At 42.2% G+C, this 111301-nt stretch overlaps 6 protein-coding genes and 1 pseudogene across 11 annotated transcripts; 4 read left to right on the top strand and 3 right to left on the bottom strand.

Moving 5' to 3' along the window:
- Positions 1-10072: 10072 nt before the first annotated feature.
- Positions 10073-27958, bottom strand: LOC139645432 (granule associated Rac and RHOG effector protein 1 pseudogene; annotated as a pseudogene).
- Positions 27959-29855: 1897 nt separating this feature from the next.
- gpib (glucose-6-phosphate isomerase b) lies at positions 29856-38511 on the top strand. 4 transcript variants are annotated; one of them, XM_071521138.1, is made up of 18 exons: positions 29856-30007; positions 30598-30688; positions 31092-31160; positions 31416-31535; positions 31753-31836; positions 32223-32369; positions 33006-33077; positions 33174-33218; positions 33318-33371; positions 33974-34034; positions 34402-34445; positions 34585-34737; positions 35167-35296; positions 35732-35808; positions 36521-36622; positions 37047-37122; positions 37627-37693; positions 38088-38511. In XM_071521138.1, exons 1-18 carry the CDS (start codon positions 29889-29891, stop codon positions 38209-38211), a joined length of 1635 nt encoding a protein of 544 aa, XP_071377239.1. In that variant the 5' UTR covers positions 29856-29888; the 3' UTR covers positions 38212-38511. The 4 variants fall into 4 exon arrangements, with proteins under 4 accessions (XP_071377239.1, XP_071377236.1, XP_071377238.1 ...); XM_071521135.1 differs by having other exon boundaries at positions 36494-36622; XM_071521137.1 differs by having other exon boundaries at positions 33006-33081; positions 33178-33218; positions 36494-36622.
- An 11891-nt stretch (positions 38512-50402) lies between these two features.
- wtip (WT1 interacting protein) lies at positions 50403-78806 on the bottom strand. Of its 2 annotated transcripts, XM_071521148.1 has the most exons (11): positions 77986-78806; positions 77674-77937; positions 77278-77565; positions 77054-77220; positions 68566-68667; positions 56183-56250; positions 54226-54288; positions 53532-53662; positions 52984-53035; positions 51889-51957; positions 50403-50555 (listed from the first exon to the last, which is right to left on the bottom strand). In XM_071521148.1, the coding sequence occupies exons 1-11, from the start codon at positions 78552-78554 to the stop codon at positions 50403-50405; spliced, it is 1926 nt and encodes a 641-aa protein (XP_071377249.1). In that variant the 5' UTR covers positions 78555-78806. The 2 variants fall into 2 exon arrangements, with proteins under 2 accessions (XP_071377249.1, XP_071377247.1); XM_071521146.1 differs by having other exon boundaries at positions 77054-78806.
- Positions 78807-80172: 1366 nt separating this feature from the next.
- On the bottom strand, positions 80173-82183 carry sdr42e1 (short chain dehydrogenase/reductase family 42E, member 1). Its single transcript, XM_071521140.1, has 2 exons — positions 82111-82183; positions 80173-81759 (listed from the first exon to the last, which is right to left on the bottom strand). Exons 1-2 carry the CDS (start codon positions 82170-82172, stop codon positions 80661-80663), a joined length of 1161 nt encoding a protein of 386 aa, XP_071377241.1. The 5' UTR covers positions 82173-82183; the 3' UTR covers positions 80173-80660.
- Positions 82184-87508: 5325 nt separating this feature from the next.
- Positions 87509-89539, top strand: LOC139645434 (arylamine N-acetyltransferase, pineal gland isozyme NAT-10-like). The gene is made up of 2 exons (XM_071521141.1): positions 87509-87850; positions 88431-89539. Exon 2 carries the CDS (start codon positions 88449-88451, stop codon positions 89319-89321), a length of 873 nt encoding a protein of 290 aa, XP_071377242.1. The 5' UTR covers positions 87509-87850; positions 88431-88448; the 3' UTR covers positions 89322-89539.
- Positions 89540-90347: 808 nt separating this feature from the next.
- cnep1r1 (CTD nuclear envelope phosphatase 1 regulatory subunit 1) lies at positions 90348-93283 on the top strand. 2 transcript variants are annotated; one of them, XM_071521144.1, is made up of 6 exons: positions 90348-90413; positions 91096-91167; positions 91450-91523; positions 91803-91912; positions 92725-92779; positions 92890-93283. In XM_071521144.1, exons 1-6 carry the CDS (start codon positions 90389-90391, stop codon positions 92929-92931), a joined length of 378 nt encoding a protein of 125 aa, XP_071377245.1. In that variant the 5' UTR covers positions 90348-90388; the 3' UTR covers positions 92932-93283. The 2 variants fall into 2 exon arrangements, with proteins under 2 accessions (XP_071377245.1, XP_071377244.1); XM_071521143.1 differs by having other exon boundaries at positions 90350-90425.
- A 312-nt stretch (positions 93284-93595) lies between these two features.
- Positions 93596-106971, top strand: heatr3 (HEAT repeat containing 3). Its single transcript, XM_071521145.1, has 15 exons — positions 93596-93799; positions 94492-94664; positions 96858-96945; positions 97781-97881; positions 98984-99093; positions 99581-99721; positions 100078-100382; positions 102156-102246; positions 102503-102657; positions 102956-103038; positions 103384-103520; positions 105079-105167; positions 105628-105771; positions 105848-106024; positions 106498-106971. The coding sequence occupies exons 1-15, from the start codon at positions 93659-93661 to the stop codon at positions 106609-106611; spliced, it is 2049 nt and encodes a 682-aa protein (XP_071377246.1). The 5' UTR covers positions 93596-93658; the 3' UTR covers positions 106612-106971.
- Positions 106972-111301: the final 4330 nt, after the last annotated feature.

The raw sequence follows: 111301 nt of genomic DNA, 5'->3' as shown, positions 1-111301 counted from the left end.
TGTTCCTAATGTTTTGTATAGTCTGTATGTGCCTGTCTGTATGTGAGTGTGACACACTGAGCCTGACAGCATTAACTTGTTGTTTTTCCTAAAATAACGTCACATTAGTAGGCTGACTCACCACCACAGTCACATTGTTTGCACAGAACTCACAGAATCACATGAACTATATCAGCACACTGCCCCTAGGCTGCTCTCACTGTTGTGAAGGAATATTCTTAAAAAAAAAACAAAAGCCCTCCACTGTAACTGTTGAGAACTGACAATTTCTACCTCATTTCAACATGTTGATGTATTCAAAAGCTCCATAACAAATCCGTTTTTGCCAGCTGATAGTGTAAGTTCACTGATTTGTTGTAGGATACAATTGGGTTACTCTGTTTCTATTTAATACTACAGAATAATCTTTGACACAACAGCAGTCTACAATGTAATCGCCTCTCTTTTACGGATCAACCTAAAATGCAATCATCTCCTCTTTACACAACATTGGTCTACAATGTTACCCTACTCTTTTCAGCAGCAAATACCATTCTACCATAACAGGGAAGTCCTGTTATGTACTATAAATCTGAGAGCCAAGGTCATGTCATGAAGCACAAATCAATGCACACAACAAGTTTGAAAATAAAACATCTGGCCAGGATACATGGAAAGTACCCAGACTCGAGCGTGTGTCTCCGTATTTGCGCAAAATTTGTGTGTGCTGTCCCCGATGAAGGCTTGTTGGTGAAACGTTGGTGTCCTGAATAAAATGTCATGCAATGAGAGTTGAGAGTGTGGCTAAACTTGACTTTTTACGGATTCCATGTGTGCTATACATGGAAATTAAATTTGTGCGTATGAGCACAAGTGTGTGCGAGTAAGAGAAAGAATGTATTTGACTGAATATGTCTGTCCATCTGTGTGTGTGTGTGTGTGTGTGTGTGTGTGTGTGTGTGTGTGTGTTGGTGCTATAAGAATGGTCTAGTAGAAAGGCTGAGGAGCCTGTGTAATGTAACTTAACCTAATGTAGCCAAGAAATAGTTTTGCAGTTTGGAGAATTAGTTTCTGTGGTGTATAATAGTAAATTAAATTGCTTAGCGCCCACTCTACATGCTAATTTATCCAGTTATGAAAGTTATCAGACTTAACCTTGCACATACACACCTCTCACATATGAGATACACATTGAAATTTCACTAAACACTACTGAAACTCACTCACATACACCACTGAAATGCTTTCATAAACACCACTAAAATGCTCTATGTTCATATACACTACTGAACAACTCTCACACCACTGAAATCCTCTTACACACACTACTGAAAATCTCTCATCTACACTATTTAAACACTCAGAAACACCATTGAAATGCTCTCATATATACCAATGAAACACTCATATATACTCTATTAAAATACTTTCATATAAAACAATTTTGCATATACTACTGAAACACTCTTACATACTGTTGACACACTGCTGAAACACTCTTATTCCAAATGCTTTGGGTTGACATACATCTTTCCACCCCTACAGAGTGTATGGGTGTGTGTGTTTGTCTGTGCACGTGCACACGTACATCCGTGTGTACTGGTGAGAGAATAGCCCAGGCTTAGAGGCTGTTTGTTGTCCAGTTAGCAAAATAAGAGCAACAGGACACCACAGGCTCCACCGTGGTCACAGGGTTTTCTTTTTCAGGTACCTGCTCAAAATATCTCAAGGGGGAGGCTGGGTTGTAAAGACAGAAATATGCCGCTGCATTTTGATGGCAGGCGGGAACAACGAGGCACAGCCTCCTTCATTCTTCAACACAACATGTCATGGAACCAAAACTAGCGAACCTCCAGGGGTTTTATCAACAATGATACAGGAGGTGTATGCACAAAAATGCTGAGAGTGAGAGAATTTGAAACCTACAACAGCAACAACAATAGAAGAATTCATTTACAAAATGCTACATATCCACTTTTGGTTAAAGTTGATTCAATATCTCTAAAATGTAGAGGATCGAATTTGTAAAAGTGTTATCATTTGGTCAACCAAAGATTTAAGTTGCCTACTATCCTTTGAAAGTAACACAATTGTTTTAATTGTTTGCTGTAATTTGTTTTGTAAGAGAAAGCGACACTTTTTTCAAATGGCGGATATCTCATTTTGAAACTATGTTCTTCAATTATATACACATAATATTCTAATATTATTTTACTTTTATGAGAATAATTTGATAACGCTGTTCATAAGAATAGGACAAAAAGTTTCTCTTAATATTCTTGTTTTCATGCAACTTTGCATAGTTAGATAATTGACTGGATAGTGTCATGAGCCTCCTTCCTTACTTTTGGTTAAAGTCTCTCTCTTTGATATGTAGCTTTTGGGCAGCAGGGTGGCCTGATGGGTAGAGTGACCATGAACTGCAGCCCGACTCATTGTTAGTTGCTCTGGATAAGAGGGTCAGCTAAATGCCTAAAATGTAAATGTAACTGTGCGCAATTTATCCAGTGCTGAGACTAATATTGCATCATCACAGTATCACAGTATTAATACTCTGACCTTAAGTGACATAGCACAATTAGATGGTGTTTACGTGACCCATGTCTTACTTGCAGTATTCTCATCATCATGATAAGTTCAAAATAGTCATGAAGAGAACGTTCTGTACCTCGAAGGCCACAAACTAGAAACAACATGTCCAACCCTGTCAGAGTGTCCTTCAGCAAGATATTGAAACAATAACTGGAGGTCACAAGGCAAGCTAGTAGATGGACTGCATGATAAGGTCAAAAAAGGTCACAGGTTTGAACCCCACAACAGACAACAAGGCCATCAACAGCTACGTGCCCTTTAGCAAGACTTTGAACCCCAAACACCTCACTCGCTGAACGTCGTTCTGGGTAAGTGCATCAGATAAATGCCTAAATGTCTAAATTTCTAAAGTTCCTCAGCACAGGCATTTCAACTGGATATTGCCCTCAGATCTTATAATGAACAGAAGAACAGAAATTATACTCTCCTTCTCTTATGCAGGTGGCCTAGTGGTTAGAGACGCCGTCCCATAATCGCAAGGTCGTAGGTTTAACTCCCACAGCAGTAACTGTTCAGACTGGGGTCAGACTGGGGCAACAGTAAGGTAGAGGTTAGCGATGCGGGTTTGTAACCGGAAGATTGCTGATTCGAATCCCAGACCAGCTGAGAAAATAAGGGCTGAGAAAGTGAAGGATCAACAGTCTTCCCTCCCTCACCAACTACTGCTGAGACGCCCTTGAACAAGGTGCTTAACTCCACTGATGATACACCTCCCATATGTGAATATGCTGATAAAGAGCCTGAGTGCTCAGTCAATTCTCATGGGATAAATACAAATTTTAAATGTCTCTGTCTCATGGTAGAACTGCTCATCTCAAGTCAGTTTTTAGCCGTGGGTGAAAGTGTGCCACAGGGAGTTAGATTGCAGACTCTCAATCAGGAGACCCGTGTTCGATTCCCGGCAGGGACGCTTCCACAAATTCAATGTCACAGGGCTGTTAGACTGTTAGTCTCGTTCTCTTTCAGGTGATAATGGAGAGGCAGGGCAGTGAATCCCTGCTTCCTCCTGTGCTCTGTCCATCTTTGTGTCTCTCAGAGGGATATGCAAAGAAACAAATTCTTATTTACACTGTGTGTAATGTGGAAAATGAATTGCTCTAAAGAGATGGATAGAAAAACAGAGTGAGTAACCAAACTAGGGCTGGGAGATATGATCAAAATATCACATTGTGATTGTTATTTTTTTTTTTTTTATGTTTTGACAATATAGTAATACTCAACAGTATTTGGTTTTTCCAATATAAATTATTCTGATGGTATGTTTGTATATGTTTTGTAACAAAATTTAATTCATAAATTCCTTATTATACTGCTAAAATGAGATGTTTTTTGTGTGTTGGATTTGAAAAAAAACAGCAGCAGCAGTAAATTGTCAGTCTTATAAAAACTCATAATTTTGTGTGGCTCCATACCAACATAGCATGTATAAAATAGGACGATATACTGCCTACCCTCCTCCTACTCTCAACTCCTACTCTGAGAGGCTTGATAAACACCGGCCCAGATCCAGGGTGTAGAGGAAGATGTGAAATTCCTGCTGTTGATGTTCAGCTGCTAATCAGAACTGAACCAGTCAATCGTGATCAAAAGTCTGTAGCAATGTCATTCTCAGGCTCAAAAGAGTAGTGCACACAAAACAGCCAAATAAAAGATTACAGGTAATGCTTATAGCCTTATAATGTAAAACACAATATGTAACGCCTCCTAATGAAGACTGCACAATAGCATGAAAGGCAATTTCTCATTCCCGTAACATGCTGACAATGAGATCAAATGCAACTCAATGCGTTACAAAGTCTTCTACAATAACAAAGTGAGAGAAAAAATGAGGACAAGGCTACAGCACAAGATAATGGATAACACATGTGATAGGCTCTGCAGTATCCCACATGGTCATGGAAAATATGAGAAATAAGACTGTAGCGGAGCCAAGCCAACGCTTGGCCTCTCGCAAGCCCAAACAAGGCAAATCATGAATCAATCAACATTTACACTTCTATTTTCTGAGAACACCTGCAGTATCAGTGCTCCAAATCTAGGAAAACAGTTTTCCTGAGATCTAGACCTATTCTGAGGAAAGGGTGTATGAGGCTGTTACGATAAACAGATGGCCATGTCATGTTGCATGCTATCTGATCTGTGCAAATTACAAAGTGGCCTAACTTGGTTTGTTAATGTCAATGGTCATCCTGGTCCTTGGCCTGCTTGTATGCTGGCTCCTTAGCTCTTATTTCTTATCCTAGCACTTTTCTATCATACATGATCATTCTACGGTCACAGTAATATTGTCAGGGATTGATGCCCTGACCCCTGAATTCCTTGCTATTGGTTACTTGTTATGTTGGTCATCTGCAAATTGAAGCTTATTCTACTGTCACACTCGTGCGTCATTCTAGATGCTATCTCATCAGGTGAATCCCTAAGTGTAAATGTAAAAAAAATGCCTCTTAGTTCGGTGGAAGTGGTGTTATTTTCAGGCTAAAACAGATATTATTATAGAAAGCGGGTGCCTGCTTTGGTCCTACAGACTGTCTTATTAGGAAATAGGAGCACTCCTGTTAGCACGCCAAGAATAGAGATAACCACAACTACCACAAGCCCTTAAATATATATTGGTGCACTGATACTATTGGACATTTTTTTTCCTTTCACAGATATAACGGTGAGGGTATTAGTTCCACTCATAATACCCCATGTGTCATCTGCACAAAAGGAGTTTACTGTATACTACATCTTTGAAAAGAAGTAAGATGAAAAGATGAAATGAGGTAAGAAAAAATCTCACTATCCGAAATCTCAGCAATAAATCTCAGTTTCTTTAGACCTACTCCAGTTTAGGTTACATCTCCCCTATACTTTTGGTACACTGAATTGTTTGCGCTTAAGATAATAACGTCATCTCCCATTTCTAATAGAGTCTAATGTAATCCTGGTGCCATAAATAAGGTCAGGAGGTCAGTCAGAAGCAGAGAAGTAGGGAATTGTACGTGTGACACCATAGGTTTGAATCCAACTCATGACCTGTTGCATGTTGTCCTCCATCTCTCTGCAATCTTACACGTCTCTCTCTAGCATCTGTCCAGTCTCTCTTTCTCTATCCAATCTTTCCTTCTTCCCTCTCCATTTCTCATCTTTCCTGTCCATGCTCTCTCTGCCTCTCTTTCCACCATACACAATGTAATAAATCAGAACAGCCATGGAAATCAGCTTTAAAAAATGAACAGGTCATAAGTTTTATTGCACTCAGACCAAACAGTGTCATATGACATGAGCACATATCAAGAAACCAGCAACTGTTCAAAAACTGATACCAAGAGCATTCTTAAACAGCTGAAGGAGTCTAGGGGGTTGTTTTCCCAGTGCGCTGGGGTGGGGAGGGGTGCGCTTGTGCAGTTGTCTGACTGGCCCAGAGCAGCCGTGATGGTCTCCGGTTGTGGGGACCTCTGTGTCTGCCTCCGGTCTTCGCTCTGTGGTTTAAACTCACAAGCTCGGCAAACGGCCTCTTAACAAACCGTGACATTTTCAGGCATATTTGGCAGCTGAGGCACTCGGAGCAGCCAGAGAGCCGGGCTCCGATTAAAAAAAAAAAAAAAAAAACCTTCCGGTTTGTTTTCCAGACTGCATTGACCTGGACTTTTGGGGTTTCTCGGTAAAAAGGGGGAAAAGGAAAAAGGGGAAGGAGAAGTGAGCTAGGAAAAAAAAGAAAAAAAAAAGCTTCACATTCCACAACTCCCCAAACTCAGAAATGTATTTGGTTCTTGTTGGAGGCTAAAGAGACCTCATACAAACAACTGCCAAAGAGCATTCCTTGACTCACACAGACAAAGGAAAATCCCTTTTACAGTCAAAATGCAACATATCTCAGGCAATCACCAGGAATAGGCTAGATTAGCATGGATTATTATTATGAGCTATATCTAACCTAGTTTAGTTTGTTTACTGAGCTTCTTCCACCAACATAAACCATGGGAGGCGGTAACGAGCAGCGCGGATCAATTTCAAAAGTGAAGTTTTATTCAAATTCAAAGCGCTGCTTGGGAGATCAAGCACCTAGTCTATAGGTGAAACATATCCTAAAATGTTGTTGTGCAGAAATGAGAAAGACCAGATGCTCTGCTGAATGTTTCGTGTCATCTGCCTAAAGTACTTTTAACTATTTTAGGGGTTGTGGTGGTTGTGGTCATATCTATCCTTACCGTACAGGAGTGTTCCTATTTCCAAATAAGACAGTTGTTAGACCAAAACAGCCACGCATGTTTCAGATCTGTTTCAGCCTGATGGCGCTCTACTTTGGAAAAAGCTGCACTACAACTGGATGACATTTTTGGAACTTTTTCCCCCCACAAAGATCTAGTGTATGGTAAATGAAAGTGAAAATCTTCGGGGGAAAAAACAAACGAAACAAAAAATAAGCCATTGTACCAGTGTCTCCAGTGTTTTTTGTGTAGATGTTACTGGCACAGGACACTTAGACAGTATCACTATACTAACATAATATTATTGTGTACTTACAGTACTTTCCTATAGGATAATACATGGTTTAATACATTGGAATACAGCCATTGTAAAGCGTTACCGTGTTTCCTTCTCTGCTTCAACAAATGTACCCTTTATGCCCGGGGCCAGACAGCAAGTGTGAGTGCCAAGCCATGCCGTCTGAACTTTCACAGAGTTGGGCTTCCTCTAATATTCATCTGTGCATATCCAAGACCACAGAGAGTCAGATTTACCGACTGCGGTGCAAAAGTGTTTCCTGTTTTGGGCACAGCCACATCCACTGAGGTCCTGCGGTCCCTCCAGTATCCTGGCCCCAGCCATCCAGCCCATTCACTGCTAGGGCTACATGATTATGGGTAAAATGATAATCCCTATTATTTTCGCTAAATATTGTGATCACTATTATAAATCATGATCATGAATAGTCTGTATTTGAGGAGCCAACTGTTACTATTTTCAAATACAGCTGGCATTCTAAATAAAATCAAATGTTTCAATATTGCCAAAATTCTACTTGTATTGTCAATGTTTCCCCTACATTGATGCAGTAGCAATGCCGCTGCAGAATCTCTTGTACCACTGCTATGAGATAATGAGTTTTGCAACTACTCAGAAGCATTAGTTTGTTTGACAGCTACATTACTACCAACCCATATTAATTTGTAGGCCCAATTAAACCACTCTTCCAACTAGAATAAGCAGAAAACTGTTCTTCTGGAAGCCATTGTCCTCTGAATGACAGCTGGGTTTGTGCTGCCTGGGTTGCCTCAATTTCTATACTTAACATCAATTTCTCAAAGACCTGGCAAACATTGTTTGGTGGATACAGATTTGGATTTATGTTTCAGGGACCATTGTCAGAATTTCTTGCCATATTGTTTGTTGCTCTCGTCCGATTCTTATCTCAGCAGCATGCTGGATGGCCCACTTTGATGGAAGTCAAGTTTAATTTAGCATGACCAGTAACAATTTTTTTCAGGTACTGTAATTACTGAATTAACGATATGAATGAATACTGAATTAACAGTATAACTAGTTCAATAACTATTGAACTGAAGTTACAATTTGTGATTATACACAATTAATGGTGAAGCCCTATCTGCTGCCACTGGGACAAAAGAGAGGACCTCCTCTCTTAATCTCTGGGATAAAGACAGATAGCCACAACAAAGAGAGCTACACAGTTCCTCCTACTACTGTGTATTAAAGGGAGGAGAAATAAGCAGGTCTGATAATCACAAGGAAGGATGGGGTTCCTGCTGAGGGCGTGGCACCACCCTGCACTGCTGGGACAGCTGGAAATACAGTTACACAATGATGACATCACATGACAGATTATCTATCCATTAGGACTTCACGATTATGGCATAAATAATTATTGCGATTATTTTGCTAAATACTGTGATCACACTTATAAATCACAATTATTCATTCACGATTAGTATTATTTCTCTCTTCTCAAGTAGCAGCAGCCAGAAAGTCTTGTTTTCACTTAAATGTTTAGGTTTGCGCTTCTTCGCTGTCAACTTCATTTGTGTGTCTTGCCAAAATTCTCCATAACAGCATCAAAACAAGGGAGAAGACGTGCAACCATATGCGGTCTGACGCACTTTGTGGCCCATCCCAAACATTTCTGTGAAGTCTGGTTGCTCTAGCTTTAAGCGTATAAAAATCTATGCCTCACTTCCTGTTGCACATCTTCGCCATCAACCTCAGTCAAACACTTGAATTTCAAATGTCTGTGCAATAGCTGTATTCTAGGAAATCCAAATATGCGGTGCCGAAAATGTCACACTGCATATTTGATCAACAGAAAAAACATTTTCACATTCAGAATCAGGAGAATTATTTTCCTCTCCAACGTTATTAACATTATTTTCCACTTTGCTCATTGCTACGTTTTTCCAAAGATGGTCTATGTAAAATTTATCTCGTTCTTTCCCACTGGAGCAGCCTGCTTATCCATTTTAACTTTTGTTTTGGTCACATGGGTGAACCATGTGCAATCAAAGGTTGCGATTGGTCATGCGCAATGGAAGCACTTGATATAGCACACTGGGACTTTCTGGGGCATTCAAAATATAACAATTCAATATCGCCAGTTTTCATGATTAGTAATCGTCGATACATACAATTGCAATATACAATGATCTACGGTTAATTGTTCAGCCCTACTATCCATCTATCTCAACTAAGGCATTCCTGCTTTATTAGAAACTGTTATTGAGTGTGACGGGAGACAGAGAGAAAAATAAAGAGAGAGAAACAGAAAGAGACCAAAAGAGTAAGAGAGAGAGAGACAGAAAAAGAGATTAGACAAAGACAAAGAGATAAACAGAGAGAGAGAGAGAGAGAGTTAGAGAGAGAGAGAATGAGCATGCAATGCAGATCAGGAATTGCATTTGAAATCCCACCTTAGATAGGCTGTGTGGTAATTGAGTGCCTCAGACTCCAAACCTCCTGTTAAACTTGCAGGGATAATAGTGTTTCACATTTTACGCATCAGCAAATTCAGTGCCGTGGAAAGACGGTGTGGCATTCAGAGTGACAAAGAACGACTTCTCTTCTCACATCCTCAGTGTTTTTCACACCTCACCCTCAGATCCTGACACCAGCTTAACACTGGGCGTGAGAGTCCCATTTGAGCCAGGAAACTCTGAATCACGGAGCCAGACACTCTAAAAGTATGCAGCTAAGCATCTTAGCACCAGTACTACAAGACAGGCCATGGGTAAACGAAAATGATAAAGTAGGTGGTGCTCGATTCCAGCACCTCAGGTTGTGAGCTTAACTAATTCTTTCCGGGAGAGCAAACAGTAGATTTGAATGTCAATAGTTGTCTGTCTGGTGGCGATGGAAATGAGACAAAGTTGTCATTCTTCAACAGGTTAGGTCAATACAATGTTGTGACACAGCTTTGACAGGTTTTGAGACATATTGGTGTGTGTGCAGTGGTTGTAATAATGGCTATAGTGTGATAGTATTAATCTGGATGAGAGCCTACCTCCACATCCTGCAGGCTGAAGTCATTCTGGTCTTTGAAGTTGGCAGCCCCGGCGCTCAGCTCCATCAACATCTTGGCGATCTCAGGCTTTATTGCTGCAGTCAGCCGGCTGGCCGCCTCCATGACGTGTTCCTGCACGTCCTTCAGTTGCATAGCTGCTTTGGAGTAGTGAGAGTTCCTGAACACGCTGCTGAACAGGTCTGTGAGGAAGGCGCTGGCCCGGCAGAACACGTTGAGGGCGTCCAAGTACTTGGAGATGCCCTGCTGGATGTCGGCGACCGCAGTAGTGGCGCCAGAAGGAGGGGGGTGGCAGCTGCCAGGCATGCCCACCCCAGTGCCCATGGGCGAAGACGCCGAGCAAGAAGAGGCCAGGGGGGCGCTGAGGGTCCGGCTCAGCTCAGGCATCTGGTACTGCTGGTGCTGTTGCACTTTCTGCTTGGACCCGCCGAGCAAAAAGCGCCGCTTGTAGTCCATTTTACTTTCCTGTGCACTACAACAATACATAAGTGGTGCAACGGCACCGGAAGCTCCTGTTTTGTTTTGGGGTTTTTTGGCCAGCCAAGAGCTCTCGTTCTCTTTACAAAACAAAAGACCCAACCCGAGAGTCCTGGAACTGTTCAAGTTATGTGAAAAGACAGCTCAAGGGTTTCACCTGCCAGAGGCTCATCTCAGTATGCCTTGTAGAGAGGCTGCGGAGAGATGGGTGAGGTGGGAGGGCACTGAAAAAGACTGGCAGGCTGAGTGCAATGCTTACATGCAGCCCTGCTGCAGATTACAACAGAACTAACAGAACAGGCTAACAGAACCAGCAGAGACGCACCTTCAGTCCCTATTTTCAGCTTTGAACAGAATACTCATAAATGTTGGGGTGGTGGAGGTCGAAAATGCTCTTTACTTTACTCCAAGTGACACTATGGTCAAGAAAAAAGTGCATTACCTTTCCTTCAAAATGGGAACAGAAAAAAATCCTTCTTTGTATAGCATATAGAGTATATATACATATATATGTACATGTATAAACCTGTATCAGCCTGCACTAATAAAAATAGAAAATCTTTTAAAAGCCGAAAGCAAAAAAGCAAGATGAGTTTGATGAAAAATGAGACACTGGTCAACAGCAAGGAGGGAAAATAACAATAATAATAAAAAAACAACAGGCGAGTGAATGCTGGGCTCTGAGAGGATGTGGCTTCAGCTCTTCCTATGTACTGGGTGGTAGAGTAGCTGTGGGAGGCAAAGGGCAGACAGATCCAGTCCGTCTCAAGTCCTCTTCACCAAGCAGGGCTCGTTAGGTGAGCAAGTGGCCAGCTGATAGCTTCGTCTGCCTGTCTGGAAACTCCGCCGGCTTCCTGGTTCCCCCCCCCCTGTCTGCTGGCTGAGGTAGTTATTACTCACCGCGGAAACAAGTGTGCTTCCAAATCTCGCTGCCCTCCGCGGATGCAGATTAGAGCGACAAAAGCACAAATGTATCTGTAAGGCCTCTAGGTCATTTCCTAAGGGAGGAAAGGGGAGAGACACAGAAGAGAAGGCTACCGTCAGTCAAAGAGGAAGGATGAGCTTCGTTTCAATTGTTCTTCTTTTGAGCCTAAAAAACAAGAGTGGCCTTTAAAACATGCCCAGTAGGTAAGCAGCTACTTCACTTCACTGTAGTAGTGTTGTCATTGTACCAAAAATTTTACTTTGATACTGATACCAGCCCAAGTATTGTGGTTTTCAATTGTAAAACAATACAACAGTGAACAAAACATACATCAATAAAATGACCTAAATGTTAGTTAATAGTATAGTATAGTACAGTAATAAGTAAATACGTTTTTATGAGGATTTCCCATCATAAGTCTGCATATTACGCAAGAAGATATGTACGTAAATATGACGTAAAACACAAAATAGAGTACCGGTTCTGAAAAAACTCATATCATGGTACATTTTCAGCACTAGTACTCCATGCGACAGTACATTCTAGAGCTACTTCCTGATAAATTTGTACCATGTGACATACAGAAATACAGAAAGTTAACATGAATAGGAAAGTCAAAACAGAGCAAAAAAAACAGTGTTTCCGCTACATTCATTTAGCAGCGGATTTTGAAATTTAACCTTCGCCGCAAGCCTGGTGCGCAATACTGTCTAATTTCTCATCAATCGCAGCCTTTTCTCCAACACACAGCCTATCCGAGGAAGCGAGCTTTTTGGGTATCCTTGCTCATTAACCAGAGGCATCCCAGAGTTAGACATTTGCATCATTGTTGCACCTGATGGACAGACTGAACATCACGCCTCATTCTGCTTGAGTCTTCGCATTTGTGAAACGATTGCACTGATATGTTGATAATTTTAATGCAGAGTTTTTGTATCTGCCTGCCCAGGTGTGCTGCCTAAAGCCCACACATTAGTCACAAAATACGTTGCGGGAGTCAGGAGTTTATTTTAAGATTTCAAGTTTTGTGACAAGTTCATTACTTGAGCTTAATCCTTCATAAAGTAGCCTAATTATGAAAAAATCACCAAGAGAAGATGAAGATATGGGGTACTACAGTAGGCCACTGTGCATTTGGTATATTGAACCACAACAAAAAGCAGGATCACATCAACATAAAATTCGTAAAGCTCTTAAAGACAGGTAAAATACGCAGAATTGGGTGCACGGAGTCCGTGAAATCAGGACTGCAATGACTGCATTACTCCTCCCTCCCCAGTAAAACTAATCCTGTCCACATAGGGCTTAACACTAAAATGTTCATGAGAGTAATCGCATTTGTAGCTTAACAAACACACATCCACATGCAGCTCCACTAATGTGCATGGCTCTAAGTTGCAATAATGAAAATACCTGAGGCTCAGTGATGGCAGTTGAGTGCCATGGCCGCCGTGTGGCAGAATTTTGGGTTCCCAATTAAAGAAGAAAACGGCAACAAGATTGACAAGTAGGGATGCACATTTTCCAGATAAATCTTGATCGATTTGCACTATTAGTTAACGATCAAATATCGATGTTTGTAAGACTATTTACAAATATTACAAAAGAGCCTTGCTTTACAGGTAACACACTAGCATCACGCTGCATGATGTACAAAAACGTCACAATGAAAAACTGTAGTCACTGGTACATGTTGCATTTGAGTTTTAAATATGGTTTCAGAGGTCCTCAAAACATAGCTGTTTCTCTTTGCACTACTTTTCTAGTGAGAGATTTCCCTGGCTGCACAGATTTATACTTTGTTGTTTGTTTTGCATGTTTGTTTTCTTTTATTTGTAGATTAAATTGGTCTTAAATTTTATTTGAACTGGCATTAAAAAGGTCTTAAAAGTTTCAAATTTAACTTACAGAGACCTGTAGTCACCCTGTTTATGGTTTGCACTTTTGTTTTTTTTCCCCCACAGAAATAAAAAGGGAGTTCTTAAGTCACAATGGCCTTCATTCAGATTTTACTCAAAATATTGTTATAATAAACTGTGAACTCACTATTATGTATCAATTCAAACCGCTGAATTTACCATTACATCCCTAACATTTTAGGATTTATTAGCCATTGTAGCATACAGAAAAAAAGATTATTTTCCTGCTCTGATTGAAAGTTTGGGAATGATTTCAATCACATCTCTCCAACATTAGTTCCAATACTATATTACAGTTCAGTAAAGGGCTGCGGTTTACTGTGGGACATTTCTAGACGATTACTAACACAGTACCTCATAGAGCGCGTCTCTGAAGAGAATCCCTGACACTGTCTGGTTTAGCAGAACACAGCTGCAAAGAGAAATGCCATTGTTGGAAGACACTGAAGGGTCTGTTGAGCTACACGCAGTAGGAGTCACAATACCCGCATTCAAAACCCAAGCGTTATATGATGACTGGTGCTTCTCCCTTTGGTCATTTCATTTCATTATGAACATAAAATTTTCCATTTTCATGATTGAGGGAAATTTGGCAGCAAGCCTCCACCTAGCACTGCAATGACAGTAACCTAACTCAAGGTCACCCAAAGGCCAGACTGTGATATCAGGACATCTGCAGGTTTCAGATAGCCCAATGTAAGACTTTAAGACTCTTGCTGCATGGAAATTAATTTAAGATCAATTTAAAAACCAAAATAAAGACACAAAGCTGGCATAACCAGCCTGTTTCTGATTGAACAGGGATAATGAAAGTTCTAAAACTATGAAAAAGAAAATGTTTTGCATTGGAGCTGGGTGATAAAAGGATCTCGATAATTATCACAATAATATTTGCCACAAAAACGATGATAAACTTTTGGGATTTATTTACAATAATATAATTTACAGTGTTTTTTTTCTCAATCTACAGAGAAACTGTCAATACAAACAGTCAACCTGGCAACAAAAATAAGCATGCACATTGCTGAGGTACACCCACTCACAACAACGCTTGGCCACGCTTGTTGAGTTACCAGAGAAGGAGGATGAGGACATTGCTACTCCTCCTATTTCTCCAAGCAATGACTGGAAGATATTTGGATTCACCTAAGTAAAAGATTCAGCAGAACACCAACTCAAATCTTTCAAGAAATTAGAATAACAGAAAAATCACATTCTGTGAATAAACTCTGGACAGAACGTATCCGTTAAAACTGCCCTGCTTACATCAATGTCAATATTATATCAATTTTAGCATGATTATTCGAATTTCAGTAGAATTTGACTCATTTCAGTCAATTCATAGTAAAATTTGATTTTTAGGGGGAACTGACAGCCTTAGTTTGCGGTATCATGTTAGCCTCAGTCGTCCATTGAACACTAGCCAACCTGTTAACGGTCCTTCCACTGCCAGAAATGCTGGAGCTCAACCTGAGCAAACAATCGTGTGAATTGATTTAAGAGAAACAGAAAATTGCCAATGCATCTGTGCAAACATCTAGTTTAAGAGCAAACAACTACTTTAAGATCATCAACAAGGTGATTTTTAATTTCTGTTTATTGCCTCCACAGCAAGGTTATGTTACCGAGGTTATGTTATTGTCAATGTTAGTTAGACTGTCTGTCAGCAGGATATCTCAAACACTTATGAATAGATTTCCATTAAATTTGGTGGAAAGATCGGCCTTGGGCCAAGGAACAATTGATTTGATTTTGGTAGTGATCCAGATCTGGGATTTCTGCCATTAGACGATTATAGTTTTTTAGCCATAACACAGAAATTGAGAGGGATAGATAGATTGATTGATTGATTCCAAATCCTATGGGGATGTTTTCAGGGTCAAGAGGACAACTTCAGATAAAATTTAAGTGACATGAATGAAATCTTTGGGTTGGGTAAGTTGTTGAATTGTTCAGCTGTTGGTGGTTTTCTCTCTCCGAGTTTATTTTATGTTCAGTATGCTGCCCCAACAAACAAGAGAGAGATGTCTGAAACCGAGGCATTTAGATGTGACAGGAGTCACACTGTACCAGTTAATTTCCTCCATGCCTATTTTTGTTGACTAACATAGGGAGCCTATGTTGTAGGTTGGCTTGTATTGCCTTGTTGAGGAAATCTGAATGTAAAGCATGTTGGTACTGTTAAATGCTTAATATATTTTAACCAGATGGCTCTGATAATAAATAGCATCATATTTTTAATTGTAATGATGTTTCTTCAGGTTTTAGTCCTAAGCCGAATTGCAAGTTCGGTCTGGTGTCCTTATAAATTTATATATACAGAAAAAATTGAGAAGGTTCAGAGAAGAGCTACTAAACTAATCCCAGGTCTGAAAGAGATGTCATATGAAGAGAGGTTAAGAAAATTACAACTACCAACTCCAGTATACAGAGACATAGAGGAGACATGATTGAGGTCTATAAGCTTGTTCACAGAATATAGGATACCACAGCCAAGCCTGTCATCCACTTTTGGAATAATAGGTACGAGTTAAGAGGGAACTCTGTAAAATTATTTCCACTAAGGTGTTTCTCTGAAAAGAGAAAAAAACTTCTTCACAATTCGTGCTGTAAGAGCATAGAACGAGCTTCCAGAGGATGTAGTGCAGGCTCCTTCAGTTAATTCTTTTAAAAACAGATTGGATAAATTCTGGTCAACAAAGGATATTTTGTATAATTATAAAGCTGATTTGTGATTATTTGTGATTATCTGTGAAATTATTGTGATTTTAAAAAACTATATTGTGGTATTTTTTTGTTGTATGTTGTATGTATGTTGTTTGTTTTGAGTTGTAGAGTCTGGTGTGGAGGATTTATATCCTGTACCAGGAAATTTTCAATAAATTTCAATAAATAAATTATTAAATGTATATCATGATTATAATCAATATTGATCAATATGAAAAAATATTTTTGGTCATATTGCCCGGAGAAATATTTTGCATATTGTATTACTAACCCTGTACTGTATTAATCCAAGTGGACATGCAGCACAAAACCATTTAAGACTTTTCATACTTAAGGACCTGCAGATACCAGATTGAAAAAACAAAAACATGGTAGCACAAAAACCTACATTGAACTGCTTAAGTTACAACGCAACTACCATAAAAGTTAAATCACTTTTTTCTCATGAGTGTTACAATGACAGAGAGTAGGCCAACAAGTGTAGCTTTCAAAAGGAAAAAAAAGACTAAATGTTCCATTGTCATCTAGAGCACTAGTGGGCATTGCCCAATGGTATCACACCCTACACTGGACACAAAACATCAACATCACAGACTTATCTGTTAGATAGGCAGTCCCCTACACAGCAGGGATATCATGCAGTGGAACATTCAGACTGTTATCACACAGTGCCATGCTGAAAGCTTCAATGTTCTGGGATGAGAGAGGAGAAGCAACTCCTGGGGAAAAAAAAAACAAAAAAAACACCAGTCCCTGCGTTTCCTCTGGATAACGCCAGCGACAACGCTGTTGTTGCAGGCTACGCTAAGCGATTGCATACCGACCACACATACGTAGATTCCATCACGCACCCATATTAATCGCTGACGTGCACCTGACCTTCAAACCTCACTTCCTTTCACAAACAGCGGGGTGCGCCCGGCAAAATCACTCCGCCATCATTGGTCCCCAGCCAGAGAGAGGAGGGACAGGGCCGAGGGAAACCAGTGACCTCCTCACGAACGGAACAAGAGAGACAAGCTTCCCATTTTTAACCCTTATTTGACCAAGCAAGTTGACCGAGAACACATTATTATTTACAGTTGCACAGGAAGGGAGGGTTACTTTCTTACTTACTTACACACACACACACACACACACACACACACACACACACACACACACACACACACACACACACACCAGTTCCCCTGGAGTAACTGGGGCTTTCGTATCTTGCTCAAGGGCTCTGCGACAGTCGTTGTTCAGTCATTCACTTCACTCACCCAAGTTTCCTTAGGCAGTCCACGGATTTGAACCAGTGACCTTCTGGACACAGCTCGAAAAAAAACATTGCTGTGTTAACTAAGGTTGCTTATAAATTAGGGGTGTAACCGTTCACCAAACTCACAGTTTAGCACAAAATTGCTACAAGCTATGAACACACCTTACACTTATTCTCTTGATTTTTCACACTACATTTAAATTAAAAGTCAAATTTTATTTGTAGATTGCTTTGACTGAAATGATACAACAATGTAACATATTCTGACCATATTAACAGCTCTTTTTCCTAACAAATAATTAAAAAAAGAAATTACAAAATTAAGACATTGAGTATTCACTCCTGGACAAGTTTGTTTTTCCTGCCTGTGGCAAGTAGTTACCTAGCAAGCCAATCATCAGTCACTTCAGTAAAAGAACAGGTATGGTGACTAGATTAAATACTATGTAAAATAAACCATTACAGAACCGAACTTTGGCACTGAATATTTTAAAATGTTTTGGTAGTCGGGAGTACCAACCTGATTCAGTCGGTGCCAAGAAAGCACCAATCTTCAGTACCCAGCCCTAGTGCTGTGCCCGGTTGTTCAAATTACAAAAAAAGCTGTCGAAGAGGGAATTGTATTTCACACACTACCGACAACAGATCTGCAAAGATGCAAGCTGTGGCTACATTGCATTATGGTCTGCTGAGGCTATTGTTGGTAGAGAAATTTGTATCTCTCTCTCTTCTATTATGGATATCTCCCTGCATGATTGTTGGACGTCAGTGCAAAATGGTGAATTTAAAAAGAAGCCCTTGCTCTTTGATTCTGAGGGACTGACACTAGGATGGAGTTTTTTGCATTTGCATACGCAGGGGGGATAGTTTATGCGAACAGTCTACTTGTTACTTAGTGGCGTTTGAGAGAGCAGCTAACTAGTGCAATAGCCCCGGCATCTAAATCCCAGGGATTACAGCCACTGTGAGAACCTGCCAGATGCCCCACAATGCTTGCTAGTTGACACAGTTAATAGGATATTAGCGTCGGAGAGGTAAACAGGAAACCTGAGCCTGGCTAGCCCGGAGCCAGCCAATCTAGTTCTGACACTTTCACACTGTTGGGCCAAAGAACAAGTAACAGAAATGTATGGAGGGAGTGGAAGAAGGCTAAACAGGTCACTGAGGCCACCACAGAGAACACAACAGGCCAACTTGTTCATTCAATTTGTGTTATTTTATCATAATTTGTGTTTTAGATACTTTTTAGTGGTGGTGGTGGTGGTGGGGGTGTCATTCAATAGTTCAATTCAATTCATTCAATAGTGTCTTTGCTTTATCTTGAATGGTTGTTTAATGGTTAGATGTTTTGTAAGCCCCTATTAAATTTTATGACATTATGCTTTCTCATCACTCTATGTTTTATGTCTGTGCAAATAAACTACATTCAACTAATAAGCCCTCTGTATTTCATTGGCTCCTCCTACATGGTTTCTTTTCTCTCATTTATTTATTATTTTAGTGTAACTTCATGTGGTTATAAAGCAAACTAAGCATAATCATAACCATTAAGTTTGGTAGTAGGTGAAATTAAAGTATCCCTCATAGGGAAACTGAGTCAACCAGCAACATTGGTCTCTCACCCAGAGAACAGCTCGTTCTTGACCGATAAAATGTATCTATGTACCTTTATTAGAGAGTATGTGGTCTACATTTCCTGCCTGGATATAAAACTCTGCAAGCAGAGGTTGTCCCTAGAGAAGCAGACACAGCATGAATATTAATGAGGCCTGCTGGCTTCTCACTGTAGCTCCACTGGCTGCCAGCCTCCTGTTGCAGGGCACATCGTATTAGAGATTGCACCCAAACAAACACATGTGATAGGAGAGTCCCTCGGCCTGCACTGGCACTGCGCCAGCCCAGTTTAATGTCCTTCCTTCAGCAGGCCCTGCTCAGGGCTAATGTTAGCTCTACTTCCCCACTCACCGCACATCTCAGCTGCTCAACTTCAACAGGAAGAGGGCTTAGGTTTCCTGGGGCGAGCTCTCTGTCGCCAGTTACAAAAACGTCAAGCTCCCAAGTATGATTTACCTGTCTGTGCAAACCTCTGGCCATACAGCGGCAGCTGTATGCCCAGAGGGAGGGGGTAAGAGGGAAGGGGTAAGATGGCAACTTGGGAAGTGCAGGTAGGCGGATGAGGCCGTTCACCTCTGATAAGTTTTGTCAATGTGGGGCTGGGAAACGTTGGGATTTTTTGCCAAGACCAGTTTCAACACCAGCTCTCAAACACTACATTTTCAACAACTCTCTTTTGTTGAATGAGAATACATTTCATTACACAACAGAGTAAATTAATCTGTGGAATATTTACACATGCCAACTGCTTTTCTAAATAGATTCAGACCATACTTCGTTGATTTCCTCAATACAAATAAAAAATAAGAAAAGTGGAACTCTTGTTTCAATACCTTAAACATTGATGCTTATACCAAAAAACACTTTTTTTTTAACTTATTTATCCAGGGAAAGCTGAACGAGCATGTATACTCCTTTTCAGCAACACCTTGCTTTGCATTCATACACATCCACACCTGGGAAGGTTCCCAGTGCAACCACAGCCTTCTACTATTAGGCACTGAGCAGCCCCGCTGGAGCAGATAAGTGTCCTTGCTCAAGGGCACCTCGATGGAAGATGTTGGTAAACTTTTGTTTTTGTTATTTTCATTCACTTTCCCCACTCAGATTTCCCAACGGGTCCGGGGATTTGAACCAGCAAACCTTGCACTCACAAGCCTGCTTCTCTAACCTCTAGGCTACTGCCGCCCATGGTACCGATAGCAGTCATTTTTGGATATGCAGCCCCATCCGTTTGGCTCTGTCACATCACAGCTAGGTAGCTTAATAGCTGTGGATGGGGCAGCTGTTACCCATGCTGACAGCTCCTTATCCATCTGCCGCTGTGAGGCACAGACAGGCCCTCTGACGCTCCAGCCAAAGGCCCGGCATTAGCTCCCTCATGAAGTCTATTTCAGCCTCCACGGGCAAAACAGCTGCCCTACACTCCACACCACACCGTTTTTAGAAACTCCAAAAGGTTCAGCTCAAAGAAAAAAATGTCCTCCTCTACATCTGTTGCCAATGAAGCAAAGGAATGCATTTCCCCAGAACCCTCTTAATGTGGGTTCAAACGAGCACAAAAAAAGCAGGTCAGGAAAACCAACAGTACATTGTAAAATGCCTTCTCAAAAAGTCATTCTGTAGAGTTAAGTATAGCCTATATAAATAAAAGATGCACACATTCAGGTTTGAAAAGCAAGACAAGGACTATGTCTATTTGGTAAGAGCGGGTCCGCTTAAGACATTCCATAGGGCAGATAAGCTATAGTGAAGTCTCAGAATCAGCAGACAGGTCAAGGAGGTCAAGCCAAATGACAGGACAAGTGTCGCGAGCAACTGTGTGACAGGAGCTGAGCCAGGCTCCTCTTGCCCACAGAACACAAGGAGAGTATTGTGGCAGGCTCCGGCCTCCCCATACCAACACACAGAAAAAACACACACTCACACATGCAGCTGCATGACTGTGAGAAGAGGAGAAAAATATAGGCCTTGGCTATGATTTAATATCAACAGCAAGCATGGATTTTTAGTCACCAATACCCAATGTTTCCTCTGGAATTGTTTTGCAGGCAGCTGCAGGAGTGATGGTTGGGAGTATTTTTTGGTTTTGTTTCCACAATTATCCCTGTTTGGTCCCATTTTTGGTTCTACTGTGGGTGCCAGCACTAAAAATACTTTTACTTGGTTACCTAGTTATGATAAAAGCACCGTTTATGTACAGTTTGGAGTGAAACTGAGATAGATTTTTGGTAGATTTGACAATTTCTCTAGCAGTAGTGGTACTTTTCTTGCTGTGGTGGCTCACTGAATTTAAAGGAAAACAAATTAATACTCATAGCAGTCAACAGGCTGATGCAGTTGGCTAACAGGCTGGATAATATTAGGCCAACCTGTAATGTCATAACAGACATTGTAAGTAGCTTATGGCTCCAATAAAAATAGCAGACAGGCTGCTCCAACAAAGGACATGCTTGAGGACCAAACAGGTCTGTGTCGCCTTTGTAAGCCCACATTTCAACATCAGTGCCCTTGCCTCACTCAAATACTGATATGACGCATTACCGCAAAAAAGAAAAAAAGAATATAGACTTCATATTTTTACTTATCACTGCAACTCTCATCAGGGAAAGCAAGATGACAAGGGACTTTAAGACATTGAAGTCCGATAAAAAAAACATTGACCTCTGATGTGACCTAATCAGAGCCTTTCCCCAAACCACAGATGCCTTTCAGTAACGGCCTGAAAGCAAACAGAACTAGCTCAGATATCCCCTCCAGTGTGTTTAGCGTGCCCAGCCGGTGGGTTTCAACAAGTGAGAGCCGTGATAAAAGGCTCTGACGTCAGTTCCATTCATGAAAGGTTGGTGGCAACCTATGGGGACGGAAACGCTTCCCTCAGCCTATATTGAGCAGGCTATGTACTGAGGTCGCAGGTTCTGCAGCATGCCAACCACTGGGGTGCTGTATTTTTAGCCAGGACAAAAGTAAGAATTTTCTCTTCCACCTCAGGCAGTCACACAGGATATGGAGTTGCCGTGGAAGTAGAAAAGATTTAGGCTTAGTCATGCAGCCAGCATGACTGTTATTTTAACATGAGAAAATCAAGTAAAACACACCAGAAAGTCCAACAATAATATGCAGGTATTTAGGAAACACAGAGACCAATTAGCAAAGAAGGGTAGGGTTGGTCTCCTCTACCACTGAGGGCTTGAAGAAAGCATATCTACAATACTTTGACAAAATAACCAAAAGTATCATAACAATAGGCCTACTTAGGGCAGCAGGGTGGCAGAGTGAGTAAGGAAACCATGTGTTAACCAGAGGACCCCACTGCAGTGTCCTTGAGCAAGTTATTGAATCCCTACCAGATCCAGGTTTTGCTGTTCTGTAGCTGACCTGTAGTGTGACCTCCTTATGGAAAAGGACAAGTGAAAAGAGTTTCCTACAGGGATTAATAAAGACTAAAGTATCACATTACATGAGAGTTTCATGGTAGCCTTGATTCTAGTTTTATGTGATCAACTATGTAGTGTACAAGCGCTCATGCATCTCACTGGGAATATTTGACTGAGGGGCAAATAGCTGGCCACAAGCTAAGCCTAAATTGGTTTCCCAGGAGACATGGGTGAGATTTCCCATGCTAGAAGCCCCCTCTCTCATCTCCAAACCCACTAGCCTCTTCCCTCTGGGTGGGGCCTGGCTGCTTACTCTACTCTGCTGAGAAAATAAGCTATTGGGTTTAGGTGTACAAAATTGAAATAGCATTCAACAAGCAGTAGATGAGACAGCTGCGCACCTGCAAAAAGTAGTATGCAATGGATTTGGACTGGATGTGTGGCTGAAACATCTCCCTATCCAGCAAACCCCCTCTTCCCCCCCTAACAACGCAAACAGTGTTGTTAGTATTGTGCATCCAATTGAAAATCCTGTCACACAAGACAAACTCACAAAACACAAGCCTGCATCTCTCTGATGCATGGGCAGGCGAAACGTTGTGCAGTGGGTGGATATTATCTAGCCTAACACTTGATGGCAGAATAGCATACTCCAAAGGCTACTTCGCTTCTAACTTACTTAGGCCAGAGCTGGGCAACATGGCCAAAATATCATATTGAAATGGTTTTCTATTTTTTTTAATGGTACAACAATCAATTACTGATAGTATTTGTTGTTGGTTTTTTTGGGGGGGGTTCCCAGTACATATTACACTGTCATGTGACGTCAAGACAAATGTCTGTTTTGAGGTCTCGTATATAAAAAAAACTCTCCCAGTGCTGCTTTCATTCAAGATGCTCTATCCTCATCTAATTTTTGCTCCCATTTCATCATTAATTCTATTCCTGCAATATGCAATGTTTATATTTACTGGATTCAAATGACAATACAATTTTGGTTAACAGTATTGTAAAAGCCCACACCATGGTGGGGATCCCAATCGGTATACCTCAAAATACAGTATAGCACCCAGGCCCAACTTAGGCTCCAGTGGCTCTCAACCAGTCCATGCCACAATGTTAAAATTACATATAATCAGGCATTGCTGCCCCATAAACATTACTGCTGTTTCATCCTTGGCTGGCAGCTTGTGGTATTTAGTGTTTAATGTATACGCTAGTGTCACAAATTACCAGAATTCTAATTTTGATACTAAGTTTAATTTCCAAAAATTCAATGCCACGAAAATACTACGGCAAACACAACAGATCCTGTACAGACCCATGGCGTGTGTTCAATTCAAATCACTGAAGCATTGCGACACAGTTATCAGTTAGCCTAAATAATCCCACTAACATTACTTAAATACCACAAGGTAACATTACCTACCGTTAACGTTTGTAGGGCAGCAGAAGACGTGGTATCAGGCTACTGTCTACTTACTAACACAGGCGAGTTTGGAGCAAATGGTTCTGTTTTCACACCAGGAGATTCTGTTGAACGGAGCACAATGCTGCTGGTCTGCGCATCTCCAAATGACAAGCATAACGTGATGTGCGCATCAGGCACATGACCGATTTAGATCAATTTCTCTACATCGACCAACTTTAGATTTTGTGCTTATGTATTGGAAATACTGCAGCTCTTAGTAAAAGTCGCCCTCTAGAGGCCACCTCACAAAGCGACATCTCACTAAGCGTTACCTGACTGACTGACTTGACTTTGCCTCGTGATGCCCTCGGCTCAATACTGAATACTCAATACTGAATTCAATCTTTCGTAACATTATTCAAGTAGCATTGCAATTTCAGTCATCGTGAGAACACTAGTATACACAGTGACAAAGACTATCGTATGTCTTGCACTATATGCATGGTCCAATTGTCCTTGTACCATGTATGCCAGTACGCACAGTGAATCTATGAGGCGTTAATATGTCTTGACACCAATGCCACTAAGAGAAATTTCTGTACATTTATTGCGCCTGATGATTAAAGTGATTCTGATTCAATTCCTTTAAAGCTTTGTGCAACATGTCCAAGCAAACAGCCAGTCCTGCCATGGAATATTGTGCTGCACAAAAGTGCGCCAAAGCATGAAAAAGGTGAAGTACTGCTGACACTGTCTAACAATTGGGTAAGGACATTTGGAGAGCCCATCTGTCAAGACACACAATCAACTATCCCCATTGCTCATGGTTTCAACATAGTCAAGGCAGTATCCGTTCTTAGAATATATACACAAGGTGGTGCCTAGAGAGTGGAAGCTATTTCTACAACCTGAAGGTACCATTTAGCTTCCTTCCTGCAACACCTGTTTTTCCTATGAGATCATCTTGAGGAAGACAGCTTTCTCAGAATCTGAAGTTCATCTGAGAGAAACTAGCTAAGAGCCACAAACACTTAGCCTACTTCAAAAAAGCTGAAGGCAAATTCAATCACATTCTCCCAAAAGTTGGAATGCAATGAACATGTTAACCAATTGCCGTTTTTGACAGACAACAGTGAAACAAACCCCACAAAATGTTTGATTCCCTCCCTAATACTATGGCCTGGGTTAATCCCCCCCATCCCCCATCAAAGATTCTTCTGTGACATTCATCTGCATAATCTAAAACTGTGCAGCAAGAGAAACACTAGAATGCTCCTTTGTTGAAGGAAATATCATTCTGGCCTGTGGAGATAGCGCCGGTGCAGCACAGGCCTGGGCTGTGCTGTGCTCCACCCGAGGCAGGCGCAAACAGTAATCTTGTGACTGTAGGTTGACTTCCTCACACATGCATCCGGATTCAGTGTTAGACTAAGGAAAGGTGTCACTGCTGGTTACATCTGATATGGACAAATAGACGATGACCAAAACAACTCCGGCCTAAGCACCGGCCCACCAATGGTAATGGCTATTCAGGCAGGGAATTGAATAAGCCATTGGAGAGAATGCGTCCACACAGACAGGAATTTTGCAGACCAAAGCACGTATTTCCATAGTGACACAGCTGTGGCAAATGTCAACACATAGGCTTGGGCTTGTTTCTACAAAAGCTGTATAAGCCTACAGAAAACACAACAAAACAAAACAATGGCAATTTACTTTATGTATGCCTACTTCCATGTCTGAAACTACTGCATAATTTGCAACTTAATTAAGATTGTAATGTCAGTCTAAGTTGTACTGGGCCCCCCACTCGCCATCCAAACTGCCCTACAAAGGCAAACAGCACTAACAATTTTCAATGTGTTTCAAAGGTCAAAAGGTCATGACTACTACTTTAGATTTATTATCAACCAAAGATCACCGAGAAATGTTACTAAAAGAAACACCAACCTCTTCTGTAGAAAAAATGTGTCTGTCAGATAAACTTAAGTAATATACTTGTAATATGGCAGCAAAAATCAATCTACCCCTATATTAGAATAAGTACCAGGGTCCAGGGGTAAATTTAACACCAGCCACCTCTTGGTGAAATTTGGCTGTGGCTTGTTAAGTTTGTCTTTTAGAATCCACCAGCCAGCTAAGTGGCCACTGTAAGTGATGAAAAACTATCTGGTTCTGGATAATACCCCCTTCAACAATGAACTGCTACCAATATACAGACACCTCATTCAAATAATGACAAGTACCTCAAAGACAGGGCAACACCCAAACCTACAAATCTAACATTGACAACATTGTGATTTTAAATGATAAAAAGATCAGAAATTACACAACATAGCCACGGACAACGCCCCTATTTTTCTGATAAATCTATAAACACAAAACTTGAGAAAGTGGTAAATGGTCGCTTTTACCTAGTTTAATTTCCAAACTCCAACGACCCAAACAGGAAGCACATTCCACATGATCTCAGAAGACAGATCTCTGGCTAGACTGTAGTACACCCCCCGAGAGAAGTGGGGCAACGTTATTTATTAATGCAAGTTCTAGACAATCTCCTCTGCACTGAATAGACCATACAAATATACTACGACCATCACTTCCATTGTGTGGTGCTCCTACCTTGGCTGACAGAGTACGATTCGCTAAAACTAGACGAAAGAAACCGTTTCCCGAGTGTTGGTGCATGAGCCATGCATTAAACCAGTACCCGAGTTAGCTGCATAATTTCTCTGTAAATTGCATTGGGGGACAATACTCCTCCTGCAGCTAACTAACTAACCAACGTTATCTAGCAGCACGGCTACTATCCGGCGATTCGCCTTGAATGCAACTGCGAAGCACTGTTACCTCAATATAGAAACTTAAATAAGACCGAAAACTAACCCGTTGGTTAACGTTAGTTTGATTTTGGGTAGATGGTTAGTTTTCTACTTGCAAAGCCACTATTTAAGAATCCGATCACTATTTAGCAGGAAGGTGTAATGGAATCCCCGCAAGCGCAGTTAGCCAGTTTCATCGAAACTCTCCGAGATGACATGGCCCAAGTCATGGGAACACTATGTCGCAAGCTATTAATACGGCCTTTTAACGCCCTAAATACAATTTCGCCGCACAGACTTGCGCGGCATCAATGCAGCATTACGGCAAACGATTGAAAAGCGAATGACACAAAAATACAACAGCGAACACAGACGCTAGCTAACCGGTACCTTGGGTCCGTTGCATTCCCCACTTTGACACTCGCCCACTGGCCACACAGAGACAGACACTCTTGCTAGCTAGCAAGCTAACGCAGTTTCCATGAAGCCCACCAATTTTATCAGTATAACCGCAACCAATTACTTAAATTGACAGAGCAGTTCTAAAACCATGTATCTACCGTCTGTGTGTGTAACCTACATTATATTTTTCGCGTGATGGACGATTACCGATGCAGCGCAGAAAACCTCGAACCCTTAGGTCCGTTATCGGACATACAGCTAAACCCGGTCATTGTTAATACGTAATGCCAGTTATTGTTCTTTCCGTACCCCGGCATAATTTCTCCGTTCATCCACAACTATCTGTTGACAACATATGGATCTGGTCTAGAGCGCTTCCCACTGATACAAGGCGTAGGAGCCGAGGAAACAGAAATAACCGCGGCCGCCAATCTCTCGTACTGCGCTAGCATAGGCGTATGCGCCTGTTTCCATAAGAGATCAAATTGGCTTTGTACTTCGACATATAGAAAATGGCACATGCATTGGTAAACCTGTTTGGAAACTGTGAACTGACTGTTCGTGGGGGTTCGTCGTCAAATTGTTGCGGGAATAAGCAAAGAAGGACGTCAGAAAGGGACGTGTCCGATAATGGGCGTACTACGTTATATCGGTACTAACCCAGGCTAGCTAAATAGCTAAGTGAGCTAACTAATGTTAGCTACCCAGCTATCTCTCTGCGACACGATTCTCTGCGTTGAGAGAAAGCACAGGCAAATGTAACTGGCACGGTGGGATTCCGATATCGGCCAACAACAGTCAATGTCGTCGTAACCAGGAAAATCACGGACAGCTTCAGTGAAACACAAGACATAAACGTTAGTAAACGATAAGTTAATCACCGCATCGCTCACCAGCTCTAGGCATCCACCCTCTTGACAGCGAATCCCCTGTCTGTGTGACCAGTGTAAAGCCGTCTACAATAACAAAATGATACTTCCTGTCACAACTTTCACAGTAAAACCCTTACAGAAGAACATATGTTTGAACTGTTTTTGAGTAATACAAAGTGCCAAAGTGAAAATGATGACTATTTTAGGGAGAAATTTGTTACAAATAAAATTCTCTGATACTTGTTATTCGTTTTCTCAAAGTGACAGATCGTCTGCTTTTATTTTAAAGGCGTAATCACCTCACTTCCAGTGTTACTCTGGTAATCTCCGGTTAGCTTGACGCGCCTTTCTGTGTGTACATCTGATGAGACGTTTCTCTATCTAGACTGGGGGCGCCCTTTTACTCAAATACACGACAAAAGTTGAGACCCTTTTCAAAACTAATCCAGATCATTCAAATATTATTATCACCAAAAGCAACTGTAAGATGATGCCTTTGAAACAAGTCTGTACCTTGTGTAGACTGCTGTCTAGGAAACTTTTCAAGAATATAATATGGTGCTGATCACACCCATGAACTGATGCGCCCAACAATAACTTGTGGACTTTATCGCACCCAAGTGGCCGTTTTGGTGTATTGAGTACAGGACGTAATATTGTTTATCACACACTAGAGGGAGACAAAAGCTTACTCTGTAGCTTGCACAAATATTTTTTTCTTCTTTTCTTGTTATTCTTAACCAAATTTGGTGAGTGTGCGTCTCCTTTATATTTGCCCTTCTCCAGTATGGCTCACTACCCATATGAGAAGATATAGGATAAGAGGATGTTGAGACCCACGCCATGCTGCCCTACGACCAGTACGTGCACAGCTTCACTGCCTTCTTCCAACAGGTCTGTCCCTAGGTAAACTTGATGCCATGTTTGTTGCACCTCCTCGCTGACGTGTGGACTGACGTGTTCCACCTGATTGATCCGACCTTGCAAAGTCTATTCTCAACAAGATCCACCTAGTTTTACATCTTCTAGATCATTAGAATTGGCGACATTCTCCAAATCTCTAATATTTATAAAAAATGCCTAGAACACTTTTACACAGTGTAAAGTAATTTAACCCCTGGAATGTATGTATTATCATTTCTATTTTAGATCTATTTTTGGATATGTCTTATGACATATATGCTAATATGTACTATAGTCATCTAACTCTGGTGTTGTAGAAAGAACTGTATTTGGCAATTTGTTGTATTTGAAGGCTTAAAATAAAAATAAATAAATAAATAAAAAGTGATTCAACTTGGTTCCTTGCAAAAAATGAGAGATTAGAGATTAGATTAAAGTCAGAAAATTGTGAGAAAAAAACTCTTAAATTTCTGACTTCAATCTCAGAAAATCAGATTTTTTTTCTTAGACTATTACCCCCTGCTTTTTTGGAATATTCCCCACTCCTTGCCATAGCATCCAATGCAAATTGCTATAGATAAGAACATTAGCTAATTAAATCTATGTATATGGTTATAAAATATGATGCAAGTTCTATCCACTACTGCCTATAATATAAACCCTTTGTAATTTACTTAAGACTACTACTAATGTATTTAAAGTAATCTCCATTTTAGACATTGAGCTGACTCTCTTATCCAGAGGGGCTTACAATGAGTGCAACAGTGGAATAAACTCACATTTCTAGATCACCAGCATTACAGGCAATACAAATAGATATGAGCATGACATTTGAGCAGCACATTGAACTCAACTCTGTCTACAGGACGTTGTGTGCTGTTGCACTGGTGACCCGCCACTATCAGCATGCACTGGAAAGTGTGGCGGAGTGGCATGCACAAGCCCTGGATATAGTGTGACTTGTAGGAGGGGCAAGTGTGCTGCTGGACTGGATGCCCTTCAAAAGGCTCTCCCCCTGAGCTGCTTGGTCCCACTCAGCCAGGCTAGTTGAGCACGACAGACCACGGCAAACCCCTCTTGACAACATGGGACTCACACAGGACCCTGCCTTCCACAAGCTGCAGGACTGGTACACAGCCCATGCCTTGAACCTCAACCTGAGGCATATGTTCGATGCTGACAAGGAGAGGTTCAGCAAGTTCAGGTACCCGTCCTGTTCAAACCGATTTTGTATTTTTGTCCGAACATATGTAGTGTGCTGAATGTGTTTGCATTCACAGCATCTTTGAATGGTGGAATATGTAAAATAATAGCTATTTTGTGTGTACATAGGCTGTAACATTTAGCCTGGTGTATGCAGCTATGTTAATTATATTCATCAAAAGGGCGTAGGGAGAAAAGTTGGATTCTTTTCCACTTTTATGTGCATCCAATAAAGAATGAGCAAACAAAAATGGAAATGAATCGTAAAGCAGCAGACTAAAACTCAGTTAAGATCATTGGAAGCTTCACACCGTTAACTATGCGCTGGTTTTATATTCATTTTCATTGCTAGACAAGGTCACAAGAGAAATAGATACACCTCGACACAACACATGTATAGCTCCATTACCTAACACTGTAGTTGCAAACTAAACCACAGATGTATTTGAATGTATCACAGAATCATGTTGCAATATATTGGTATAATGCTTGAGGAGTGGTCATTTTGTTTGTTTTCATTCAGATAATGTCACAATCTTTGCGTTGTCTTGAGTCTGGTCAGGTCCCTGATGACTTTCTGTGTTTGGGCAGCACAACACTGAAGACTGAAGATGGAGATATTCTGCTGGATTACTCCAAGAATCTCATCACTGAGGAAGTCATGAAGATGTTGGTTGATCTGGTAAACTCCTTTTCATCAGAATGAGTCACAGAATTTCAAATGCTACGTTTGTTAATGAGCTCCTTCATGCCTTATGTCCACCCAACACACTTTCATCAAGCCAATGTGGGCAGCTGTCCAAAATGGGAGATTGGGACTATTGTCTAGCTGGCAGTCCTGTCATTCCTTGATAGCAGCAAGTGTGGGCCCATTCATTTGACACATGACTTCACCTTTAGTCAGAACATGTTTATCAAATGCAAGTGGAATCTATTCATTGGAGGGACAGATTCAGCAATTTGAATAATAAGTCTACTTTTTGATGAGTGTAGTCATACCATACCTTTTCATTATTTAGATTTACTTTTTGGACATTTAGCTGACACTGTGATCAACTAATGTATGTATTTATTGTGTTTTCTAGGCCATGTCAAGAGGAGTGGAGGCTGCCAGGGAGAAGATGTTCTCTGGAGAGAAGATCAACTTCACTGAGGTGCACATTGTTGATCAGATTTCAGCCTCCTGCGTTTACACCATGTGACACAAAAACTCTTCACACATGAAACTGTTTGCTAGGGGAAACAGTTTACCACATAACACACATCTGCTGAAAATGATTTCAGGCATTTTGCTAAAGCTCTCCTCCAGATCCAATTACAATGAGTGCAACAGAAGAATATACTTTAATTCCGAGTGTTAGTGCATGTGTGTATTGACCCTCTCCTGTCCTGGTGCTGTGGGTATGAAGGGCCGTGCCGTGCTCCATGTGGCTCTGAGGAACCGCTCTAACACTCCCATCATGGTTGGTGGCAAGGATGTGATGCCAGATGTCAACAAGGTTCTGGAGCAGATGAAGGGCTTCTGTCATGTGAGTCATGTTTTTTTCTTTGTATTTTTTTGGCACTAATCATCTACCATCCTACAGCTCTGTTGCACTGTGTTTTACACTTTTCATACCAGATGTATTCATGATTTTAGTTGTCCAGCTCATGACATTTGGATGCAGCTGTCGGCAGTTTGAATCCAAACTCAGTTAATATTGATGATGACTGTGTTTATCCGTCGCCCTTTTGTGTGAAATACAGAGAGTTCGCAGCGGTGAGTGGAAGGGCTTCACAGGAAAGGCCATTACCGATGTTGTCAACATTGGCATCGGAGGATCTGACCTTGTGAGTGCACACATGCTGCATATTTGTGGAAGAATGGATTCATCATATGTTTTATTGCAAAACCTTAACAAGCCATCACATAACTGTTTCATAGCCTTTTTTTTGTCCAGACTAAAGACCTTGTTAATACATCTCAAAATCTACTTTTACTTCCTCCATACCAGCCATTCCTTTCCCTTCACTTCCTTCCCTGCAGTCTGGCATTTACTGTGGGCTGTCCTACTACTCTCATATTCACTCACACACACACACATGTATACATCCAGACACTTTGCAAACTTTGTGATGTTGTTTTTTTCTCTCGTTTGTCTCTCGCATTTTGTAGTGAACCTGTTTGTCAAAAGAGCTTTCTACATATATTTGACTTGAACTGATTTGAATTTTAGGGCCCACTGATGGTGACTGAAGCCCTGAAGCCTTACTCGAAGGATGGGCCCCGCGTGTGGTTCGTGTCCAATATTGACGGAACGCACATCGCCAAAACCCTGGCACAACTCAATGCTGAGACGACACTCTTCATCATTGCATCCAAGGTGGCTGTTTTGCCTGGACCAAATTTTGCATGCTGCACCAGAATAAGATCTCATATCTTAAGATACAGTATGTTCTGCATCACCAGCCAGCCAACCAACCAACTCAGTCATTTACGTAATCAGTTCATACTGCAGTAAATAACATGTGATAGACTGGGCATCATTTGAAATTGAAGTTTCCATTCAAACAGAGGAATCCGGTTGCGCTGCAGGGCTGCAAGCTGTGTCATGTTCTTCCAAGGCATTCAAGCTGATGTTATGTCAGCCGACATTCATGTCTGAATGTCTTTTATATCAGCCTGCCAGCCTTGGCACACAGATGTGGCAGGTGCAGCCAGAACTCAACAAATTGAAGTATTATTCCAAAATACTGTGTATCTGTTTAGGAAGATTTTTGTTACTTTCATTTCATTTCAAAAACACATTTGATTGTCAAAAACAGCTATTTTGTAAATGAGTAGTGACTGAGTAGTGTTATTAAGTCTTAAGATGTCTCAAAGCTTAATGTGCTCCGCTTCATGTAAGCAATCATTATGTAAGAGTAGGAGTCTTTTTTTTTTAAGTTGTATTAATAAAAGTTGTGTTGATATTAGTACTTGGTTATCTATCTATGTCTATCTCGTTGTCCCTTCACAGACATTCACCACCCAAGAGACCATTACCAATGCTGAGTCTGCAAAGGCATGGTTCCTTGAGCATGCAAAAGACGTGAGTACCCGGCGGTCCAAGCAAGCAGCAGAGCATTGTGTGAGCACGCTGTATTTATATCCCTCTCTAACACGTCTCTTCTCTGTGCTTCTGCAGAAAGCTGCTGTTGCCAAGCACTTTGTGGCACTCTCTACCAATGGCGTAAGTTACTGTACTGTTCATTCACAAGGGATAAATATTTGATCTGTGTCCAGAAATCTAATCACATCTATCCCGCCTTTCTCTGTCTTCCCCCCCCAGCCCAAAGTGAAGGACTTCGGCATTGACACGGAGAACATGTTTGAGTTCTGGGATGTGAGTGCTGTTTAAGCGGTGATGCAGACTGTGCGCAGCAGGTCCTGTCTTCATCCCCAGGCTATGATGGGGCCTTATGCAGAAGCTATAAATAGGCTAGACTTTTGACCTGTGAAGTAGGTGGGATGGACGCTCTGGCCAGCAGCTGCTGGGTAATCAGAAGCCTCTCTCTCCGGCTCTGCCCTGAAGAGTATGTTATTATTGGTAGCGACCTTCTCTCTTGCAGAGGTTGCTGTAAAGGCTGGGTCGCATCAAAGGTCAGGGAGCTGCATTTAGTTACATTGTCGGTATTTAAAGGGTAACTGCTCTAATATGCCCTTTATGTCAGAGGCTGCTTGCTGAAGTTTTGCACCCATAACATGTACAGTGTATGTTACAGGTGGCATTCACATGAGAGACCAAAGGCTTTTGTGTTACTATCTTTATTCTGTCCCCAAGAGAAGAAACTTGTTGATAGTTTTGAGTACAAGATGGAATATTATGTAACAAACACCAGAGGCCAAGGCCATGACTTTTGCAAGAGGTCATAAATTCATGTTTTGCAAAATAGTTTAATATAAACCCAGATATACTTTTTTTCAGTAGTTTATTTTCTCTTCTAGTGGGTCGGTGGTCGTTTCTCCTTGTGGTCTGCCATTGGAATGGCCATTGCTCTGCACATTGGTATGTACAGTAGATACATCTTTTTGCAGCTTTTAGAACAAGTTAAAGCTTTGATTCAGAATTTCCTTTGTGCTATAAAATTATTTAAATCAATCAGGCAATCAATCAGAATCACTTTAATCACCAAGTTCAATAAATGTACAGGGATTTGTCGTGCTGAGATTGACGGAGGGACACACTGAACATTTACAGATTATCACAGTACATAGTGACACATGGCGCAAGGACAACGGGACCTCACATACAGTGCAGAGGGACAGTGCAGGATGTACTGTACTATGGACAGTAGATATCACCCTACACATATTGATTCAGTCAATTCAATCAATCAACTTACTTTTCTATCATATTTTCCTCTCCTCATCAGGCTTCGACAACTTTGAGAAGCTTCTTTCAGGAGCTCACTGGATGGTAGGTACTGCAGGACTTATCCACCTCCGTACATTGTTGCGTGGGTCATGAGAGGCTCCAGTATGGCTCGGAGCCATACTGGAGAGAAGATGCAGGATAGGTGGATGTGTATAAATGAACATCTCACCCTCCCCTCTAGGACAACCACTTCCGCACCGCTCCTCTGGATAAGAACGCTCCCGTCCTGCTGGCTCTGCTGGGCATCTGGTACATCAACTTCTTCCACGCTGAGACCCACGCCATGCTGCCCTACGACCAGTACATGCACCGCTTCACCGCCTACTTCCAGCAGGTCCGTCCCTACGCTGCCCCGGGCCACGCATGTCTCTGGAAAGAATCAGTGAAGAATTGTTAACCCAGTAGACATAAAGTAAAGCTGGAAACAAGACTCCATCCAGGAGCTGTTTCACAGAATGATGCAAATTAAATTATTAATAGTAAAGTATATGAAAAGGACATCAAATTGGGAAACATTTAAAAGAAAAGTAGTTATAAAATAAAACAACTATGTTTTATGTAATTAACGTTGCAAGTGCATTTTAAGAAGTGATTTGAAACAATTGAACCATCTAAGATTATACAAATACTATGTTTTAGGGATCATTTTCACTTTAAACACTGGCTGTTTGATTGTAATCTGAATTATCAAGGCATGTATACATTCCTGTATTGATCCAAGAGCATATTTGCAGCAGATAGGTAAAGAGTGTTCTTTATATAGGGTGACATGGAGTCCAATGGAAAGTACATCACCAACCAGGGGACACGTGTGAACTACCACACCGGACCCATAGTGTGGGGAGAGCCAGGAACAAACGGACAGCACGCCTTCTACCAGCTCATCCACCAAGGTATCATTACCAAAAGTTCATCACGCAACCTCTCCAAAATATAGGCGGTTCAGTCCGGAAACGTTTTATCATTTTGTCAACCAAGAACTTAAGTATCCTACTGTCCTATAAAAAGTACTTTTTGTTCATTTTGTATCATCTTTTTTTTTTATCAATTATTGGTTGAGAGTAGATGTCACTGTTTTGTTGTTCTGTTTTATTTTTGATTAAAACTCAAATGTGTAATGATAAATGAATTAATTAATCAATCAAACAATCAATCAATCAATCAATCACTCAATCAACCTATTTTTGGATAATAAAAAACGAAACATCTATTTTGTAATTTTGTTAGTGTGTCACAATGTTAGCCATGATGACTTTCTCATATTTTGCTGTGAATGTGTAGAGAGTGTTAAATGTGTCACTAATTCAGCCCGACTGTGTTCAACACAGGAACCCGCATGGTCCCTGCTGACTTCCTCATCCCAGCCCAGTCACAGCATCCCATCAGAGACAGCCTGCACCACAAGGTATTACTGCAGGACACTGGAAAATGTTAGAGAATTACCAGTCTTTCTTAGAGTCTGGGTGGAGACCAGTATTGTAGTCGAGGGTATACACAGGTATATGGACTATCCTCACCTCCTTTAATGGAGTATGCCTATTGAAAAACCTAATTACCACTGACTTGTACTGGAGAGTGAGGGGAAGGCTATGCAACTCCCTCTTGTAGGTGTAAATGCACAACTCTGACAGCAAATGATGATTTTCTTTTTTTGAAACTTTAATATTTATTGAGTTTTTGTTTGTGCAAACAACCAAAAGTATTGTGTATGTTGACTTATTGCTACTACTTATTACATTTTCACCTTTTGGGGCGAGTTTGCTTAATTAATTATTGGAAGAAGCCTAGAAGCTGAAGGTATATTAGAGATATACACTGAAGGCAGAAAATATTAGGGACAATTGCTCTTTTCATGAAGTATACGGATGAGGTGAATCAAGGTAAAAGCCTTTATCCCTTATTGATTTCCCTTATTAAATACCAATCACAATGGAGGAGATATCAGGAAGATGTCCCTAATATTTTGTACCTTCAGTGTATTTTTCCACATTTCATAAATCATCTTGCAGCCCCCCAAAGTCCTCTTGTGGCCCCTGTCTCAGGTTGAACTGTGCTGTATCTGAGGCTCTGTGTATCCCATGTGGCTGTAGATCCTGCTGGCCAACTTCCTGGCCCAGACAGAGGCTCTCATGACTGGTAAGACTACAGAAGAGGCCAAGAAGGAGCTGGAAGCCAGCGGCCAGAGTGGAGAGGCTCTGGACAAGATCCTGCCGCACAAAGTAAGTCAAGCCAAGGCAAATTTACTATAGTAAAATATAGATTGTGAATGTCCTGTGCTCAGCAGCTCTCCCCTCAGGGGTCGGTCAGAGCAGAAACACATGGATGAAAGTTTTGTATTTCACAATGAAAGGTTTCAGATCTGATTCATATATGTTAAGTATCTGTAGAGTTCAAAGTTGAACTTGAGAACAGACACTGGTCTCTCATGTTACTCTTCCAAAGCAAACCATATACTTAGTGTGTGTGACTGCTGTAAGTGCAGACAGCAGACTATACATATGTACAGTATATGTTCTTTATAAGGTGGTACTGCCCCCTAGTGACCATAATTATGTTAAATAAGCATAATAATCCAATCTTTATCCCAAGGGTGTGCGCTGATAATGATCGCTTACACCAAGCTGACTGTATTGTTTGACCCAGGTATTCCAAGGAAACAGACCAACCAACTCAATCATCTTCAAGAAAGTGACACCTTACACACTTGGAGCTCTTATCGGTGAGCGCAAACCATGGGTCACATGACTTAAACCATTGATACTGTGTTCAGTTTAATGAATAGACATTGTAGTGGTATTATTGTTATTAGTAGTAGTAGTAGTAGTAGTGGTAGTAGTAGTAGTGGTAGTAGTAGTAGTAGTAGTAGTAGTAGTAGTGGTAGTAGTAGTGGTAGTAGTAGTAGTAGTAGTAGTAGTAGTAGTAGTAGTTTATTGATAACATGGTGGGAATTACCACTGAAACACCCCAAGTGGTACAAATCACAGATGAAAGTGCAATCAGGACACACATATGCTCACATAGACAGAATACAGTAACATTCAGAAACATACGGTAAATAACAGTCATTGTCTATGCTGCTAGGAAGTCACACTAAGAGGAAGAGTCGGGTACAACTGCACTGTTTTCATCCCAAAGCCTCACTGCATTAGAAACAAACAACCACTTAAACTTCTCTGTAAATAATTCTTTGTTGTAATAATGATTCTTCTGTATTGTTTTACAGCGATGTATGAACACAAAATCTTTATCCAGGGTGTCATGTGGGAGATCAACAGTTTTGACCAGTGGGGGTGAGTGAAGCACACTGAGACTGATGACATGCTGTCATCTTAGAGTCCGGTTTCTGTCACTATCCACATCTGGTTGTCCTTTATCAAATCTGGTCAGGGAAAATGCATGCTAACTACCATCAAGATGCTCTTGAGCAAAGCAGTTAACACCCAAATTGCTCCAGTGGTATGTAGAAGAGTACATGAGTACAAAATTGACACCCACTCTTACAACATGATTGCTGGCATTTAAGTAAAACATATCATGGGTTAGTATTGAGGTTCCGAGTCATGATAAAGCATTTGCATATTTCAGTTTGTGAAGATGGAATCGTCTGTTTTTGAGCCTTCATATTTTCTGCTCTCATGATTGATGATGTTTGTCTGCGTCTCTGCCATCTCCGCATACACACAGAGTCGAACTGGGCAAACAGCTGGCGAAGAAGATCGAGCCCGAGCTCAAGGACAATGCAGAGGTCCACTCCCACGATTCCTCCACCAACGGACTCATCAACTTCCTCAAGAAAAACTTTGCCTAAGTGGCCGCTGACAACCTCCGCTGTCCTTCCCCACACTATGCAGCTCACCGGCTCACAAGCGTGTCCTAGCTGCACGGACAGGAGACTCACACAAGCAGCTGGTCACTCCCACGCAGTCGAGCAGAAGCACTTTTTATGTTTGTACTATCATTATGAATATCGTGACTGTCTACAGCGCCGTCTTTTCTATGTTTGTTAGTTTACCACTGAAGGGAAAAGCTACTGTGGAAGGCAGGGTGAATGTGATCGCACTCCCTCTCCACTGTCAGAGCAATGTGGCTTTTGGAATAAATATCTTTACACAAAGTCAACGTCTGTGTTGTTTTCTGGGTGACGCTGTCATACCTGTCCCAATGTGGAAAACAGCTACACTGTGATCTGGATACATATTGAGCAGGAACGAACACACTTACATAATGTAACTGTAAATGTGTGATTCAGACTCTGGGCGAGGAGAGTAAATGAATGACACTCTCCCATCCTTCAACAATAATCAGTGAGTAAGGCTCTTAACCCACAATTGTTGCAGTGGAGCTGCTCAGTGTCAACAGTAGAGGACTGTGGTTGTAACTGGGTGTAACTGTATGAATGTGCTGGGAGGTGATGCTGAAAAAAGGAGAGCATGCATTCTCAGCAAATAAAGGGAAAAAAGAAGGGGGAAAAAACCCCAAAACAATGAAAACCTGTCTGACTTACTGAGTTTCTGCAAGCAACAGGTCACTAGATGGCATTAGAGTGCCAGACTTATTTAATGGAGCCCAAATCAGCCACCCAGTAATCAACTATTTATTCAGTGGAACATAGGGTCAAAGGTCAGTGCATCTGCTCTGTTCCTTCCCCACAAATCCCCAGACATCACAGCATCCATTTAGAGAGCAAAACAAACATCAGGCCAAAGCAGCATCTGGAAAACTTCATGTGACCAGCCGTTCCTCACTGTCAATCTATTTAATCATCGTGAAACTTTGTTTGCTGTATGTTTTTATATCGTCAACGCAAAGCTGTCTGTGAACTCCTCATGTAAATATGACATCAAATATAAGGGTATAGGAAACAACAGATCATGCAGTACAGTGATGCCTTTAACCACGACGCACTAAACGAGACATAATATATTTCACTATGTGTCTTCCTTCTCAAACCTGCTGCTGAGCACAATTACTGAGTGTGTATAAGGACAAACAGAAAGTTAAAAAAAAATCCCAGACCCTAGACACTGCCGGCTTTTCAATGCTGTTGCCAGGCAACAATACTTTACTTCAAACATAACTTGGCCTTTTTATTTCTGGCTCTGAAACAAGATACAGAACAAAGTGAATTTGGCTGAGGATAGAAACCCTGCTAATTGACATTTTCAGGATGATTAGCAGCAGGCATGTTGCAAACCATTAGTAGAAGGCTCTCCTGTTCAAAGAGCATACCGTTTCCAACTGCCTTAGACCATGAACAGAAAACACATTTTTGAAATAGCTATACATCCATTTTGGGGGGAAAAAACATTCACTGATATTCATTATTCAATACATGAAAATCACATGATTCCATCCAGTCGTTTGTCAGAGAGGGTGTCACATTTTTCAAATGGAATCACATCTCTGAAAGAAACTTCTCTATTCAAGAGTGTCAGAAGTGTCAGAGCCATGGAAACACAGTTAGACTCACTGGTATTAACTGGAGCCCAACACACAGTTATGACTCTCTTTTCAACTATGTAAGCCAGGTGGTGGAGTGTTGAACAGAACAAACAGCAAGTAAACATGATGAAATAGGTGATTAGGGCTGCTACAGAAAAAAGCTCAGGTTTATTCTTTGGAAAGCAGAATCAAATAGTATGAAAGCATGGAAAAGGTCCTGTGCACGTTCCTGAGATGTTTGTGGAACAATGGCGCTACCCTCACATTCCACTTCATGCTTTATTGGTTGGGCCTGTCAGTCATTTTGTCTCTGGCCTGTTTAAGAGCTGCCCCCCTGGCTTGATCAGGGTCCCAACCTGCCCCAATGCGGTGGTTGCCATGGCGACGTCCCCCCCCCCGCCACTCCGACTACACAGTCCCAAGTTCATGGCGGTGTCAGACGGAGAGCAGCTTCCTCACTGACTGCACAGGCCTCGTCTTTCGGAGTATCTTCTGAGGTCCCTGTTCTCTTCTTCAGCACGCTCCCCATGCATTTGTATTCATCACCAGCCACAGCGCAAGTCTCTGGAAGTATTCTGAGGTCAGTATCCTCGCATGTAAACAAGCAAGGAAGCCGAGCCTCAGAGGAGAACAGCGCCCTGCAGGTCAGCAGCCAGGCTTTATACTCGCTTGAACTTGGTCGGAATGCCTTTAATCCGCTCGCAATCAGCCATCCTCTCCTCCCAGGAACCTACGGGGAAGACATTCTCCTAGGCTAAACATTCGCCCCGCAATGCTTTAGGGTCAAACACATGACTTCCCCCTCATATCTAAGCCGGCGGACGGGGCCTTCTCTAGTTCCCAGTTTGTAGTCTGAGGCTGCCATTGACAGCGGTGACACAGGGACCCTGCGGCCTGCAAAAAAAAAAAAAAGAGACATTGAGTCAGGCCCTGTTCCATTTTTCCCACGACTACTGGAGTTATATAAAGATTAACTTAAGTGCGTGGGCAGAGCTCATCATACTGCCAGTACAGGGAGCCAGCAGCAGTCTTGTGGGGCAGCAGGGAGAACTGGGTGCCCCCCCCCCACCTCCTTAGCAAGGCAAAATATTGTTGTGTTGACAATTTTGCATATACATATATATTATATTATAAGATCCTGACCTCACACAACAATCAGAGGTTTCTTTCAGCAGTTAATCTCTGTCCTCGTGTGACGCCCCTCGGTCAGCTATTCAGGCCATGTGGGTTTTTGCATACAGAGAACTGCTGAGTTAAATGACTTAAGATTTTTGTATTCATTGTCGCTCCCAAATTCACAGATGTACCAATGGTTATTTGTCAGCATCACAATGTTAGAGATACCCAAGATACTCCCACACTGACTGGATTGCTGCTTCATTATTTAGTTTCCTCAGCAACGTTTCAACCTGTGCTGGTCTTCGTCAAGCAGCATCATAATCTTGCTACGATATCAATACACATCACTCTGGGTTAAAGTGGTAATCCACAAGAAGAGATCAAACAGTGTGTTCAGTACTGCGTCTTTTTCCTTGGATTTTCTGTTGATGGAGATGTTTGAGTTTCTGTAGGTGGCGCTCTTTTCTTTGTCTGTTCAGACATGGTGGCTATTGTTGCTCACGCTAACTACCCAGTTCTTCTTCTGTTTATTCCAAACAAATCACCATAACTGTGAATCGCATCACTTACTCTGCACCAGAGGATTTTTCCCAGGAGAGACCTACCATGTTTAGAACAGCAAATGTAAAAGCTTCATAATCTGGACATAAATTGAATCACTACTGTGTATCAATTGGCGACAGAGATGAGCAAAACAGACATTTATTTCTATAAAAGTGTCAACTGAACTGGTCCCCGAAGTGAAGACAGGCTGCGTACTGAGAAAGTGGCCATGCAGAGAGCAAACAGGAGGCCGTTTTTTTGTTGCAGCTTTTAGGGGACAAACTAACTCGCCAAAGTGTCAGTAACCAAAGATTCTGAGTGTATGAGGTAATCCTGTGGCGAGCATATTTTCACTCCATTTCCTGGCAGTGGCGGGACCCGTGTGCTCCGGAGGGAAGGTGTTCTTTTGTGCAGTGTAACAGAGCTCACCTCACAGCAGGTCCCCTAGGGCTCCGCTACCTCTGCACACACACACACACACACACACACACACATGCAGACACACACACACACACACACACACACACAGCTCCCTGAGTCACAGGGTGGAACCCTCACACACATAAAGGGCGCTTTGTGCCCCAACTCATGGAGCTGTCAACCAACACCGGAGTGCTCCTCTCACTGAACACCACTGTTCAGGATTCAGGAGAGCTCAGTCAGCGGGCAGACTGTGCTTTTATGCACTCCTACGCAAACTGTATCTACATCTGCGACTATCTGTATACCCACGGCATGTCAATACTGCTGTATCTACTGTAATTGAAATATAATGACACTGAACGGGCGAATGGGCTTTGCATACATTATGGTGCATTTTCTGTCGGTGTTGCATTCTCAGCCACTGTAAAAGCCCCCTTCATGCATTCAGTATCCTGCTTCTATCCCACATTAATACTGCACACAATTCTGTTTATGAATGTTATACAGTCAAATCTAATTAGTATCCACAATTCTCTTGTGTCTCCAGTTACAAGACAATTCCTTGTACGCTCCGACGCCTGAAAAGAGAGCATAACGTGATTTTTTTAAAACAATTCCTCTTGGGGATAGAGCCAAAGTGCAGCAGTAATTTAGCAAGCATGCAATAAAAAGTAGGACTTCTACTGTGCAGCACGACAGCTACATCCGTACTTGCCTCTGGAAGAGTGCCAGAGTAATTACAGTTTGAAACCCACCCACTCACCTTGAGCGTCTCAAGAGAGATGACAGCAGTACCTGCTGCAGCATTTTCCTGTATTTTCGATCTCTAAAACCAATTCCACATGTGGAGGCATTATTAGTGACATGGCAAGCTATTATTACAGTGTGTTATTTGAATAAGAATATAGTCTCTGGCTCAGTAACCAAACCTGCCTCAGGCACAAGCCTTGCTTTCATCTTGACTCTTTTGCAACTTGCAACCATGTGAGCTCTGGCAGTCCGCCCCTGTCTTCCAGGGCTTCTGACTGCCTTGGAGAATCACTGGCTTTTGTTACTCACTTCACAAGCAATTTGGAAATTTTATATATGTTCTTCCACTTAAAAGTGAGAGTAGAAAACAGCGACATCCTGTCCAAAGTTGTAGGCCCTGCAGGGCAGCGGTGTGATCCTGATGTCTGGTTGGGGGAAGTGAATAAGAAATGCGCTTCCTTCCCTGTTTTCTGATCTGGGGCTCTTCATCGCTCCACGGTCCACTAAACTAAAGGGTGATTGCATTTGTGCTATTGTGGCCCCTAGACAGTATAAAGTCAGCAGAATGTATTTCCATTTTTAAAAATCGATTGAAGACCGATTTTTACACTGTGGCCTTTTAGTGGGACTGATGCGTTTTGCCTGCTTTTTTGGAAATGTGCCTGGTCTTTTTGGATTGTTTCTTGTTCTGTTATCTTATTCTTTTAACCTTGTGAAAACATTGTGTTTTGTGTGTAAGACTTGAACTAATACCTACTGCTGAAGTGTAGGTGTGAGTGTGTGAATGTGGGTAACTGCCACAAGTTGTCACTGTAAATCCTGTGTTGTGCCCAATGATGTTGTGGTGGTTACGACCCCAATCTGTAGACTCGATTGGACCAGGATCAAATCCCACCTGAATCTATTCTCTCCTCCTCTACTGTCTGTCTCAATGAAGATTTAAAAAAAAAGCTGTAAAAGATTATGTGCTCTTAATCAACTTGCCTGGTTATATGATGGTTAAAAAGTATCCAATGGAGCTGCAGACTAGTGTCTATGCAACAAAGTCATGGAGGCTCTTGGAAGGTTTTGATTATTGGGGGTTATTACATGTTTTAGGGGGGATTCACACTTAAGAGATTAGGAGGAGCATTACTGTAATCATCCTACTTTATGCTCCAATTAGCCCAAATGTGGCACAATAGAACACAGCAGGGGTGCTGTCTACTCATTCATCCAGACAGCCCGCCAGTTTTATTCAGGTTATAAAACCTACACAGCAGTTTAAAGCTGATTAACCAATGAAACATGGACAGGAACAGACCGGGAACCCACTCTACGACTGTCTCAATTAAAAATGTATTTATTAGTAAAACCAACGCGTCTTGGCTCGTGGCCCCGACAAAATATTTGTTCTCAGTACTGCAAGTGTTGCTGGAATCTATTCTTCTCCAGTGTTACCTGCCCATTCTGTGCACCTTGTCAGTGGGCGAACTTGTGCCAGGATACCTTTTCATCTTCTGAATTAAAAATTTAAACAGTTGCACAAAATCTAAGGGGGATTTCTCAAGAAATATTCTCTCAGTTCTGAACATTTTTGCTTCTTTAACTCAGCAGTTTTGACCGTATGAGTGCAATTCTTCGCTCCTAGACTGCCTGTCTCTGTGAAATGTTTATGAAGACAGCTGAAGAGTGTTGTTCCAAAGAGATATTCACCATTTGAGAAAAGTGATACTTCTTACTAATGATTGATGATGCAAAATTCATGCAAATGATAGTGTTTTTTAATGGATAGTAACAAAATTAATTTGGTTGACAAAAGGATGCTACTTTTACATCCTCTATATTCCAGATTTAATGATGAACTTCACGTTATTATGGTTCTTCATGATTTTTTTTTAGAGTTTTGCAAAACTCTAAAAAAAGTGCCATGGGCACTAACCCAGCTCCAGATTATCATGCCTGGGTGGTATTTCCAGTAATGTTTATGTACTGGAACAGTTTGCCGTCAGGGTCAGCACCAGGGGAATTGCCTTGTCAGTGATTGTTTTTTCCGGTTGGTGCCGAGCCTGGCAGCCGCAGTACACTGGCACTCTGCATCTCTGTCCATTTTTTTTTGTTGTTAAAATTCATGCTTTCTATCTTGTCAATGTGTCCTGGCACCTTTGCTCCTGCATATTTATTACACTTTGTGAATAAAAGGGTTTCTGACTGTGATGTCTCTTCCAGGCCGGGGATTATCTGGCCATCAGTGCGGAGCGCTGGGCTGTCTCCCTGGGGGATCGTCCATCACATGACATGCAGGAAGGGTTGCGTGCATGGATGTAATTATACACCAGCATTTTACTAGCTCTGATCTGTGGACGATATCAGCCCAGAGCGAACGTCTTACATTTTAGGCATTTAAAGTAGCAGTTGAGCGTCTTACCATCCTGGAAGGGGGATCCCTCTCTCTGAGGCCCTTCCCAAGGTTTCTTCCATTTTTATTTCCCTAATGAGGATTTTGTGGGAGTTTTTCCTTGTTCTCATTGAGGGTCGAAGATTACGGGGTGTCGTTTGTGAAGCCCTTTGTGACTAACTGTGATTAAGGGTTATACAAACTTGACTTGACTAAAATAAACTTCAGTTCATAAATCACCAACATTACAAGGAACCAATATTAAATAGAGCAAGTATCAATGCCTTAATGGCCTGACAATGTTGCTGTGGCCCTAGAATGATCATGTAAGGGAGAAATGCTAGGAAAAGAAATAAAGTAAGAGCTATGGAGAGAGATAGGAGGGATTTTTAAAGACAGCAATTAGAGTGAGTAGAGGAGGGGGGATATGATTTAGAGGGGAGAAGGTGACATGAGGTACTTCTTCAAAAGATTAATTTTAAACCTACGATAGAAGATGGATCCTCCATTCCTGGAGGGCCAATAGGAAGGCAGTGCAGTGCAACATGGGATCTCCATCTGAAGCCGAAGAAGAAAATCTCAAGTCTCCACAGAGAGACCAGCCTGGCCATGGGAAAAAACATTTATGAGTAGCCAACACAAAGTCATGCACATAAATACCAATGAATGTATCCAATGAATTTCTGGTTCAAAAATGTATTCAATCCATGTTGCCATAGCTGTTGTATAATTGTGAAAAGTCTCTATGCACAGCCATGGCAATTTTACTAAACCCTGCATTCTGTCCTCAAAGGTCGTTTTAGGACTGAAAATATGTGACCGGCTGAAAAATTAAATACATTTCACCATATGTATTATTCAGGGAATACATCACACAGCATCTTGATATAATAAAAGCATGTCTCCAATAATAGTCTGTCACTAGTAAACACCTGATCATTTTGGCTGTTGAAGCAAATAAAATGTCTGGGCAACTATGAGGAGGTTTACATTAACATACTGTGTGTAGTCTTCAATTCTTGCATACATAGATTCTGGAGAATTTGTATTTGTAAACTGATCACTTGATGTCCAGTACTTAATATTTCAAAACTAAAACAGATTATATCATATGTTATTTATGCTAGGCAAATTATTTATTTAGCCAATAACTGACAAGTTCTAATTGCTTGGCAGCAATCATTTTGTAAGAGTGGGTGTCATTTGTTTGGTACTGATTTTCACATTTGGAAACACCAACTCTTTATTTGCAAAACATGATGAATCAACTACAATGAAAAGAAAAAAAGAAAAACAAGGCAAGAACTCTTGGTTGAAGTTAGCTACAAAACCACTTTATTGAAAAAGCAGATTATATCATCTACAGTTAAATGATACGTCCCGATTTTTAATACATTAAATAACTTTAGACTTTTTTCATGTTTAGATAAATAGATCTAGTTTCCTTTTTTTTATGAACCATCTAGGTAATCAAAACACTTAGCGATACAAAAGGCGTGACAGGTGTCGAGATGTGCTTATCGGAACTACCGGTAGGAGAAGAAGCCTTCTCTTTCCAAGTGATTTCTGACAGAAAATGAAATAAAAAACTAGCCTCTTTATGTACAGGGAAACTAGCTGTGTGCTATGCAATAGAAATTGAAGTAGTACTTTTAAGATGTGAATTAAGACGTCTTTAAAAAGGGATACACTCTGGTCAAGGTTAAGCTTTTCCTCTGATTTAAAAGCAAATATTTGGGGTTGATATGGGGGCTGTATTGTGCAGACGAGCTCAGAAAATGCTTTTGCCTCAGTCTTCAAGTATAACACACATTCCTTGACTGGATCCCTTGTACAGTGGTGAGATTAAACACATCCAATGACAAGGGGAACGTCATTCCTTTTCCTTTTGCAAATATACAACCAGGAGCAGAACAAAACAGTTTGTCAAACATACACTAATCATTATTACATTCGAATGAATCTCATTACATCAGGTTACATCAGAAAGCACTTTATGCCTGCGTCGACCCCTGTCTTTAATCTCTATTTCAGTCTCTTTATTAACAGATTCAGTAGTATTTAGTGAGACCTGTGTGTATTACAGTGTGAATGCGACTGAGGCCAAACAGTGTTTGCAAATAATGCGGTGCTTGTTTTATTGTGACTGGAGTACCAGGCGGGCGGGGTTTACCACAGAGGACAATACACTGGCTGCTGGAGCATTTAGACAATCAGAGGAAAGCATTTGAACGTCAACAAATTTTCTATGAATGGCAACTTAGCTGACACTCTGAATTGTCTTGATGTGGTGAAATCCACCAATGTGGTGCTCCATGGAAGTTAAAACCAACACTAAGAATTATACAAAGACTATTTGAGCAAGGTCTGCGATGAACAGGCACTGTAATCAAACCATTCATAGGATTGGAAACAGAGAGAGAGCAGGGGTCGTTATGTGGTGGTGGATGCTGCGCTGCCCTGCAAACACAGTGAGGTGCATGTGCCATGGCCCTGCCACTGGTACACACACACACACACACACACACACACTAGACATTTACACACATTGGCTCGTATTCAGAGTTGAGATAAGTGCACATAATGGAGTTTTATCCGCAAAATTGTGCGTGTCTACATTCAGACTTGAGCCTTGCCCATGCAACAAAGCTCTCCCAAAGCGCCTCTTGAGCCTTTCACAGGCCTAATGAATGAACAATGCAATGGTGCAAGTCCAAGTCCTACCTATTAAAAAGCTGTCATATAATTGGAAACATGGTTCAGCTTTTAGGCGTATGTGATCTACACTGTGTTTCTCGTTGGGCCAATAGAATTTTCAATTTCTCAAAATTGAAGGCAAGTGCTTCTCTTAAAGGGAATGTGACTGGCCTGCTGAGAGCGCCAATCCGCAGAAAACTTACTAGTGTCAGAAACCTGGCAACCCAGTGGGCAGGTGAGAGAGAGGAGTCATTTAAATATCCTCCCCTGCACCGCCTCAACTCAGAGTCAGAATACGAGGACCTGATCTTTCTGTCTTGGCTGAAGGACAAAGGCGCCAACTCTGAATCAGAGCCATTATGCATACACATGCATACACATCACTCACACAGCTGCTGACTCACTTAAACACACACACGCAAGCACCTGCCCGCACACACACACACACACACACAATCTCTCTCTCTCTCTCACACACACACACATTTTACATGCACACAGACAATCATTTAGGCATTTCACACTATCACACAGTCACTCACACAGTCACTGATTCATTTTAACAATATAAAGAGCACACGTACGCAAACACACATTTAGACATTTCCACATACATAAACATAGTCACTCCCACACACACACACACACACAACCAGACAACGAGACAACCAGCAAGGGAAACAGGGGGGACTCCCTAGAGACACGGGTGGGACCAGCAACTCCGGGTTTTCAGGGACCTCCTCCCAAAACACAAGAGCGAACTACATGGCGGACCAGAGCGAGACACACACATACATGCCTGTTCGGTCTTAAAGGGATAGTTCAGCTTTTGGGGGATTTTGATATTTTTCCTACTTACCCAGAGTCGGACAAACTGGATGTTTTTTTTTATGTCTGTATGTAGGAGCTGCTACTTGATCCCCTTGACTTCCACCAATTGAGCTAAGATAACTGTTCTCATTCCTTAAAACTGCACAGACGTAAAAAACTGACTCTGGTTAGATAGGAAAAATAGACAAATTCCCCAAAAACCTAACTACCCCTTTAAGGCATGAGGACAAGTTGAGGTTCTTCATAGTAATGCACTGTGCTCTCAGTGCTCATATGACAAAACCAGTGTCTGGAAACATACCAAGAAACAGTGTCCTAGACAGACCTATGGCAAATAGTGTTTGCAAATAATCCTTAAGTGTTTGTTTTCTTCCACTTTGAGTACCAGATGGGTGGGGTTAGCCACATAGGACCATTCGGACAGTGTCAGGTAAGCTGTGAGTCAACGAAAAAAACGACTTTTGAATTTACCTGAGATGTTTGAATTTACTTTTCAATAGGAAAGTAGCTATTGGCTGCTTAAAAAGTTGCTAGCTTTCTTTTGAGAAGTCATCAGACGGGGCTGAAAAGTTGCTAAATCTAGTGACACAGTTGGCAACAGTGGTCGGCACTCATTGTATGGGCCTTATGTGGCAAACCCCACCTCTCTGGTACTTGAGGTGGGTTCAACCAAACGCTTAGAATTATATGCAAATTATATTTGCTCCAGGTCTGGTCCCAAAACGCCTGTGGATCTCTGACCCACTGACAGACAGAGGCCTGGAGAGGCCCGCGTCCTTGAGGAGAAATGATACAACAGACCCATCAGCTTCAGAGGCTTCAGACTGTTACAGCGTGTTTCGCCTCTGATTCTATTAAGAACGCAGCAACAACAACAACAACGAGAAACTACTTCTAGGATCTTATGTGGAAAACATCTGCAAAATATATATTCATATATAAAAGACAATCTATGTGCATCTAAGTTTTTCTTTTTCTCTCATAATATAATCATTAATTAAGACACTGCTTGTGAATCTCTCAAGGTCACGTCTAAGACTTCTAAGTGGAATGCCAGTCAGTCCTCCAGGCCTGTGGCAGCGCCGTCGGTGCTACGGTGCATCTGTTATACCGGGGAGGGGCGGAGCAGGGTGAGGGCCCGTGAGTTTTTAAGTGTTCCTCGTAGCCCCGTGTCCTGGAGCTGGGTGCCCTTTGCATAGCCTTTAGCAGGGCCTCGTCTCTGTGTGGCAAGCTGCAACGTGAGAGCCCCCTCTGAAGGCACGGCATGCCCACCCTGGGGCCCGTCCGGCCCGGCCAGCACTGGAATGTAGTGGCTTGTTCCCTGGCCCACCTGACGCCGTGATCTGCAGCGTTGTCACCAGTGGTAAAATTCGTTGCGGTACACCGCTTCAGTCAACACAGTGGAATGAAACACATGGAATGAAAGAGAGGGAAGTAAAGAGAGAGAGAGAGAGAAAGTTTGCTTTCTCTCCTCCAGTCCAGGCCCCTCTCTGTGATGGATGTGCAGGGGGTCAAGGGCTGTGACGTCACCGGGGACCTATGGGTGGCCCGGGGTCTCGGCCTTCGGGGTCCGGAGCCCAAAAGACGGAGAGAGGAATAAACCACAGATGGAGGAGGAGGAGGGGGGGGGGGGCTTTTCCCAGCCTCGTCATGTGACGACAGGGCCTGTGGTGGGAGCTGTCCTGTGTGTGGAAGTCCGTCCCATCGAGGGCAACGGCAGCAGCTCAGACGGCCACACAGAAGCCTCCCTGGGACTGCTGGCTGTGGGCGGGGCTCGGTTCGGCGCCTACACCCCCCCACCCCCCACCCCGTCCCTCTCACAGCTCGGTGACGTGGAGGGGGTAGCTGGGGGGCGGGTGGGCGGGGCCCTGGGACTTGAGCCGGTGGATGTGGCAGCCATGGCAGAGCAGGTGGCCTTCCAGAGGGTAACAGCGGTGGCCCTCCTCATCATTTAGCTGAAGACCACAGTCCTGAGAGAGCGACATGTAGAGATACATGTAAACACCACATACAGAATCGTAATAAAGAGATATCCATGTTCAGTAACCACATCCATGCTTTGTTAAGGGCCCCGATCCTATTGGCCCGCTAGTGAACTGCTGCCTTTAGACCAGTCATACAGTGAAGTTTTACTTAGTACTTACTTTTATGCGATTTTGACTGTACTTTGTTTGTCCGGGACTTTTGTGTATGCCGTTCAGCCGCTTCATTATCTAATGTGTTATACACATATCTGAACTATCTGAATTCACCATCGCTGGGATGATTCAGCTGGACTTTACCCTAACTCTGTCCACTTGCCCCCGGAGCTCGGCTGAATGATTACCCACTGTTTACATAATTCTCTGATCCATTTCCATGTGGGCCCATGATGCATGGAGAGGAATGCCTGACATTAAGAGAAGTAAGCCTGTTTTAGGAACTTCCTCTTCTCATATCCTATTCATTATGGCACACAGACGCACAAGCAAGTGACCCTGTGCACACAAACACTGAACTGTACGAAGATAGTGGTAATGAATCTCTTAATTCAATGCTCAATATCCTCAGGAACACCCAGACGCCCAGCGGGGAGGCCTGGGATGTGTGCTTCTTTCACTACACCCTTATTACAAGAAATCGCACTTAGACCGCAAACCATCAAATTGGGTATTAGTCAGTGGGCATGTGAGGTCCGACTGACTGAATATGAATCAGCTTTTCATGGTATGGGAGTTGAGTGGCCAGATGACTGGGATTTCAGAAGTCTGGTTTAAACAACAAGTCCCCAGCTGAGTTCACAGCTCAACACTGGAATGTGCCTCGTCAATTAGTCACCATGTTAAGCTGCTGCCCAGGTTGGTATTTGTGTGTGTGTGTGTGTGTGTGTGTGTGTGTCTCATTCATTCCACCAGAGACTGGAAGAGTGATTCACACTCACTGGTACAAACCTGAGCCTACTCTCATCCCACGGTTTGCTGCTCTTACCCAGGTTCACTGTGTGTATGCCTTTGAGTGTATGTGTATGTGTGTGTGCACGTTCATGTGCCTGTGTGTGTTTGCATGCATTGTGAAGTGTGTATGCCTGTGTGTAAATATCTCTGTAAATGTCTGTGTGTGTGTGTGTGTGTGTCTCACTCATTCCACAAGAGACGGGAATGGTGATTCACACACGCCGATACTAAATTGAGTCTAGTCTAATCTCATGCATGGGAAAATGCTCTTACCCAGATTCGGTGTGTGTGTGTGTGGGTGTGTGTGTAGTCTAGTCTGGGCAGATGAGCAGTGACTAAGGACAGAGTAAGGGCAGGACGGGCGCCTCACCTCGCAGTGATAACACTCCACATGGTAGTCCTTGTCCATAGAAACCACCCGAATGGTTTCCTCGGAGCCCTGGTAGGAGAAACACAGTCAGATATCCAGACCATCACACTGCATAGGCATACTGACTGTCCAATAACCGGAAGGTCTCAGGTTTGATCCCCATACCAGCCATGTGTCCTGGAGCAACATACAGTACATGACCCCTGTCTGCTCTGGATAACAGGCATCAGCTAAAAGATCAAGTTGTAACTGTATGTAGTGCGACATACCAGGGCTGCTCAAACACAAACATTATGTCCCACCAAGGGATTCAGAGACTGATAGACGAGGCTATTAGCATTAATTAGAGAGTGAGATTTTTCATTAGGTCTTATTTTTAGATCATTTCATTGTGGATTTAGTAGTTTTAGTTGAAAAAAATCTGAAATTAGAAATCCACTATAAATTAATTCTTTTTAACTCTGCAAAGTACGTCAATGTTTTTTTTAACACCTAGTTTTCGTCTTAGATTTAGATTACCTTGCTGATAGGATATCCAATTTGGTTTAATTTAATGCAATGCCACTAGGTTTGATGAGTGAACTTGAGATACCTTGCTTACTGCAAGGCATATTAACAAACACCATGATGATGTAAGACCTGAGAGGCTAAGGCACATTTGTTATATTTGAAAAGTTCTATTCCAAAACATTATATATCCATTTTGGAAAAAACATCCTCACCTGATGTTTACTATTCAATATATCTAAAATATAGAGAATCCAGTCTGTAAACATGTCCTCATATTTATCAGTTTGTAGGAGTTTTGGGGTAGGTGTCACTTTTTTCAAATTATATCTGTCAAGAAATATTCCTGTGAAACGTAGAATGACCATGTAAGATAGAGAAGAGCAACAAAGTACTAGGAACAGAAATAAGAGCTGAGGAGAGAGGTAGAATGTCGTTTTTTATAAACTTTATACAAGAGTTTATTACAGCAAGTGGATATAGAAGAGGAGAGATGTGATTCAGGGGGGCAGAGTGAGACATATTTCTTGAGGAGACAAGCTTTAAACTCACAATGGAAGATTTGTTAAAACTCAATAGGCTCATTACCTGTGCAGGGAGGATGGGCTGGTTGCAGGAGGCACACTTGGGGGCAAAGACCCTGTCGGGGCAGAGGACAACAGAGGTTACGAACTGGAATATTCCCACCAGTACACATTTCTGTTTATTCCCCAAGTACAATGCACAGGAATATTTGTCTTGGTGACACTGATGCAGGACATAGATACATACTGGCACACATGGTACAAGGATAACAGGACCTCACATTTGAAAAAGTTCTGAGCCTTGTGGAGCACGGACATTTCCTGAAGCTAAAGTGGTGCAGTGTTCAAAGACTTTGTAAGTAGTGCAACACTGTGCAAACAACACAAAGCTAAACAAATAGAATGAACTAGACAGTAACAGTGGTAGAATTACAGTCAGTACAGTGGATACCATAAGATGTTGTGCAACTTCCATGACTAACACTTGCCAGTAACTATGTTAAATGTTACATTTGTTTTGCTGAATAGCTGATTTGCAAATTCAAGGCCACATTTTTTCACGCAGCTATCACTTCTTATCATTATACTAAGCACAGATTATATTCTCCTTACGTGTGGTAGTCTTTGACACAGTAGATATTGTTCTCGACGTCCACGGTGAAAGGCACTCCATCCAGGCCCTCCTTACACACCACACAACGAAAACAGCCGGGATGGTAGGACTTGCCCAGCGCCTGGAGGATCTAGACACCCACGCACACACACACACACACGAAACACACATGATAACGGTAAGACTTGGGAGTGAGGCCACTCCGTATCACCCCACAGGCTGCCATCGGGGAGGTTTCTAAAAGTCCAGATAAAAACAGAAACACAACTAGGGTGGTGTGATGTCATGTGTCAAGAAGAGCAGATGCACTCTTTCAAGAGGATGTCGAGAGGAGAGGCGTTCGACAGCACTGACAGTCTTGTTATCGAGCAGGCTGTTGTACTGAATAAGGCCCAAGATAGTGAGGGACAAGATTTAAAAGTTTAATATGCAAAGTCGGGATGCAAAATTGGGCTGCAGAATATCACAGTATCACAGTATCACACTAATTGGTCTGCTAAACATGCAAAACATATTTATGCATCAAACGGATGGGGGAAATTAGAAACATTCATTGATGAGTTGACGTATAAAGTACACTGCCTCACAGTACAGTTATATACTTCTGAACTATAAGCAGCACTACAAAATCCCCCAGTCCCATCATGCCTGTGGACTCTCTGCCTTATGCATTCTCTTTGATAAGGCTCTTACCATCTCCATGATAAGGTGACCGCACACAAAACACTTCTCAGCCGTCTGCTGGAAACCAGAGTACTGTGGGAGAGATAAAACACAGGATTTATTATCGCCAGCAGAGAATTATGGGTTTTAGGGGATATGTGTTGCCCTTCGCTATTGTGGGAGAGAACGTGTGAGGCAACTCAATCATGACTAGCGACCGCTATCAGCAGGACCGTTAATGCTACACACCCAGTGCATGAACTAACACATACTTTCAGTCTGGGAGTTATCTATAGGGGGTGCTGCTGCTCTCTTTAAGTTGACATCAAAAGGGCTTGCTTTATAGTTCTTTGTCTCCCAGCTGACACGTCCCATAAGGCAACAGCGAACAGTTGTACCCCATCTAATGCATAATGAATTTTTTTTTAACCTTTATCTGGGGAAGGGTTGTGCTGGGGTGCTGTTTTCTGCGCTGCCCTCCATGACATCCATACAGTTCCACACATTCACACCTGGGAGCTTCCCAGTACAACCAGACTTCTATTGTTGGGCACTGAGCGGCTTCACTGGAGCAGCTGGGGCTTAAGTGCCTTGTGCATGTTACAGGAAGTAAAACGCCCTACATCATGTCAATAGCTCTTCCCCCTTAAACCCGGACCCCAGGCGGATAACGAAGGTGACCATCTGCAGCTAACATGCCCCTGGGGGTCGTGACCTGATGACATAGGGGGCTGGGGGGTGAGGCGGTGGAGGGGGCCAGGCTAGCAGGTGGAGGTGGGTGTTGACGGGTTGTGGGTCCGCCAGCCTGCCCCCTGCCCTGCCCTCTCCGCTCCAGACCTACCATCTGCTGCCACCCCCCCCCCCCAAAAAACCCCCCAGTGTGACAAGCCAGGCTTGTCAAGACTCCGCCGGATGAGGGAGGCGGAGAGGCTTAGTCTCATCCCTTCATCTGAACGCCAGGATCAATCTGCACCGCTAAGTGGCAGCGATTGTAATTTTCTCAAAACGTGAGAGCATTTTCTAAAAGACCAACAGGTTAAACCATATGCCCAACCGGCCTCCAAACAGGCAATGCTGAAAGCAGATGAGGCCATCTATAGGGATTGACTGACATTCCATGTTGATCATAATGTTGTTTTCAACATTTACATTACAAGTGCTCCTTGTAAGATCCTACTTCCAAATTTGGAAGTCATCCTGAACTGTCATATTCAAGTGTTCTCGGTCATAAAATAACAAAATAGAAGGCATAACAACACTAGTTCCTTGTGATATTTTGGAAATCAAGCAGCATCAAGCTGTTCTGTTGTTTCAGGCATGCAACTGATGTTTTAATTTGACTTTTAGCTACTAGGTGATGCTGTACATCGCTAGTATTTGCTCCTCTAGACTTGTTGGCATGTGGACAGCGTCACTCGGCAACATGACCACTGGACAACAAAATTCAGAAAATTCAGGCTTTCCCTCTCACATTTACCACTTTGTTGGGTTCATGTACATTGAACTCGTAATTACAATATTTCCGACAGCAATTGCAGGCACCGTGAGAGCAGGCTCTCCATCCGCCCAGTTTACCTGATGCAGATGGACCAGGAGCCTGAGAGCTGCAGCTGTCCTACAGCCCTCCTCCCACTCTTGAATTGTAAGTGCTGGGGGGCAGCTCATGGGGTAATTGAGCTCCTCTGGGAAATTTGGGGAAATTAGTGTGAATTGGAGGGGTGGTGCTCCACTCTAATTGTAGCTGCAACGTCTGTTTCCTCTGGAGGTTTCTAGAATGTGGCCTAAGATCCCAATCCCAGGCTCTGCTTCACCTCCTCCTCCATCACCTCACCATGGGGTAATGGATATGGAGTGATCAGCTGCTCTACTCATCACTGGGCAAATCAATGATCTCACACACACACACACACACACACACACACACACACACACACACACGTGGGAGGAGACAGACACACTGAAACATGCATTCACACACACTACTTACCAGGAAATCCTCCTCACAATAGACCTTGCCGTTGACATTGTAGAAAGCCTTCCCTCTCAGCCTCCTCCCTGAAAAGAAACAAAAAAAACTCTTTCCAGTCTTTCCAGGAATTCGGGAGTTCATCTAATGTGACAGAAATGCTTGATACAGAGGCAGATACTCTGAAAAACAATGGGCGGGAGGTAGGAGGAGAAAGAAAACTAGAATGTTCACTGGAAATCGATGGGAGTTCGCCACCCCAAAAATCCCAGAATGTTTTCTGTGTTTATTTTGAACTAAAATCTATGAGGATTGACAGTGTACTGGTGGCTCATACTGTGTAGTCGTGACATCACGGGTTTGAATCAGACACATGAGTTTTGTTGCATGTTCTCCCCTCCATCTTTCCTCCTGCCTTTCCCTTCTCTCCACTCTGCGCTGTTTAATAAAGCAGAAATGCTATATAAATAACCTTTTTAGAAAAGCGTGACACATGGAAAATTGTGAGGGGCAAAAGGACAAAGCTGTAATCGCTGCTTGTCAAGAGGGACAAGTGCTATGGTTGCACTGCTTATTGTTGTGAAAGGGTGGCTATCTATTAAAATTGGGCTCCCTGTGATGTTTTCTGCATTTAATGTGCTGAAAATTATCATAATTGGTCAAAATCACACATTCCAGGATGGACTAATGATTGGTGTAAACTTTGTGGTCTTCAGTCAGAGCATTATAAATCTGATTTAAAAAAAAGTATGATGATAAATGAAATTATCTTGGTTTTACTGGGTGGAAAATACAAACTCAAACAATGACGACAGCAAGACATCTAAAACAGCATACTGAACAGACATCTGAACATAGGGGTAAGTGCAAATGAAGGGGTTCATTCCAAGATGCTATATATATCCCATTTTGAGAAAAGAAAAATAATAATTTCAATAACATATCAAAAATCTTTTCGTCAATCACGCTTCCAATTGACGGCTACATCATCTTAGAATAAAACTCACAACTAATGTGACTTACTAATATGCCTTTGCCTCAATCTCTATCATTAAGGCCAAAACAGAAGAGCGCAGCAGGAAGTCAGTGCAGAGCAGATGGCTGTCTGAGTGTGAGTGACACTCTGTCGGTGCCTCCGTTTAATTACTTCATCCATTGATCCCAACAGGATTCCACTCACAACCCGTAAACAATCAATACAGCAGGCACAAGCTGCTGTCCAGACCGCAAACTCCCCCCTCCTCATCTCTATCTCCTCTTCCCATCCCTGCCGTTGTGCACCGCTCACACACAGGCCGACAATAGCGGGCCGGACAGAGGATCTCACAGGCATGAACACGCCACGCACCATACATCCGCAGACACACATGCGTACGCCACAGCCTCCCCACGGTCAGCATTTTGAGCGTCCAGCTCAAAGAACGAAGGCTAAATTCCTCCGGGTGAGCCTTCATTCATCAGAGCCCCAGTCTGAATCCAAGCTGAAGGGAAATTCTCCTGCCGCCTGGCTTCTGCAGCCCCCTGCGATGCGTCCCTCAGAGCTTGCCCATTCAAATTCATTTAACAGCAGCGGTGTCCCTCTGGCAGTGCGATGACTTCACCCGGGCCTGGCAGACGAAGCACACGGATCTCATAAATCTGGTGGATTAGTCAGATTTAATTGTCGTCCCGAGCCGCCGTTGATTTTATGGGTGTCCCGGCATGGGAAAGACATGTCCCCCCTCTCTCTTTTTAACACTGAAATTTATGCAATCGCTGTATTTCACACGCACACAGTGTCACAATGCTGGGAGATGGCAATACATTAACACCCACATAAATGGCTGGAGCAGCCGAGGAATGCTGTCCACACAATAGGTGAGACTTTTAAGACTTTGAGACTGAGGAGCAATTAGCATTTTGGATAGTTTGGCGCAGGGAGAAAAGCATCTTCTCAGGATTGAGGAAGAGCATGATGTGAAGCCACTCTGGGGAGACTTAACTAGTAGAAACCAACACTTTCGAGCGACTTAACTTGTAGAAACCATCAGACTCGGTGAGGAGCGCAGCAGCAGGGGCTGGGAGGTGTTTCTGTGTGCTCGTCTATGGCCTCTGCTCTGGAGATTGGGGTCTAGAAGGTGAACACAAAGGCCCCTGTGCTGATGACTGTGTGGTGCGCTGCTAGGGGAGCGGGCCGACTGAGCAAACGGGGACATTCTTTCTGCCTGAGGTCACTAGCTGGTCCCATTCAACCCCCCGCACCCCTCCAACACCCCCCCTCTCCCTGGTTCCCTCACGGAGAGGAGGGGGAGGGCTCCATGCCTCCCTCTCTCCTCTGGCCCTTTGTCACCAGACAGCGCTGCAGAGGGTTGGACCTCCTCACAGCACTAGAGCTGATAGAACAGGCCGTCCCATTTCCAATCAGCAGTCTTAAGTAAACTTTTTAAGAACTTTTAAATGCTACCTGGAATTGCATTTAAGACCAATCTAACAACAAACAAAGAAACAAACAAACTGGCAAAAACAGACTGAATTTGTTCGACTGAATATAGCTAATGAAAGGTCTGAAACTATAAATCATCTGTATGAGAAAAAGGACACCTGGAATGTTTAGCGACATGATGTCCAACTGTATTTATTAAAGCTGATGTGGTGAAAACAAAACATGTTTGCCATATTATGTTAACCCTGTCCTGTATTAATCTAAGAGTAGACTAAATGTGACTGACTGGAAGTGCAAACAACGTAATACAACATAAGACAATACAACCTGCCAGTCCCATTCACACTATTTGGTGAAACTTCACAATTCATGGCATTTGCCTCACTTTCCAACTCTGTCTCAAGTACATATCACTGAAAATTAAGACCTATAATTGCTGTATTTAAGACATTTAAATGTTTTAAGGGCCTAAATTTATATAATTTAAGACTTTTTCAGACTTTTTAAGGATCTGCAGGTCATTTGGATGATTTATAATGATGTATAATGATGAAGGATTTTCCCCTCTCACTCTCCTTGCTGCAGTAATCCCTTCTGTCTCTCTTGTTACCTCCTATTCTATTTCTTTACCCACTCTACACACTCTTATACTGTATGATCGTTCTATGGTCACAGGAATACTGTAAAGAAAGGCCCATTGCTTTAGGACCTTTCCACTCCTTCATTTTGATTGCCTGTGATTTTTGGTGATTTAGGAATTGAAGCTTATTCTACTGATTCCACTTGTAAGTTGCTCCAAATGCCTACCATGTAAATGATAATGTTGTCACGGAAATGAGCGTTGGTCTGGCGCAAGAGGGCTGATGTGTTACCATGGCAAAGGCATCATTTGGCTGAGCATTCCTCTGGTGGTTGTGTTGAATGTGCCGCGTTTTTGAGTCTCATGCACTGTCCACACATGAAACACTGCGATGCACTTGTTTCCATGACAAAATTAGCACATTTTCAAGGTAGTCATCTTAACCTGTATGGAATGAGATTTCTGTGATACACCCAGGGAGTGTGATTTCTATTAATTTAATTTCTATGGGTCTCCTCCTCCTCAGCTCAAAGCCTCTGAGCACTGTGGGACATGTGGCATTTTCCATGGGGTTCGGGACCAAATGGCTCCCGGATTGGGATTTTACACTCCAAATACTTTTGAGGTTGAGGTTTTTTTTTTCTCTCTCAACGTTTTTCTGACTTTCGTTTCCCATGACTCAAGTGTTTTGTAGAGTCTGTGTTTCACAGGCATGCATTGTAGTAATGGGAATTTCTCAGCTCCGGATGTAACCCTTCAATATAAAAAAAACACCCTAGAGAGCATGATTTATTGTTATCATGGGCATGAAGGCAACGCTTAAGTACCCATAATGACAGTAAAGAATGCCCTCTCAATCTTTTCTTGAAGATCAATTAAGGCAGATACAAGTCTGTTGAAAGTCATTCAGTCTTCCAGTCCCATGTCTTTTGATCAAGGTGAGATGAAATCGTGTACAACTGTCTTTTCACCTGAGCACTTTGCACTTTATAATCTTTTTAATGCATTTTTGCATTCTGAAATATCTGACATTTTTGTGTGAGCCAACTTCTACATTCAATTGCGGGCCTACACACACCGGCATGTTTTCAAATCCAGTCAGAATGACAGGTGGAGATTTGCGCGTTGCAGCAGTGACATTTCCATACCTCCTGTTCCAAGGGGGCTGGGATGGTGCTTTTCTGTTCTTTTTTTTCCTGGGAGCTACTGTATAAGACCATCCAACTCTGACTGCTGCTACATTTGGCATGCAGGCAGGCACAGCGGATCACTTCAGCAGCATCTGGACATATCAGAGAAGCGTGCCTGATTCTCCAGCCCACATGAGACAAACAGCACAGTGAGCTCAGTGTACAGCGATCCAGTGATTTTATCCCAGTGATCCACAGTCCCTGGAGCCACAACATAGACAGCGACAGACTTTTTGATGTTTTGGCTCCATGCTCTTATTACTTTAGACATGATGACAGTGAGGTCTAAGTGTAGACTGTCTGCTTTAATTTGAGGGTACATTCAGGCACATCAGATAAATAGGCATAGAGCTGCAGCCCTTTTGTACATGACCCCAACTTCTGGATGCCAAAAGTATTTGCCGACTTTAGGATTATACAATTAGGAAGTCATTTCTGGTTTGAAGTACAAAAAAAAAAAATCTGACTGTGTGATGACATCAACATATCTGAAACCAATAAACATCACTTTAATCTTTAGGTTCTTTCAAGGTTTTTTTGCATTTCAGTATATCTTTGTGAGGATTCATCTGCCACTCCATTTGGCTCTAAATTACCAAGGCAATAAGGAGTGTATGGTAGGTGAAAATGAATAAATAAGTAAAGAAGGTCCTGACTTATAAGATAAGATAAGTTAAAATAATCCTTTATTAATCCCACAACGGGAAATTTATGGTGTCACAGCAGCAAAGGGGATAGTGCAAAAGCAAGTAAAAAAAAAGAAAAAAGGCATCAGTAAAAAGCAATATATGATTCCAACTTTGAATTGTCATCCTGTAACAGAGAGATTTCAAGATTTTGATATAAAACTCCAGCAGTTCTTTTCTCCCAACTAACTTTCCCAAAGCTTTGCAGAAAAATTGGTCTTAAGTGTACAAATCTGGAAAGAAAATCAAACTGTGTTAGTGTCCAACCCCTTATTAAATTGTATTTGTTCTCAGAGAGAACTGGACAGAACTAACTGGCTGGATCCAAAATGAACTCTACCTGTACATTATGTTGTTGTGCCTTGCATCACTGTGATAAATTGAGAAAACTTTAATCTCACATTAGAAATGAAATCCTTAAAAAACACCCATAGGCAATCACATCCCTGGCTATGCTTTCAGGTTGAAGTCAGATTGAGTCACATCTAGCCAGCTGCACTGTCCAACTGACAGCCTGATCCCAGGCCTGCTGTGTGCTGTGAAAATACCAACAGTAGAACCAGAAACCAATTCTTCTGGGAAAATAGCAACAACATGCTTTATAAAATCCTGCTGCTACCATTCTGACATTTAACAACATGGCTCATGGCAAGAGGAAACTCTTCAAAACACAGCACAATAACACAAGACTGAAACTGAAGACAAGCTGAAGAATGAGAGAATGAAAAGTCAATGGGCCTTATTCATAAAACTTATTAGATTCTTCTTACTCAATGCCTTCGAAAACCAATGTGGGATTCATGAAACATTTGTGTGTACCCTCAAGGGTATCTGATGATAAATGCCAGTTGTTTGCAAACTGGATGCATGTGCCTGTTAATGTTGATTAGCATAGGTAGATGCCCTGGCAACTCTGTAAAAGGCATGCTGACTGAAGTATTGTGAGCAAATAGACAGCACTAATGGAAAGGCTGAGAAACCATGGCGAACAGAGCCAAATGTTCGCCTTTATTTGACAGATCAAAGTAGAAAGAGACAGGAAAGACTGAGGTGGGGGGGCACGCAACAAAGGTCCCAGACCGGATTTGAACCCAGGACGTCACATTTAAATGGTACACGCCCGAGCCCACTGAGCCACCAGGACGGCCAGATGTTGTTGATTCTGACTGTAGTTCTCTCCGCCCGCAGTGTCCAAGCTCATCCAACAGCCTGTCAGCACACCAATACTGCACTCTGTGGCGGAGCGAGTGCGCACATGATGATAATTATATGATCGCTCCTGAGGGATCTGAGGGTCGGTTAGGTGTGTCATCAGCCATGTATTCATCTAATAACCTCTTTCAGCTAGAGACAAACTAGTTAGCCTTGAGACCATAGTTAGTTTAGCTTGCATTTGTTATTACACTTTGAGATCAAATCGGATCATACACGTGTTTTGTGAATGAGGCTCAATATTCTTTTAATTTTCCCAATTTCAGAAAACACATTTAGACTTTGTCATTCATCATGCCAAAATAACCATGTGTTCAAAATACAATGTATTCTGTTTTTTCTTATTGTATTTTAATGCTTTGTTTTTTTATCACTTTACTTCTAAGTTTTGTCACCTAACAAATAAACTAAGCTATTAAGATGTATTGCTCTTTCTGGTGGGAGGCATTGCTCAGGTTCCATCCTCTCCCTGTCCTCCTCTCTCCTCCCTCGCTCCTCTCCCAGAACAAGAGGGCTTTTATCACCTGCTGGCTGTGTGAGGAGCAGAGAGGGGAGAGAGGGGGGAGGGGGGAGGTGGGAGGGGGAGGAGGCAGGGGGAGGCCAGGGAGCCAGAGCCACAGCTCCGGGCTGTGAAGGGGCTGCATGGATAGATGGATGGATGGATAGATGGAGGTGGTGATTCACTCAGATGGGAACTTCAAATGTTTTTTGTTTTTTTTACCATGGCAGGGTGAGCATGTGCAGGCCTGCTGTCTCAACAAGAGTCTGTCTTGGTGCAAACCCAGCAGTTAAAGGTACAACATGGCAGCAGTACGCTTGTCGGCTAATGAATGATGCAGTCCTTCACTGGGCCAATCAGTAACAAACATGTCACCTTGTTTTGATCTGTAATTATAGTTCCCCCTTGGGCCAATTAGTGTAATTTTGAATGCTGGAATGCAGCAGTGAGATGAATCATTTCCCCCCACGTTTTGTCAAAATCAGATCAGCCGTGTCTGAGATATCGTGTGTGACAGACAAATAAATGGAAGGAGACTGATCCATAGTCCATAAAATCAGAGATTATTTTGACCAGTTAAATTTGGGTTAGACTCACATGTGTTATTGAAGAGTTTGACTGATCTCATCTCTCTCTGATTGAGGGATCTAAAGCTAGCAAGCTTCTGAGAATTATAATCATCCAAGCTCCTTTGGACATAAACTCAAAATAGAGTCGCAACCAATCAAACATTCAATAGGGAAGAACTCTCTAAACCTCAAGTTCAATGATGGTGTGCATCTGGTGGCCTGCGGGCCACATCCATCCCCTGCACCTTTTAATATGGCCACTAGATTAATAATATCTATTTGCAGCTTCAGTCACCGCAGCCTAAATCAACTTTACTATAATCTACTCTATACTTCTATACTACTACTATAGTCTACTCTAATTTTTTATTTCTTTTGCTTCAGATGTGTTTTCTTACATTAACAGCATAAATAATTGAAACAACATGGTCTATGAGTGGTTAAGTGTGGGGCAAACCCAGTTTTTATGGACACTGTTTTGCTGCACTTTGCCAGCATCTTTAGGAGCTACAGCTGTGCATGGGACACTACACTTTCAGGAGCCTTACAAATCTCTACTGTACTGTATCATTGGAAAGACATGGCTCATATCTTCCCATTTTCCAAATTTTTATTTTTTTTTAGGCATTTTTCATGCTTTATTGACAGATATATATATAGTGAGAGAGAGACAGGAAGGTATGGGAGAGAGAGAGGGGAGGACATGCAGCAAATGACCGCGGGCCGGCCTATGGTACGCGCTCTACTCGGTGAGCCACCGGGGCGCCCCCATTTTCCAAGTTACATCTCTATCAAATCAGCACTTCTGTTTTTCCTGAACCAAAAGTCCATACTTTTAAGCTTTTAAGACACAAAGTTTCACCTATGGGAAGCTTCCAAATGTTGGGATACTTCCAAATGTGGAAATGTCCCAAACCCTAATGCACAAAAGCAGGCAATATAGACAACTATGCACTTGTATAATCATAAGGTCACAACAGGTAGTGTGTCCTGTTTAAGTGTCCCTGAGCATAACACTGAACCTACGGGCTCCGGGGGCGTTACTCCTGCACTCTGACCATTCTGGTGAAATTCGTACCCTTATGTGTCTCACAGACTTATGTGAAGGGACACGTTAATTAGACTGTATATAATAAGGCAATTAAGCACTATAAATTCTTAAATGTCTAAAAATTCTTAAATTACATAATATAAAAATCCTTTATAAGTGGGCACACACTTAAACATATAGCCTACACCTTCCACCACCGTCCTAATGACTACAGAATGTTTCGGGCCACTATCACCATTAAATTTGTCCATACCATGGTCAAAAGCAACAGCGGGTGAACTCTGCCTCTGCACATCTCAACAGGGTCATAACTGTATGTAAGGTCTGTAAGTTACTCTGCATTTTACCAACACCATTACCAACCACACTGCCATGCTACAGTTTAATGTCCAATCTGAGCGAGCTAATTTGTAGCTCTGGTGACACTGGTGCTGCAGTAAAAGGCGGGACATATAGCAGTGCTATATATATACGCAACTAGCTGCTAATGGGTGACGTTGCTCAAAAGTTCAACTGCAGTCAACTTTTCCATGCCAACAAATGAGGAACTGAGGCGAATACGGCTGACATCGGCTGAGGCTTTTCTGGTCGTAAACAATGAGCAGACTCCTGAGAAGTGGTTTTCTTGAGTAGCTTGCAATGTGAATGCACAGCTACTGATAATGAAGTCTGTGACTCTCTGGAAACTTAACACAAAGCGCTGAGCAGTCACGATTTTTCAGCTTTCTGATTCCCGCTGCCTGCCAGGTGCAGCTGGTGGTGAATGAGCTGGCAGCATCAACAGATTTGAGGAATCCGAGCCCCTGAGCTCTCTTCCACTGTCAGTGCTTTCAGAAGCAGGTTGGGTTACTGTAACACAGAAATGAGTCATCACCCTTGCGGCAGACAGTGGGCTCATAGGAGCAGGCGATCCAGCCTGAGGCAAGGTGTTTATTTTTTTTAACTTTATCCAGAGGATGCATGCTCTTTTTCAGTAACACCATACTGGTATATATGTTCATTCTTGGTGAGCTGCCCAGTACGACTGGCCACTGAGCACCTCCACTGGAGAGGCAGGGAATTAATTGCCTCGCTCAAGGGCACTTCAGCAGCAGTTGTTGTGGGCGGGGAAAACACTACTCTTTCACCTTCCCCGTCAAAATGTCCTCAGCCTGTCCATGAACTCAAACCCACTTCTCTGACTTTGCCCCTGGTGTACACACCAGGAAGGAGAAAAGGAGACATTCCAATATTCCTATTCTTACAGGATGAAACCTGAATCAAATTGAATAATAAATCTCAGATTTTTTTCTAACAAAACACAGTTGTTCAGTCAGCATCCAGGCTTGACCTCTGTTTCAAAATCCAGCAAGCTGTAAACTAGACTTCCTCAGAACCATAAGGAATTTGTGCGTTTGTGTGTGTGTGTGTGTGTGTGTGTGAACGCATGTGTGCGTGCGTTTATCCATGTGCTGTTTAATCTGAGCCCATGCCAGGCTTGCCCCCTCTGATAAGCAGGTCTGGTACACTTTGTGACTGTCTGATTGAGGTCCTCCAGGGAAGGCCGGCTGAAGTGGAGGGGGGTAGTTTGCATTCCTGGCCATTTCATGAAAAAAGGGTGCAACCATGGGAGTAAGCCAAGAGGAGGGCTCAATTATGCATGGTTAAACAAAGCCCAAGGCTACCAGCGAGCAATGTCTCAGCAAACTCGCTCCGGAGCTCCAGACTCCGGGACCCTACTCTTTGGGACATTTTAGCCAAAAGGTTGAAGGAAAAAAAAAAAAGGAAACTAAAAAACAAACAGGCAAAAAAGAACGTAGCCCCTGATAAATCACTGGATCGTGTTATGACAAGTGAAGGCACTTTGAAACTAAACTTCTCAGAGGCCTTCAAAACACTCTGCTTAAAAGAAAACATTCCCATTCACATGGGGTCAAATGATACATCACAGAGTTTACGTTAGCAATAAACCATCTTGAGAGGAGAGATGGCCCGCAAAGCTATCAACAAAGAGCTGAAAATGACTTGTGCACCTATCATAGACATGATCTGTCCAATAAAACTAACAATAATTCTCTCAGTATCCATCTTTGGTTTTTGTCTTAACAGTAATAAAATCTGTAACTATTTTATGACCTGATTAAACCCATCCTGCCCTCCCCAAATGATCCAGATTGTCCGAGCAGCAGCAGCTATTCTTTAAGATCATTTTGTAGGAGGAGATGGACACGTTATCTCAAAAATGTCTGAAAGCTTCAAAACAAGCAGCTCAGCACCGAGTATAGCTTACTATTAACTTCAGAATTAAACCCTCAAACATAATCAAGAATATTAGAACAGCAATTATATTTTAACCAGGCCAAGGGTTATTTTTCACAGAAACCCCAGAACCTCAGCAATTGGACACTGCCCCCCATTCATCAGCCGCACAATAAATCGGAAAGTATGTGGATTTGGTTACATGTAAATTATAGGCAGTTCTTCCAGAGCCAGGGGGGATCAGTATCCATGTATAGCACACACATGAATGGAGGCAACCTGGCTAAAAAACTCTCTCCCGACATCTTCCTCTTGTTTCCACTGGAAACAGGAGAGGAGGGTTGGAATCGGGTGACAGGGAAGCCCAGCGCGCGCACGCACACACACACACACACACACACACACACATAGACCCACACACACACACACACACACACACAAACAGACCCACACACACAATCTATACTGTATTTTGAGCTCAAGCACAGATTTAATTACAGTGTCTAAAACCGAATAGTGTCAGCTTTTTATTTCTTTGTGTCCTCATTAGCTTGTTCCTGCTGGACAGAGGACTAAAACGTCTTGTAATTCTACTGAACAGGCTTCTCCCTGAGGAGATTCTTCAGCACCAGATGTTTTGATCCCTGACTGCACCAACAACACCAGCTCTGACAGAATGCCAGTGATACTAATGATGATTTTGCAGCAGAGACAGCGGTGTCTGGAGCTTAGAGCCGTGTGGTGTGTTCAGAAATAAGACAGAAAGCTGCGGACACAGCGAGGCGAGGACCGCACAGACAAACTCACATTGTCCCCCATTGTGTTTTATGGTTTCAGAGCATGAATTCATATTTAAGCCAGAACAGCACTTGAAGCATCAGACACATGCATTTTCAAACATAACACTTGTTTTCAGCGTCAAGTGGCAAACTAACAAACTTGGTTCGATATTGGAACAACAGAAGACTTTGTGGAACTGCAGTGATCATTGACCTATTTTGAGGCAAAATGACAAACAAATGTGATACAATAACTGTGATCTAAATGGGTAATTTAGCAGGTAGTTTGTTCAGATGTATTGACAAAACATGAACACTGTATAGTAGCTGGTCAACCAGCCTGGTCTCCAAATATAGGAAGCAGACTGTAGAACACATCTGACTTATGCCATATTTGGGATGGGACAGAAAGGTAGTGTATGCACATCCAAAAAAGTAGGCCAAGTGCTTGGTATTAAACCATGAATCCATAAAAATGAAACACCAAGGGAGAATCGTTACACTGTGTGGGTATTTTCTTTCTTTCTTTTTTTTATGGATATTTGCATAGATACTGCAGGGACGCTGATATTAGCACAGGCAACCAGGCAACCGGTCAATGAACAAAAAATACACCAAAGTTATCCTTCAGTATCGTGGAGAGATGAGCAGAGCTGGAGGTCACATTACCAACAAAGCTCCATATCAAAGGCCAGAGAAACTGGATTGAAGCTTACATCCATGTTGAAAACACAACCTGCTCACACCTTCGTGGGTAATTTGGCCTCCAGGTCTGTGCATCGTTCAATAACACAGAGGAATGATTTTGGTGTGTATTTTATCTTTTTTTGTCCAAAGACCAGTAGTGTTGCTGTCTTTCGGGTATCATTTCCCACTCAGAATATGACGTAAATCAAATATGGTTGCCATGTGAATAAAGGGAATTGCTAGAGAATAAAGGGAACTGCCAGAGATAAAATCTATGTTTTTGTGATGAGTATTTTCTTGAGAAAATCAACTTTGTTTCAGATCTGTACCAGATCGGTCACTATGGTAACGGCTATGCTCATGCCGCATGAGGGTAAACGGCAGGAGGAGAGTGCATGCGGGTGAGCCAACTCCCAGACCGGAAGGAGGGCCAGGTTTTTACTACTGAGTGATATCCCCCCACTGAATTGACAATCTTTGGTTTAACTTACCACAGGAGCAGCAGGTGAAGCAGTTTGTGTGATACAGGTTCCCCATGGCCTGGCAGGCTTGACTGGCTCCATATACACCTTTCCCACATTTGATACAGATACCTGTTGGAGAGAGGCCATGCATGGTCAGTTTTATACAGTTCCATTTTAGCCATTTAGCTGACGTGTTGTCCTGAGCGAATCACAATGTATGCAACAGCAGAATAAGTGTATCTTCGATCGTCAACATTACAGGATGGGTACTTGGACCAAGGGGTTTCTGGGAATCACGTTGTGCATTTGAGATTGAGGTGCTGATGAACTAGCTTGTACCATCCAGTGAACATACAGTCAGCCAAACTGTTAGCATGCACCACAGCAAACCAAATATATACCAGACACACACACTGCTACCAAGTTACTTGCACAATCAAAGCTTATCTGCCAAAACGGCAGTGCCTTCCTTTAATTATATAACAGTCAAATGAATTTTAATGACTAACCTGCTAAAAATATCATTGTGAGCTATTTTTCAAAGACAGATTTCATTGCTTTCCCTCTCTGCTGCGTTTGATGTCCAGCTTCTGGTGACCAACAAGGCAGTGAAATGCAAATATTTCTTGGCATGTCAAGCTACAAAACTCCCAAACTGTATCAAATAAAAGCATGAAGCAGACTATCAGAGTGATGTAATGGCTATAGAGGTACAGCCATGCATTTTGCTGGAAATAGAGGGCATCATTCCAAATTTCAGTGATGCTCTTAATTTATCTGTAATATTTCTACAAAGAATTTCTGTTCTGTTCTGTTAATTCTAACTCTTACTGCTGTAACTTTCATGCATTACTATAATGTACTGTACTATGCATCGACGCCAAGACGCACCACCACATCAGGAAAGTTAACGATTATATTAAAATGCGCTGACAGGAAATGCAGTGGGTGTGAGGGGTTGTCAGGAAGCTCTGTGTGGCATAATGAGGGAGTGAGTCAGCAAAAGATAGGTCAGGGACTCTATGTCCCAACAACTTTCTGTGCCTTTACTTGTTACCAGGGAAAAAGCTGACTGAGCATGCATGCTCTTTTTCAGCAATGAACTGCTTCACATTCATACCAGGGTAAGAAATTAACTTTTCTTCCAGAGGGCGTTTTTGGCCCCTCTGCACTTTGGTTGTGCTTGGAGGCAATTTTATTGAACTATGAAATAATACATTTGCATTGCATGTTGGCAAATAAGCACTCAATTTGTACCACTAAGATCGGTTTTAACTTCTTTCCCACAGCTGGAAACTCGCAGCAGGCCTTTCAGAAGAAGATGGTCCATCTTCAACCCATCGATTGCTGAGTTTTTTTTTTTTACCATATTGGTTGTTTAATTTTTTGTTGATGCAGTAGTTTGTGTGGGGTCGGTATGTTTTTCTACTGCTGGCTGCAAGGTGCTAGAATTTTGTACTGCTTCAGGCTGCGTAGTCAGCTCTGATCAAAAACCACTGCATTTTTCTTGCCCAGAACGCACTGGAAAGAATCCCCCAGTCATAGGCTCACATCAAGTCACAGGGGACAGTAATCGACAACTCAACCAAAAAAATGTGAACAGGGCGAAATGTAAAAAAGGGTACTTATAATTATTAGTTCATCATTTTTTGCCCACTCAATTTAAATTTTAGTTCCAATTTATGAACTTAGAACAGAATTTTACCCTAAGCCCCTGCTAATTTCTGACCCCGATTCATACTGTCCCACACATTCATGTCTAGGACCTTCACAGTACAAGCACACTCTACTGGAGTTTAACTGCCTTGTTGCTCAAGGGCAACTTGACAGAAGTTGTTGAGAGAGAGGAGCTGGGGACCTGGGGAGATTGTTACTTCACTTTCCCCACCTGTCCCGAGAGTCAAACCACAGACCCCCCCCCCCCCCCCCGATCACAAAGTCGCAGGTTACCGTCAACCCCACAAACACAGTGTGGAGAACGACTGATGCACTGAGAGGAAAACACTCAATTATCGACGGGTACGTGGGGTAAATGAAAATCTCTGATCTACTTACAAGCCTGAACTATCCAACTATAGAGTACTGTGACCTTTAGTAAGGAAAAGAGATTGGAGAGGGGGGCGGGGGGGGGGGAGAGACACTGGCTTAAAACTATTTGGATGTAGCAGCAGCAGACTAATGATCTTCAAACTCTCACGCACAAGACTGCCTCCGCTGGGGTCACATTCCACAGGGAGTGCAGGGTCAAAGCCTGGGTGGGGTGAGTCCAGGGTCACAACGCCTACAGGACACAAGATCCCAACAGGGGAGCTGGCTCGCTCCCCCCCCCCCCCCCGCCCCCCACCCATGTGATGATGAAAACGAAGGAAGTGTCACCTCATCGACAAATTATCATGAAGTTCCAGCTTTGAAATGAAAACACATTTCAGGATCGCTTCAGAGCGAGGATACGCTCGGTGACGTAATGTTGGAATTCCTCGTCCCTGGTTATCTGAAGCTATAATTTCCCTTTCATAACAGCGTGAATGCAGTCCATGACATTGTAAAAACAGATAAAGGACAAGGGTACAGGAAAACCATGCAAAGGTTACGTGTTTTCCCTTTAAACTTGAGGCGCTTGTACATATAAGTTCAGCTGAAGCAAAGTCAAATATTGGCATTTCCTAGTGCAGCCTAAACTCGTGACTGCACCCCTGCACTCTGCAAAGATAACGGAAGAAAATGAGAGCTATTCATTGCGATAAGGAGGAAGGAGTTAACGTTAAATCATCTTAATTGACTTAACAATTTTGCCAAAATAAATATCAATGATGGCAAAAAAAAAAGTGTCTTAGAACGCATATCTTTATGTTTTTACCTCCCCAACATACTGCAGAACTAGAAAACTACTCAGTAAAATCTGTTAAATTGGCAAGCATAATAAATGTTACATGGCTTCTTGCAATGAGAGCCACAAATCAAAGTTTACTTGACTGAGAGCGTTCAGTGGCATTTTGCGAGCGATGGATCCTGAGCCTGATACACAACAATTACAAGCTCGTCTCAGCTGACAGCAGTTAGGCTCTGATTAGACGGTCTGCCCGGTCATCTGGAGAACCACCAAACCCACACAGAGCTCCTCGGCCCCGAGCGCCGGCCTCCATGTTCATACAAGCCGTTTCGGTCATTTGCAATGACGACAATGAACAAAGTGAACAAGCATCTTGCTTTTGCTGTAGTAATACTTCACAGATGATGAATGCTGAGTGTATACTGGTGGGGTAATATGTATAGCCTGTCTATTGTATGCCTTCACTATCCCTTTGCACTGCATGTATGCAAGTTGTCAATTGTCTCTGCCCCACTGCCACCAAGATAAATTTCTTTACTTTTGTACTCTGTGAATAAAGTGATTCTGATGCAGATTGCGACTTGTAATGTAAATGTTATTCAATATCAGTCACCATTACGGTCTTTGTGTATTGATATCTCTACTGAAAGTATTATCATCCTGCCCCCTGTGACCCTCGTACACTGAGCCCATTATGTAGCTTTGAGACCAAGGTCTCTCCCAGCTATCTCGTTCCCACTCTTCAGCATTCCAGTGTGTATTTACATGGGCCATCTTGCACGCCGGGTACAGCTAACCTGCTACGCCTCTCTCTTTATGCCCATGGTGATAGCGAAAACAGACAAATATTTAAATGTGTCAAATGACCAACATAATGACAAAAATACTAAATTCATGTTTACATTTGGTTGACAAAAAAAAACAAACTCAAAAGGTACGTACATCCGAGTATTTCACAGGTGCTGGACAAATGAAAAATAACAAAAAGTAGATTCTGCACACTACTCTAGTCCCATTTGAACATTTATTTACCAATTCCCAGCTATGTTAATTGTCTAATTGTATGTTAATTGCCTAATGATCTAATTTTTTAATTCGGTTTACCAATAATCTAACAAAAACTTGAATGGGGATGTCCGACTAGAGGACAGGTGTGTACCCAGATAGCGTGTTTGCATGTTCTTTCCCCTCTTCGCCCCATATCACCATGTGTATCTATTGTACGCACTCGCCTGAAGCGTCTACATTATTCAGCTGCACTGATAGCAAGAGTGAGCTTTTTATAACTGTGTTGACACCAAGCTGGGTTGAAGCAGCATTTCTACCTCTCTCCTTAGGTCTTATTGTTATTTCATCATTCTAGGTCATAGAAATATTGTCAGGGCTTTTTGGCTTTGACCCTCAAGCCTCAAATGAAAATGTAAAATGTTTTATAAGCTGTTATATCCACTTTCTAAATTTCTTCTGGTTACAACTATACTGCAGTTTCTCAACTAAAGGACAGATAAAACTATCAACCATATGTACACCAGACTGTAGACACTAGCTGACATTTGTCAACATGGAAAGTTTCTTTGTCGTGAGAAACCAGATTTGAAAAGACAACTGTAAATAGGGACAAATAGAGGTCATAAAAACCCACATGTGATTTATGATGATTTCCAGACCAATGGTAAAGAATCCTAAAAGGTCTGTTGAGTAAGGATGTGGTTAGTATTTTACAGGAGAACAGGGAAATCACTGAAGCGCTCTTATAAATCTAAACAGGATCCTGAATCTCTGGTGTACCCATGGTACAGCATGTCCATGTGGTAAGGACAGGATGTAGTGCTGGCGCATTTGCTGGGGATAAAAATAAAACAGCATCGTTTGTACCAATGCACTGATGCACAGATATTCCAGTACCTTTGGTAACTTAACACAAGTGTAAAAATCAGCCTGAATTCTTCCATTTCTATGAATGGCAGCCTACATGAAACCTATGTATATTTTTGAGCAATTGTTCAATATTGGTTTGTTATTATGCTCTTGAAAAACAGGCTTTCTGCGTCACACTCATATTAATGAGTGGGGAAGTCTGATATATAAGGCGATGAGCCATTAGGCATATGGTGTGTAAGTCAATACAAAAATAAATGAAAATCTAGTATGTTATTTTTGAAAGAGGAAAATTAGGGCCCTGTAAATCCATGTGAAAGATCAAGCAAAGGAAAATCTTTGTTTCAAATTAAATTCAGTGATATACAAGATCACACAGGATTAGAATGTCTTAGATTAAAGTATAATAATTAATTTGAGCAAATAACGTGCACAGGCTCCATGTAATCTTACAATCAAACAAATGGAGGCTGAAGTTCAGAGTAAGTTATACAGTGATGAATTGCACTTTCCTGTTTTGTGGAACCAAGCGCTGCCAAATGCTAGAATGCTTCTGCATTTCTTATCCCTGGGAGTGATGCAACTACTGCAGACAGAGCATATTAGTAATACTTAGCATTACACTTTGCATATTCTGTCCCTCCATCTGATCCTATATACAGTAGGTAGTTCAATGGGTACAGCATGGAATAACACTGCCAGGGTTTGGGGTTTAAGCCCCACTGTGGTCACCTATGATAAAAAATAATAATAATGTATACACTCATACTGAATGCTTTGGATCAACAGGAGAAACACTTGAGTAAAGGAGTGATACATAATATATTGAAAGCTGGTGCTTCCACACCAGTGTGGTCCCTAAAAGTATAAACCAATTAATTTGCCATCATGCTTAGGGTGTTGCATCCCTACTACAGAGTTCCAGACACATGTAGAATCAATGCCATGGCGCTTTGAGGCTTGTGGCGACCAAACGCCCTATTAATACACTTTAAATTGGTGTTTCCTTTATTCTGGCAAGTACCTGTATATTGAAATCATACTGATACTGCAATGTGAAAGAATGCAACATCTGTATAAAAAAGGCTGCAACTGGGGCATTCAACAAGTCAGTGAGAAATGTCTAGCAGACAGGCCTTAAGCCTGAAATACTACATAATTTAAGGAGATTGGTCTTCACTAGTAAATCATATAGGAAATATCCCACTGCAGAGCTTCTGAGAGTGTTTCACAGCAGATCAGAAGGTAATATAGACTTGAAACTGAAGACGAGACTTACAATGTGACTTACAATCACAATGTCTGTCAAAATAATTGCAATAGGAGGCTTTTTTTTTTTAAGAGGAGTCATAAAGTGACGGTTGTGCAGGGCAGGGCGGTGTGCTGTTGTCCACAAGTCAGCGTTTGTGTGTGACAGGCATGTGCATGACTACTGCCATTATAATTCTGGGCAGGTGATCAGACTTGACCCCCACCAACCATGTCTGGCCCGCCAGCCAGGATCGTGTGCCAAGTGTCTGGTGCTGCCCGACTCCCCACTGGCTGGTTAATGAAGGGCTTCGCGGGGGAGTCGGGGCGGGGTGGTGGGCTGGGGGTGAGGGGGTGGGGGGTTGGGGCGGGCCCGCTCCGCAGCTTCAATTGCAGCCTGTGTCGGGCCAGCTGTTGATTCACAGCTCCTTCGCCACCACAACAAACAGAGGCCACACAGGGGCCGGCAGGCAGAGCAGAGCAGAGCAGAGCAGTGTGGGACACTGGCAGGCAGTGCTGGGCCTCCAATAAAGCCCCGGCGATCAATTTCTCCGCTGTCGCTACGGAAACAGCGCTGTCTCTATTGGCCCTGGTGTGAGGAGCTTCTGTCTGCATTCTTCTCTTTCTCCCTTTCTCTCTCCATCTCCATCTCCCCTCTTTCCACCCCCTTGCTCGTTCTCCATTATCTCTGCGCCTCTCTTGCTCTCCCCCTCTCTGTCTTTCTCCATTTCTCCCTCCTCTCTTCCTTCCTGCTTCTCTCACCTGCTTCTCTGGCACAAACGAACGGCCCGTCTCAGCCTCACTCTGAGCAAGTGCACCAGCTACAAAACAAGCCACTGTTCTCTGACTGCAGCCATTTGTCTAGCTGCTAATTCAAAGGTGGACAGCAACTTCCCCTGTAGGCTTTCTCTAGCTGTGTGTATTCTGCTTTTGAAGCAAATATATTTGGTCTCAAGGCCATTAATCACAAGAAAAGTGTCACAAGGCTCATTTCTGGAAATCAGGCAGAAACCAAATCTTAAAAAAAGTTGAAATGGCAAGGAGAGGTTGTGAATGTTTTATCCAATATGCCTTATAACACCAAGGCGTATATTTTCAGTATAGGTGGCCCCAATGAGAATCAAACCTCTATAACCCTGGCAGTGTTCAGGCCATGCTCATCTCACTGGGCCACTACCTAGAGACCATCCTCCAGAGGTTGACTGCAGAGTTCATTTTCAACAAAGCAAGACCACTGCGCTGACGGAGCGAAGGGTATCTGCTCTGTCAGAACAGAAGGTTCCATTCAGTACGTGCAGCGCTGTGTAAACGTTAGCTCTGCCAAGACAGAAATTAGTATTGCCCTGCAAAAGGCACTCTTATCTGCCACAGAGGGACCTGTTGTTGATAATGCAGCATGTGCAGGTTGCAAACAGACCTTGAAGAGATGAAAAATCTGTGCCTGTGTTTCTTAAATGAAACCCTTTTTACACAGACAGCAGGAAGATAGCATTTATAAGTATTGATGAAAAACACCAACACTTCGCAACAGGTTGTTTTTGCAGTCAGTAAATTGTACTTTCAGTAGGCACTCAGTGTTGTGATGCAGAGGCATTTCATACTTGCTATAACCGCTACTAATAATGCTACTACACATTTGTACAAAAATAGTCACTGTTGTTTTTATCTAAATTAACTGGTAAAGAAACTGGAAGGAGTTGGAGAACACATTACTGCTGTCAGCAGAAAACCTTTAACGTTGAAGGAATCTAAAAAGCTTTCATTTTAGTTTGACAACCATGCATTTTGGAAATTGCTTGGACTTGTGGGTCATGAAACTTGCTCTATCTAGAAAGGACCATTTAAACCTTCAGCACAAGTACAAACATGAAATTGCAGCTCTGAGTTTGTTTGTTTTTTCTGTGACAGCAGTGATACAGAGCTCGCCCAGAGACCTGTGAGGCCTAAAGTGTTCCTTGGCAGGGCAGGTGCAGGGGTGAGGGCCAGAGCATCAGACCCTCACCCAGGGACCTGAGGAGGAACAGTAGCCCATGCCAGGGGGAAACACATTGATCTGACTGGCCAGGAGCTGAGCTGCTGTGACCAAAGCAGTGTTTTAAACCAATCTGGGACCAGACAGTTTATGAACAATCTCTGTTAATACACCTGTTAGTCTAATATTCCATCTTCTCCTTTATCAAGCACTCAAGAGAATTGCCTATTAAATGAAATAATGAATGAAATAATTGATTTGGATTCTACCTACAATTAGGGAGGATGGTAACATCTTAATGAACCTTTGGTTGGTTTAGGGGCCATGGTGGAAGTTCAAACCCAACCCTCATGCAAAATAATCAACATATTATTGAGGGGTTGTGTTCTTTTGTAATTTAGATTGAGTCTAAGTTACAAATGTGAAAATCACAATGACTTTAATTTTCTTATGCTGAAATAGATTCAGCGACACTGTGGTAGGCTATTAGTTTTGTTTATTGACTTGTTTTTAGTTGATTGCAAATTCTAATTGGCCCCCATATACAAATGTTTGAAAACAAACTTCTTAGACTTGCCATTACTTACCAAAGTATTCTTTTTTCATGTGCATCTCTAACTCCTTTTCTAGCTCCAAGGTGAGCGCCTCCAGCCTTCTCTCCGCCTGGCTTGGGCCACTTTCCCGGCTCGGGGTCACCTGGTAAGGCAGTTTAAACCTCTGGCCGGGGGCAGCTGCTTTCGAGGACATCCCATAACTAAATGACGATGGAGAACCCGCGGTTATCTCTGCGCTCATCCCCGTCTGGGCCGACTGCTGCTGGGACTCTGGCATCGCCGCAAGCCCTTGGAGATGGACGCGACTTTGGATGCCGTTGGAGTCTCCAAATTCCTGAAGCAGCGTGTCCTCGTGTAAACTGGTTCCCAGCATCGAGGACCTGGGTGAGGGCAGCTGGAGGTCCGGGTAGGTGCTCATCGACCCTCTGGAGCTGCGGGAACTTCTGGAGCTGTGACTGGAGATGCTGGAGCGGGGGCTGACCACGCAGTTCGCCGTCGTCCCCGGTCTCGCGCTCCCGTCCTGGCTGCAGATGCTGGAGCGGGGACTCGCCAGCGGTGCTGCGTGTAAAACTGCCCCCTCCAGATCATGGTTGCCCATGGGCCCGTATCGGGAGTCGGAGTAGCTAGATCTCGGGCTGGTGGTGAAAGAGTACTGGCTCGCCGTGCTCGACCTGGGGCTGGTGTGCCTCTGGTCGTAGCCCATGCTGATGCCGCTGGTGCGGTTGCTGCTGGGCTTGCTGCAGCAGTCGTAGCTGTTGAGGCTGGCCCTGGGGCTGGAGTGTTTACTGGTGTCGCTGGCGGTGCTTGCATAGCTGGATCTGGGACTGAGGACGCTGCTGCCCTCGCAGTGAACCATACTAGACCTGGGGCTCGTATACCTGTCCTGACCCGGTACCACCAAGCTAGTACGCGGGCTGCTGATGCTCGACCTCGGGCTGGCATGCTTGCTCTGCTCTTGAGAGGACAGAGAGGATGCCAGGCTGGACCGCGGGCTGGTGGCGTTGTATCTCCCGTCATGGTTAGTGGTAATGCAGACACTGTTGCACCTGTTGCCAGGCAGAGATACCGGTTTGTTGAGAGGCACGCCGTCGAAGGCAGAGCCGGTGCTGTACCTGTGGCCCTGCACCTCCAGAGAGTATCTCCGGTGCCTCTCGGAAGCGCCGCTATAACACGGCAAAGCCACTTCGGATTTGGTGCAACAGCTCTCCTCATTATAAACTGCGTCTCTTTGAGGGGCACAAAAATCCACAGGAACGGTCCGGTTGCCGTTCACGGGGCGCACCGGAGCCGCGTTGTACACTTTATTCCCAGACGTGTAATTCTCTACTGTGTGATGCTGCTGGTGAAGCACAGAGGTGCCATTCATTGGCTTACTTTTATGCTCTGCGACTGCCGGAGCCGAAAAATCCAAATCGGGGTTAATCACCAAGTCTCTCCTTGCATTGTACATCCCATCTTTATACGCTTCATATAAGGAAAGGTCCTCCATCAATTTACTGGCCCGGAGTCCCAAATCTTCCTCATAATGCTCCATGTTTTGCTCCCGAGGCGAGAAACAAGTTCAGAGAGTGTGCTCCGCTCCGCGAGCCAAACTACCGAGGACCGGAGAGCACTAATTGCATTTCACATGGAAATCAAAACAAAACGCCGCGTTACAGCCGTCGCTCATTTAGCAAAACCACCGATGTACTCAGAAATCTCCTCTGTGTGCCGCATCGTCTTCTTCTTCTTTCCCCCCTTCACCGAAAAAACAAACTCTTTCTCACAGTTTCAGCCGACAGGGATACGTTTGTCAACTTCAGTTTTTGTTAAGTTGAAAGGTCTTTACAGTCAATGGCGCGCTGCGCGGAGGAATTTCCCCTTGTTGGTTTTGACTCCAGATTTCCCTTCGGGTCACTATTTCGGAAAATAAAGTAGGCTGGATAATCGGATGCACCGTAAATAACCACTGCGCAAAAGTTTAGGCACGCCACTCGCTCGAAAATATACATAAAATGCAGTTTTACGCAGGGGACTCGTTTGCGTAAAAGGAATGCGGGGATGGAGACAGGATGCGCTGCGCCTCTCTGGAATGTGGTTAATGCTGCAGAGAAACAATGATTGCGACCAACTCAGCAAGGGGCTGCCGGCTCTGAAAAGAGAATAGTTTAGAGAGAAGGGGACGTCTGCATTCATCTCAGGCAGACTAAAACATCGCACAAAGCACGCCTCACCTGGTCCGACTTCTTTTACACTAGGAAAAAGCTTCGGTGGATTTGTAATATGGAGGCTAAACCCACCTAAAACTCAGTCTACACACCTTTTGTAGTCTGACACAATCTTGAAGTTATAAAATTAAGATTGCGGTTCAAGATTTACAGTTCAATTATCGGAGCAAAGCTATAGGTCCCTATAGTAATATGATAGGAATATTATAGTGATATCATAGGAGTTAAAAAAAAAAAAAAAAAAAAAAAGCTACCATGACGTACGCTAAGGTGTCTATAAACTCTCTATAAAAATAAAGTACCTCAGTAAGAATACTGTATTAAGAATTTTACATAATATTAGGCTATGTAAGAATTTTACAGTGATTTTTCGTTTGGGTAGACTACATAGTAAACAGGATTCAACTGAATGAGCATACGGTCTTTCAAGGGAAAGAAAACATAAATGAACACTGTAATTGGTTGTTTGTTTATTATGATGATCGTCATAAATAAACAACCAGTTACAGTGGTCATTTATGTTTTATGCTCACTCATGATCGATCATGAGTGGAAGTCATAGTTTGCCCACCTATTTATTTAGCATCCCATTAGTTTATGACTGTGATATAAATGAGGGCATATGCTTGAGTATATGGATATACTGTAGCCAAGTTAATCTTTAGTCTTTAAGAAACCAGGCCTATGTTGTTCTTTGTTACAGGTCTTTCTAGATATTCTGATCACACTTGATCATTATTTAGTTCTCTCTCTTTGTTTCTCATCCCATAAATATTTGATAACCATATGGCAAAAGATGTGAATCAGAAGACAAGATTTCTAGACTTAATTGAAAGCCGATGTAGGTGACTGGAGATTAGTGCTCTCTGTTGGAAAAAGACACATCATTTCAATACATGATTTATAGAGTTTTATTCATTACAAATTTGAGAAAGTTGCTTGGTATTTGCTTATAGAAAAACAGGTTCACAAAAAATGTATAATAGGTAATTACCAAGCTTTTCCCCAGAGGTTTAGTTCCAAAACCCAAAAAGGTTAAAAGAGGTAGCAGTTGATGTAGCTTCTGACAGTGGCATATCCCGGTCGACAGATCAGATTACTTTCACATGTAATGCCATTAGTATAACAGTATCAAAAGGGAAAGTCCACTATCAAATGTGTTGATTTTGAGAAACCTTTCACTTAGTTATATCTACAGCCAGTTGCTTTCACAGGCAACAAACAATTACTCCAAAAAGTAATAGTCTGGAACACTTGCCACTAATGACTTTCTGGATCTTGATATGCAATTAAACGCGTCCCTAATTATTACAGATAAACATTTAGAGAGAAAACGTGTCCATGGACCTTGCCATTTTAACACTTGTAAACAGCCAGGTTATGAATTGGTCTTCACATGTAAACCATGAGAGAAAACATCAGGATGTTCCTCATCAACTGCCAACAACTGGGAGGCAAGAGAGAGCCACAGCAACAAAGGCAGCAACCAGCAGGCCGTCTAATATCAGTTTTTTAAGGAAGGAGCTGTGATGCTTTTTCCCGTGGCCTCTGCTTCTGAACCACTGCACGACCTCATCCAGGTTGTGCTCCTGGGGCTCATAACCCAGCTCTGCCTTGGCTTTTGCCATGCTGAAGTAATGCGTCACGCCGGTTTTGTACACCTCTGTGCGTGTCAGCAGCGGCTGGAAGTTATAGAGGGGGCCGACGAGGTGGTGAATCATTTCTGTGAGGAAGGCGAAGAAGTAAATGAGAGCGACAGGCAGGCGCAGTTTGGGGAAAGGATAGCCCAGGCCCTCCACCAGAGGTCTGAAGAACTCAAAGTTGTTGACGGGCCTGCCGTCTGAGATGAAGTAGGCCTGGCCGGCGGAGCGCCTCTGCCGCCGCGGGGTCAGGGCCTCGGCGGCGAGCTCGTGCGCCGACACCAGGTTGTCCACGTGGACGAACTCCACCAGGCTGCTGGGCTTCCCGTAAACGAACCTGAAGATCCCCTTCTCGATGTAGCCGACGATCCTGGGCAGGTGCCTCTGCTCTCCCGGGCCGTAGATGCCCGCCGGGCGCAGGGCGCAGCTTCTCAGCACGCCGCTGCCGTCCTTCAGCGCGGACCCATTGGCTTTCATCACCGCCATCTCAGCCACCGATTTGGTTCTGGAGTAGTGGTCCGGGTGGAGATGGAGAGGCAGATAGGGGAGGCTCTCGTCCCCGTTCTCTATGACTTGGCCTCCGAACACCACGTTGAAGGTGCTGGTGTACACCAGCCTGGAGACTCCCCGCTCCACACAGGCCTTCAGGACGTTCTCCGTTCCTCCCACATTCACCGCCTCGATCAGACGGCGGTTCAGCTGCTCCCTGCCTGACATGCCGTACGATGCGATGTGGAACACACAGTCCACGCCGGCGACGGCCTTCTCGACTTGTGCGTATTCCCGTATGTCTCCCTGCAGGAAGACAACGCCCTCTGGCACTTCTTGGCTCGGAGGGGCGACATCAAACAGGATGATTTTGGCTCCTTTTTTATACAGAGAGCATGCCAGGCTACAGAGGAAAACGGGTATTAATGTACAATCTCACGCATGGATCCAAACCATCAATAAACACAACTCATTCACGTAATAAGTAAGGGTGCACAAGGTGATTTTACAGCAAATTAATAGAATAATGTGTTTGTTTCGTAGCTTTACCTTATTTTAAAAATGTATTTAAATCCACTTGACGACTCTTCTATACAATGCAGTGGATCTCCTTAACAGTCAGCAAGCTGAGACTTGTGTGATGACGCCACCTTGTTGTGATCGGCAGTGTTGCTGCAGCAGACAACTGCAGTCTGCACGTCTACTAACTATATATCTTTCTCATGAGCAATAGCCAATATGAAATGGTGCTTACCGGTAACCAAAATATCCACTTCCCCCGGTTATCAAAAACGTGTCTGTTCGTGCAGTTCCCATTGTAGGAAGGCGAATCTGTAAAAATAAGCAAAAAAAAAAAAAAAGATAGAATTATAGATGCATAGAAAAATGACTGCTTTCATTTTTAGACACATATTAGTACACAGAGTAAACAGCATTCCCACAAATGTGACAGTTTATAGTAGCCTACACTCTTCTGTCTTAAACTAAAAATCACTACAATATTCCTATAGGGACTTGCAGTGTTCATGGTGACCTTTATACGTACTTTCTGGTTGTTTTCTCATAAGTTATCACGTTAATATTTCTATACGATAATATATTTGTTGTGGTATGTGCATAACATCCATACAAATATATTCCAGGATTAATGTACCATTATAGTTGTTTTTTTTTGTTTTTTTTTACGTAAGGGGGGTACTCCAGCATGCAATGTCACCAAATCAAATGCACCAAAACGGCGTGCTCTGATATGAAGAAAACGTACATGAGGTAAAATCACAGCCTGGCCTGTAAATATTAAGTGCACGTATTCAGTGTTAGTACCAACCTCAACATTAGCCGGGCAGAACGTGTGTGAAATATCTGTTGGGTAACACTCATGGAAGTATTATATTTCACTACTTCCCACTTCCTTGGGCGGGGCTACACGTGCGTGGTGACGTCATGAAAAGTCTACGTAGTTTTACGCAAAAAAAAAAAAAAAAAAAAAAGTACCACTTGATCTCCTTGCTTGTGGTTGCGTGCAAGCTTCCAGCTGCGTCAAGCCAGTTAAGAGAAGCCGAAAAAGACCGGAAGGACAGCGATTTTGCCTTCAAAATAACAGCGTCAACTTTATCACTCCGGGCGGGAAAGGAGGTATTAAAATAGAGATTAGGAGATCGATTATTTTTGCTAACTCGATTCCTTTTGCCCGTCCGACGGTAGTAAATCGATTCAGGACTGGTTCATTTTGTTCACCTCTGGAAAAAAGGACAATTTGACAGCCAACAGGACTGAACAGTTCCAGTTACCACTAGCAACTGAGCCGTTGGACCAACTGACCTAACAAGTCACTCACATCTGTACTGTTTCTTTTGACCAAAAGGTGACGATTCGCTCAGTCTGATACAGCTGAACAGTTTGTTGAGTCCAAAAGAAAGATGTCCATTCAGCAACTCAGCTAGAACTGAATACATCATACAGGTGCTCTTGTGCCAAGTAGTAGCCGTTTGGGAGTTGTATAAAGATAATCAATGAATGAAGGAGTTTGAGAATTTGTGAGTTTGTCGTGTGACTGTGGTTGATTAAGCCCATTTTATTAGCCAACAACTTTACAAGTGCGCCTGATGAATTTCAATTCAGTTCTTTTGGTGAAGCAATTCGACTGATTGTTGAAGGATTGATTCAAGCATCAACCAATCACTAGTAAAGACAAAACAAAGTCATATCAAAATACTCAATTCAATTCTTAATTCTTACGATTAATAAAGGGTGAAACAATAGCTGTTAAACAGTTTGGTGAAATGTCCTTTTCATAGCAGGCCTAGTTTACAAGATGCATAGTATGCTACAACGGTACCAAAATACACAGACAGACAACTGTAGACCTATTTTACACTTACAACAGATTGCTCATTACATGCAGGGTTTTATTTTGAAGGTTTCGATCGGAAGTTGTATTCATTATTGTGGCGAGCTTGATACTGGTAAATAGTTTCTTATTTGTAGCAGAAGCTCCAGCTTTTGTCAGAATTTAACTTACATCCTGCTGACAGTGAGAGGGATAAAAAAAATAACGAAAAAACACGAACATATTGCACACACCCTAGATTTTGGGTGAACAGAGGTTACCATACGCCTGTATCCCGGTGTTACAGTTTAACTCGTTTCCAGATGAACTGTTGACCGTAGTTTACTGCGGGAACGTGAGCCGCCGAGTGCGAAACCGTGGTCAAGCCAGCTGCCGTCTGAATTCCGTTGCGCCTAAAGTAGTGGAATTACGGTAAGGACGGCCTCTGAGCGAGGCGAAGGTCCTGAAAGATACATATACGCGTTTTCTTTCATGTTCTTTCTGTTCTTTTATGAACATAATGCTGACATCGTTTTGCATTGTACTTTTTCCTCATGTTTGACCTGTTTTATTATTATGGTTATTACATATCATATTATATATTATTATGATTATTATTATTTATGACAAGTTTTATTTTGCCAATGGGTTATCAGATAAATCCTAAAGATTGCTGTTTCTGATGTCCTCTCTAACAGTATTAAAGTCATCCCACTGTACCTGTTTGTGGAAATTGCAAAATAAAATAACCTCTTAGCTCTGTAGGCAGTCTGGTGTGTTTGTTTCATCTATTTTGGGCTTTGATGAAACTGGCGATGTTTCGCATACACTTCCAATGCATACATTACAATATATTAATACATTAATATATTGTGGTTGGATGATGGAAAGCAGGGAGTTCAAGCTGTGGAAACTACTTGTGTAGCACAGTTTTCTAAATGGTACGAGTTCACAATCCAATGAAAATTATTATATCTGTAAATGATAAAATGTATAAGTAATGTGACACGACCAAGTATGCTTAACATAGGTTTGCACTTGGTCGTCTTTCTTCTGTCAACTCAGGTTCAAGTGTGACATATGCACATTTTTTAGTAGCTTAGTTAATAGTTGTTGTGGTTGCTAACTCCTAATCTCCTCTTCTGTCATTGCATTAAATGTTTTCAAACATTTTTCTTAAAATCTTTGAAGAATCTCAGTTCAAATTAACATCCAACACCAAAAAAGCACTCATACATGTGTCTCAACTTTGACCTTTCACCAAACAAATTCCTCAGTAGGTTAGTTCACCACTGTCATGGCATCCGCTTCCTAATGTCTTATTCTATCACTGGTAAACATTTGGTTACATTTTACTGCACCAACTTGGAGAAATCTCACTTCAAATTCCCCTCCAACACCCTGTCATTACACAGAGAGAGAACTAAAGTAAAACTTACTTAAAGCCGCAGGTCAGTAAGTTAGCCATTAGCAAACATGTTAGTTTAACTATTTTAGTGATTGAAACATTCTGTGAAATAGGCTACTGTTATTACCATTACACTGCAAAAACAATTAGATTATCTTTATAGCCTACAATCAAGGGCGTTCACTTAGTTTATGATAAGGGGGGACAGAAATGGGTTGCAAAGGGCAGAGTTTTGAGTGTTCTCCCCTACATCAGAACATTAAATCAAACTATTATGTGTGATCCAATAACTGACAACACTATAACCTAAACTAAATACCTTTATGTTTGTTTTAAACAAGTGCGTTCCTGCGAATGCAGTCTGTCCGCTGGGGAGGTGTGCGGACCTCCAGGTTCTTTACCACCATTTCTGCTGTTACAACAACCATTACTGCTTTTCACTGTAACAAGAGTCTGACAAAAAAATATCCCAAAGATCAAATTTTTTCCTCCACGGTGCAGTAAAAGTATTAATAGTGGTTTCCATAGTGTAATATTGGTAAAAACAGCAGTAATGTTCGTTTAAGCAGGTGTATTAGTGATAATAGTGATAATAAAAGCAGTAATGGTTGTTGTAACAGCAGAAATGGTGGTTGCCCTTTGCAACCCATTTCTGTCCCCCCTTATCATAAACTAAGTGAACACCCTTGATTGTAGGCTATAAAGATAATCTAATTGTTTTTGCAGTGTAATGGTAATAACAGTAGCCTATTTCACAGAATGTTTCAATCACTAAAATAGTTAAATTAACATGTTTGCTAATGGCTAACTTACTGAGCTGCTGCTTTAAGTTTTACTTTAGTTCTCTGTGTAATGACAGGGTGTTGGAGGGGATTTTGAAGTGGGATTTCTCCAAGTTGGTACAGTAAAATGTAACCAAATGTTTACCAGTGATAGAATAAGACATTAGGAAGCAGATGCCATGACAGTGGTGAACTAACCTATTGAGAAATTAGTTTGGTGTAAGGTCAAAGTTGAGAGAAATGTATGTCTTTGTGTAATTGTTGGTGTTGGAGGGGAATTTGAAGTGGGATTTCTCCAAGTTGGTACAGTAAAATGTTACCAAATTTGTACCAGTGATAGAATAAGACATTAGGAAGCGGATGCCATGACAGTGGTGAACTAACCTATTGAGGAATTTGTTTGGTGAAAGGTCAAAGTTGAGACACATGTATGAGTGCTTTTTTGGTGTTGGATGTTAATTTGAACTGAGATTCTTCAAAGATTTTAAGAAAAATGTTTGAAAACATTTAATGCAATGACAGAAGAGGAGATTAGGAGTTAGCAACCACAACAACTATTAACCAAGCTGCTAAAAAAATTGCATATGTCACACTTGAACCTGAGTTGACAGAAGAAAGACGACCAAGTGCAAACCTATGTTAAGCATACTTGGTCGTGTCACATTACTTATACATTTTATCATTTACAGATATAATAATTTTCATTGGATTGTGAAATCGTACCATTTAGAAAACTGCTACACAAGTAGTTTCCACAGCTTGAACTCCCTGCTTTCCATCATCCAACCACAATATATTAATGTATTAATATATTGTAATGTATGCATTGGAAGTGTATGCGAAACATCGCCAAAATGTTTCATCAAAGCCCAAAATAGATGAAACAAACACATCAGACTGCCTACAGAGCTAAGAGGTTATTTTATTTTGCAATTTCCACAAACAGGTACAGTGGGATGACTCGACTTTAATACTGTTAGAGAGGACATCAGAAACAGCAATCTTTAGGATTTATCTGATAACCCATTGGCAAAATAAAACTTGTCATAAATAATAATAATCATAATCATAATCATAATAATATATAATATGATATGTAATAATCCTAATAATAAAACAGGTCAAACATGAGGAAAAAGTACAATGCAAAACGATGTCAGCATTATGTTCATAAAAGAACAGAAAGAACATGAAAGAAAACGCGTATATGTATCTTTCAGGACCTTCGTCTCGCTCAGAGGCCGTCCTTACCGTAATTCCACTACTGTAGGCGCAACGGAATTCAGACGGCGGCTGGCTTGACGTACGGTTTCGCACTCGGCGGCTCACGTACCCGTACTCGTAGCTTGATTGCGGTGGTTACTCGGAGCGACAGCAGATGTTGCAACCAGGAAGAGAAACTTTAGCTGACCTCGCGAATGCCTTAATAATTTCTGTGCCAACTGTAACTGGCATTTCAATAAATATTAATCTGATTGTGATGTTGACCTGTAAGTTCTTTAATGCAGCTGAGCACGTGACATTCGTCAACCGCATTTTGAATGTCCCCCCCAAAGAAAGAAAAAACAGAATAGACTCTACACGGGATTGGATGCCAGTGACAAAATACTGCAGAAGTGTGGCACAAGTTACCTGTTGTTATTCACCTGCGCTATCTAGTACATAGAGGGTCAATGCAAATTTCAATTTAAATAGACTTATATCGACATATGAACAGTTGACACGCCTGTCATGCCGAAGTCATTTCTTTCAAGAGTCATTTCTCTTATGAATCGACGGCTCCGCCCCTGAACTGACTTCTGCTTGCTTTACTATCATATTACCCAATTGTTGCTGATCTTTTGGGATGCCATTAACTTCTGCCTGCTAGTGCCGGAACAAAGTCTACCCGGACAGAGGTCTTAAGTGTGCAGGTTTCTGGTTGTTTACAGCTCCTAAGGACAGACAGCCTACGTCGCATTTTTTCTCCAAGAAGGTAGGTTGTGTTTCCAATTTAGAAACGTTTTTTGCCAGATAGCAATAGCCCCTAAAAGTATGCGGGCCGCTCACGGAATCAACTTTTTTGACTGGACATTTTGATTGGACATTATTGTGTTACAATAATTTAACACAACATAATGTTATTGTGTTACAATAATGTCCAATACAGTCAAAAAAGTTGATTACATTATTGCGTTTTTGTGTACACATCGTGTTACAATAATGTCCAATACAGTCAAATCCTTCAGATAAGGGATTTAAGTATAGGGTAACACAACTGGTGTAGGCCTACAGGTCTATCAACTTCAGTTTTGTATTTAAGCAAAGGTGCAGATTTTGGGGATACACATCTATCTCGCTAACACCTGCTACTTTCAGACTGTCCAAGTGAAACCAGAAGAAAGCTATAATCCCTGATTGATTACACCTATTAAATCCCATTCAATCATGAAGGGGGTTGTAGCCTATATTAAGGGGTGGAGACTGGTTTAAGAATATTTTTTAAGCCTTGAGACAATTGAGACTACTGTGCTAAAATTGGGTGCAACTCAGTAATAGGAAGGTGTATCCTATAGCCTATCTTACAGGACAAGATGAATTTGGAGGAGTACTTCAGAAGGATCGAGTTCCATGGCCCGTATGAAAACCCGGACCTGGCAACACTGAAGCTGATCCACAGACAGCACATCATGACAATCCCCTTTGAAAACCTCAGCATCCACTGTGGGGAGAGGATCACCATGGACCTTGAGTTCATCTTCAACAAGATCGTCAGGAGTGGCCGTGGGGGCTGGTGCTGTGAGAACAACTGGCTGTTCGCCTGGGTGCTGAGGGAGCTGGGCTACAACCCTGAAACCTTGGGCTCCAGGGTTTTCAGCAGCATCAACAACGACTTCAACCCCATGGATTCTCATCTCATCAACAAGGTCGTCATTGATGGCAAGGCATATGTCGCAGATGTAAGCTTTGGGGTGTCTAGCCAAATCTGGGAGCCTCTAGAGCTCGTCTCCGGGAAGGAGCAGCCTCAGGCGAGCGGTGTGTTTCGTCTCATAGAAAAGGGGGAGGTCTGGGTCTTGGAGAAGACCGGCAGGAAGCCGGAGATCTTGAGTCCGGACTTTTCCAAGTCGAGTCTCGTGGATAAGAAGCAGACAAAGACGATCTACTGCTTCACCTTGGTGCCGCGGGGGGTCGATCATTTCCTCGAGACATCCCACACACTTCAGACAGATCCGACTTCACTTTTCACCAACAAGTCCATCTGCTCTCTGCAGACACCCGTGGGATTCAGAGCCCTCATTGGCTGGACCTACAGTGAGGTCACCTTCAAGCCTGAGGAAGGTGTTGATCTGTTAGACATGAAGGACATACCGGATGATGAGGTGGAGCAAATTCTGAGGGAGAAATTCAATTTAAAGTTGGTGAACAAGCTCGTGCCTGTAAACAACAAAGCATGCTACACACTATGAAAAACTCTAGATTTTCTGTTTCTGTACTGTAAACACAATAGCACCTGTGTTGATTTCATGGCTGATCAGATCTTGCAGCTTTTTGAAGAATTGTATCTATTTTAATCCATATAAAGGATGCTTTAAATTTCCAAATTTGTTCGATATACAGTATTGTAACTGGTGTATATGATTCTGTAATTGTGAAGGATTGAATGAAGAAAAATAAACTGTAATTTGGCAGGTCATTGGGCAAGGATGTTGTGTAGGGTGAACCCACCCAAACTCTTTATTTGCAGAATAGAGTTCAAGCCTACCCACGTTTCTACGGTTGACCTACATCTTAATGTTATAAATTTAAAACATACATCACAGTAAGTAGAAACAAATAAATTAGTTGTATGGTAAGTTCTTCTAAGGGGGGAAAACACAAATTAATACCTTCTGGAAAAAATGATTTGGTTTATATTGGTGGTGGTAGACTTCCAGAATAGCTTACCCACCTTTTTATTTACTACTGCTACTGCGGCATCGGGACAGCTGTGTTCCAGTAATCCAGTAAACTTATCTTCTAGTGAGCTGATACGCTTTCTATGTCTGAGTCAGGTCCCTGGGCCGTTACACAAGGGGCATATCACGTCTTTCAGAGCTGATTAAAATAGAAGAGAGACGCCATCAGAGGAAAACTCAGCAACGCGCAACGCTTATGACAAACAGTTCGCCATAAAGAACAAGTAGAAAAAAATTAGAATTTCTGTTTTCGAGGTTTAAGTCGCATTATCGAATAATTTCGCAATTGCAACTTAGTAGTTTTATTAGCCGTGTCCAACCTGAGCACTCCTCCCATGTCACTCTCCCATGATTCATTGCGCGAACACGTTGAAAATAAAATGCGAGTCTACTAATGGTAACTACACTGTGAGCTCTTCAAGGCTCTTTGGAAATGGGGGAAGCGTTACAAATGGCGGATGTACCGCCCATTAGGTTTTTAACCAATGCCGTTTTCGTTTACGAAAGCAGCCGGTGCGGATTGGCTGACGGGTTGGACTGTGGCCCGAGGGGAAGCAGCTACACAACGAGACTCAGAAATGAATTCCTTGGAACAGGCCGAAGGTAACCAACATGGCAAGCAAACTTCTCATTAACAGATAATGGCTGATTTATTTTAGCGTCTGTGTGACCGTAAAAAGTTAAAGGGAACTCAGACCACAGTTCTCAAGATGCAGGTGCAATGATAGGTGTAGCTAGCTGGCTTGGCCGCTGACGCCGGTTAGCTTGTTCGCTAGCCAGACCCCATAGCTTATTGCAGTTTTAGCCGAGATTCCAGTGTAGCTATGTTGTACATTAAAGTCTAATAGTTTCTTTTGGTACTGTAACTAGATAGCTAGGCGTTGCCAGCAGCCAACCAGGCTTGCTATGATCAGCTTGCTAGCTAAACGTGCATGCAAGTTCATATTTTTGGATGTTTGCAACAGCCAAACCCAAATCTCCACTCAGCTTAGTTGCTCCTTGCCATCTCTAACTATTCAGGTACTAACTATTAACTTTGGTAACCTTATAGCCCTAGAGTTAAGGTGTTAAGGTGACGTTAGCTGTGTAAGATCTATATTGCATATTTTTTTAGAGAGGTGAGACATCTAGCTACATCCATCCCTCTGTTTAAGGAAAGTGTTATTCCTAAAACTGCCAGTGTAACCACTGGTCATACAGTAAAGACACAAGCCCTTAATGTAACAATGTGCATTTATTGTACTGACATCAAATTAAAAATGCACTTGTCCATTTTTGTTGCCAGACCTAAAGGCCTTTGAGAGAAGATTGACGGAGTATGTCTCCTGTTTGCAGCCTGCAACAGGTCGGTGGCGAAGTAAGTAAATATTCGTGGGGATGATTGCAAAAACCAAGCATGCCACAATAAGAAGCACTTAATTTGCCAAGTACAGCAATGCACAGGAATTTGTCCTGGAGACATTGGTGCAGGACATTATTGACAAGGTACAGAGTTGTCAGTATATTTGTGAGCAAAGCCAGAGATGAGACAGAGTTGTAAGGTATTGTGCAGATACCTGTGATATTGAGAGATTGATATGAGAGTTGATGATATTCTGATGTTTCTTGCACTGTGTCTCATTCTCATATCTTGTTTCAGTGATTTTGATAGTGGTGTCTGTTTGTACGGCTACTGGGGCTTGGAACTGGTTGATAGACCCCGACACACAGAAGGTACGCTTACTTTTTCAACGGAGATGTTTTTGATTGTGGGCATGTCTATCGTGTGACACTTTCTTATAGCTTGAACTTCCATTTGCCTTATATACCATGTACACTAGCTGCTGTGGGACAACCAAATTTCCCCTGGGGGCCCAATCATTTTTATTTTCTACCGATCTTTCAATAAGATCTGATCTTTCAATAAGATCTCTATAAGTGGATGACTTTTTTGACTTGACATATTGGTTTACATAGTTTTTTTGTTATGTTTATGTTTCCCTTGTTATGCAGGTGTCGTTCTTCTCATCGCTATGGAACCATCCGTTCTTCACCATCAGCTGTATCACTCTAATAGCTCTGTTCTTCGCTGGAATACACAAACGAGTTGTTGCTCCATCAATGTATCCTCCTGTGTATATTTCAATTCATAGGAAGTTGCATCTTTTGACACTTTGTCAGACTGCTATTATTGCCCGAGTTGCATAGTTTCCACACATCTGACTTCAGTCATTGACATGTTTAGCTCTTGTATGCAGGATGTGTTTAAGTATATGCACCCTTATAATCGGCATCTGTCTTTCAGTTAACAAGTACTATAGTCTAATAGTCTATGTTATACAACAGGTAGTTACAGCCAAGCACTCTGGTAAAAAATTTGTCATTTGTACTGTTAATTCCCATAAAGCACAGCTAGCCATGCTTTATTAAATATGGAATTAGTTGCTGTGCCAACCTGTGTAGTAACTGAGGAGTGAGCAGTCAGTCTTGATTGTTTTGTCCAGTTTTCATGTATGTACTCTACTTGGAATACATGTTTTCAAACAGTACACACATGTTGGTAACATCATAATATTCTAGAGGGAGTTATTTGGTGTGTTTTTGAGAAGGCACCAGTTCCTATCTAGCTGCATCACTGTCATACCCATAATCACGGTAATGACCGCCCTCTCAGGGATTATTGCTATACAGTCATGTATTGTTTTCACACCTGCATTGATGGAGAATGGCTGACTTACCTTCTAGAAGAAAACAATATCAAGATGTAGTCTTTGAACAGGCAACAGCTCGCATGCCTTTTTGTCTTGTATCACACAAAGAGCTGGTACCTAACTTTAATATAAAGTGGCACTATAACCTGTCATTTCTGTTGCTATTTTCTGCTGATTTAATGCTTTAAAATTTTGGTTTACATCTTTGACCTTTACCCCTTCAGTATCGCTGCGCGCTGTCGGACAGTTTTAGCAGAATACAACATGTCCTGTGATGATGTGAGTTCAACGTTTTCTGGTCGTTCAGGCTTTTGTAATCACTAGTCTGTTCTGTTGATTTTGTGTTTTTTCATAATTGTAACACTTGTTTTGTTTGTGTCTATTTACAGACGGGGAAGCTTATTCTCAAACCACGGCCAAACATCCAATAACCACAAGCTGGTCAGAAAATCAACCTGTCAACATCACCCATGTTGATAGCTACTGATCGCTCAGGGTCTGCGATCCTTTGGGTGATCTAAAACAATGAGATGACAGCGGAAGGGGAACAGCACCGAGGCAGAGTATGTCTTCACGATGGAAAATGCATTTTTTTTAAGAATGAAGAAATTAACAGAAAAGGCCTTTTATCAATGTCTCTGTTGAAGCTGCTTCTCTGCTCACATACCCGTTGATATATTTTACTCATTCATTGTGAGTTCAGATGTGTTTATTTCTCATGATGTGCATGTGTTTTAGATAAATGTTTCTATTTTTAAAGTTATTTACCAAATAAATACTGAACGTGTGAAAACGTGTCCTTTTTCTTTCAATGCCTCTCTTGTATTGATGAGCCTCTGCCCAAGTGCTTATTTATTTGAGCTTGAAAGCTTGTTTCATCTTGAATTAAGATGATAGTATGATATCTTAATAGTGTGACATGTGTTATGGTGGTTAGTAGGATATTTACGTAACATTTTACAAGTTATCTCCAAGCTGGGTTGTTTAAAGATATGATGCATGTCTCTTCGGCCTGCGTCGTTTTCCTCGTGGTTTTGCGACAGCATCTCCACTTTCCGTTAACAACGACCGCTTTACGGCAAGGGGACAATCTTCCACATGGCCTCCGACAAGCTGGAGTGTGTTCGCTGAACCTGGGTGAACGAAAAAGCGGTTAAAATGGGTAAAAGTAAGACCACTAAATTCAGACGGCCCCAGTTCAACTCGGCTGGCCTGCCGGTGAACTCTGTGAAGGAGGCAGAAGCCGAAGAGGAAGAGCACGACGATGATTGTTCTCCAGCTGGGGAGCTGCTGGAGAAAGTAGGAACCCAGTCTAGTGCTATTCTCGCACTGTAATTACTGTGACACTTCATTTCATGTTTTTAAAGCATGTTTGTCTCTTTGGATATTGTCTTATGACATATATGCTAATGTCATTATACTCAGCTTACTCTGTTACAGAAAGAACTGCCATTGCCAGACTTTAAAAAAAAAAAAAAAAAAAGACTGACGTGAAGCTGTCGTTTGCCACTGTGAGCCAAGTGAGCAGGTTGGAGCAGACAGCTATATAGGTAGAAAATAAATAACTGGTGGAGAGTCAATGTTGATGATTGGGAAATACTCCTTGATTGATCTATCCTAATAGCTATCCTGTCACAACTTGAATCTCGAGTTCATCCACTGCACTGATGAGAATTCACTTTAGATGTGGGATTTATGTGTGATTTTTTTCATGATGAACTGTAGCCTGTCAGTGAAGAGTTTAAACATTTGGTTGTAAAGTTCTTTAAAGAGTTAGTGCTGATCACTTTGCCTTTTTCGGTCAAAAAGACGTTTTATATGGCCACACTGTAAGACCAGCTATCTTACACCCTCCTATTACCTGTTATGTAAGAGGACCAAGACCTCACAGTGCAGCTGGAAATGGTTTGGGTGGCCTGAGTGGAGTAAGTGTAAAGCAGGTAAGCTCAGATGAATGGTTTCATTCACCCTTCATGTTTTTACCTGTAAAGTTGCAGAGTCCCAGCGCAGACGTGCGAGAGTTTGCGTGTGCCAGCATCTCTCGGGTGGTGCAGCAGAGCCAGTCCATCCCTGCCTTCCTGCAGAGGGACGCCGTGCGGCGCCTGGGGCCCATGCTGCTGGACCTCAGCCTGCCGGTCAGGGAGACTGCCGCCGGGGCGCTCAGGTGAGCCGCTGTACACACCCAAAAAAACAAAAACAAGAACAAATCAACCCACCCACAGATAGTCCACCCCCCGCCCTGCTCCTCACAACACGGACACCTGTAGAACAAAGTATTACCAGAGATACGGCTAATTTGTATAAAATCTTTTCAATTGATTTGGGATTTTACATATGGGGTGATGAATTTTGATTTATTGTAATAAGAAAATGCCTCACTTTTACCTTCAGTTGTTGACAAAGCCTCCATGCTCCCTGCCACCTAAACATCACATCTCAGCCACTTGGGTATCCAAGAAAATCCTGACTTTGTATTTTCCGTTCAAGGGCCCTCGATTTGTTAACTAGCTAGAATAATTGCTAAGTGGTTGTTAGGATAACTGACATGTGTTCCACTCATGTTAGTTCTAGTGCAACCAAATACATGAATCAATTAGTGCCATTTAGTTAAATCTGCCTCAAGGGATTTATTTTAAGCAAATGAGCAGGTACTGTATACGATACTATGTAGAGCCTTTTGAGACATGCTTGCTATATAAATAAACAAGACCAGACAAGACTAGACTAGATTGGAAAAGCAGCAGACCAAAAATGCAAAAGTGGGGCTACATCACTCTGTCATTGTCAGCTCCGGGTATGAAAGGAAGAATGTACCAACGTAAGGTCAGCAGGGGGAGAAAGATGGAGCAGTGATGCTTGTGACCCCTCACAAAGTACAATACATGTACAGGTGACCTTGGTGACCTTGGTACAGGAACAGATTAAGTATTGACATAAGTACACTGCCCGTCAAACGTTTGGGGACACATAGCTTTTTAAAATGTTTAATAAATGAGCGTGTTTTCTTTGTCGGTTTGCAATGACTTAACCCCATTAAAGACAAACTAGGTTTAGTTTGAGGAAAAAAATCATAAATGCAAATATTTGTGACGATAACACTAAAACAATTAAACTATATGTTAATCCAAAAAAACCTCCTTAGCAGCTGGAACTGCTGCTCTCACGTTCCTCAGAGATGCTCTGCCATGACTCTACAGGACCTCCCAGAGGTTTGTGGTGCTGGTTGGCATGTTGTATGTTAACAAAAGCACTGCAGGCATTTTTTCCTAACTTATTACTTGGAAAATGACAGAGAAAATCAAATAGCACTTAGAAAATTTAGAAAAGGCAAGGTGTCCCCAAACTATTGAAGAACAGGACTCCACACTCGGTGTAAGAGGACAGCATAAGCATACAGTACATATCAATCAACATGTATACAAAAAATCATTCTGTAACTATGCGTGTTCAGGCGGTCCAGAGAGTCCAGCAGTGCAGTGGAACAACATAAAATGAGATGGGTCTACTGAGTACAATGGAAATGCATAGATGCGTTCTGAGCCTTGTGCAGCATGGACATACTGTAGTTCTGGAGACTAGTGGCATATAGTAAGCAGTGCAAGTCTGTGCAAACAGCATAAGGTAATAATAAATAGGACCGACTAGACAGTAATAGTAGTCAGATTACAGTCGGGACTCTAGATTATGCAGTCTATACTATAGACTATAGACCGACTATACTAGGGGATAATACTGTGATGGAAGTATCCAAAATCATCAATATGCTTCAGCGCTTGCCCTCTCTCCGTCCTCGGATCAACACTTTGCATCCTGAGGAAAACCCTGTGATGGGTATTTGTGTTGATATAGCAAACGCAGTACACATGAAACGTGGAGTATTTTATTTTATTGTGGAGTATTAGTCACATTATTTCAACAGGGGGCGCCATGCTACAATTATGGATTTGGCTTTGAGGAGAAAGACGGTGTTGCTGGGTTTTTATGATTTGATGGCCCATGTCATAATTGTCATTATGGTAGAAGTTTCAGGAATAAACACTGTCTTGGCTTTGTGCCAGAGCTACGCAGTGTACATGAAGTGGGGGCGGCTGTGGCTCAGGAGGTAGAGCGGGTCGTCCACTAATCAGAAGGTCGGTGGCTCGATCCCCGGCTCCTCCAGTCTTGCTGCCGTTTGGATAAAAGCGCTATATAAATGCAGCCCATTTACCATGAAGTCAGATTTAGCTATCCTGGAAATCAAAAGAAGATAGTAGTGCTCTCTCTCTCACACACACACGCACACGCACACACAGCTGTGACAGCGATTCTCGTCAGACTGAATGATGAGTGTGCGTCTGGGATGGTTTGATCCTGACAGGAATCTGAGTGCATGCGGAGGTCACGAGGTTTGCGAGGACATGGTGAAGCACGACGTCATGACTCCTCTGACAGCACTGCTTAGAGAGGTGAGACTCCGCCGCCGCTTTCAGCTCACCCAATCACTTCAGTTCCTCCTCATCAGCAGCTGTTACTGCAGGCCACTTTATTCCATGCAGGCCACTTTATTTCATGCAAATAGCTTTCATTCCAAAATGAGGTAGTCACTATCTGAAAAGTGGTGACACCCTCTCTGACGGATTGAGAGACTGCTAGCATCAATGTAAACCTCACTACTGACTATGATTGTAGTTACTAGCTGTCTTAAGCCTTTTAATTACAAAATAGTACATTGAACATGAGGCAAACCCTTTGCTAGTGTCAGATAACTTATATAATATCTAAGCACTTATCCAGAATGATAGGGAAATCTTTTTGAAATATCAGATCACTTATCCCTTGTTACATACATAACCCATAATTCTTATTTTTCACATTTTGCACAGGCCCATTGTACATTTTAAGCTTCTAGCTGCGGTTCAGGACACTTTGACAGGACACAGTAGCTGTTGATGGACATACAGTGTGTTGGCTGTTGTAGGTATCGACCCTGTGACCTTCCTTTTACTGGACGGTAACCAGATGTCCTCTCCAAACACTAAGCCACCATGCTGTCATTTTTACATATCAAGGGAACAATAAGAAGAAAATCTCTATAGCCAAGAACACAACATCTCACAGTGTGCCTGTTGAACAACTTATTAAGTTGCCCTGGCCTTTTAGGAATGTTTATCCGAAGTCATGGGTGTGCTTCAGAAAAGTTTGATATTGTCTGTTTAGATTCTGAACATTTTTTGGATGCATGAGAGCAGAGAAAAGAAAGTTCATACCTGTGCAGTTAGTCACTATGTTGTTTCTCTCCAGTGTTGTGCTGGTTTTGAGAGCAGCGCCCTGCCGATGAAAGAGCAGAAGAATGGAGTGGAAGATGTAGCCAATGAGGCTGTGAATTTACTGTGGAACCTATGGTAAGCGAGAGGTTATGCAAGCTCGTTTTTTCAGCCTTTATTTGTCCAGGAATGGTTCGCTGAACATGCATGCTCTTTTCATTGACGCCCTGCTACTCATTCCATACAGTTACACAAATTCACTCCTGGGAGCTGCCCAGGGTCTGAAGTCAACTTTACCAGCCACTTCTTTGCACCATAATAACTGAGACAGACGATCTACATCCAGATCCGCAGTCCTTAAAATGTTTATAACATCTTATTTATTATTCATTAGTCACATTTTAGTTACAAACTCACATTTGAAATTTAGATAGTCAGAAAGATGGCTTATTTCTTCAGTCAGCAGTATTGAATTTCATCAACGGCCAAACTCGTTTGCTCTCGTCTCCTGTGGTTTGCATACCCCAGGCAAGTGTCGCCACATTTAGAGGACCACAGAGTCCCACACCACACAAGACTGTACTGAGTGAGGCAGTGGACTGTGTCAAGTGGTGGGTGCAAAGAGAGAATAGTGGGTGGTAACATTTGCTGACAGTGCCTCGTTGCAGACTATGATTGAAAATTAGATTGTTGACTGACAGCCAATGTGAGATTTGTGACAGCCATGTTTTTGTTGTAATAATTATTATATGTATTGGCTGTCAGTCATCTAATGCCATCATTAAATATGTAATCATATTTAGTGGTAGAAGTGCACATCTTGTTTCAAAAAACCACCCGCCAAATAAGCAGTGAGATAGATTCTTACCCACATTTACCTGCATTTGGCAGGTGGCGGGTGTTAATTTCAGACTCTGGCCCTATATAACCCGTCTCCTACTGTTGGCTACTGAGCAGCTCAGATGGAGCCTTGGGTTTTTAGTACCTTACTCAAGTAGTACCTTACATCAGCTGTAGTTGTGGAAGGAGGGGAGAACATTACTTATTTACTTACCCCACTCACATTTTCCCAGCCAGTCCAGGGACCTGAGCTGGGGGACAACCTTCTGGTCACAAGCCGGCTTCTCTAACATTTAGGCTAATGCCACTATCATTGAAATGAACCGTAACCGTGAATACTGACTCAGTGTGTGTTCTTTGCTTGCCTTACATGCAACTCTACATTATGTTGTTCTGCCAGTGAGAGCAGCAGCCAGGCGCTGTCTGTGTTCAACAAAGCCAGCCTTCTGGATGTGGTTTTACAGTGTCTGGAGAGACACCCTCACAACGTGGAGCTGGCCATATCTGCTGGTAGGACTGAGTAATGTACTCTTAAGATAAAATTGTTAATTAAGTGTCCTAATTACTCTTTTTTTTATAAATGGTATATGTATAAAAATAAATGTATAAAACAGGTGTCCAGGAGGCATTATTTTTATTTCATTTGTGAAATTGTCCTTTTGGTTCATTCTCCCTGGCATTAAAAATGTATTGAAAAGTCTTAATTTTAACATGACAGAATTTGCAGACACCCTATATAGCACACACTTGAGAAATTATCCAATGTTGCTTAGCCACGCTAACTAACCGCAGCACATTATGCCTCATACCAGCAATAGCAAAGGCATTAGTCAGGCCTAATCTTTAACTAGGTTGGTTTTTGAAGTATGAAGTCTGCATTTAAGAGAGCCTTTCAATTGAAACTGGCCGGCATTAGTAACTGCATTTAACTATAGCACAACTTATATTTCATTTAGGATGTGACTTGAAATGTAAAGGGATTTTTTTTTATGCCCAGCCCACTGTTTGCACACTGTGACCGAGGACAACCCAGAGCTGCTATGTAGCATGAACGCCGCTGTGCTGGGAGGCCTGGAGAATGTGCTGCTGTCGTCTCAGCCCGGCATGGCACACACTCTCCTCAGGACACTGGCCGCAGGTACAATTTGTCACTAGTAATGTGTCTTTGTATTTTTTTCTAAATTGCTCAAAACTATAACTTTCTACCATCACACTAGTCGAAAATGACACTAAAAGCCCTTTCTGGGCTGAAAAAAAAATGAAGTGTGTGTCTGAATGTGGCTGGCAATGTAGTCCTCTGTATAGGTTTTTATGCATTTTCATTTTACGTTACGATATTCTTCTCCAGAGCAAATTACAATTTGTGTAACAGTAGAGTAGGCTCCCAGACAATAGATGAAACAAACTGCAATTTATAAATCATTTTCATTTTATTGTGATTTAGTGTTTGAATATCTCTTCCTAACCCCTAAGTCTGCCTGCTTTATCACCCAGGAACAGTGTGGAACATGAAGAGCAGCCTGCCCGCCGCCCGCCAGGCTCAGACCCTCAATGCCGTGGCGGCTATCCTGTCTCAGAGCCTGGATCTGGACGCAGGTACGCTGATCCCTGAACTAAGACGAGCAGAAGAGGCTCGCCTCGCTAGCGCGCCGGCCTCGGCAGATATGGAGGAGCAGGCCGCCGGAGAGCTCGCCGCGGTGGAGATGGATGAAGAGGAGGGGGAGGCGGAAGGGGGAGCCAGGCACAAGAGGAATGGAAAGTCTGTGAAGATCGATAACGACGTCTCTGACCTCTTGCCTGTAAGTGCTGCCTCCTGCCCCCCACTGGTCTAGATATTGAAATCACAACAGTCGCTACACACGGTGTAAGAAGGAATTTGCTTCTTCACATATCCCTCTGAGACACACACACATGCAGTAAACCAGAGCAGGCAGGGTAAGGACACCTCGACAGGGGTGGATGTGTCGGCTGTTTCAGATGTCAAACCTGTGACTCTCCAGTTACCGGACGGCAGCTGCTTTCCTTCTGTAATCAATATGTAACAGATAAATGCTGACAGAGCATAACGATCTAGTTAGCATTTAAATTCCATGTTCTGTAGGCTGCTTTTCATACATACAGGATTTACATACAGGATTTACATGATCCCCATTCCACCTCCATCAACATGCTTCCTGGGTTATCAGATTATAATGGGACACAGCAAAATGTGTTGTCCCAGCAGGTGCAAATGCACGCAGCAAGCAAGACGAGGTGTTTCCTGTCAAACAGAAAGGACATAAATATTATGAGAGGAAGTGACGTGTGCGGCAGTCTGTGTTTTGGCCAGGGAGAAGTCCAGTTTCAACGTGTATTCCGGAGGGGCATGTTACTGCCAGGTGGGAAGCCTATGAGTCATCTGGGAGTGCGAGCCAGACTGCGACAGCGTAGACGAACTGTCGGGTTCAGGGGGGGGTTAGGGACGCTCGGCAGGGTTCAGCCGGGGACCGGCTTCTGCCTTCCACCACGCTGTCACTCCCCAGACCTGACCTCGGCGAGACGGAGCTGTCCCTCTCAGCCCAGTCTGAGCCGGGGCCCTCAGATCGCGGGTGACATTCATGGTGGTGTTCCAAAATACCCTATAATATTATGGGTAACACAATGGGGTTGTCTCTAGCCCTCGGTTCTTCGAGTCTAGTAATGTTAGCGTACAGCCATGCAGAGCATTTCTGTATCACAACACTGTTAAACCCGCCCAAACGCACACTCGCACACACACTTCTCTGCCCCGGCCCCGACTCTTCTCCCTCCTGGCTCGTCACTGGTGGAATGAGCTAACCCACCTCAGAACTGCAGTCGCTCCCCATTTTCTGCTGCAGGCTGAAAACCCATCTCTCCAGACTCCACCTCGCCCCATGAGCTCCAGCCCGTCCAACCCTAAGGGCCCATTCACATCTAGAACAAGAACTACGAAGATAACTCTAAACTATAACGATACGTTGTTGCTCAAGCATTCACACTGCAACGATATCTGTGAGAAGCTGCTCAGCAGACGAAGCATCACTGCAGTGCGCTGCCAGATTCCTCACCCGCCTTCTTTCGTAGAGCTTTAATTTGATTGGTTGAAAATGCTGTATCGTTATCTCTTCAAGTGCCCTGAGATCGAACCAAAAATATGTCTATTGTTTTGACTTTATAGTTATCTTTGTAGTGGGAATACACTATTTAGTGAGAACAATTTAAATCTTTGTATAGTATTTTTTTTATCTTTTATAATTATTCTCTTAGATGTGAATGGGCCTTAACCTCTTACCTGAACCAGGGTTTATATCGTATGTATCCCCCAACACACACACACACACACTCACTAGTAAGGCACTTGTTGTGTTGTGATTGCTTGTGATAGATTTTCATGTACACCACAGTTCTAAAAGTACTATTGGACAGGTTTGTGTACTTACAAGAACTTTCCATCCAGTGGAAAGAAATTCCTTCTTTGTGGCAGGCAGCTGCTCTGAAACTGAATGATAACGGTGATAACAGTCATTGTTTTGGGTGGATGTTGACTCCCATGACTGGTTCTTGTTGTCCAGAGGGGTAAGGAGGAGCTGAGGGAGGCGACGGCCTTGCTGACAGCCCAGCAAACGTCCTTGGAGATCATCGTCAACATGTGCTGCTCTGACGGTGAGTGTTGCGGGCATGGACAGCAGTGCTGACCCCAGGCACTTTTCATCAACATTATTACATGTGACATGCCTTGGCCGCCCAGTATGTGATTGCCTATCGGAAAACTTAGTATGACCAGGTTCTAGTACATGAAAAGTGTTCATTTGAGTGCCTAAAAAATGCCTTTTGTCATTTGAGTCTGCATGCCAGTGTTTGTCTTGACCCACTGCCACGATTGCCCCCACCGATTGTATGTGCGCGCGCTTGTTTTCAGACCCCTCTGACGACGAGTGGGAGGAGACATCAAGCAGCGACGAAAGCGAGATGGGTCCTGATAGCCTCTGTGATGGAGTCTCCAGCCTTATGTCCCCCCTGTGTTTGTCAGCTGAGGTTCACGAGGCCTTAATAAACCACAGCATCCCAGAAAAGGCAAGTTCCAGTCTGTTGCTTCGATCACACCTGACCTGGGTCAAATCGCATTTGCAAGTAATTCTCAGTGGGGCTATAAGATGGGTGGAGTTTGCCTTCAAGTGCCAGAAAATGTAGGCAATAATGATAATAATAATCATTTTAGTATATTTTGCTTCAATTAATAACCTACCTGACACTATATCTGGATTGTCCTGATGATGCAGTGAACCCCACCCATCTAGTACTCCAAGCAGTTTAAAATAAACGGCACACACAGACACACTGTAATATTTTGTCTCTTAATTCAATACTCAAGGTCCTCAAAAAGACTCAGTTCCCCAGCAGAGAGGCCATGGACGTGTGCCATCAGAATCCCTCCTGGAAAAGCCTGATAAAAAAGTAATTCTCTCACTTCTCATTAGAGAACAGCGGCTCTGGCTGTTAACGTAAACTCGAACGCCTGATAAAAATGATGCGTACGGCACCGTTACACTTTATATTGTCCATCTCTAGTGTGTGTGTTCACTGTTACACAGACGTTTGTTGGTAGTGTCAGGGATTTTTGTATTGAAACAAATTCCACTAGCCTGCCTATGTGGCAATAAAAGATATTGACTTGAAAAGAAAAGTGCATCACCGTAATTATCCGGAATTAGTTATGGGCCGTGGTTTGTCGAGAGCCTTTTGATGTACTCTTGAATGAAATGTCCCGCTGCACTGTGACAGAAGCTGTCTTTCCTGCAGGATGCAGCGGGTGCAGTACCGGGCGCTCACGTGCCTCCATAACATCCTGTCCACCATGGACGCCGAGTCCCTCGGAGGAGCGGCGGCTCTGCAGGGCGTCGCACAGCACCTCTCCACACTGGTCTTCGGTGCCGCAGGTCCCACATTTATGTCATTGCATTGTAACATAGCACATGTAGATCTCATTTAACGGTCCTTTGTTTAGTTTGGTTATTTACTTGAAAAAATGCACACATAAATATGCATAGAAAACTGATAAAACACAGAACAGGAAAAAACACAAACTATGCAGGAGCTAATTTTGTTTTTTGTTTTTTTATACATTTTACATATTAGACATTTAACTGATTATTCAGTTCTCATTCAGTGTCACTTATTTATTTATTTATTTATTTATTTATTTATACAGTTTCAAGTTACAGGGACAGTGCACATTAATAGACATTTCTGTAAATGTGCCAGTTTAGCCATCTTTCTAATTTTCAACTGCAGTCCCTGTAATGACAGCTACAAAAGACACATAAAATACATTAAATCAGGAACAGCAATACTGTACATATAGGTTACTTACAATGAGTGCAACATTAGAATAAGCTTGAATTCTTATTCCTTCAATAAAAGTGGTAACAAGTGGTAAGAAATAAAAGCCACAGCAGCCTGATAATGGATGAAACAAATACTCCTGTGTCTGTATGATGAAGTGCCACATAAAGACATATGAGGGTTTTTTTTGGTTTGTTTTTTTAAACAAAGGGACTTATAAAAATATCTTTGTTGTGTACCAGTGTAAATTATAGCTGCTAGCATCAATGTGGCTGGGAACAGAGTAGCCATTTAGCTATGAGGGGAAAAAGGAGGAGAAAAGGATATCTGTTAGGTTGAAATGTTTTGTGGTCTATGTGAAGACGATCTTTACATAAAGCAGCCAGCATACCTGGCTGTATTAGTGTCACATTATGGTTGCACCACCCAGGACTCGATCTCACCACCTTTCTTACCAAATTTCAGTTTTGCAGATAAAATTGTGAAAAAATTCACACACCGTCTAGGTGATGATCAGAATTTTGTTACCGATTTTCATTGAGATTGCTCCAAAATTGGACCAAAAGTAGGAGAGACAATTATAGTCTCTGTGGGCTCAATTGTTATAGGTTTTTAAAAACTTAGATTTTAAAGTTTAGGGTCTTGTTGGTCTTGATTATTTGGAAGCTAGATTGGTGTCATTTCGACTGGCAGTGTAAAAGTAGTTGGACTTAATTAGTTTTACACTTTATGAAAAAACAGTGATTAACTTCAGAATTTCCATTAGGTAGCAGGAAACAAAACATCCTGAGGAAACATTTCTGAGGAAACAGCCTCAGAAAACTTCACACCCCTATGGCTAATTTTTAATTAACTTTTTAAGTTTAAAACTTTTGGACGGTTGCTATAGCGCCACCATCAGGAACATTGGCCCCATATTATAGTATGCATCATGATGAACCAGACCGGAATACTCTGCAAAGTTTAGTGCATTTTTGTGCATGGGAAGGCAGTTTTTGTCAAAAGAAAGCAAGCAAGCTAAAAAAAAAAAAAGGACACAGGAGTTGGATTTAATGTTGTATAGAGATTATAAAGCATTTTGATACATCTGCTAAGTAAGTAGAATTTACTGCTTGAAAGTCAGGCAATATTCCATACCTTGTTTGTTTTCAGAGATACCAAAGGAGGAGGAGTTCCTGGAGGCCGTCACCAGCGCCATGCGGTCACTCTTACAGATGATTGCCTCTAAAAATATCCCCCAGGTACAGAATACGCTACAAGCTCAGTTTTTCCTCTGTGATTTTATATAGCGTTTGTGCTTGTGGGTAATTTTAGCTTTGGTTCCATGTTGATTCCTGTTTTGGTCCAAGGTATGGTCCTAGTGCACGTTGCAATATTGAAAATGTTGTTCTTAAGATACTTAATTTCAATAAAACATTAATTGACTTACTTGTTTTAGAGGGGAATTTTGGGGAATTTATTATTTCAATTTGGCATTTTCTCTAATGGTGTTGATAGTGTTTTTTTGGTAGTATTTTTGCTGTTCTGCTGCACCACTGCAGAACAAATACAGAGACACACACAGCACACAACATTGAAGCTGATAGACTTTGTATTCCACCCAAATTTACAAGTCCCCTGCCAGTTCACACTAAACCTCACCGTCGACCATGTTTATTTTGGATAACTCAGTATTTGTCTGGTTGGTTTTGCTTTTGTTAGTGTATGAGCCCCCAGCAACTGATGAGCCTGAGTGAAGCAGCCACCCGCTGTGATGTGGTCAGCGTGAGGGTCAACGCCTTGGCCATTCTGGGCATCACCGGCAGCACGCTGGCCAAAGAGAAGGGCACTGCTGAAACCCTCCAGGTACCTTTTGCTCTCTCCTGGGGGAATATTGTGGCAATATTTGTTCCACCTCCTAAGAAACTGTGCTCTTTTACAGATGATTGGAAACGCCTTACTTCAAGTGGCGACAAGAGATGCCAACCTCGTTGTGAACGGGGAAGCCCTAGATGCCCTGTTTGATGTTTTTGCGGACGGGGAGGAGGCGGAGACGGCAGCTAAAAACATCCAGTTACTGCCCGCACTGAAGGCACTTCAACCTGTCTTCAAAGCCAAGGTACTTTTTTTTTTAAATTGAATTCTTCATTTGCAATTGTACATAACAGGATTTCCAAATGCAGTTATAAGCAATATAAACCCAATAACCCCACACCACACACACACACACACACAGACAGGTAAAGAAAACACATAAAACAAAAAATAACAAGATATAAAATAGTGATTGTAATGATAATAGTAGTGGTAATAATAGTAACACAAAAACACATATGGACAATTATGATTCTCCACCATTTAAATGGTATTGGTTTATAATGGCGTTATGAGTTTTCATGAACAATAATGGTTCAGTACACGTTTCAGGTCCTCCGAATCTTGTGTTAATATCCCTGTGTTTTAAGAAATAAAATGACTCCAAATTTCCTCACAAACGTTCTTTCAGCTTATCTGTTCAAATGACGTGTGAAGCCATTTCTGCAGTTGCAATACCCACGTTTGTAATGACTGCTTCTGCTCCTTTTCAACTAGATTCGTAAAGAGGGAAGGGGGAAGTACAGCCCGGAGCAGCTGTGTGTGCTTGACAACATCAAAGTCAACTTGAGAAGATTCATCGGTTACCTGGAGAAGGCGGTGAAAAAATGAGGGTTTTCCAATACTTCACAATCTGATCATCTGAACCGCAATGGCTCACAATGTATGGACAGATATGCCAACAGAGCCAGGGGATAAAACGGAGTGTGTGGTTGTGAAGCCATCAAGTATTTATTACATTGGTAGTAAAAGATTTGTATTTGCTTGGTTTCGATTTTTCTATTCTCTGAATAATGGTTTACTATTTTACTTAGTTAATTGAAAGTTTCAATTTTTTTTTTGTGTAGGAAAAACAAGATGGAAACTTAACATAAGAGTATGTTGCAGTACTGGGGAAGGTTTTGTGCTCCATGTCAATCAGTACATTTTGATGTTCTTTATTTTAATGAAACTGGGTCAAGTGTGTAGAGATGACAGCCTCCTGGATTTTAATATCAATACTTCATATCAATATATGCTCGTCCTACATTGATGTTCACTTCTGCTGGTCCTGACAAGGATTGAGAAGCGGTGTCCATTTCTGTGCCCTAGAGTGGATTATAGTGTTAGCTATATGAAAAAAGGTTTTGTTTTATTGAATCTTGATTTTGTTAAACACTTACTTGCCTAAGGAGGAACAAAATTAGATAGTATGAGCTTCCAGTAACTGACTGAACTGAAAGGATTTGGCATGTACACTGGCAAGATTGTCCTAAGACTAAAATATGCTAAGACACAGAAAGACTTTCAGTTTGCTGAAGCTGTTTTTCCTGATATTTTTGCCTTTAGAAAAGAGCACACATTCTCCACCTCTGCCTATCTATGCCTCCCATCTCTTAGACCCAGTGTTTAATTTCTAAATGATGAGGTCCCAGAACACCAAGGGGTCGGTGTTCCCAGCTATATGCTCAGTGCAGCCATATAGCTTACTGTAGACCTAACAGCCTAAACATTACTAAATGGCCGACTATATGACCTTAGAGCTCCGACTACTGGGGACCTATAACAATATTTGATTATTGCATAGGCTACATAATGCTCATTTTTACAAACCTGCCCTTCAAGTAGTAGACTAAAGATATAACTGCACTGTGCACAACATAAAAATGACCACATAGGCTACTATGAGACAACCTAATCATACATAAAGGAAACTGCAATGGCTTCAACCATTTACCACAGAAATTCTGGTTCGAGTAGTTACGCATCAATATTCAATACAAACACTTTCATAGGATATTGATTTTGAATATAGGAAACAATGTCAGCGAATAATGCAATAAAACGTGTCGTGGTGCAGTTGACCTAAATGTGACATTCAGCTGGACCACGCTGGTTTTGAAATGCCCACATTGATGTGTTGTACAGCCCTTCACGTCAACCAATTCTCATGTTATTAGGGGTCCAAGCAAGTAGTGCTGGGAGCCCTATTGTTTTTGCTCGGATTATTATTCAGTTTCTGCCCTAAAAATATCTGGATCTCAGAAACCGTAAGAGCTACAGCGACCAAACTTGGCAGATAGGTCCAAAGTCTCAGCTGCTACTCAGGTTACGAAATCCACCTCTATTGGCCTCATGGTGCCGCTATAACAAGCAACTTTACGTCTTGGCCTATAACTTCTGAACCTTATGGGCCACAATCAAAATTCCCCGCCCAGTTCCGCCTAACTAGATTTTCCGTCATTTTGAATTTTGTCCAAAACAGTTTTTTCGCTACTCCTCCTACAAATTTTGCCCAATCTTCACCAAATTTGCCACACAGCATGTGTGGACTGTCCTGCACAAGATTTATCAAGCAGTTTTTTGCTATTCCACACCGTTTTCATATTATTGACTTCCAAAGTTTGCTCAACTGTCGTGGGTGGGGCCTATTTCACAAAAATCGCCGTAACTCAGGAACGCATTGTCCTATGGTAACCAAACTTGGTACACGTGTGCAGGTATGTAGTCTCAACTAATATAAAAACAATTGGTGTCATTTCGGCTATAGGGGGCGCTATAGCAACATTTCAAATTTTAAAAGGCCATAATTCAGTGACTGTAAATCATAGGAACAAAATTCCTTGATTGCTGGATTCCTTGGGCCAAGTTGGATCTATCCATATAGGCCACTCCCATTTCAGCCCACAAGGTTTTCCGCCATGTTGAATTTTGTCCAAAACAGTTTTTTCGCTTTTTCTCTGACATATTTTGTCCGATCTTCACCAATTTTCGTTGGACTGTCCTGCACAAAAGTTATCGAGCAGTTTTTTGATAGTCCATACCGTTTTGCTACATCTGACTTTCAAATTTTGTAGGCAAGGCCTAATATACAAAAATTGCCATAAGTCAGGCCTACCTTAAACAAATTTGGTACATATGTGCACAGGTCAACTCTGAGGTAGCATGCAACATTTGGTGGTATTGTAACCATAGTTGACCATAGTTAAAATACTCTAAGGCTGTCTCATTACTCGGACCTATTTTTCTGTGCTCCCTCTGTTCAGCTCTAACTTTGAAGCCAGGGTCAGCCAAGCCAGAAGGTCAGTACTGTGTGATGTAGGAAGTACAATACCCTTTATATCACTGCTATTCAAATAATTTTAACAAACAATTTTACATTTTGGCCAATTACTTTCCATTCATCCACCTGTCCATCCATCCATATCATCAATTCATGAATAGACTATTCATATAGTAAGCAACTATATGTCATTACATATAGCTATTAAATGTCATTACAATGAATTTCATACTGTTTGATTTATAAAATGTTTTTAACGTTGATGAGTCATTACAGAGAGTCATTTTGCACAAAAGACGGTGTTAGACTGCGTGTTTGACCTTCACAACATGTCAGTTTTTGTGTGTGTCTTTCTACCCTCTGTAATGTTTTGTCTGTCTTATCAAATTGTGCTTGGACCCCTCAATCGCCGCTTACGGCTATATTTACCAATTATTTCTGGACACTCAACATAACATGCGCAATTGCCCGATTTACAGGTCCGCACTCCAAAAAAATTCAGTTTTGCAGTCATCTATGCAAATATGAATTTTGATTGTCCCAGTAGAGACCTAATAGATTACAGAATATGCTAGCACGTTTACAAACAAAACAAAAAAAAATGCTTACCTCGTCTAATTTTCCAAAATAGTCAACACAGCGGACATATGGACGGCAAATTCAACGTTTAACCATGACGCTGTCTGAAGTTTACCATAACACACTATGCAGAGCAGCTCACCCATGTGTGAAGTGATTACTATGTGCTTGTTTTTACTTTCTAATATGGTAATCACCTGTCTTCATATGGAAATGAGACTGTTAGGTTTTTGGAAGCGAGGGGAAAGGAAAGAAGAGTCAACTATGGGGAGTATTACATGGCAGACAAAAAAAAAAAACGTTTCATGCCACCAGGTGCCGGGTCCACGCAAATAGGGAATGCAGGTAGTCCAAAACCGCGAGGTTTAGTCCCAAACCGGCACAAATTAAGCACTGCTTAGACCGCTTTAATTACACACTCTTGGAGGCACTACTCTCATGCAAAGAGTGTTAATTGCTCCTCTTGTAAACTTGGTGTCGTTCTGTCTACAAGTCACCAAATTGTATTTTTCCTTTTGATGATAATAAGCCTTGTTGGTTGCCACAGCAGCCAACAACACTATTAAAAAGACACAGTTGGCAGTATAAAAGAAATGTTGACTGAAGCTAAATACAAACTAAAAATGGATGAAATGGCTAAAGTCTCAGTAAAACCAATAAACATTTTGTCAAAATGCTGAATCAAATTCTAAAATTGCTGACAGAATTCACAGTATATAGACTGGCCAGCAGGACTGAATGATGTCAATCCAAGATACTGCCATCTTTTTTGCACCTGGCCGATGGGTGATCATGCTTTGAGTCTTTATTTATCATTAAGACAGAGTGGTCTGTGGTACACACGAATGCCATTTACCTAAATGTTAAAACTCACAGTGAATGCTGTGATATTTCTTTCATTGTAAAAGAGTCAGACACAGCTTTCCTGGTTTGGATTTCCCATGATTTTTCAGGTTAATAAAATTGCATACCATTATTATAAAACTTTATTTCAGAGATAAATTCTAGGGAGAATATGTCATCAGGATTTGTATGAATGGCTGTTTTGAAATAAATCCTAAATCATGATATGGCTGTTATTTTGTTCTGTGCATAGTATGAGGAGTTGGTGATGTTGTATTCCCATCTCCGACCCAATGGTAAATAAAAAGGTGGATGAACTATGACTTCTAATAAGTTCGTTTGTATGTATTAGAGTGTAGGCTATGAATTTTCATAGTTAAGTTTTACGTGAGTCTAAAAAGACAGATAAATTCCAGGGATGTAGTGGTAAATGAAAAGGTGGGTAAACTACCTCTAGTCAGTGATCATCGTAACGCAAACGACAACCAATACAGACATTTTCAGAAAAACAATAATTTGTGCTATTTTCCTTGCAAAATGCCTTGTATAACTTCTATCAGTTTCATACAATTTACTAGATGTGTACTATGAATATACATCATAGAGATTTATGTCACTAAAAAGGTGGGTAAACTCCAGGGATGTAGTGGTATATAAAACGGGCTATGACCTTAAGTTTGTTGATCACCATAAGTCAAACAACCATCAATACAAACTAACAAATATAACAAAAAACAACTATATTTTAAGACAAACTATTTTTTTCCTTAAAATACCCTATCCCAATATAACTTAGATCACTTTGATATTCAATACTCAAGGTCCTGATGGTCATTT

This window comes from Centroberyx affinis, unplaced genomic scaffold (genome assembly GCF_046629955.1).
Source record: "Centroberyx affinis isolate AG114_WGS23_722 - 3 ecotype Tasmania unplaced genomic scaffold, CSIRO-AGI_Caff_v1 ptg000860l_1, whole genome shotgun sequence".
In the NCBI taxonomy this organism is placed as follows: Eukaryota; Metazoa; Chordata; class Actinopteri; order Beryciformes; family Berycidae; genus Centroberyx; species Centroberyx affinis.
The sequence above is the reverse complement of the archived record's forward strand: the minus strand, read 5'-3'. Positions and strand labels throughout refer to the sequence as shown.

Bases quoted from the DNA above. Each gene is read 5' to 3' on its own strand.
- LOC139645434 (XM_071521141.1), top strand. From the start codon at position 88,449: ATGAATTTGGAGGAGTACTTCAGAAGGATCGAGTTCCATGGCCCGTAT.
- wtip (XM_071521146.1), bottom strand. From the start codon at position 78,554: ATGGAGCATTATGAGGAAGATTTGGGACTCCGGGCCAGTAAATTGATG. The intron at 68,668-77,053 runs GTAAGTAATGGC...TCTCTCCAACAG, and splicing joins CATGAAAAAAGAATACTTTG to GTATCTGTATCAAATGTGGG. The intron at 56,251-68,565 runs GTAAGTTAAACC...GTTTCTTTTCAG, and splicing joins CTTCACCTGCTGCTCCTGTG to GGAGGAGGCTGAGAGGGAAG.
- cnep1r1 (XM_071521143.1), top strand. From the start codon at position 90,389: ATGAATTCCTTGGAACAGGCCGAAGGTAACCAACATG. The intron at 91,524-91,802 runs GTACGCTTACTT...CTTGTTATGCAG, and splicing joins TAGACCCCGACACACAGAAG to GTGTCGTTCTTCTCATCGCT. The intron at 91,913-92,724 runs GTATCCTCCTGT...TTACCCCTTCAG, and splicing joins CGAGTTGTTGCTCCATCAAT to TATCGCTGCGCGCTGTCGGA.
- gpib (XM_071521135.1), top strand. From the start codon at position 29,889: ATGGGACTCACACAGGACCCTGCCTTCCACAAGCTGCAGGACTGGTAC. The intron at 31,161-31,415 runs GTGCACATTGTT...GTGGGTATGAAG, and splicing joins AGAAGATCAACTTCACTGAG to GGCCGTGCCGTGCTCCATGT. The intron at 36,623-37,046 runs GTAAGTCAAGCC...TGTTTGACCCAG, and splicing joins ACAAGATCCTGCCGCACAAA to GTATTCCAAGGAAACAGACC.
- sdr42e1 (XM_071521140.1), bottom strand. From the start codon at position 82,172: ATGGGAACTGCACGAACAGACACGTTTTTGATAACCGGGGGAAGTGGA. The intron at 81,760-82,110 runs GTAAGCACCATT...TTTCCTCTGTAG, and splicing joins AGTGGATATTTTGGTTACCG to CCTGGCATGCTCTCTGTATA.
- heatr3 (XM_071521145.1), top strand. From the start codon at position 93,659: ATGGGTAAAAGTAAGACCACTAAATTCAGACGGCCCCAGTTCAACTCG. The intron at 103,039-103,383 runs GTAATTCTCTCA...TCTTTCCTGCAG, and splicing joins TGGAAAAGCCTGATAAAAAA to GATGCAGCGGGTGCAGTACC. The intron at 103,521-105,078 runs GTCCCACATTTA...GTTTGTTTTCAG, and splicing joins ACTGGTCTTCGGTGCCGCAG to AGATACCAAAGGAGGAGGAG.